The sequence below is a fragment of the Serinus canaria genome, chromosome 8, assembly GCF_022539315.1.
Source record: "Serinus canaria isolate serCan28SL12 chromosome 8, serCan2020, whole genome shotgun sequence".
NCBI classification, from domain to species: domain Eukaryota; kingdom Metazoa; phylum Chordata; class Aves; order Passeriformes; family Fringillidae; genus Serinus; species Serinus canaria.
The window spans coordinates 14,011,089-14,150,281 of NC_066322.1; the positions used below are offsets into that span (position 1 = coordinate 14,011,089).

The 139,193-nt window shown below is 41.1% G+C and overlaps 7 protein-coding genes across 10 annotated transcripts; 2 read left to right on the forward strand and 5 right to left on the reverse strand.

Moving 5' to 3' along the window:
• Window positions 1-5,265: 5,265 nt before the first annotated feature.
• RPF1 (ribosome production factor 1 homolog) lies at window positions 5,266-10,755 on the forward strand. The gene is made up of 9 exons (XM_009088580.4): window positions 5,266-5,466; window positions 5,549-5,605; window positions 6,758-6,838; window positions 7,200-7,295; window positions 7,975-8,128; window positions 8,653-8,735; window positions 9,580-9,761; window positions 9,849-9,975; window positions 10,340-10,755. The coding sequence occupies exons 1-9, from the start codon at window positions 5,311-5,313 to the stop codon at window positions 10,379-10,381; spliced, it is 978 nt and encodes a 325-aa protein (XP_009086828.2). The 5' UTR covers window positions 5,266-5,310; the 3' UTR covers window positions 10,382-10,755.
• Window positions 10,756-11,685: 930 nt separating this feature from the next.
• Window positions 11,686-15,374, reverse strand: GNG5 (G protein subunit gamma 5). The gene is made up of 3 exons (XM_030226642.2): window positions 15,187-15,374; window positions 14,002-14,157; window positions 11,686-11,923 (listed from the first exon to the last, which is right to left on the reverse strand). Exons 1-2 carry the CDS (start codon window positions 15,265-15,267, stop codon window positions 14,032-14,034), a joined length of 207 nt encoding a protein of 68 aa, XP_030082502.1. The 5' UTR covers window positions 15,268-15,374; the 3' UTR covers window positions 11,686-11,923; window positions 14,002-14,031.
• A 1,109-nt stretch (window positions 15,375-16,483) lies between these two features.
• On the forward strand, window positions 16,484-30,455 carry SPATA1 (spermatogenesis associated 1). Its single transcript, XM_050977687.1, is given in 14 exon segments — window positions 16,484-16,996; window positions 17,863-17,969; window positions 20,999-21,116; window positions 23,132-23,185; window positions 23,280-23,604; window positions 23,704-23,890; window positions 23,892-23,938; window positions 24,397-24,523; window positions 24,672-24,732; window positions 25,323-25,440; window positions 26,222-26,347; window positions 27,873-28,030; window positions 29,048-29,146; window positions 30,012-30,455. Coding segments are annotated over 14 exon segments (1,668 nt in total). The 5' UTR covers window positions 16,484-16,960; the 3' UTR covers window positions 30,117-30,455.
• A 1,415-nt stretch (window positions 30,456-31,870) lies between these two features.
• Window positions 31,871-37,776, reverse strand: CTBS (chitobiase). Of its 2 annotated transcripts, none has more exons than XM_050977539.1 (6): window positions 37,537-37,776; window positions 36,406-36,552; window positions 35,625-35,796; window positions 34,978-35,075; window positions 34,152-34,313; window positions 31,871-33,184 (listed from the first exon to the last, which is right to left on the reverse strand). In XM_050977539.1, the coding sequence occupies exons 2-6, from the start codon at window positions 36,526-36,528 to the stop codon at window positions 32,999-33,001; spliced, it is 741 nt and encodes a 246-aa protein (XP_050833496.1). In that variant the 5' UTR covers window positions 36,529-36,552; window positions 37,537-37,776; the 3' UTR covers window positions 31,871-32,998. The 2 variants fall into 2 exon arrangements, with proteins under 2 accessions (XP_050833496.1, XP_030082627.2); XM_030226767.2 differs by having other exon boundaries at window positions 36,406-36,614; window positions 37,537-37,773.
• A 430-nt stretch (window positions 37,777-38,206) lies between these two features.
• On the reverse strand, window positions 38,207-60,870 carry LOC103814920 (vitellogenin-2-like). Of its 2 annotated transcripts, XM_009088577.4 has the most exons (35): window positions 60,811-60,870; window positions 60,440-60,460; window positions 60,106-60,257; window positions 58,081-58,332; window positions 57,791-57,952; window positions 57,512-57,660; window positions 56,939-57,089; window positions 56,676-56,833; window positions 56,430-56,595; window positions 55,817-55,942; window positions 54,604-54,822; window positions 54,001-54,218; window positions 53,784-53,881; window positions 53,241-53,365; window positions 52,524-52,625; window positions 51,806-51,925; window positions 51,526-51,715; window positions 51,098-51,191; window positions 50,026-50,211; window positions 49,690-49,828; window positions 48,864-49,092; window positions 48,605-48,780; window positions 48,071-48,397; window positions 47,760-47,807; window positions 47,524-47,604; window positions 45,963-46,175; window positions 45,727-45,869; window positions 44,246-44,384; window positions 43,396-43,531; window positions 41,991-42,177; window positions 40,642-40,733; window positions 40,076-40,173; window positions 39,837-39,996; window positions 38,627-38,788; window positions 38,207-38,500 (listed from the first exon to the last, which is right to left on the reverse strand). In XM_009088577.4, exons 1-35 carry the CDS (start codon window positions 60,848-60,850, stop codon window positions 38,385-38,387), a joined length of 5,175 nt encoding a protein of 1,724 aa, XP_009086825.4. In that variant the 5' UTR covers window positions 60,851-60,870; the 3' UTR covers window positions 38,207-38,384. The 2 variants fall into 2 exon arrangements, with proteins under 2 accessions (XP_009086825.4, XP_050833495.1); XM_050977538.1 differs by lacking the exons at window positions 60,106-60,257; window positions 60,440-60,460; window positions 60,811-60,870 and adding an exon at window positions 58,647-58,767.
• A 3,554-nt stretch (window positions 60,871-64,424) lies between these two features.
• Window positions 64,425-87,576, reverse strand: LOC103814919 (vitellogenin-2-like). Its single transcript, XM_009088576.4, has 35 exons — window positions 87,395-87,576; window positions 87,277-87,297; window positions 87,020-87,171; window positions 85,471-85,722; window positions 84,798-84,959; window positions 84,558-84,706; window positions 83,819-83,969; window positions 83,560-83,717; window positions 83,306-83,471; window positions 82,338-82,463; window positions 81,761-81,979; window positions 80,626-80,843; window positions 80,395-80,492; window positions 80,020-80,144; window positions 79,810-79,911; window positions 79,045-79,164; window positions 78,770-78,959; window positions 76,998-77,091; window positions 76,701-76,886; window positions 75,993-76,137; window positions 75,650-75,872; window positions 75,396-75,571; window positions 74,356-75,024; window positions 73,848-73,898; window positions 72,906-72,992; window positions 71,661-71,873; window positions 71,428-71,570; window positions 70,896-71,034; window positions 70,286-70,421; window positions 69,643-69,829; window positions 69,228-69,316; window positions 68,086-68,183; window positions 67,173-67,332; window positions 65,615-65,776; window positions 64,425-64,742 (listed from the first exon to the last, which is right to left on the reverse strand). Exons 1-35 carry the CDS (start codon window positions 87,462-87,464, stop codon window positions 64,624-64,626), a joined length of 5,556 nt encoding a protein of 1,851 aa, XP_009086824.4. The 5' UTR covers window positions 87,465-87,576; the 3' UTR covers window positions 64,425-64,623.
• Window positions 87,577-91,078: 3,502 nt separating this feature from the next.
• Window positions 91,079-112,081, reverse strand: SSX2IP (SSX family member 2 interacting protein). 2 transcript variants are annotated; one of them, XM_050977668.1, is made up of 15 exons: window positions 112,020-112,081; window positions 111,628-111,757; window positions 105,045-105,178; window positions 104,157-104,320; window positions 103,706-103,906; window positions 101,959-102,069; window positions 100,774-100,909; window positions 99,087-99,162; window positions 98,838-99,009; window positions 97,914-98,064; window positions 96,576-96,712; window positions 95,995-96,162; window positions 93,806-93,914; window positions 92,818-92,938; window positions 91,079-92,638 (listed from the first exon to the last, which is right to left on the reverse strand). In XM_050977668.1, the coding sequence occupies exons 3-15, from the start codon at window positions 105,085-105,087 to the stop codon at window positions 92,488-92,490; spliced, it is 1,740 nt and encodes a 579-aa protein (XP_050833625.1). In that variant the 5' UTR covers window positions 105,088-105,178; window positions 111,628-111,757; window positions 112,020-112,081; the 3' UTR covers window positions 91,079-92,487. The 2 variants fall into 2 exon arrangements, with proteins under 2 accessions (XP_050833625.1, XP_018767837.2); XM_018912292.3 differs by lacking the exon at window positions 112,020-112,081 and having other exon boundaries at window positions 111,628-111,861.
• Window positions 112,082-139,193: the final 27,112 nt, after the last annotated feature.

Consider the following 139,193-nt stretch of genomic DNA (forward strand, 5'->3'; position numbering starts at 1 on the left):
TGAAATGTATTAAAACAGAGGAACATTTAAGCAATATTTTGCTTTTTCTCAATAAAATGCATGTTGATACCATGGAGTTAAGAGCAGTCTTCAAGGGGAAGGAAATGACAGTTTCACTTGACACCTTTTACTTTGTAATAAAATAATCACCTTATTTCTGTAGTAGCACCTACAAATTATGTTGCAATAATTTTGAACAGGGAGAAAATTCTTCTCTATCTGTGGGCAAACTGTATGCAGAAAAAGAAGCAAAATTATTGGTTACACCAAGCTCTATTTATTTCAGCAAAATTATTCCACTACTGCACAAATATGCCTTAATATAAAATAACAGGAATTAAATAAATAAAATGAAAACACAAGGTAGCATATTCTGAGAAATATCTGCCTAGAAATAAGTCATACTCTAATCTTGGATTAACTCCTTCTTATTTTATACATGAAGGAGTCTTTTATTAAGGCAGCCCAAGCTATGTGTAATTGCACCAGCAGAAAGATACAAGCATCACTTTCTGCAAAGAGAACCACACCTCCCAAGAAACACAAGTTTTTCTACGTACCCACAAGGTTGATGAAATGTTGCCATTGACTGTCTTCCCTTTTATGGCATAATTCTTTAGAAAAGGGCAGGGATCTCCAGAAGCAGCACAATGAATTGAGCAAAATACCAGGTTGGAAACAGTAGATGCTTCTTCAGTACTTTGCCATGGGTAACTATTGGATAAACTTCTCAAAAAGTCTAATTGTGTCAAAATACAACTTTATTGTCCATAGAATTTCTCTTTGGGGAAGTATTCCAGTTTTCTACACTGGACACTTGAAACTCTAGCAAATGACATTATCTTTTTTTTTTTCCAGCCTATATACAATTAATGCATTAACTAATATTTATAATCTACTAACCAGAAGTGCTGACACACTTGTAGTAAATCAACTACCCAGTATTAGCCAGGCCAATCTTCAGATTAAGATAATGGCCAGCTCTGCCATCTTGATAAGTCTTGTGGGAAAAAATTATTATGTTGGTTATAACCACATGTTTACTACTGTGTTGACATCCTTACATAAAGTTATTTTTTTTAAACTCAAGTGAGTTGAAAACTGGACACCCATATGCAGCAGAATATGGAATTTACGTAATTTTTAAATAATACATTTGCAAGGTTTTTTTGCAAGAATTCCTTATAAAATGCCTTCTTTTTTAAATCCTCTAAGTGTGTTTGATAATTTTGTTTTGACAGGCTAGTTTAATTTTCCCATCTGTACAATGGACATCATGCCCTCTTCCAATAAGCATCTTAATGTTTGTACACAGCTCAGGTACTGTAAAGAAGAGAAACCCAGAAAAGCATAGGAAAATAATTTTTTTTGGTGTTGTGTTATGAGAGGAGGACAGGGCATTGAGAGCACATAGTAAGACCTAGTGTTCATCCTGATATATTAAACAATACCCAACCTCATTGTGCATGATACCCATTTTATCAATTAGAGAGATTGCCCTGGGTGACTGAAAACACTGAAATTAAAAGACTGTAGACAAGATCCACTAAGGAATGCAAGCCTTTAAGTCCCAAACAGATGATCATGAAAAACTACCCACACACTTCCTGCATAGTCACCTGGTAATTTAATGAAATGCACTCCTGGAGAAATAGCTCTGGGTATGCCTGAGTCTGGGAACAATGTGGAAAGAGCTAAGCAGTTCAGCATTTATTCTGTGCTCACGCCTAGCTGGGTGAACAAGAGACTGTTCTACAGTGGAGGCCCCAGATGGCTTGGTACAATAATACATAGCAAGTACCACCAGCTTAGGCTCTCTACAAAACACAATTGCAGGCTTTCTCTCAGAAAATGATGGTATGGATGTCCATCTTTCACAGAATGGCATATTGTGGTGGGCCCATGCCCAACTCTTTCCTCAGCTGAAGAGAAGTGGGCTCAAAGACAGATTCTCCTGCCACTGGAGCATCTCCCACCACTCTGACTATCCCAGCCTGGTGAGACCACGTTGAAGCTGGTTACAATTCATTCCCTATAACTTGTTTTTTGCTGTGTAACTTTTAAAGTAAACTACAGGGAGAGCACTGAGATCTGGCCATTAGTCAAATCTTGTTTCCCTTCAGAAGGAGAGTGCCCAGCCTAGCCATTTGATTCAGCATTTTCTAGATCTTATTCGACACACAGCAGTAGCTTCAGCTGGAAGAATGAAGACACTTCTCACCTCAGAAAAACCTGCAGGCTTGTGGTTTCAGTCTTCCATTGACAGGTAAGATGTTAATCTCCAGAGGCTGGAAACTCCTGTCTTCTGTATCCTTCTTCAACTCTTCAACTACCAGTTAAGCAAAGCCACTATCACCAACTCTGCTACACATTCCGTGGTGTTCAGCAGAGAGAAGCTGTGAGCACAAGGAGCCTGCTGAGGGTTCAGATGTGATCAAAGCTGCCCTGCAATCTCAAGGCTGAGGTTTTTACAGGCATAACAAAACCAGACCTTTGGGGTACCACTTCATTATCTACACAGCTGAAGGGAAAGAAACGAGTAATATGGTGCTCTCAACCTTCAGGAAAACAAATTAAAACAAAACAAAACAGAACAAAACAGGAAAATAGCAAAATGCTGGTTATTACATAAAAACAAACAAAACCAACCAAATAACCAACCACCCCCCAACCCCGAAAAAAACCCAACAACAAAAAGAAAAAGAAGAAAACCCCACACCTCCAAAACAGTTCTGGGAATTATTGAATCCAAAGGTACCTTACCCTCTTTTCTCACCTCTTTCTATATTTTCTTACCTAATTTCCTTTCCTCAGATGAAGTTTTGTCATTTTGACTTAATCTCAAAATGTTTTTTCAACTTTTTGAAATGACAGAACAGAAAAAACCAAAACAGTGCTCTATTGATATAACTTAAAATGATGCTTCACTACTGAGCTGGGTTAATTTACAGAATTTTCCTCCAAAATTTCTAAGTGCTGACATGGCATCAATGTCTTCATTCATCACAATGAGAACTTGCTTGTTGAGGGGTTTTGTATGGGTGGGTGGGGGATTGTTTGGGTTTTGGTGGTTTTTTCCCAGTTGTTTTGTTTTAACCAAGCAGCTTCTTCCAAAAGATTTTTTTTTTACTTTCCAAAAAGTTTTATTTACAATGCTACTTAAATTGTAAAATAAGAGTATCCTGGTAAAAATGTTATTTGCACAGATCTGAGTTCATAGCTAAGAAAGACCTTGGAACTTCTATGAAAAAACTAAAGTAATACTATGCATGCATTTATTAGTTGGGCCTTCTATTGAAGTTATAATTGTACCTTGTCAGTGATCTCTACCAAGTCCTCAGTGTGTTTCTGGTGTCTTGTTGTTGTCCCTCCCCTGCCCTAGGAAGTTTTTGTATTATTGTGTATCATTATTTTGTTCCTCTGAGTCCTTGGAAGAAAGGTATTTGAATAATATTAGGAGGTTGTCATCTCTCTTGCTAGGAGGGAGAAAGATAATATGTTTTTTCCTCATGTAAGCACTCAGTGATCCCAGCAAAAACAGCATTGCAAACCGGAACTACAAACAACACAGAACTCCCTGTATGCTCTGCTAATAGCAGTGATGAAAATCTCTGCTAATGACTTTGAGAAATAACCTTGCAATCTCTGACATCTGCATCAGCTAGAGAGATAAAGTTACAGCAGTCCTTGGTTAACATATTCTCAACAAAATCCTCTCAACCTCAATTACCATGGAAACTACTTATCCTTAAGGCAGTAAGGATAGCTGAAATATTTTCTATTGACAAAAATGGGAGCAAGGCCAGAAATATATGGGATTGTGCATAATGAGGCCTTTGATCTTTCATTTCTGTGTTAAGCAGAAGTAATCTCAGTGAAGCAAGTTGAGTTGCAGAACAAAATTTGTTTATAGGACAGAACAAGGCTTAAGATATTCTCTGTTTTTCTGGTTATTTGTAGGTATTCTTTTTCACTATCTTCCTATATTTATGTTAACAGATTTCTTTTTCCTTTTTTTAGTGAGAGAAAAATATTAAAGACAAATAGTACTTGTATATAAAATTAGTAGACATCAAGCTTTGAAAAAATGCTTGGGACAAATGGAACTAAGCAGTCCCATTGAAGCTCAGAATTTTGCAGTCTGAGATTAAAAATGTCTACAATTTAGAACAGGTCCCCTCAAATCCCTGAGTACTCAGTTTCCATAAAACACTGTGTAGTCTTTGCAGAAGCATTTGCACATCTCTAAGCATGAAAATCAGCTCAGGAATAGAAAAACTAATTTCTGACTTTATGTAAATTGAAGCTCTAATTTGCTGTAGGAGTTCTTGTTGCATTTTAACATCAAGTTTTAACAGACTTCAATGGAATAAAAATAACTTTTGGGAACATAGTCATCAAAACCCCTATGGTTCCTAATAAACAGGTGCTCCCCAAAATGTAAGTCACTGTGAGCAAAGGTCTGAACGTGAAAGTGTGCACACGGGCAGGCGCCGCTCGCCATGCAGTTACCTGCAGGAATGTAAACCCATCAACGCGTCACGTTTGCTCAAAGCTTCCCACTCTGACAGCTAACTCGGTTAATAAAAAACACTGCAGCAATAACCCCTATGAAATACACTGATTTTATCTCCAGGTTCGCTGTCTGCTGAGCAATGAGCCCTGACACGTCGTGGGTCGAGAGAGGTGACTGTGCTCCGCGCTCAGCCTTGAGTATTGTGCGCGGTTTTGGGCACCGCAATGTAAGAAGGACATGAAACTATCAGAGAGTGTTCGGGGAGGGCAGCCAAGATGGTGAAGGGCCTCGAGGGGAAGCTGTGTGAGGAGCAGCTGAGGGCGCTGGGTCTGTTCAGCCTGCAGGAGACTGAGGGCAGACCTCACTGCAGCCCCACCTTCCTCAGGAGGGGAGGAGGAGCAGCAGGCACTGATCTCTGCTCAGTGACCAGTGACAGGACCCGAGGGAATGGCCTGATGCTGAGTCAGGGTGGCTTTAGGGTGGATATCGGGAGAAGTCTTCGCCCAGAGGGTGTCTGGGCACTGGAACGGCTCCCCAGGTCAGCGGTCACCGCATCAGCCCGAGAGGTTCAAGACGTGTTTGGACAATGCTCTGGCACATGGCACTGGAGTGCTGTGCACGGCGAAGAGCGGGACTGATGACACTCCTGAGTCCCTTCCAACCCGGGACACTCTGACGCCGTGGGCAGGCCCACGCCCCGCCCTGGGCGAACCCCGCGCGGCGCATGCGTTGCACCGCCCGGCGGGGCAGAGGCCAAGGGTGAGGGGCCGGCCCCGCCCCGCGGCAGCAGCGCCATGGCGGGTGAGGGCAGCGGGCCCGTGGCGGGGGATGGCGCCGGCCCGCCCGCTCCGGAGCGGGTGCTCTTCCCGCCCACCTTCAGCGTGTCCGAGATCAAGAACAAACAGCGTCGGCACTTCATGTTCCTTCGCTGGAAGCAGCAGCAGAGGAAGGTGGGGCGGGCCGTTGCCGCGGGGCGGGGGAGGCCCGGGCCTGGCGGGTCTGGCTAACGGAGCGCTATTCCTCTGCCCGCAGGAGAAGTTGGCCCTCAAGAAGAAGCGGAGGAAGGAGCGAGAGGCCCTCGGAGACAAAGTAAGGTTCCGGCCGCAGGAGCCGGTGTGGCGGCGAGGCCGCTCCTTGCCCCCCGTGAGCGGGGCGCTGCTCGCCAGGGTGAGGGTCCTGCAGCTCGGCCCGGAGCTGGGCCTTCTCAGCTTCGTCAGCCAAAAGGCTTCTCCACACACTTCAGGGAAGCGGAGCAGTGAATACAGTGAGGGTGATAAAACACTGCAGCAGGATGCCCAGAGAGGTCGTGGATGTCCCATCCCTGGAAACGTTCAAGGCCAGGTTGGAGGGGCCCAAAGCAACCTGGTCTGGTCCAAGATGTCCCTGCTCACTGCACTGGAATAGATGGCCTTTACAGGTCCCTTACAGCCAAACCATTCTATGACTGTATGCTCTCTGTGCTAGCTGGCTGTGGTAGTCTTCAGAAACACTGTTGTCTAGCCGTGTCTAGATGTGTTGTCACACATCTGACTTCAGAAACCGTGTTGCTCCTGTGTTAAAGTGATGCTATACACAGGCAGGATGAGTTTTAATGACATAAAACCACTCCTGAATAGTTATTTCTGATATGATTGCTGTGGCATTTGTGTTGATATTATTAGGAATTATACTCCAATATTAATTTTTGTGTAGATTAAAACAATCAGAGCCGACCAAACCAGTTATCTGCTCAGACCAGTTATCTGCTGGATTCCAAGTGAAGCTATGAACAAAGGTTTTGCTTCCTTCCTGGACTGATTGAAGATAGTCAGATGCGAGTTCCTGTATTACAATAGTCTCACTAGAGTAGTGTAAGTTAACAGGGTAAACATTAAAGTTTATTAGTCATTGAATTCTAGATATCTGTGTTAAAATGTGTTGCAGTTGAAAGCAGAATCCTTTTCTTCCACAGAAGAAATAAAAATTGAAAGAAAGCTCAGTTCCTCTGCTTTTTTGTTTTGTTTTGAAAAGTGACATTGTTCTAGTGGTGCTTCTCTGCATCTCATGCTCTCTGGTGTCCCAATAGCTGTGCATATTTTAATTGAAGTTATATAACTTCTTTTTTAAAAGTGGCATCAAATAAATAATACTTGCAGTTCTGTGTAGAAATACAAACAATATTGTGGTATTATGAATGTGGCATTTGCAATGCATTTAATAATGACATCAATATGTTATGTTAATAAGCTTTATGTATTTTAGGCACCTCCAAAAGCTGTACCAAAGACTATTGAAAATCAGCGAGTGTATGATGAAACCACTGTAGATCCCAATGATGAAGAGGTAACTGCATGTGCTAATAAGCTAACCATTGTTTTTCTGACAAGGGACATAAACTGATTGATGAAACTGAATATTCCCCACTTTCCTGTTAACCTGTTGATGGATTACTTTTTACACATAATGGATTTACTAAGAGGTGATGTCATTCTTTCATTATCTGTATTAAATAACTGCTATTCTGATATTGGTAGTAAAAGCTGCCCATGTTCATCACACTAAATTCTTAAAAACATGAAAACCACACACCTTCAGGTGATTAATGACAGAATAGATGTTGTGAATTAAAATTTTGATCACATTGAACAATTGTTTCTCAGGTATTTTGTACATGGTGGATTTAACAAAACTTCTGTTCTTCCAGGTTGCTTTTGATGAAGCAACTGATGAATTTGCACCATACTTTAATAGACAGACTGTTCCCAAAATTCTTATTACAACATCAGACCGACCTCGTGGGGTACGTATGTTTTACTTGGAAACCAAATGGTTATAAGGTACCAGGGTTTTCATCCTATCATTGTTACTGAAGGTAATAGCATTCACATGGATTTTTTTCTGTCATTTTATTTAGTGCCCAACAATAACCTTGTATGTGTCTGTAATCCATTGGTTTCTCCAGCACTGTTTGTTTCCTCCATTAAAAAAGCCCCAACCTTGTGCATGTGTTCTTCTATTGAAATGATCAGCATTGCCTGATTGAAGAGATTACTGACATTTTTGAAAACCATAAAAGAAATCACTTTAAAAAAAAAAAATAAACCTCAAACAGTTTATCTGAGAACTCAGACCTGACTTCATGAAGAAATATTGTATTTTGAGATGCAGTGAACTTTTTGTAAACCAGTGTCCTTTATAAATAATGAGTGTGGAGAGTATGCTTTTTGCATTTTCCAGCTTTTCTGTGATGGAGGAAGGGGAAAAAAAAGTCCTAAAAAAAATCTCTGGTGTGCTGCATTCTTTACTGCAAATAAATTTTTTTGCACTATCTGAATGAAGTAATTTAATAGCTTATCTTCAAATCTTTATAGAGATACTGGAAGTAATATATGCTCAGGGAGTGTAGTTGGAATGACCAGGCCTCTGTTCTCCTAACAGCTGAATTCTGCACACTGCAATTGAACTCCCCTGTTTTGCAGAGAACAGTGAGATTCTGTGAGCAGCTGGCTACTGTTATACCCAACTCACATGTCTTCTACCGAAGAGGGCTGGCTTTGAAAAGAATCATTCCACAGTGTATTGCAAGGGACTTCACGGATTTAATTGTCATTAATGAAGATCGCAAAATACCAAGTATCCTTTTGTGTATTTTTCAGGGAAAGGAAACAATTCTGTCGTGTACATCAGAGATCTACTTCTGTTTTCCTTCTCTTCACAGTGCAAATTACAGAGCTAAAAATCACTGTGCCAACTTGAGTGTCTGATGGCTAATAGAACTTGGACTTATTAAAGAAAGTGTTGGCACTCTTTTGTTGTTTGTAATGCATGGTTAAGCACTGTTATTATTTCAGTAAATTTAAGAGTTTGATTCATTAACAAGTTTTTCTGACCAGGAAGATCCATTTTTTTCTTCTGGCTAGATAAAACATTACAAATTTGTTAAATGAGAAAGTAATAGAGGATAACCCTTGTTGGCATGTAATGGACATCCTTCAGAAAGCTAGTTAGTAGTTTGGGAATGTATGTTGGAACATACAACAAAACCTTGGGCATAGATTATAGATCCAAACCTCTGTGTGATGCTGCATTTTGCATTGAATGTTCCTTTGTAAATTACGTGCTTGATTTTACCAGCCTTTTTTTAACTTGGTGCACAGATGGTCTTGTTTTAAGTCACCTGCCTGATGGTCCAACTGCTCATTTTAGAATGAGTAGTGTGCGTTTGCGTAAAGAAATAAAGGTGAGACTCGAAGAAATTTGACAAAATTTCAAATTTTGGTTGTTAGCTGTTGGTTAATGATAAATACATCCAGTCTACTTCAGCTGTCAAAACTGCATTTTGATATGATTCAGCTTGATCTTGTAAATGTGTTTCTTTGGTAAGCTAGCAGGAGGTTAAGAACTAGTGTAGTCTTCATAAGCAGCACATTTCCATTTCCAGGCTATTTTGCTGTATTTCTTTTACTGCCAGTTGTTTCATAATCTGCCCAGTGTTTTTAAAATCATGTCATTAAATGGCAGATGATAACCTACATCAGTAGGAAATACCCCATGTCTAGCATACACACAATAGGGCATATAAAATCAGCAGTGTAAATGGTTTCATTAGATGTAGTTTGTCTTGAATAAATCAAGTTCTTGTTCCTATAGCCCTGTCACCTCTTCCTAGTATTGCATACTCAGCCCTAAGTAATTTGCAGTAAAATGGGTTATCTCTTATTAGTTTTAATTAAAGAAGTCCATATGCTCTCAGTCCCATACATCCCTAGTTGGTATGAGTACAGAGGGAATACTACGATAGGTAGAGTGCATTGTGTACTATAACAGGTTCTACTAAGAGTAAAAAATGGTGCAGGAGAAAATGTAAAATTATTTGTGCTTTTTCATTGAATTTATATTGTTGAACCAAAGATCCTTATGTTACCAGCTGCTCCTTTACATGTTTATGAACTTAGGTTGTATTTGAAAGAATGATTAGGGCATGGTTTTGGCCCTGTCTTCCTATTTCAAACACTTCTTTGGTAATACATTAAAATCCTTTTGCATTCAGTCTGTTCTTTGCACTCTTGTTACTCTGATTTCAGCGGAAAGGGAAGGAGCCCACAGAACACGTCCCTGAAGTGATCCTGAATAATTTCACAACACGGCTCGGCCATTCCATCGGCCGCATGTTTGCTGCGCTCTTCCCACACGATCCTCAGTTCATTGGAAGACAAGTAGCTACATTTCACAACCAGAGAGACTACATCTTTTTTAGATTCCACAGGTGACATTTTCCCACAAAATTCATTTACAAGTGAGAGAGAATACTCTTGTAACTGAATTCCTAATTTTAATTATTTTCTTCCTCAAGATATATCTTCAAGAGTGAAAAGAAAGTGGGAATTCAAGAACTTGGGCCACGTTTTACATTGAAGCTGAGGTCACTTCAAAAAGGAACCTTTGATTCCAAATTTGGAGAATATGAGTGGATTCATAAGGTATGTCTTAGTAATGATAATAGTCCTGCTTGGGGAGGCTAAATCTGACATGAAATGTAACCAAAAATCTTACCCTAGAAAAGCAGTATAAATGCAGTTCTCAGTGTGGAAGTATTTAACTTAAGTATTTAGAGGTGTATCTTGAGAGTCGTGCAAAGCAGAAACATCCTGTGGTATTTCAATTAAAAAATAAAAATAGCAAGGACAATGAATGTCAATATACCATAACTACTTCTTTGCAACTCTACTGTACAATAACTACATTTCACTGTCTGCCCTGCTATAAAATGGAGTGGTCATCCTTGTTTGTGTTTCATCCTGTTGCATGAACTTGCTGGTAAACAACTTTCCTTTTAAATTTCAGCGTCGAGAAATGGACACAAGTAGAAGAAAATTCCACTTGTAAGTGAAATCTGCCAATTGCTGGTGACCAGGAATACAGCAGCTGCTTTGAACTATGGATGATCTTGGACTACTAACTAATGATAATGATATTGAACAGTATCTGTCTGCAGAAAGACAAACAGCAAACATTAAAACTTTCTACAGCAGCAGATCAAGTAGGATGTGCCTCTCTTCCTATTTGTAGCCAACGTGACAAGAACAGTGACTTTTTCCAGTTAAGTGGGAAAAACTATGGCTGTATTTGAGCAACTTGTCATTTAGCTATCACTAAGGATTTGCCAGAAGTGCTGCTGTGCAGTAGACAGATTATGCTTCACAAATATGCAAATATGTTGGTTAAAAAATTTTTCAAAATAAAATATTTCTAGTTTTACAGTTCCGTTTTATTTTTTCTGTTAACCCAGACAGCTGCAGTTAATCAGGTAAGAGATAAATATTTGAAACTTATTTCTAACTTACAGTATGCTGTTCCTGACAGTATGGGGAGAGTTTTCCAAAAAGGTTCTCCTATCCAGAGAACACGGAGAAGGCAGTATGCAATCCATGAAATCCATGGTATTTTATTTCATTAGCATTTTGCATAAAATAGGCATGTTGCTGAAGTGACAAAAACAATATGCATAACTCCTACAGGCATCTCTTCTGAAGTACCACATTGACAAGAGGTCTGTATACCCAAAGCAGTTGAAAGGATGGGAAAGAATTTGTAAAACCCCCTTACAGGACATTCATAAAGCTACCATCTAAAAATGCTGCTCAGTGACTATGTGAGGTCTCTGAGCAGGGTTTTCCCCATTAAAATTTTAAAAATGCTTCAGCCTCACAGCAACACTCGAGTTTGTATTATCTGCACATAAACTACTGTTTTGCCTTAAGTTAGCACGTTCACTCGCAGCTAAAAGGTCAAGTTTCCTTTGAGCTACTTCCTTTTCATATACAGCTGTAAGTGCTTTTTCATATTTACCTAATGAATAAGAAAGCACATGGACTAAGTTATCTCCTAAGGTAGAATTACTCATTAAGAATAATTTACTCTGTCTTAATGTGATGTCTATGATATGGCACAGCTGTACAGCTGAACAGTCTCAAATTTTTTTTGTTCTATTTCTGTTATGCTTCAAAGTATGGTACTGCTGGAGCCTCATTGTTCTGAAGGACTGTTAACCCCAGGCAGACTTGCAGCAGCAGAGAGTATTTACACTCCTTTCTCTGCTCTCCAGCTGTGACAGAGTGATGATGCATTGACTGTGAGGTGCCACCATGCCCAGAAGTTAATCCAATTCTTACAGTAATTTCAAGACCAGACTAAGTCAAGACACTTTTATTTTTTGCTTGGCGTATAAAACTGATTCCCGTATGAAACAGAAGTACATAACTAGCATACAGTTCATCTGGAGAGGTAGATGGTAAGAAGTTTGACGACAGTAGCACTTTTAGAGTTAGATTTGGCACGTTAAAGCTAAGCTTTTTTACAGACTTCAGGCTGCTCCTTGAGGCACTCTGCCATACACACATCAGCAGGTAGGAAAAGATGCTAAAAGATCTGAAAAACAAATCCAAAATTTAGTTAGAAAATCAAAGAATACATATTTTAGAGTATGCTATGGACAACAGTTTAGGAAAAAAATCCTCTTTTTCCACAGCTGTTTTGTTAGTTTAAAAAATAAATTTTAAATGAAGTCATGCCCAAAGATACAATAAGATAATCAAAGCTCTTACAAAAGAACTGAAGCTTAGTGTCTCCAAACTTAGTGAAACCAAACTGCTAAGTGAAAGGATAGAAGAAGCTGTTCCCAGTCACTTTCTGTTCACCAAAACACCGTGTTTCTACTTTGCCTTTGAAAAGCAGGGAATTTGTTGTGTAACTAACAAATTACACTTCCTCCTCAGTGAGGTGGTGCTGACTGCACAAACGCTACCGGCTCATCAAGAAAACACAGAATCACCTCTTTTCAGGAAGTGCCTGCAACAGATAGCAAAGTGAAGGAGTTTCACATACAGGTAGTGGAACTAAAGCAGAAATTAGTTCCGTTCCAAAGGCTGTAGCAGAGAAAGAAGATATTAAGCCTTCTATGCCCTGTGTATGCAGATGTCGTGTGAGACAGAGCAAACATTGTTTCCCTACATCCACACCCAGGATTTTCTTAACTTCAGCAAACCTTGGTGGGGAATCCTAAGTGTCATGGACCAACTACAGTTTATTTGGCTTTGTGTAAGTTTTCAGTCTGTAATGCTTAGAGATGATCTGATTTCTTCCTTGGATTAGTGCTTACAGCTGAAGCTACACTAGTGAAGCGTCTGAAGAGTTTTTTGAGTTTTTTAAATAACAGTAATTGGCAAAAATTTACAACAGAAGTCACTTTAAAAGCTACAAGAACTCTAAAGCATATTTCAGTTATACTTTTGTAATTCACTGCTCAAAACAATGTGGGATATAGTTTTGCTTGTTAAATAGTCAAGGATCAACTTCTATACTGTTACTATTCTGGCCTTTAAACATGGTTATTCTGCTAGGACACAAATCTGCAACTTTTCTACAGTCTGCTTGAGGGGAGAACAATTTTAACATTTCAATCTGACTGTGGTCACCCTTCTATAAAGCTGCCTAACAGCACAATTTAAATCTATAAAACTACAGTTATTTGGATGATAGAAGTCAGCTACACAATCAGAATTCTTCAAGGTTAAGACTCACTACGCGATTTGGAAGGATTGTGAACTATGGTTAACTGTGTAACAGGTGCTTTGAAATAATGTCTGTGCTCTCATCTCCAACAGATCCACATCAAGGGGCAACAGGAAGAGGGAACACGGTAAAATCATCATGCATTTACTGTGGTCAAAATAACCGAGTTATGGTGACTCTCTGAATTTTGGTGAAACTACTGTGGATCTAAAACTCAGCTTTCTAAAGAGGTTAGCCTAAAATCTAGTCACCAAAATGGCAGATGAGTGAGTAGTCTTCCTGGTGATAGCAGTAGTGCTAATGAATGAACCTATGAAGGCTCTGGAATGAAAATCCAACTGAGTATTCCACTGTTTCTAGTTATTTAAACTGCTACCCCTGTAGTAGCTTACTTGAGTGGCATATGGGCTTTTAAAAATAAATACTTCCTAAAAAGTATATACTTTTGTCTTTTGGCAGAGAGGGCATCTCCCGCCCCACAGTGGGCAGTGCTCTTCTTGGAGACCACTACCACTAATTTGTTTTTGGAACTGTTCCCTAAAAGCTTAAGAACTGAAGTCTGTTTTATCTGCCACAATCAGGATTCACCCATATGCTGTCAGGCAATTAATTCTATGTGAGAAAAGGGAAATACCCTCATAGAGAGGAAGATACAGCACAATTACTGTTAGTCCAAATAGCATCTCAGTAGTATCTGGTCCCACCATTCTGCTACACAAACTGGTGGAAGCTCTGCAGCAGCAAAGTGCTGCTCATAATACCAATGGCCAGCATGTGTCCAATACAGAGCTGTGACCAGAAAAAGGGAGAAGGGACCAAAAATGGGGATCTAGACCAACACCAGCTGCACAAGTCAGATGTTTCTGAGTGCCTTTCATAGAGCCTGTCTTATTTAAATGACAAAAGAGTTTATGAATTGTAATTCAAGAACTTACCACTGAAAGATACTGAAGAAGTTCACATAATTACAAAAATGAACAAACTTTCTGGGGTCTGAATGGATTTGTACTTGATGATACTCCCGTCAGTAGGGGATCATGTTGTGCATTCTGCAGGCAGAATTGCTTCAAGTCAGCTGCAGCTTGAGAAACCTAGTTGTAACAAAGGCTGGCATTAGAATTCACTGAACACGCTTTACCGAGGATGTGGTTTTTACGTTGAAAAGTACAAAGAATACAACTAAATTGTTCCGCAATATAGTTTAGATTTTATGCAACAATTTCATTGTAGTTTCTTTGTTTCTTAAAGACAAGAAGATGAACAATGTAAAAATGAGAACTGATTTGGAAGTTTTAAGTTTTGGAAGTTTTACCATTTCCATGGTAAACTTTGAAGGGTGACAGATGAGCAAGGAGATGACTTGGAGATGACTTTATTAAATATATGAAGATCCTTGTTCTGGCACAAACAATTCAAAAATCCTGTCTACTCTACCCCCTCAGAAGGGGATTTTGGCATGCTGTACCTAGCTAAAAAGTGATCAGGGAAAAATTCTTTGTCTTGCTTTTCTTTGCTGTAACTCCGAACTCATACAATAGAACGATCGAAGTTTCAAAAAGTTGCATCTTCCGCTGACACTCGGTATCTGCAGTTTGCCCGGCTTCTATGCGGTGCCAGGCGCGGTCTCGCCCCGGCGCGGCACAAGTTCAATGCACTTGATGTGCCTGGCAGCGACATCTCCATCTTGCCGTGCCGGGCCAGCCCAGCCTGTTGCCCGCCCCGCCTCGGGCGGCCTCTCCGCAGAGCCGGAGGGAAGGGCGCTCCTCGCTCCGAGGGCACGAACGGGCAGCGCGGGCCGCGTCCATCGCCCCGGGAGCGCTTGGGCCGGGGAGCGGCCCCCGGACCCGAGGGGCAGCGGGGAGCGAGCGGCCGAGCCCCGGGCAGGGGTGGCGGCGGAGCGGACGCGGCTGCGCTGCCGATCGGGGGTCGCCTCGGCCGGGGCACCCCGACGGGGCCCTGGGAGAAGCCCGGTGGCCGCCGCCCAGCCGGGTCCGCGGGGCGGGGCAGGTGGGAGCCGGCGGCCCCGGCCCGGCCCCGGCGCGGCGGGCGCGGCCCCGGGGCGGTGAAATGGCGGCGCGTCCGCCCCGTCCCGTCCCGTCCCGTCGCTGCTCCAGGCTCACCTTCACGCGGGTCACACTGGCCTCCAGGCGCAGCTGCTGCACCACCTTCTTCATGGCCGCCACGTTGGAGGAGCCCGACATGGCGGGGTCGGCGGCGGGCTCGGCTCGGCACTCGCGGCACTCCCAGCACAACTTCCCGGCGCGGGCACAACTCCCGGACCGCGGCGCCTGCGCAGCCGGGGCCGGGCGGGCGGGGCCGCTCCGTGAGCCCGGGACGGGGACCCGCCCGCGGGCACAGAAATAACCCCGCCTGCGCGCACCCACGGTGGGGACTGCAGGGGCCGCTGCTTTCGCACCAAGGTGGCGATCTTGGTGATCATAGCCACTGGGTTCCAAGTGTGGCGGTCATTTTGAGATGCAGTGAAGTTCCTAACTTAGTTCGTGCTAGCAGTTTGAGTGTTGAGTGTAGGCTGGAGATCAGTTTTCTAGTCCTAGTTAATTGCAGAAAGTGCCCGGGAGCGGCAGTGAAGTGGGGCATGGGGTGACATCAGGTACTGCGGGGTGCAGCATCTTCCCTGCCCGCGGGAGCGATTGCAGGAAGCCGTGCTGTGCCTGCCGGGGGCGGGGAACGACCGGGCAGCGATGGGCTGTCACACCCGGGCCGTTTGCGGGAGCTTGCCAGTAAAAGGACACGGGCCCCGTTAAGCAGGTATTTCCCACTGACATGAGGAAATCTTAACTCCACAGCGGCAGAGTGAGACTTGGAAGGTTCGGTCAGTCGTGCTCAAGGCAGGTGAATTAGGAGTAGCTGGGGTGGAGGCAGGAGGAGTAGAGAGATCTCCTGTTGAGAGCAGAACAGCCCCTGAGTTCAGCAGGTGAAAATCCAGAGGAGGTTTGTAACCTCAGAGGGGCTGGTGGAGCCTTCAAAGCGAGAACACCAAGGAAACTCCGAACAAAAAGAGAAAGATGGAAACAAGCTTGCAGGGCCTGTCGCAATAGGACCAGGGGAATGCTTTTAAATTGAGAGGGTTGATTAGAGATGAAGTTTTTTACACTAGAGGTGGTAAAAGCCTGGAAGAGATTAACCAGAGAGGTGGGAGATGCCCCACCCCTGGAAACATTCAAGGTCAGGTTGGATTTGGGGGTCTGAACAACCTGGCCAAGTGGGAGGTGTCCCTGCTCACTGCAGGGCTTGGACTAGCTGACCTCCAAAAGTCCCTTCCAACCCAAACTGTTCCATGATTCTATAGCAATGTTAGGACAGAACCATGGTTGTATTTATGGAGGTATTTTTCTGACATGGTTGCCCAGCACAGTCACGTTTCCTCTGAACACTGCATTTGGCTGGCACAATGGGTTTGCTGCAGTTCACAATAATTATCCCTTTATCAGATCCAGGTCCTGCAAGAATCTTGTTTTGTGGGTATTTAGGTCTGTGTCTTTAGGAAAACAGTGGAATTGTGTAGAAAATTGTATACTACCAAAATATTTTTATGAAAGGGGAGGAAATGTTAAGGGGAAATGTTCTAGGGCAGATCTGTTAGAGGCACAAGGCTATGATTTAGCAATTCCCCCAGTTACTTAGGTGATGCTCACTTGTGTAGAAGGTGTGGTTGGTTCTGTTTGCAGTTAGCTGGAAGCTTTCTGCCTCAGCACAGACACAGCTTCAGTTTTCATAAGTGGAATGAAGATCAGTAAATTAAAACCAGCATATTTATGGAGTAACTTCTGTCATAACAGATTATCATGAAACTCATTCTTAAAGAACGCTTCAATCAAAAAGAAAATTAGAAAGCCCAGCTGGCATTTGCTGTGGTCACAAAGAGGGACCAACATGTCATTGAGTCAAATGAGACCTCAAACTTCACAGGTGAGAGTTTTTGAACTTTTCCACGCAGATTTTTTAGACTTCACAAATGAAAAATAAGAATACATCAAAATAAGATTCTAGAATACCTGAGAGGAAAAAAATATGTGCTTTTAAAATAATATATGTAGAAAGAATTATTTTCTAGTTAATACTAAGTAACTCAAGATTGCAGAAATATTTAATAAAACTTATTTGCATGGCTTTTAGTTAAAGGGAAGTGTATCACCTTGTCAGTACTATCTGATTTTTACTAAAAATATCAAGAGCTGGAATTTATCAACTATCACAGGTCCAAACACAGCCCAAGTGAACCTTGCTCAGAGCCAGCTTAGTTATTCTTTTTGCAGGCATTAGCAGGAACATTTTTTTGTTTCCAAGGTAGCTAATATTATAAAAAACAGTCAGAAATATTTTGAATTTTTTTTCTTGATAACACAATCAAGTCGTGGTGCTATTTGAATCAAGCTTTCAGGGCTTTGCATTTTTTATGAGGTGAACAAAGGTAGGATTTCAGCTGAGGGATTCTTGTAGTCATGACACTCTCCAGAGTATCAACTGGTTTTGGTAAGATCTCTCCATTGCTGTCATAGTGATACACAGCAGTAGAACAGGCTCTCTGTTATCTCAGTTCCATTGGGGAGCTTGTTCTAATGTGACTTATTTCAGCTGGCTCTCAGTCCCAAATTACTCTGCTGTCACTGTTCTCACAATCCAGTCACTGCTGTGAGACAGGGCCTCACTGTTCTAGTCCCTGTGTTTATACCAAAGGAACCATTCCTGCTACATAAATTGGAAGTCCGCCTAAACAAAACAAAGTGTATAGGAAGAGGATAGTAATACATTTACATCTGTTCTTTTTTTTCTAGCTGTTGGAACTTCATGTTTTTTATGTCCCAGCAGAAGTGTGGAACTTCAAGCTGAATACAGTTCCTGTAGCTCTCACTAGGAAATTCATCTCAGCTGGATTTATAAGGTAGTTTTAGGTTTCATGTGCATGGCAGGTCCTTCACACTGTCCTTCAGTCCAGCTTTTAGTCCAGCTGTTGCTCTAGAGAGCACAGCTACATCTGCAGCAGAAACTTGTTGTCTAATTAAATTTCTGGCGTGCAAGTGGTGACCATAACCAGCATTATGTTAGTTTTACTGCATCAGGCTTAGCTCCCTTGCTGCCCATGGTGTAGACATTAAAAAACACTCCCAGAGCAGTGCTGGTATTTCTGCAGAATGATTCATATTGCAAAATCATATCTTATATTCTTTCTGTCTCCTTGAGCCTGATTATCAAAATCTGGAATTCTTTGGGCGATGGGCCAGCTTCAAGAGAGTGGCTTGATGAAGACAGGATAGCCTGTCAGTTCCCAGGATCAGGGGTATGATGATCTGAGCTCTCTCAGCCCAGAAAAAGAGCTGAAGCCTTGTTTCTCAAGGGGAAGCATTACAGTCCCTGAACCAGCAGCATTTTCTCTTTCTTCTTGAAAGAAGAAAATGGAAGGCTGTGCACAACACCATGTACTGCATGTGCTCTCAGGTAGCTGTTTAAAGGACTTAGTGAAAGAATACCCTGGTTCCCAGGCCCAGGCTCAAACCTGGCACAAGGAGTTGGTTTTTTCTTCTTCATAACTTTGAAAGGTTTTTAATACTCCTAAAACACTTTGCTCACGAAATCTAGTATCTAGTGTGGTGAGTTGTAGAAAAATCAAATAATGTAAAGATGTGTGTTGAAACTGAGCTTTTACATACACCTTGTCTACATCTGTGCAAAACCTGTAAATTCAGCTAAAACTGCAGGGAATAGAGGTTTTTAATTAGTTTAAATTGAGTCTTGTATTTTCCACTTAAGACAGTGTAGCTGAAAAGACTGACAGCATTCAGGTAGGAGCATGTAGGGCAGAATGTATTCATTCTCACAGCTGCCTTTGTTGAAAGGCTGCTCAAAACCAGAGAAAATAAGTGCATATACCCATTTTGTTTGCTGTTCTAGCGTGCAGCAGGGGTGCAGAATACAGCTCTGAAGCGGTAACTTCATTTCACATCATGGACATCTGCCACTGCCCTGTATTTTCTAGTGTAAATTTATTTCACTGAGGCATCAAATTAAATTAGGATCCTCACTGATTTCAGTGGGTTTATAGCTGCCTGGACATTGTTGCTTGCTAATGACTCTTAATTGGTAATTAATTCTTCCATGGGTACTATGCAATGCTGCAGTGCACTAGCATTAACATAACTAGTACCTGGCCAGTGAATCACTGTCCTTAAAAACAAAGAATATTTTTAAAAACTTCTTTTATTATAATCCAGGAGAGGGAATGGCTGGTACTCCTTTGGCTTGGATGCTGTTGGTAGCTCTGTTGTTCAGTCAGCTTGACAATCCCAGTGCTGTCTGAGTCAGCTTTCCAAAGGATTCCTAGGTTAAGGTACAGCACACTTCCATTAACTGTGAAATTAGAGGAAGATGTTAAGGGTGTAATTGCCTTTGCCTCTGAGTTCTTGTTCCCATAAACTTGATTTCTTAGCCTCTGTGAGCTTTTTTTTTTTCATTCCTCATTCCTCACCACAGAAGCCAAACTTTTATTTTTTCTAGATGAGATGGCTGCAATGAACTCTAGTTTGCATTACTTTTAAAGGGACACCCTGAAGCAAGTGACTTGTATGTGACTGTTTGCTGCCAGCCAGTGGCAGCAAGTGACAGACTAATATTATTGCATTTTCCTAGCAGATGCACTGGCAAACAATTTTGAGATAAATTTCTGCCCTATATCTCAGGATCTGGATGCCTAGATACTTCTACCCCTTTATACATCGTAGATGTGTCCACTCTGCAGACTTTGGTCTCCTCTGCCTCGTGCCTGAGCTCCAGGGCTGTTTTATGATATTGGGCAGGCTCCTCTAAGTCCAGGGTATTTGAAATAATACAAGGCAAGCATTGTAGCCCACTGCAGTATTGTGTTCATGAGATGAAAATGGCAGTGTTTTTACCACATGCTGGAGCTGGGAACTGAAGGCCTATAGGGCTGCTTGCAAGTGCAAACAAACCTTGACAGGGTAATGCTGAAGACCTGTTCAAAGGGAAGACCTGGCAGGTTCTTGTCTATACTGCTTGCTAAGAATGGCATGTGCTGTGCCCCAAGCATGAGGAGGGAGAGCTGCCTGGCCAAAATCATCCTACCACATAATCAGAGTGGGTGATTAACAGTCTCAGGCCTGCTTTTGTTCCCTGGTGTCTTCTATGGCAGCATGGAACAATTAGAATTGCTTGTGCTGTGCTGCAGTGCTTTGGTATGCCTCTGGCACATTTGGGTTTATTGTGCAGAGATGCTTTTTATTCTGTAGTGACTTTTCTACTGAGCTCATTACCTAAATATTTGCATGCTTTAAGTAGTACATTAAATGGTGCAATTCATATTTGTGTCAGCATTCTCATCTGCAAATCATGGTAGAAATGTTCACACTGCAGTGTTTGGTTTTTATTTAAAATACATTTGCATGCACACATGCACACACCCAACTGTAAATTTGTGCTGGAAAAGACAAAAGCAAAGGAATGTGTCTGCTGCTTAAAGTGGACCATGCTCCTCTGGCCCTGGGTGCTTGAAGGGGATGTTCAGCAGTCTTGGTCCAGCCCCATGAAACTGGGTCACTTAAATGGAATTGCACGACTGTAGCTTCCAGTGGCGTTGTTATTCATCTGCAGATAACCAACAGCATTCTGAAGAAGTAAATTTCATATTTTGTCTGCTTCCATGTTCTCCCTTTGTGTGAGGCTGGAACAATGTGAGTCTTGCTGGTAAATGTTAGGACAGCCCTTAGAGTGCAGTGTTCTGAGTGCCACACCAAGACCCTCCGGCCTATCCGTAACTGGCTTCAGTTCTAGGACATAATTCCCAGTTTTGGTCATTCTGTCTGTGCAAGCCAGCATGTACAGACCCTGATCTTCCCCCTCCTGCTAACTAGCCATCATTATTTGATCTTACAGATGTATTAATGAATGACAACATTCTAGGGTGTCTCCTCACATCACATTAAGAGTGCTGTGGGAGAGGCTTGGAGAGTACCTGGGTGGAGTGACAGTTGCAGATAAATTCAGATTTTTAAAATGCATTGGGAAAAATCTAGCAGTGGTAAGTGAATTTTATTTTTTTCTTAAGTGCTCTTCTGTTTTATAATGTAAAGCAGAGATTTCATTCCTGCAGATGAGATAATATCCCATAAAGTAGAGATAACTTAAGGGGCACTGTTAGCATTTCTTTTGAACATGCTGCAGCATAAGCTCTTGTCAGAGCATATTTGCTTCCCCAAGTGCAAAGGCAAAGCTGGACAGTTGTATTAAAGTACCCTTTAAAACAACAGGTGTAATTAGTCACCATCCAGTGAAAATAGAATGGTTTTGGTAAGTCCTGGATTAAATATGATAAATCTGGTTGCATTAAAAAAACCCCAAACCCATAAGGCCATTACTACCTGTACACAGTTGGGAATAATTCAGTTGACAGATTTGCAATGGAAGCTCAGTCAGAGTTCCTCTGATGGCTCCTGCTGTGACCTGCCCAAAAGCATTTAAGGCATCATTCTCTGAATGAAAACTTCTCTGGATGTTCCACTGTTCAGTCCAATAATGTAGCCTGAGATGTCAGCAATAAAACCTCTACATGTGTGAATCAGAACTGTTCCTCACATCAATTCTACATATATATCTTACAAAGTATAGCTAAAGATTAAATAAACTTCAAAATTTGTCCAACTGAAAGTTTGTTCATGTAACAGACAAAGATTTAAGTCATTTATGTAAGTGTAGAATACTTTTCCCATGTCTTATTTTACCTCTTTCTCATGGATTTGGAAATTAACTACAAGCAGGAAATTTGGTGCCGTTCTTTATTTCATTTGTAGTTGAATTATCACTAAAATCACTCTCACAGAAGACTAGAATACATACTAAGTGATATGCAAAAACTAGGTGGAAATACATGAAAAGAAACTTAAAAGACTGTGATACAATCTAAATTGGAAAGTATGCATATGTTTTCAGTGAATTGAGGTCTTCTTAACTGGAGGACAATAAGTAAGATGATTAATTTTCTTCCCCACACAGTTCAGAGATAAATGGAGAAATTTTCCAGCCTTTATAATGTCAGCAAATGAATAAAATATGTTAATATAGAATTAAAGATATTCGTAGCATACATGAGGATTTATAGAGACAAATGAAAGATAAAGTTTTTCTTTGAGGTATTTACTGTTGCTTGATGTTTAACTTTATAGCAAAGTGTAAAGCAATAAACCAACTGCTTTATTTGTTGTTTAGGGTCATGGTAACCTCGTTGAATTACATCTCCATGATCAAATATTTGTTGAGTGTTCTCTCCCCTTAGTCTTCTGTTTCACAACTCTAACCATGTAAGCAGAACTAAGAGCTGTGCCCTACTTGCAAGCAGGGTCTTTCAGATGAAAGGATAAACATAAACTAAAATCATGTTCATTTGCTCTTCCTTTTTTGCATATAACCTATGTGTTTAATTCAATATAATTATTTGAATGCAAGCTCAGATTTCTTTTCCTTACACATGTTTCTTTTCCTTGGAACACATTTTTCAAATATATAGTGACTACTTTAGACTCTGGTTTTAGGACAACTGTTTAAATGTGAATGTGTATGTCACAAAAAGAATATGAAGGAAAATTATAAATACAGGAAGACATAGGATAATATTTGATTTTTTTTCCATATACATTCAATATTTTGCAGTACTGTATTAGGGACATAGAGAAAATTATGTGAGACTCAGCATTTCTATCCAGATTCAGCTTGAAGCAACCTTTGATAAAGAAAGTTGCCAACTTTCTTTTCCTGTGACTCTTGGGTCAGGTCCTTTGAACCATAAGAGAAAATGCAAAGGATAAAAAACCATTCAGTACCTGCATGTAATCTTGTGGGTCTGATTAAGGTTTTGAAAAACAGACAAAGTTTCAGAACTCTGTCAGAAAATACAAATGTAGTCTGAGGCCACTACAGATTACGGTGGTGGTTATAAAAGAATGCAGTATGTAAAAAGGACAATGGAATGCATATGTCACACACAACACTATTGATGAAAAAAGAGTGTATTTTATTTGTTACACTGCTTCATCTTCCGAGGTGAAAGCAAAGCAGGAAACAGAACTGGAACTGAAGTCATTTGCTCCTCCTCATGTAAGCACTGAATGACTTGTAAGGTACCATTCCCAGAAACCTTACATTGCACATTTTCTTTGTCCTGTCTGATGGATATACTCTGTACCTTCAGGCACTTTATCCTGAATTATATTTATTACCTGGAGTGGAATATTTTGAAGATGTTTATCCATTGCTATCATCACCTCAACAAAAACATCCAGTTAGTGAAGAAGCTAATGGGTTTGGTCATGGATCAAGATTATCCAGGCTTTCCCAACAGAAACCTGAAAAAGGCAAACCATTTTTGCAAAGTATACAAAGCAGGCATCAGGTAGAAAATCTGGAAGTGCCCAGTCCTGTGGAATGGGGTGAGAAAGAGCCTGTTCCAGTTTCACACACAAACAATAAGCAAGACAGTAACAACAGGATTCCAGAAAAGCAGTTTGAAGGAAAAGGTAAGCTTGACCAGTGTAGTGAAGGAAGGTGATGAATGAGAAGAAAAATATTATGGTTAACATTTACAGTAAAAGAATATCTCTGTTTCATATTATCAGATCAAAGTGGATCTCTCTTCACACCAAGGCAATCAAATCCTGCAGACCAGGAGTCTGGAAAGTGTGACCTGGTATTACAGACCTCTGAGCAGAATCATCTCAGCCAAGATCAGGAAGACTGCAGTGCTCCTAAGTGGAATGACAAAGCCAAAGGAACTGCTCTTACTCATGTAAACCACAGTGATGAAAGGCCAGGGTGACAAAAGACCCCAAAATCACATTAAATATCAAAAGGGTACACATGTTTGTTACTGTCTTTTTGCTAAAGTAAAGTAAAGCTAAGTTTTAAGAAATCTGTAAATAAGGTGTAAGCTGGAATAGCACTATGAGAACAATATTCCATTTTTTTTTAAATAATGATGCTATCTTTCAAAGAGATGTGGCTTTACCTTGTGAGTCCTTCATTAGCACTGTGTGCTGACACAGAGAAACACTTTACTATAGGTGATGCATTTGTCCAATCACCAGATTTAGCCAGATATAAATTCTAATAACAAAAATACCTTTTTTTTCCCCTTGATTTCTTTCTTCTGTTATTCATGGAACATTTCCAAATCCTAGAGATAACACCACTTGCTGTGTTGATTCACTGAATTTCTAATACAGGTTGGAAAGTCCAGTCATTGACAGTCAAACCAGCCTGATTTTTGCAAGTGTAATCTATGTATTTTTGTCATCACTATCCTGTCACAGAACTAGCAAACATGGAAAATAATGAGCACCAAAAAGATACCAAATTAAGGAGAGACAGGACACAGGATGCTGAAATTCTTAAAACAATAGAAGACCAAACTACAGATTATGTCCACAAAAAACAAAGGTTAGCAAATAATGCATGTTCTAAAGTAATGGATATTATGAATTCACTGATAAAAACTTATTTATAGACTTCAAAGAAATGAAAGAAAAGGAGGGGAAAAAACATTTTGGTCAATGAACTTTCACTTGTTTTTTTGATTTTATCTTAGCTTGCAGCAAAACAGAACTAAGAAGACTAGAGCTGGTCTTGGTGAAAAACTGGATAATCAGGTATGCTTTTCAAGGTAACATTCCTAGTAATCTTGAGCAATAAATACAGTCCTCCACCTAGAAACAGTCTACTTTTGTCAGATTGGTGACTCATAAATATGAAAGATTTGAGAATAATTGAGAAAAGTTTATTCATGCTCTGCTACTTAGCAGATTTTCTAATGAATATCAACTATATTTCTAAACAATTAAAATCTGCAATTAGAAATTTCAGTTTAGAAATTGGCAGTTTTTGATTTCATAATTAACAAACCAGGTGGCCACTCTAAGGCCCTTAGTTCCTGGTCTTGCTGGCTACTCCCAGTCAGTAACTTGGGAGTTATGGGCATGGACAAGAACCAGTAGTAATAGTCTGTAGTTTTGTCTGTGTGCTCTCTGTGCTGGAAGTGTTCAGTGCTCTCATTTTGTTTGCAGAGATCCAGCTGTTTGTAATTTAGTGGTCATGTTTACTGGCAACAGATTAAAGAAGCCTACCTGCAGAAGTCAAATTCAGCCCTCTCATTCACTCAGGCCACTTTCAGGGCATGTCTCTAATGTAACTATTCAGGATTATGGTTATGTACTTATAGTTGTGTCTTTTGACTCTATAGGCAGATGAAAACAAGCAAAATCATCTTACTTGTCCTACAGAATGTATTTCAGCTCCTAGTCCACCTTTTTTGGCATTTACTGTAAGTCCAGCTCAAGTTCCTGTAATTCAGGCAGCAAGTGAGTACATGATTCCAAGAAATTGTGAGGAAGTGAACTTTTAATCAAGACTGAAGAGTCAGTGAGGATAAAAATACCTAGACTTATACATGCATTAATTCACAGTATTTTAATTTATGAATAGAAAATTCCAGGTATTTATGATTGCACGGGCTGTCCTAGAGCTTGGCAGGTTCCCAGCACTAGAAAACCCAACTTGTCAAGTGCATGGAAGGAGAAAAGGAGGGAGATCAGATGGAATACTGCAGGCTCAAGTGAGAATGTAGCAAAGAAAATCACAAGTAGTGTTGCTGAGGGGGAGGACAGTGAGAAGTTAAGTGTTAGACCTATTGTTGCAGGCTAGTGGAAGTCTGAGATATTGTCCTGCCAGCTGAACCTTCAGCCAAGATTTCTCTACAGTTTCTATTGCAATGTATTTCAAGCAGGAAATAGTCTTTTGGAGGCTTTTTTGGCTTCCTTGGCAAGAGTTTGCAGTGTATGGAGTGAATGTATTTCTTGATTACATAATTTTAGTGGTACGTTGTCTAAACATATAGAAAAATGTTTGTTTGCATGTGTGTTTGCATGCTGGATGCATGCTGGATTTCCCCCTCTTTCTAAAGCACCAGCCATTCTGAAAAGTTCGATTGAAATGAAACCTGATTAAAATAAAATTGTTTCTACTGCTTGTTCTGACAGAGCTTTTGGCATAATTTGTGATGAGTGCAGTACAAAAGTCTTGACTGATCCTTTGTACTTTGAGTATTCAAATGCTTGCTAAATATAATTGTAATATCTTTAGAAAACAAGATGGCAGAGCAATTGCAACAAATGAAGGAAGACAGAAGGCACATGGAAAATACTAGAGAAAAACTGAGAAAAAGAGTTAAAGGGCTACTGGAACAAAATAAGCTGAGGAGATACCATGGTACACTTTTAATTTAGTTTGGAATTTGGATTGATTGAGAAATTACACTGAAACCAATGTGAAAATATTTGTCTCCTTGTCAGTGAGGTTAATTAGAGAGAGAGCAGTTTGCTAGCCAATATGTTTCCTTCCACTTTTTTTTCTTTTTTTCTTTTTTTTTTTTTTTTTTTTTTTTTGTGGCATGTCTTCTAAAGTGAAGGTTGTTCTGGCTTTCCTAAACTATTCAAGTTATGTCTCATGTACGTGCAGTGCTCAGAGAGCCACTGCAGGCTGCTTCTCTCTGAGGGCAGCTTGGCATATTCTAATCCTGCCTTTGGCTTTCAAGAGGCTTGTACTGTGTTGATAGGGCTTCAGGTAAATTGCAGCATAATAATTTTTGTTCCTCCTATCCCATGGTATTCAGCTTATGACATGGAAGTCCCAAGCCTGTTGTGACAAGCTTGACAAACCTTGGTTTTTAACAAGGTCAAATCTCATTGAAATTTCGCACAAATTTTCTTAATAAAATGATTTTCAAGATTATACCTAAAACTATCTTCCCTAAGTCACATCCCAGTTATGCAGAGATGAGATTTAATAATTTTGATGTTTTGAGAGCTTTATCTTTTTGCTTAAATGTCAGTAAGTCATTACAAGTCCCAAATATGACTTGTAGCTCATTGAAAGGAGACAAGCCCATTCTTTCAGTTATTCTCTAAGGACATGGCTGCACAGTGTGGGGAATTTGTATTTAAAAACCCCAAGCTTGGGTGTGTGAAGCAGTAACTCTGTAGTAGCATGGAGCTGCAATTCAAGCTAGAGCTAAGCCCTAAATGGCACCTGCATTGCCTTAAATTAAGTTAGGTAAAATAAAGGTTATTTCACAAGGATTCAAACAGCTTCTGCAAGTTCTGGAAGAAGCATCTGTACCTCTGATTTTTTTTTATCAGACCTGAAGAGTTTTGTAAGTAAGGCATGTAGCAGGCATGTTTCTTTCTAAGGTATTAAGGAAAGAGCATTTTCTACATGTGCCACCTCTTGATAGCCAATTAACAACACAGGGGGAATCATAGTGAAGTGTAAAGGTAACTATCTGTTTCCCATAATCTGGGATGTCAAAATGAAGCTGTTCAAAATCTCTGGCCATGAAGAGCATAAATTTTGCCTAAATCTACAATGCTACATTTTCTGGTATAGTAGAGCTGTGAACTTCTGACTGTGCTGGGCACACCACCCTTAACAGGAGCACTTAGGTGCTGCAGAACAGCCAGGGTGAATAAACTTTGGGTTTGGACTCTGTTTTTATCTTAGTGGACAGATGGAGCCTTTTGTTGCAGGTTTTTATATGAAAATTCAGTTGCATTTAGAGTGAATGTAACTTTAATGAAGATTTTTTTCACTAAATGTTTATTTTAAAGAAACCTGCCATGTTTCAGTGTGTGCATTGGCCAGCTGAAGCTTGTGAAGTGAGCTGGTCATGAGTGTCTTCAGCAGACCTCATGGTAAGGTGAACAAGCCCAAACACTATTACTGTTCTCCTGTGCAGTTCCTGAGGAATGGAAGAAGTACTTTAAAACCAAGAAAGCTACAGTTTCACTAGAGGACACTTCAAACAAACAAGATTTGGAGCTTTACCACCAGAAATTGCTCTTGCAATTGGAAGCCAGAGATAGCCAAAAACGACCAAACAAAACAACCTCCAAGGTATTTTATTGTATTATTTATTATCTCTATTTTCACAGTCCGAGTTTTTTTTTTTGTATAAAATATAAATTAAAGAAACAGATTCATCATCAACCGATTACTTGTAAACTAGCTTTGGCTCAATGATCTGAGGGACAGAGTTCCTTCAGGCCATTTGTCTCAAAAAGAGAAGTGCTTGAGTCTGAGCATTTGTTTCTTTCTGCTTTCTGTTGGTACCTTTTGTAACAAATCCCCTTCTGTTCAGTATGGTTAATGCATTGCTCAGTTCTACTTTGTTTTTATCATCCAAGGTTTCATACAGGGAGGCAATGAATGTTTGGAGCACACAAACCATATCTGTAGCTTTTGAAGTGGCTGCACTTCAACTATTGTCCAACTGTGAGTTTCATAGGAAGTTCAGAGGGATTAAAAAGAGACAAGATAAAACAAAAGGAGGAAACACCCTTTCCAACAGTTGTGTCTGCTAATTTTCTAAGTACATTAATGGAAGCAAGGCTGTTGACAAAACTGAATCTAGCCTTGGAAAAATAAATGTCCCTTTCTGGTATCTGAAAGGTGTGTGCATGTACAATCTAAGAGTGTGTAATATATACAAACATGTATTATTTGAGTTATCTTGAAATATCTACAAAATAAAAATATGAACAGTGTTGGCCTTGCATTACTGGCTATGTTCAGACACATTATTGGTCCTTTTGAGGGGCATATCAGGGGTGGGGTATTTTTGGCCTCCCTGGCTAGGCACTGAGAGGCCTCCCATGAGGGATAGGCACAGGGCACCAAGCCTCCAGCAGTTCTGTAGTGGGCAGCACCCCGAGAAGGGAGCCAGGATTTACAGAGCTGGTAGCACAAGGCTGCTCCCCAGCCCTCGTGAGCGACGTGCAGCCAGGCAGGCATCAGCCAGGTGGAAGGGCAGGGAAGGTGCAAAGAGGTTGTTAGAGGATTGTTTCTGAGTGGTGAAGTAAGGGAACAGATGCACTAAAGCTGCACCTCGAGGTTTGTTGTTGTTTCACACAGAATTACACAATCATCCGGATTGCTACAGTGCAGCACGAACTCCACCAACTGAGGAGGAAGCTAGAGGATACAAAAATGAGACTCCTAATAGAAATTAAGGTATTGTGCCTTTTGATTAGAACAGTCAAAATGTGGCAATGTATGGAAAAAAATTAGAACTTCTCAATTATTAGATGATGTAAATATTTGCTAAACAGTTCTTGTTTTATGCTGTTAGTTTTAAGGTGTTAGGTGTTGTGACTTTGGCATTTGAGCTAAATTACTCCAGAACACAGGTTATCAGATTATTTGGAATGTATGGCATTCAAACAACTGAGATACTCAATATACTATGCAAGATAAAGTTCATAATCTTGTTCATAAAATTCCCATTTCATTCAAAAGGTAATTGAAGAAATATACCTGGTATGGTGAGGCACTGAGCAATAATAAATAGACCATGGCTAAAGAAATAAAAAATGTATAAAGGAAAAAAAAAACAAACAAAAAAAACCCTAAAAAAGAAAAAAAGGCTGTCTAAGCAGATTGCAGACCTCTTCATCTGCTTTATTCCATAGCAGTGTTGCCTATGACTCTTTTTGGAAGGAAGAGATTGTACAGGCCTTTATAGTGGACAACTTTCCAGCTCTGAAAGCTTGAAAGAGGAGTGCTTTACATCACAGAGATTGCCCACGCTCCTGTTTACTGGGTACTCCAGGGTGGTTGTAATTATTGTGACTTTGACTCCTCCATTATCTAGTAAGAAGTGGAAAGAACAATTAATTTTACAGTTGTTTCAAAACCATTAAGGCAAAGTACAGAACAAAGTAGTGCCAGAACACATAAAATTGCAAAGATGAAAGATGTATTCTGTATTCAGCCATCCTATATAAAATTCAGTCTTAGTTATATAAACCTATATGCATGTCAGCTCCAAAAAAAGCTTCCTTAAATTGCCATTCCTTAAATGATGGGTTTTTTGCAGATGAGAAAGCAGGCAGCATCTGATTTACGAGCACTGAGAGCAGAACTGACACAGAAGAAGATTCATTCAGCTTTAATTCTCCAGTCCAGAAAATCAGGAATTTAAGAAGATGACATGAATAACATCTGTGAAGTGTACAGCAGCTCTCTAGTGTATGTAAAAGAGAATTTCAGAGCATTTGTTTGTATGTTCTTGAAGTTACTTTGTAAAAAGACATTAACTATATAAATGTTGTGGAATTTGTATACTAGGCTACTGAGGTAATGCAGCTCACTTCTTTTTAAGTCTCACTTTAAGATCAGTCAGCTACTTAAACATACAGTTTAAGCTAGTAACATGTCTAAGCTGTCATTTTTAAAGTGCAAATTAGTTAATAGTGTAACATCCCAGTGGTATGCTGATGTTCTCTGATTAACTAAATAACTACTAAGAAATAAACCCTAAAATCTGTAGCCTCCTGTCCTTATTTTCAGGCTCACACATTCCATTTTTTGGAAATTATTAGAATACAGTTTCTGTAGAACTACAGCAACAGTAATCCTTTATTTGGCTATTTACTGGAGTATGTTTTTGTTGTTATAAAAATTAACAATGCATCATTACTGTATTATTAATATGAAGCGTAAAAAATATCAGATAATCTCACTTTTTTCCATATCAAGCTGTTTTTGTTCCCTCTGTTATTAGGAAAGGCACACAGACATTAAGTGTCTTCTGTAGTTTGAAGGCTTGCCTGAAAGCTTTCTCTTGGACCAGCATAATGATGATCCTGGTCCAATTTACACTCTTGCATGTTCAGCCTTTCCTTAATTCCATGCATGCCCAGAGATTAACAATTCTCTGAAAGAGGAATCAGAAACCTCTTCATAGGAATTTTTTCTAGCTCTGCTGTTGCCTCTTTGCAAACCAATGTTATTATATCAAGCAGAAGAATAACATGCTAGGAATTAATCTCAGCTAAAAAGCTATCAAGGCTGTATTTATAACTGGAAGTGAAACACTCATGAGAAATAAGTTATGGGATAAGAAAATTATGCAGCTCTCAAAAGAACTAACTTAGAAATGTCTTGAGTCAAAACAACCCTTATCCAATTAATTTTCTTAAAGATAGGACTTAACAAAGATTTTAGTGCTAAAGGATTAAATAAATTATTAAAACTACATCCACTTTTGCTTAATTCAGGGTTGAAGCTCACATTCTCTATTTAAGAATTGTGTCTTATTTAAGGTATGAAAGCAGGCTACTAGCTACTGGAAAACCAGAACCTAAATTTAAAGTATAGTATTATCAATTCATGATTCTTGACTGCTACAGGAAGGAGAATTTTATTAAGTCAGCTGGCCCTCAGAATTTTGCAGGTCAGATATTCATAGCAGAAGACTCTCAATTCAGCAAATATCCATCTCACAGTATTTAAGCATTTAAGTAATAATACACGTTCTGAAGCACATGTGTGTGTGTATATACAAATATATATGTGTGTGTGTGTGTGTGTGTGTAATAGCTCAAGTGTTGGAGTTTCTCTTAAGACTTATAGAGTGGTGTTCTAGTGAAAAGCCTTCTGATTTGTCAAGGGAGATTTTCAGTTTCTACAAGAGCAGTAGGCTTCACCTTCTGCTTTCCATCACCTGTAATATCAAGCAGACTCTTCAGATGAAGTCTTCCAATCTTGTCCTCAGTAGCCATTATGGTAATGCTGCCATACTATGGTAACTCCTTAGCAAGCAAAAAAAAACCCAACCAATCAGACAAAAAACCCCAACCCGCCCAACCAAACCAAACCAAAAATCCCACCAAGCCCACAACTGACTACATCTACCTAATTAAATAATTTTCTTAATTAATGGAGTCACTTAAGCAAGGCCCAGTTGCACTTTAATCTGGTTGTGAAACAGTTCTGAGAAGCAGACAAGCAGTGTGGGCTGTAAGCTGTAGAACAAGTAAAGCACAGACAGAGAACATTGTTTACAAGCCTTACCAAGAGCAGCATTTTATTCAACAAAAAAATCCTGTAAACACCAGCCAATCTTTACATCACTATGGGTATTAAAAAAAGTTATACAACTTCTTTAGGCAAATGATTTTAAGAAAATATGAACTAGAAAGAAAACATAATCTCCTGTTATCTCAGAGGCAACACCCCATAAAAACAAAAAACAAGCTACTGAATGAATCTTAGGGTGTGTGGGAAAATAGATATGCAGTTCATTAAATAAGCTTCTGAATTCTAGTTTTCAGGAATTAAAGTAGTTTGAAATGGTAGGAAACATCATCCAAGTCTTCTTCATATTAATTCTTCTTCTTCAAGCTAAGGTCAGAGATTTTCAGCTTTTGAAACAGAGAAATTTATGTGATACATAAGCACAGTGAAACTGGAGCTTATTGAATATTCTTTTCTAACAACAACTTTGATAAAAATTTTAACAGCAACTACTTTATGTTATGTAATTTCTTCAGTCCATAAAAATCTTTTAATCTACAAGAGTAACCAAACTGCATATAATCAACAATCTGTCTCTCCAGTATTCTGCTTAATCTGATTCTAGAGTGACTCAGATAAAATATTGTTTGGGTTGGGAAGTCAGAAGGCTGAGACTGCACCATGTAACACAGAATAAGTATTTGCTGTACCTGGCAGCTTTAGCAAAGCATCATTATGAGACTGCCCCTGTAAATCCATCAATTGGTCCTGTTACCAGATAAACACTGGGTTCAATTTCACAGTTACAGTAACTGTGAAAAATTAAAAAAATAAGCAGTCTTAAAAAAAACCTGCTGATGCAAGGATTGTTGTTCCAAAGCAACAATGGAACTTTCTGAAGAATGAAAATACAGCTTTGCATATAAAATAACAAGATTAATTTGCCTAGTTTTTAAAGTTTTTGTAATCACAATATATTTGTATAAATTCAAAACCTGTGATAGTGTAAGCCAAAATAAAAAATTACCAATTTTCATCATTCTAAACCCAGGGTTCACACAGTTCTTATGGTGTCAGAGCTTGCCACATTGCTTGTGTTTGTTGCTCTGCTGCAGTTTCCCTGGAATAGTCAAGACTGTTTCCATTCCACATGCCAATGCCCCTTAAGCCTCGACTCTTCACATATGCTGCTTTTAGAGAGATGCTGTGAGGGTCATCAAACCATACCTGGTGGAATTGACCAACAGAATCCTAGAAAAACATTTAAACACCAGTGTCAGTGATCACATTTTATCTTGAACACAGTTAAAAGTACAACTAAAAACTGAGATACACAAGCTAAGTAGATTTATATAATACTTTTCTGATTTAACAATTCTTTGTCACACAGGACAATTAAAAATTCTAAGCCAAATATTTGGATTTTTTTTAATTCTAGAATATAAGCTATTATAACAGTGACACAATTTAACTGAAGTTAGATGAAAAGACTTTGCTAATTTGTATTTTAATATTTTTTTAAATACGACTAAAATTTCAGATATGGTATCTGAGCTAACAGGTGAATTTAGTTAGAGATTGTGGGGTTTTGTAAGCAATAAACAGTTTTAGAGAAGGTTATAAAATTTTAACAAGGTTATGCTGCTTTTACCTGGTCATTGCTTACAACATCTTTTTAACACCAACATGTGAAACTTAAATAATGTTTAAAGAAACAAGATAAAATGGACGCATTGTGGTGTTCTTGTAAGCACAGTCATTTATGGGCTTTTTCACTGTGTCTATGTAGAAAACAAATGCAGAAGAGAACATGCATGCAAGGCATCAAGCTAGATAAAATTAAGAGCATCTCAGAATCTTTTTTAGTTTAAATCATTTATCAACTCATGAAAGTAACTCTAACAGTGAAGGACGGAGCTACACGATGTCTGTGTGCCAAAAAGTCCTTTTTGACATGATGCAGTATCTCGAGAAGACTGGAAAGTAATAAAGATCTTTATTACTCCTGTAGTCTTCAGGCACTGCACCCCTCTCTCAGACTAGGAATTCAAAACACAAATTTTCAGCAATCCTTTACTGTACCAAAAAAACCCAACCCAAACCAAACCAAAACGTAGAAAACATAAAAGGAAGAATCTAACCCAAATAACTTCATAGTCCAAGATCTGTGGTTCACGAACGCTTACTCCACACCACAGTGGCTTGGAAAGACTCTTACCTTGTACTCATAAAATGGAGCCTTCTGCACTTCATCCCACAGCACCCCTGAGAGAGAAGTGTTCACCTGCTTCATGATGGCTGCGTAGGGCACCTGGCTCCCCGCAGCGTCACTGCAGGGAGCCCCACGGAAAGGCACCTTGGGAAGGGAACAAACGTGCTCCTGAAAAACAAACAGGGAGGCATGAGTTTCAGGTAAGGTATACTGAACTCCAGAATAGGAGTACAGCCAAGAACAATTCACAAATAGGGCCACAACAATTCTAAATCTTCAAGCAAATCCAGCAGATACTATTTGTAGAGAAAAGTAAATTAAAACAGCTACATTTTCTTTAGTCTGTAGTAATACAGGACTGGATGGATAACCTTCAGCTTAAACAGTTGTCTTATCTTTTCCACCTTTAATTGACCCTTACATTTTTCATAAATATAATATTTGAGAGCTCATAAATTGTTATGCTGTAACAGTCGTAGGTTTGCTATGGTTTGTTGCACCTGTCTTTACAGTGGTGTTGAGAAGGCACATACAAGTGTTGTAGGGCCTTTGGACTTCACCTCTTCTCATACAGAGAACATTTATAGCTCTTTAGTCAAACACAGTGCTTGGATACCATGCAGTTCAGGCTGCCTAAGGAGCTAAAATGCCTCGTCTAATAACACAGTGCTCATCAGTTATCAGCCAAGCAAAAGATTGTGTTTTGTGTCCCAGCTCTTATCCATCAGACCACAGTATTTCCCAGTCCAAAAACAAGATCACCAAAATCTAGTTACATCTTTCCAAGGAAAAAATTAACAGTTTGATTGCAAACAAATAATCTTCACCTTACCATGGACAGGTTTTGGCAGACATAGTCATAGCCATACCAGGGGACACCCATCACAAGCTTCTTAGGATCAATGCCCATAGCAATGTACTCTTCATATCCTAGTTTTGAGGGAAATAAAAATTAACATGCATCATTTACTTTTCCCATGCTTTTTATTCTTACAACTAAATTAGAACCAGAGCCACCGCAGAACTTGCATGACCCCCAGGCAGAGGCCAAGGTGCAAGCTGTCCTTTGCCTTCACCTGCACTCTCCAGTGCTTGCTCTGCTGAGATCCCAGTAACTGCTCCAGTTTCTCACACTTCAAACCATCTGCCCTGAACAGATGTTCACAAAGAAGAGAGCAATGTTTCAGGTTCTCTGCAATCCCAGGCAGACACCACTGCTCTGGCTGCCATTTGTCATTCCAAAAGCATTCTTCACACTCCTGAGGTTACAGGGACCACCACACCACTGCTGAAGGTCTGCCTGCAGGCTCATAAGGACCAGAGACACTGTTTTCATGTCCTGACAACACATGTGAGCACACTCAAAGCCTCACTGCAACAATAACAAAATAAACCTGTCTAAGAAAAAGCCCTCTTTTCTATCCAACCATGTGAGCAAATGGAAATGTTCTGACTCCAGGGGAGGTGTTCTGTCCTCACCAACTAAAGTCTGCAGGTAAGGAGCATTGGCTTTTGCAACACAGTCTGTCCAGATCTGGCTCTGTTCATCATATGACATCACAAATAAGAAGTCACATGCGTCTGCAATCCCAGTGTAGTTGTAGCACCTTTTATCTATGCATGCTGGAGACCAAGCCACATCAAAGGTTACCTGAAGGAAAAATTCACAACTTAGTACCAAGTATGGCCCTCAGGTGCCCTTATCTCTTATAAAAAAAAAAAGCTATGACTTTTAAAGACAGTATTTCTCAAATGGTACAGTTTAACAGATCTTGATAATAATGAACTATAGAAGAAGCTGCATATCTGATAAAACAAACAGAAGCTAATAAAGTGAGTACCCCATTAGTGAACATATAGCACCAAAGAAATTAAAATATAATATTAAACCACCAAAAATATGAAGCATGGTGCAAATCTTGAAAACTTTTACCAAAATACTATCAAGGTTTTGCCCCAGAAGGCTGTATTTGCCCTACTTTCAACAATTCATAAAGGCACACTAAAAACTGCCAGCTCACACATAGCAGTAACATTGTATGTACAAATCACAGGGAAGCCCATGTCTCGTTGAAATTCACAAAAAGAGTGATTCTTACAAGATTATATCACAGCTAACATTCATAATTAGGCACTCACTAGAATATTATATTTAGACCTGCATAAACTTTTTCATATTCATATGCTAAACAGCAGTGCCAAAAGTCCTTACATTTCATAAGGTTAAATTTAATGTTTGTATAAAGTACATTATTATTACCTGTGATCCAGCTATTTCTCTGTGAAAAGCATCTGTAGTTTCTTTAACAAGCTCTGTCAATGCATAATACTCAGGGGAGGTTTCATTAACTTCTTGCTCTATATCTATGTTAATTCCGTCCATATACTGCTTTTTTGCAAGGTCCACCTGTTGGGATATCCATGCTGCTCTTTTAGCAGGATCAACAATTTCCTGAAGAGGTACATCACCTAGACAAGAGGCCTCCAAGAGTTAACATGCATTTGCACTACAGTAGTAGTAGGAAAGTTTGTCTTTAATTAACCAACAAATTTAATCACAACATAAAAAACGTCCATATCAATACTGGTAAAATACAAAAGAGTTCATTTTTTCCTCAAGCATAATTTTGAGAAATCACCCCAGAAAAGATTACCAAGGTTCTTTGAGAGAGTGGTGTTAAAATTAAGTTCCTTTGGTTTTTCTATAATTTTAATCTTCTTACTTCTGCTTAATATTCTTTCAACCACTGTAAATTACCTTTCTTGAAATCAAAGTACTTTTAGCATTTTAACTGGTCATATTTACAAGAAAGCTACTTTTGTGTTCAACCTTTGTCACTTTCCACACTGTAGGCCTGGGTTCTGCTTTTTCTCAACAGAGCCAAAAGGTATTTACAACACGTAAGCTAATGGACTTTGTCTTTCTAATCAGCATTTGTACCTGCACAGAGTTCCTGAGTATTCATGTTTTAAAACTCAACCACTTCCTAATACAGAGGGATTCATTTAAGTGCAAAATACTAAAAATTACTTAAAATCCCCTTCCTTACTTTGTCTTTTGGGTACTCCACATAAGATCCAGAATATAGACCCAAATAACAGGCTTTATCTTTCCTCCCTCTTCCTCCATAGCAGTGATGTTCCCTGTTAAGAGAACTTTTATTAAGATGTCACTGGGATGGTTTGGTTACTACTGTGGCACAATGCACTGTTGGTTTCAATACCCTGCATACCAGCACGTGCAAAATGCCAAGGGTTCATTAAAGCCTTATTAATTAATTCTCTTAATGATTTTAATACTCTGCATACAACTGAATGAAAAATGTCAAGGTAATATAGCCCTGTGTACCTTCTTATTCACATATCACAAACATTTTCCAGAGTAACCAACCTTTCAGTACGATCCTGGAGCCTTTGGAGTGGGCATAGCACATGAGCTCAGGATCGTACTTTCCGAAAGCTGCCACAGTGGTAATTTTGGACCAGTCGTAGGATTTCCAGGCTTCCTTCCCCACATCAAACACGAATACCTGGATGAGGGGTAAAAAGCACCCTCGTTAGCCCGGAGCGCTTCTGAGCAGGACTACCATTCTCCCCGCGGCTCTCGCACCGGCACATCCCCGGCGCCGCTGGGCAGCGGCCGCACGGATGGCAGCCGGGGAGCCGAGTGCGGGCCAGCACCGACCCCGGCACTGCCCGGCCCGGGGACACTGCCAGGCTGGGGCCGAGCGCAGGGCTCCCGTGCGAGAGCAGCGCCTGGGGCGCGGAATCCGCAGCGAGCGGCGCTGCCGCCGGGCCCGGCCCCGCCTGCACCGGCAGCGCCCGCCCGGGTCGGGGCCGCGCACCTCGGAGCCGGCGGAACCCGTCACGGGCTGGCACAGCCGCGGGTCCCGGCAGGGGCAGGCGCTGGCAGGGCCCAGCAGCTGCAGGAGGCCGACAGGCAGCAGCCACCCACCCCACGGCCGCCCCATGGCTGCCAGTGCCGGCCCGGCCGCGCAGCCTCGGCCCCGGGGCGGGCCCAGCGCGCCGCCTGCGCAGGGACAAATGAGCTCGACCGAGCGTTCAGAGAGCAGCTGTTTATTGAAAGGTCACCCTGGGGAAGGGTGCCCGGCTTGTTTACAGGATCCCCGGGAGAAGAAGCAGAGCAGAGCGGTCTCCCGGAGGGAACGGGGCTGATCCCCGCCGGCCGAGGCAGCCGTGCCCGCGGGCGGCCGGGCTGAGGCGAGCCCGAGCGAGGCCTCAGGCCGGGCAGGCCTGCCGCCGGCAGGAGCACGCTATGTGAGCGGACACTGAGCCCACGGCGTCCTCGGATTTCTGGTCCAGCCTAGGCTGCCCGTCCAGGCTGAGAGAGGAGTCTAAAGGAGAAAGGAGAGCGGGGTTGGTTACACACCGGGGTACTGCTGTGTTAGTGCTGTGCACCTCACGGCTTTTCACAGAACCGCAGTCGCACACCGTACTGTGCACGGGGTCACCAGACTCACCGGCTGGAACGCAGTGGAAGCCCACGGACACGGGAACAGTCTGGGTTGCTGAACAGCCTTTCACACAGCGAAGGACTGGCTCCACGGAGAAGCATTTTGCTGCTGTCTTCTCAAATGAAAGTGGCTTCTCACTTTTGACAAGCTGGTGCTGCAGTTTACAAGCTACAAAACATGAACCCTCTTAAAGCATGCACAGAGTTTAGATAAATGGCTTTCTGGAATTAATTTGTAGAACTGGCAAACACTAAGACCAGTGGATGAAGCTAATCTGGTTGAAGTGAATAAATTTTTTTGTCCAAGGCTCAGCCTGTGAGAAAATGAGCCACGTGGAGCACAGTTGCAAGGACAGAGATGGGATCTAGGTGGGATACTGATGGCCAAATCCAAAAAGATGTGTGTGAAAACCTTGGTCTGCTGACACAACTTTAGTTAAACTAGGACAGCACTTCGTTTTGGGGCAGCAGTGGCTCCTAGGCTATATAGCCTCTTCTGTACTCTGAGCCCCATCACACCTGCCTTGCCATGGCTGAGTTGCTTAGTCCTTAATTCTATGATCCAACCACCCCAGAGAAGCTTGATCTAAGAAAACATTACAGAAAGGCCAACACATGCCCAGAGGGTTGTGTTCCACACAAAATGTGTATTGCACCCTAATTTAACCAACACATTCATGTTTTTATGTAAGACCTAGATGGCAAGGACAATTAGTCATTCCCAGGCTGAAGTTTCCAGATTGTATTATTCTTCAGCCTGAGGAAATTAAAACAAGTTTTTCCCACCTCAGATGTCCTCTAGTTTGATAGTCAGGGCTAGATACGATTTCTTAAATCTAAACTAAAAGCCTGGAAATAACAGAATGAAAATAAAGAATGAAATTATTAAAGATGATGTAAAACTACTTCTGTCAACAGTCAAACTTCTTTCTTTTCATAATAAGTTACCAACTGAGGGAGTTTTAAGTTGAACACACAAACTCCAGGTAACTACACAATGCATAAGATGTTGATATAAAAACCCAACAAAACTAGAACTTGCAGTGAGCTACCAAACTCAGGAAAAACAGATTTTTTTTTTCTTCTTTTAGTCTGTGGCCACTAATCACAAAAATAGCAAAAAATGAGATGACTGTGCTACAATTAATATAAACCAACTATTTATGTGATTAATTAGTTGAAGGCAATTATATTAATACATGTTGGAATCTTAGTACCTCCAGTACAGGGGTCTTCTGAGATGATCCAAGAGTGACCAAAACTCACAGCATCTTTAGCTAAATATCCAGCGGGCGTTTGATATTCTCTTTCTATCTCAGCATCATATTTTCCACAGACACCACATGTTTTTCCAGCCATCCAGAAAGCAACTTGAATCTTTGTGGAAATACAGAAAAGTCGCATGTAAATGCTATTCTTCTAAAACTAAACCCACTGAAAGTAACTTTGAAATTACCTCAAGTCTATGCCCATCATAGTATAGTTTATCTATGCCATAATCTGGGGCTTTTAGTGTCAGTCCTTTCTTTTCACTGCTGATCAGCATGCTTGCAGCTGCAACAGAAAAGAAAATGTGATCTTTTCTATAATGAAGTTACTGTTTTAGGGTCCACCCTGAACCTTTTGTTAAGTTCCTGGGGAATGCACACTCTAAGGAATCCCAAAAGAGATGGTGGGAAATAAAAAGACTACTGCTTTCTGCCCTGGGAAAAGCTGAAGCCACTCACAGGGGTGGCTGTGAAGGGGTCATCTAAATTCTGGTTCTGTGGGTCTCTGGAATCATCAGACATACCACAGGCCTGCATTTTTGTTCTGTGCAAAGATGCACAGGACCAGCATCCCTTTCTTTGCTCATCTTTCTTGCCACCCACGAGAAAAGCTTGCATGAAGTTATGTTAAAATCTCCTAATTCTTTCTGAGATTAGGATGATCTTTATTTTGTGAGGTGTCTGCAGGATCGTGTCCTCTCCTTCTTCAAAAGATCAGGATAGATTAAACAAAATCTAAAGATGAGTCTCTTACCAGAATTAGATGTGTATGGAAGATCTTTTGGGGCTTGGACACCATTAATCTTCAACTGGATGACTCCATTGGAAACATACATGTCAATCTCACTTTAAATAAAGGAAATTAGTGTGAACAAATGCTTCTTCTTTGCCCTACTCAGCTTATAATTTCCTGTTCTGGCAGAGCCATCCCTGCAGGATGCTCATATCATTCTGGCATGAATTACCTTCTACCCTTTAGGGCGAAGGTTGAGGGGGCTCAGGACAGCATGCCAGCAGGAGTGCTCCCAGTACCTCCCCCTGGCTGTACCCATCTCTGTGTGCTGCTCACAGCCACAGCTCAGGCAGGAAGACACCAGGCTGCAGAACAACCTAATTGCTATTACCTTCACATAAACGGAAGGTGCTTTACATTTCAAAGGAAGATTGGGTTCCCTGGGGCAGTTCTCTTACAGCCTGAACAGGGTGTGTATTGTAGGATTTTCTTCAGAGCAGTGTTTGCTCTAATAGAAGAAATATGAAGCTCAAGCACATCAAAAGCACATCCATACAATTGCATGAAACAGTCAGGAATGATTCAGTGATGAGGAATGTCTTTATCACAAAAGATACAGTCTATAAAACAAGCATCCTTGTGTTCTTCCTCAAAACAGGTGCAGGGAATACTGGATTCCCCCTGTTTCTCTAACACTATGGCACAGTTAGGCACACCTTTTTCAGAAATAAATAATTACTTGTAATGAAACCTTACAGATCAAAGTCTATTTATGTGCTTTGAAGAACACTCACTACAATGATTTTAGTATGCATAATCCCATACAATTTAGGGGTGATTGATCCAGGCTGAAACAAAGTGTATCTTAAATGAATTTCAAATAGATTAGAACATTATGTACCAACTAAGAGATGTAATAAGAGAGTGCCTCTAATCTGGGATAAGTAATGCCCTTTTTGGCTATGTCCACTTCTCAACAACCCTGCTGTAATGCGTGTGGGTTCTAATTTGTTCTAATTATTAGCTTAGTGTAGAAGGCCAGACTAATGATTACAATAGCTCCTTCTGGATTTTAGTTTATGTGTCTGCCTAATCACTAAGTACTGAAATGAGATGGTTAAATTCTAACAAATTAATGAAGAATTTGTGGCAGTGAAGTCTTGAGGTTACTGTGAACCTCAGATATATTTCAGAAGCACTTTTAAAAGACAAAGTCCCAAACCCCACTAACACTCCTAGATATCTTTCCATTGACATCAGTACTTTCTGCATGAATCTAATGCTAGTGCCAGTCTGCCCTACCAATTTGATCTTCATTTATAGCATATTCAGCTTGGCATCTATTTTTTATTAAGTTTTCAATTACTTACTGGCTGGCGAGTCTGACATTTACTGCTGTAAAGTCAGCAGACTCTTCAAGTCTTTTCACCATCACCAGGAATTTAAGCTCTGGACTGCAGTCCTGCACCAAGACATGGTAGCAATTTGCAGGCATTAAATAGTTAAATCCAACACCATTGAAGGTGGTGATCTTATTTTGGAAAACTGTACAATGACCTGAAAAAAAACCCCAGTAAAAAGTAAGCATTTTATAATTTATACAAGACAGCTATTTTATTTTAGTTTTGTAATTAAAGGATAAAAAATCTTCTTGTTCTGCATGTTCCAATGTAGAAATGAATTAATTCTGTCAGATGAAATTTTACATTGGTAGTAATTCAGAAGTAAAACTTTGCCAGTCCCCAGGCAGCAGGACAACACCCCCGTGATTCTGGCATTGTGTGAGATGAATTGTGCTCACAGCTGGTGCTGGTGCAACTCAGTTTGTGGCATTTTGGCTTTTCTAACTTTGTTGTAGTCAAAAGAATTTCACAAGGGCTGATAACAATTCACATATCATTCCACTTGGGAAAGTTTACTGATATGCAGATACCTTTATGGAGTCATAAGCAGGATTAGAAATAGTTAGAAGTCGGGAAGGAAAAAATATCACGCTAACACTTTTTCACTGTAATGGCATTTTGTTGGAAATCCACCAGCTCTGATTAGAAAATATTTTGTAACAATAGTAGTTAATACTGATTAGTTTTGGTGTTTACCTAAGAAATACCACAGAATCATAGAATGGCTGAGGTTAGAAGGAACCTTAAAGACCATTTAATTTCAATCCCCTTGCTGTGGACAAGGACACTTTATATGTATGCATGGTATGATATTATCCCACTGATTCCAAGCAAAATGTGACTCTTTATTACAGAATTACATAAAGCTTTTCATTTTAAAACTTACCCTAAGTAAGTATAATCTGATTAGCTGTTAATACAGCATTAATAAAGCAAAAATCCCTTTAAACTCAAAGTTCAGGATTTGAAATTAATGAGTACACTTTTGGAGCTGTTTCAGCTTCAACATAACAGTGCTAATCAAGCAGAGGACCCCAAATCAGAGGTCATTTAGATGTTCTTCCCACAAATTTTGTATTGTATTTTCTTCACAATTTTTTCAGTGAAACCAAAATGGATGTATTTGGGAATGGATGTATCTGAAAGCATTATTTGGCATGGAACTTAATGTTTAATCTTCCTAGTATGTCTCCATTTCTTTACATCTTTGCAGCCTCACAGATTTTCATAGAGAAGCTTTGTTTCTATCTGACATCCAACTGATTCTTAAGGGAATAAATAAGTAAAAAAATAAAATTACATCAAAAGTGTAAATCATGTTTACAAAATTTACAAAGTCAATCAATGTTTGTACAGATAGTTACTTGCTGACCTTTAAGACTTTCAATGAGTGAAAGTGTTGCTTGGGAAAAAACCTTCCAGCCAGAGGATGGTAAAGTTGAGTTGGGTGTACCCAGATGGGAAGGGACTGGCAGGGGCAGACTGATGGCCGTGTCGTAAATTGTGAGCTGAAAATCAGGCAGGAAACAAACATGAATGGGAATGGAAATGCAAAGCACAGTATAGAGATAAGGTAGCATTTCCCTCTAATTTTCCAAGAGAACTGTGCTGACTGAAATCTAAATTAGCATCTGGATTTCAGTCAGAGTGAAAAAGAAATCAGGTCCTCTGTCTACAGCATGAAATCGTTCTACAGTGTGACACATTGCAACCTGTGGAACAGCAGTGCTGTAAATGAATTTGGATAGTCACCAATTTGCAGCTTTTTGGGTAGCTGTATATCACATTTCTCAGGCTGAACAGTTTGCTCACCTGAGATGCACACCCTCTTTCTGCCTATCCATCAAGTGCTGCTGTTTGGCTGTCTCAACAGCCTGGTTTTACTGTCTTTTCCAGAACACAGGAAACCCTGTCATCTTTCTAAAGGTTTTGGGAGGAGTGGGCTTTTTAGTAAGTTATTTTTTAACTTGCTATCAATCATGATGATTGTTTTCTAACCTGTTTCTTATTTCATATGCTTGTATGCTACACGAGAAAGACAAATACAGTGTAAGATATTTTCTTACTAAGACCAACTGCATTAATATAATGCCTTCTGAAGGGAGCTTCTTCATAGTTTTGATTGGTTTTTTTTTAAATTTTTTCGACAGGTTAAAAAACCCTTAATCATCCATTTCCTAGGTATTGACTGCTTCAGGAAAAAAGATGGTGGAAATTGTTACCTCTGGCAACTTAAAGACAACATCACAGGTTCTTGGAGATGTCAAAGCCATAACCAAGGTTGCCTGGTGAGAGGGACCAAGCTGTTGCCTTTGGGAAAACCCAAGCAAATAGGCAGCTCCTGGAAGAAATGAGTAAATCCTGGGGGCGGGGGGGAAAGGAAGTAAGTGATTAAAATGAACTGTCTTTTTTATTATTAAAGAATAAATTTAATGAAATTATTATTATTTGTTCACACTAAAATACCCCCATAAAGTAATATGCATATGTGTTAGCGTCAGGTCATGCTTTGCATCAGGGTTTGGTGATATATGATGTTGTGTATTGAAGGAGAGGTAACAAATTTATTTTTAATTGGTGTAAAAGATCTCAAGAGTCTGGATGGGAGAGTAATATGAGAAGAATATGGCAAATTTGTTTTAAACACATTCGGACTTAAAAATAGGTATCAATTACATAAGCTGCCAAATACTAACATGCTAAAAATGCTAAATTAATATTTCACATTAATATGTCAGTCATGCAGTAGTAACTTTAGGCAAGGATCCTTTGCCCACTAAGACTGTCAACAAGCTAATGGAGGGATCTCTAAGAATGAGTTTCCAAACAAGCTTGGGACTCAAATAGAGAAATACAGAAAATATTCCTTTATAAAAATGCATAGCCTCAGAGCAGAAAAAATGGTAAGTTCTTTGGCTTTGATCCATAGTAAATTGGATGGTTTAATCTCCTCTAGTACGAGCAGATAACAACTTTGGGTAATTCAATCTAATGTAAAACTTTACCTTCTTCAGGAGACTTTTAATCAAATCACCTGTATGCCTTTAGTGTGAAAACTTGTGTTGTACATGTACTTAGTTAACTGAGTTGCTGTATATGACTATATTTCAGTAGCACTATGCCAAAAAAATAGGCTTCAGTGTGGATCTGTATCTTATTGCAGACAAATGCATGGAGGAATACAATGAAGGAATGCAACAGATATTTCATTAAAAAGAAGACACATGTGAACTGAATCCAGAATGAACAGTTTTCTTACATTAAATGTCATAAGAAATTTGTTATTTAATGTGCATAAGTCTTATGGGAAGTATTTGTATCACCTGCTTTAGAAGCCATAGGCAGGTGCCTGCATTAGAAAATTAAGTAAGAGACTGATTTCATCAGAGACCCACAGTCAGGCTTCTGCTCTGAGCCTCCATGAATCAGGCAGCATGACAAGATCAATCTCCTAATTCAGACACTTGAAATGACAAGTCTGCAATAGGTTAAGTGAATCCCATCATCCCAAGTGGTTTTCTTGCATACAAAAATGCAGTATGCTTTGAAGGAATGAATACAGAGAATGCAAACATATGTAATCTGATTTTATAAAATCCTACTGATTGAGGGGATTTTTTTCCAGCTTGGAAATTGCAGATCTGAACCTGCAGTTATTTGGAGCACTCACATATATTTTTCAAAAACTAAAATGAAATCTCACCATCTTGCAGTTATTCGGATTATTGAAGGCACTTTCAGCCACTCCAGCTTCATCTGCATAGCTGGATAAGCAGCAAATTGCCCTGTTGCAATCTGAGTAGCAATCTGGTAGTCCTGGCAATCTTTACCCCATTTAAGAGAACCCTAGAAAAAGGAAAGAAATAAATTTTTTGCATAAAACATAGTAAGATCTTTATGTTTTATTTATATTTGGGCTGATTGATATTTTAAACTTACTGATACTTTTCGGTAGTTTATTACTGAAGCATCAGCACAGAGTTTCCATCTGCTTGGTCCTGTGATGCTTGATCCAAACATCTGCATTCTCCACCTCTTGGGCTGTGTGTCAGTGTACAGGACAAACTGCAATCCTGTTGGCTGCTTGTTTCTGTAGATGGCACGAAGAACTGCAGCCAGTATTGGTGGCTTTCTGTCTCCCAAGAATTCAGGCTTTGGTGCATAGAGAGGAAATAGAGACCAAAGACACAAAGAAGGCATTAGAATTACCATAGTAAAACCACTGCCATGACCAATGCATGTAAGACTATGATGGGAATGTTTTTGTGATTTTTTTTGTAATTTCAATGCAACAAAAAGAAGTATGGTACTGGATAAAGAACCAATACTACCCAGCTCAGCACTTCTCTCTTACCAAACTGCAGTTAAACTAATAGGCTTTTTGATAAAACTAGCTTGAGCACCTGTTTAAAACCATGATAATTTGTGTTACAGGGCGATCTGTTCAGGACAGTCCAAAGTGTGGTACTTGCACGAGGAGCAGCATGTGGCCCTGCTCAGTGTGGGACCCTTGTGCAGCACCTGCCTGCCTGAGTGTCCTACCTGAGCTCTGGGCAGAGTCCCCACCTGGACAGGGGCAGATGCAAGTGGAATTTGCTGTGGGGCAGCAGGTCTGAGTGACAAAGACACACAAAAGGATTGGGTGAGACAGCTGGCAGTGGGAAATGGGGAAAGAACAAGGCTGTGGCTGAAAAAGAGTTCAGGGAAGTAGTAATGTGGTAGAAAGATGGACAAGAGAGGTGAATTTAATCTGCAAGGAAGTGGTGGGGGAGAAGATGGATCCGGTTGCCTTCTTTCCACAAGCTACTTACACTGACAACTGGGAGCTGCTGCTGCTGCACAAGGCATGCCTCAGCACAGTAAGGGTTATTATTTTGTAGGCATGTAGGTCATTGCCTGAAATGTGTGACATTTTTCTTGATTGAAATCTGCTCCAGATTCCCCAGGTTCTAATAGAAGGACCAGGTACCATAAATTATGTACCATGCAGACATTCCTGAATAAACACCTGGATTGCTTTCAGAGCCTTGCTGCAAACTCAAGGGTTTTACAAAGGCCTGTTGTGGTCCTGCTAACATGAACTGAAGGACTCTGTTGTGGTCATGCTAACATGAACTGAGGATCTAATGAGCAAGAGTGGCAGAGTCAACTCCTAAACTTTTACAGAAAGATACACAATGAAAATATCCCTGAAACCAGTTTCTGATCCAGCAGGTCAGCACTTCTAAAGTGTTTTGATTTTTATAGTGAATTATTTACTGAGCAAGACAAATTTCAACATATACAGCAATACATTCCAGTTTCATTTAAAAATGTAGCCTGTATTAAATGAATATTAAATTACATTCAGTGATTATCCAATGTGCTCACCTTTATAAAATAAGAAACAGTTCAGTTTCTTTCTATATACCTAATATGCTGAATCACTTTAATTTTCCTATCTGTTATAAATATACAAAAACTGGAAATGCAAAGTAAATGCTGGGTTTCTTGCATTCACCTGAGACATGGCTCTAGAGAAATCTTCATCACTAGCTGAGGAAGAGCTGATGCTGATGTTCAGAATTTCCCTTCCTGTGTCCTGCAAAAACAAAGAATCACCTTGAAGCAGGTGCCTACCACTGTAAGCTGTTGCAGAATTAATCATATTTTCACTCCCAGAGAACTAGGATCTGATTGCAGCAAAGACAGCAACACGAGTTGTACACGCTGCTCCAGTGTATGCAATAAATGTACCTGTTCATCCACTGGCTTAAACAACAGCTGGTAAACAGGTGGGTTTGCCTGTGAAAATAGATAGGATGTAAGACCCAAGAGAAAATAAAGAACTAACTTTTGAAAAATGCATTAAAAATTTCAGTTCAGGGTATGAAAAAAAATTAAAATTAATTTTTTTAAACATTTTACAGTGAAGAATTCTGAAATGTCAAAATGCTTCAGAGAACCAGGGTTCCTCTTTGTTTGGTCCACAGTCTATGAGCACAATTTTCTGATGTACAAAAGCAATCACCATAAGAAATATAAAATGTCCAACCAGAGTGAATTACCTGTTGGTTGGAATATTCCCTGTCCCCACTACAGTGCCTGTCCCCAGTGTGGTTCTCTTGGCTGCTGCTGCTGCTGCATGCTTCACTGCTAGCAGAGCTCCCACTGCCGCTCCTGCTGCTGCTCTTGCTGTCACGCTTCTTCCCAGACTGCCTTGTTTCATCTTTCCTGTGATGATCTCCAGGCTCTCTGCCATCAGCAGAGGAAGTAGCAGAAGAGGAGGAGGAACTGGAGAGGTGGGCTATGCTGGGCTCTGCCCAGAGGCCTGTGTCTTCAGTCTTGTACTCGCGGTTAATCCGTTTTGTGCGGCGCCGTGTCTTATTTGCAGCCTCCAAAAAGAGTTGAAAGCATTATGAATTTATAGCCTGTTCTCTAACATTTCCCTGGCTGTCAGACAAGATGGTCACCACAGGCTTCCTAGGAAATAAAATTCCTCCCAGCCCAGTTCCTTGCTTTCCCATGCCAGTTTTCCACGATGGAAACCCTTGGCTTCATTACAGGAAATATTTCCCTCTCTGATGCTCAAAGTCTCTTACCGTGAGTACCTCTTCAATGCCTAGAATCTTCTTCAGTTTAGCTTGAATGTCCTCGTTTGGAGCTGCCTCTCCCTCTTCCTTTGACCCTGAGCTTGATACCTCAATTATTTTTGAAGCTGCTTTGGATCCTGCTTGAACCTCCAGCTGTATTTTGTCAATATCAGCATCTGTATGAACTAAAGGGAAAAGCTTTCCAGGGCTGTGCTGTTTGAGCCTTATTTACAGTGATTGACAGAAAAATTTGTTATTATGACTGTACCTGGCTTTAAAATTATTTTGGCTTCAAATTCTCCAAATAATTTATGCAGATAGGTATTTCTTAAGAAAGCAGAATTTTGTGATTTAAGGCTGAGACAAGTAGAACATCCCAAACTTTCAAATTTTTTACAGAACCTGCGTGAGTAAAGTCTTCTTCTTGCACTGTTGTGACGTGCCTCTTCTGAACCTTGTTGGTATCCCTTGGATATCACATTAGGTAAGCTGCTTTGCTGCATTAAACAAAAATAAGACAGATAAAGTAATTTTCCATAAGAAATAAAATTATCCCAGCTCTTATAATAATTCCTTCAGTTAATGAAGAGAATGGTGACAGTCCTGCTTAAAGAAGCAATGCTTAGAATTAGAGATCCAGGCACTGAAAGCAGTGGGGTTTCCTGCAAAATACTCAGTGGAAGAGGACAGCTCTCCTGCCCACCCTTTCTCAGGCAGTAAATCTGTATCCTGTTCAAGAACCATATTTTTCACATTAGTCTGATTCAGAAAAAAAAAAAAAAAAAAAAAAGAGATATTGAGATATTGTACAAAGGATGTGAATTTCAGACACCTTCCCATGGCTGTGAAGAAATGGGAAGACATGCTGTCAAAGCAGCCCCACCTGCATGCAGTGAAGAAAGTGAGTGGACCTTGAAGGATCATGTCATGAACCCGTTGGGTTTTAGGCTTGACTTGGGAAATATCAGGCCCCTGTTGAATTTCACCATTCCTGTGTTTGTGATCTGGTTAGCCAGCTCCCATGTCAGGGGTGCCCAGCCCTTCTGAGGAGCTCTCTGCCTGTCTGCAGTACAGGTGGCAAGAGGCTTCCTTACCTTCCAGCTACCAGGTTTTGAAGATCCTTCTGTTGACTGCTGATCAGAGATACTTGGTATTTCTCCTTTGGGGAAAATCTGGGATTTCTTTTCTGAATCTATTTCTTCCATGTTCCTTGAAATAGCATAAACTTCACTCCTGTGGAAGTGATAAATGGCACACAAGTAAGGCCTTCTGATTTCACTCTACCCATCTTTGCTGGTGCCAAAAAGACAGTCCTAAGCTTTGTGTGGCTGCTGAGGTATGGCAGACCTTAACAAGTAGTTGTATACTTGTGATTTTAAAACAGGGAACTCAAAATCAGTAACACAGAGCAAGCAAAAACTCTTCTGTACCTCACAGCTGCAACCTCAACCTCTTGATGGCAGGGAAGGGTTTCAATCTTCAAATTTTTTTCTTTCATATTTATCCTGGCATCAAATTTCATTGTAGTGTTGGCACTGAACTCGGCATGATATTCAAAACCACTCTGAAAGTACTGTGTATTAATCCCCATCATTGCAATCATATGAAAATATGCTCTGAAAGAATGGAAATAAAACCGGGCATAATTATATATTAATATGCAAAAATTTAACTTTGAAATGCAAAAGTACATTTTCATGCTGTTCTTTTTATTGTAAGTCCCACAACTGATGGATGAAGAGATTTATCACAAGAGGATAATAAAAAAGCTAAGATGCCACTGGAAAATGTGGCTTGTCTGAAAAACAAAGCTAACATGGACCTTCTGACTGCATTGTCACTGGTGTTGTCACTGTCATTGCTTGAGGACAAGCGAACTCCAGGATCTCATAGCTTCAGATTCTGCCTATTTTTATAATATTATCACTACTATCATCATTGTTGCCATTATCCTTATTAGTACTGTTGCTTTTGCAGGTCCAGAAGCATTTCCCTCTGCCCCCTGAAATCCTTCTGGCTTATGCCAGGTGATGATGCGATTCTATGCTGAAATTGTAAAAAAACTTGATACCTAAGATAACATATTTTCACATCTTAGTACATTTAGTCATTGAACAGGTACAAATGTAAGCATTTCTAGCAATGGCAGAACAGCACAGTATCCTGTAGGATACTATGCACATTGCAGGGTTGTGAAGCATCAGAGGATTGTGTTGCTTTCTCACAACTTTGCTGCGCTAGACTGACACATTTGTCCAAAATCTGGGACAAACAAGATCCCTGTATAGCTACATGCTACCACATACATATGTCAGACATAACTATAACTATAACGATAACTAAATATAAATATAAATATAAATATAAATATAAATATAAATATAAATATAAATATAAATATAAATATAAATATAAATATAAATATAAATATAGATATAGATATAAATATAAATATAAATATTAACACTTGTGTGTGTATATGAATATATATGTAATTTTTACTTTGGCCTGATGTCAGCATGAATATCCGTCTTGGTTTCCCACAACTGTGAGGTTTTAAAATTGTCAGATACTGGTGGTGATACCTTTACATCCACTGAAAAAGACAGAAAGAAATTATATGAACAGAGAAACAATAAATTCTGGGGATAAAATACTTTCAATAAACATATTAGTTAATGCAAGGGCAGTGCTTTTGCATTTTGAAATATGTTACATGGTTATTTAAATTTGGCCAATTCAAACCAGAGTTATACAAATATGTCTCAGGTGAAGTATCCTGATTACTTCTCAAACCCTTTGGAGGCAGCTGGTCACCAAGGTTTCAGCATTTCTGGGGTATTTTTCCAGATTATACAAGGGTTTACTTTCAGCAGGGGTCGGACCCACAGTTATGTGGAAGACTGCTCAGTTTGCCTTCCCAAGCTCACCGTCGGCCGCCGCCTGCGCCACCGCGGCCGCGCACAGCCCGAGCTCCAGTGGCAGGCCAGCGACGGTGGGGACGATGTGCCGCATCTCACCCACCAGCACTGGCAGGGTCCATCGCCCTGAAATGCCTCTCTGGACCTCCTCCACCACTTTTTTCACCACTGGCTGCCAGTCTGATGATCCAGTTAGACTCTGGAAACAGAGAAATGGGTTACGTAAGAGGAGACATGGAAGGGAAATTATTCAGAATTGCAGACAAAAAGTCAACAGCCTTGTCAGTACCATCATCATCTGTTGAATGGCGTCTTTGTCAACGTCAACAAAGGCAATCTCTTGACCCAATACTTTGATGTAAGCAGATACCAGGGGGTCTTCAGGTGGCAGTTCTTTCCATCCCAGAAGCTGTGGTGTTTAGGAGAGATGGGGAGAAAGGGAAGAAGCATAAAATATCACTTAAAGTGGAGCAATGTGTTAACAAAGAGTAAATCCCACCTGAAGGATGAGAACTATGGTTCCTTAGCCAAAAACCAAACAGACCCAATATTACAGGTCTGAACCAATGTGGCCTTTCTTACATTGCATAGCTGGTTTCAGAGAGAGTTTCCCCATGTCAGGATGAGGTAAGAGCAAGGTACTTTCTGCTGCTATAAGTAGTAGGTGACACCCAAGGACTCATGAAGGAAAAACCTTATTCAATTATCATTTTAAAAGAGAAGAACAACCACTTAGTGTGTTCTAACATACACTTTAAAACATTTTGGCTCCCAGCAGCAGCCTCATCTTTTGTGCTGTACATTAAGAGCTAACACATGTTGAGTGAAAAGGTGGCACCTGTTGAGAGAGTAAGTACAATGTAAGTACAGCTTTCCATGACTGAACGGGATGACAGACTCCTTTCTTCCAGAAACATCAAAGGGATGGCTCAGTGGGTGGGTGATGCAACCCTGGTGCTGGCAGAGGCTGTCTGATGCAGACAGGTCAGAAAGGTGCCCAGACATACCGATTTACCCAGCTCCTTTAGGGTCTTGTACGTGTCATACTCTGCAAAGGGAATGTTCTGCTTCCTCATGAGCTTGGTTAGGCCTTGTTCCCGGAAAGCCACCTGTAGGAAAGAGTCAGGCAGCACAGCCCAAGCACAAGAGAGCTCAGGGAAACTCTTGTGCCTGGGATTAACTCACTGAGGCCACACGAAATACTTGTTTCATGAAGCCATTGCATTATAAGGACATGTCTGCCTGGTAGATGGCTGCAGGCTATGGCTGCATATGTTGAGGACGTGCTGAGCCAGCCAGCCTTAAATTAGTCAGCAGGGATAATTTTAGGGTTGGGCAGAACTCAGCCCAGGCTGCAAAGCTTGCTCAAGAGCTGTGTGAATTCCTGCACGCTGTTACATGGAGCTTTGTGCTGCCCTGGCTGTACTGCTGGCTGAAATTTATTTTCCCTGTACTTATGCAAAATACCCTGGATCCCACGTGACTTCAGGTGGGCAGATGGATGTTCTGCTGTGTAAGCTTTCCTCCGCTCCCAGACTTACATGCCTATACTGGATGTGCTCATTGATGAATCCATGTGCCAAGAAGCCCAAATAAAGGAAGAAGCCTAAGTAAAATCATAATCATTATCTAAATTTTTCCTTCCACGTCCGCCCTCAAAACCAGAACTGGAGTTAAACACTACATCACAGTCCAAAAGCTGGCTGCCTTAATGCAATACTTACCTCAATAATATCCATTGCAGTGTTTGCATAATAGCCTCTTACTTTTGTGATTATGTCAGATGGAAACATGGTGCTGGGACTGTTCATTAGATAGACCCTCCAAATGGCACCAGCCTGATACTGAGCTGTCATAGGAATAAAAAGCAGGAGAAATTAGGGTCTCCAAGGTGTGTGGTGACCATAGGCCACCTCAGCTATGTGCTGTACAAGATCACAAGGGTTTCTGTCAGGATTCAGTCCCATTGGTCCTCAAGCTTGCAACCTCAAGAGGAGGACTTTATTCTAGGGCAGAGTCAACACAACCCCAGGGACTGAAGAGGGAGGCCTAAATCCATGTGCAAGCACCACTTTCCCCAGCAGATACCAGAGATTTGGATTTGGAAGAGTCTCAGGAAATTTTGCATGTTAGGAAGTTCTGTTTTTCTATTTCGAGAGTGCACTAATCTCACAGTTCATGATTGGATTTTGGATGAAAATCACAGAACACAATAGAGGCACTTGGCTACCTAGGCTGAGGAAGTGCACAGGGCAGCTGATACTCACAGGAATAGTCGCTGATCTGAATGACCTTGCTGTAGCGATAGCTCAGCCTGTCAAGCCTGGGGCCCAGGAATTTAATAGCAATGTTGCAAGCAGCAGATCTGAGTAACAGAATTAAAATCATATGAAGAGAGTTAACTGTGACCAAATTCTTAGAAAACTGTATGGGAAAAAAAAAATCTCAGTTTTCTACTAAAAATATACTTCTTCCTTTACTTACAGTTTATAGAGCTGTGGGATCCTGCCTGCTGCCAAAGCCTTCATGTGTGAATATGCAAAACTGGCTACTTGCAGGCTGGGCTCTGTCAGCAGCGAGCTGGCCAGAGCTGTTACTGTTGGAAGAGCAGGCTTGGTTTCGAAGAGAACCACACAAGCCACCATTCGGACGTTGGGAGCAAGCGTGCTGTCCATAAAGACCTGGAGGGTGAGCTCCCTTACCTACAGGAGGAGATAGAACCTCTGAGAAGCCCACAACTTCCTGGGGAGCAGTGCTTCCAGAACAGTGCATGTGTGCTCTGCAGTGGATGGAGAACAGAACCCTAAACAAGAGATGCTGTCACTGAAAATGGGGATATTGCTGGGTGAACAGGGCTGGGAGAAACAGCCACTAGGGTGAGCATTACAGGGACTAAAGCACTCTTTCCCAGGATATCAGCAAGGATGGGATGATGGCAGGATTTGCAGCATGGGCAAGGGGAAGACAGTAACTGAGAAGCCTGTCCAGAGTTGCTAACGTTACCTGATGGCTTTGTTATTCCTGAATCACTAATCAAACCCAATCCATACCCTTTAAGACATTTGTTTAAATAATAATTTCAGTTACTTTTGCAGGGTCTTTTCTTGCAATTTTCCTTAAGGCCAACACAGCATCAGCATGAATTCTGTTTGGTAATGAAGCTGCAGCTGAGGAAAATGTTGGCAAAAACTTCAGGATGCGTTTGATACTGGCTGGCTCTCCTGCATTGCCCATGGCTTTCAGGGCCAAGGACATGTCTTTTGCATCACTTTTGCTGATGGCTTCAGTAGCAAGGTCGTGGAGTGGCTGAAAATGGAGTAGACACTATTAATCTCACCAGGTAATGATCAATGATTTTGTAGTAGTGCATAAAAATGTGCATTGCCATAGCAAGCAAAAAAAATTACTGCTGCAAATCCCAGAACTGAGTTCTTCAGACTTTTCTCCCAGGAAAAATCTCACCATCATTATCAGGATACTAAACACAGACCATACAAATAAACTTGGTTTTCTCCTTGCACAGTGTTGTAGTTGAATTGTGCCTGAGCTGGAGTGTTGGAGACAATCCCAGGCAGGTGCCTGCACCAAAGAGTCTGTTGCCAGCCCAAAGGCAGTGCTGAGTTGATGCCAAGCTCAGTTGCTCCCAGGGCCACCTCTGCCAGCCTTGCCAAATTGCACTTGCATTTTTCACTTCCTACAATAATTTCAAGTTTACTCAAATGGTTCTGCTGTTCTGAGAAGTGGAATTACCATTTGGGTCAGCTGGCTTTATTTTACTTTATTTTGGAAGATTTAAACACATGTCAAACACCAGCAAGGCCTTCTCAGTGCTGTGGTCCTGCTGAGCAAGGAGCTGGGGCTGCACAGTCCAAGGACAATGTCCTGAATATTTCTGACAGGGAAATGCAATTTTGTAGCAGAGCCCTAACCCATGACATACCTAGAGCTTTGCTTATATTCACACTTTGCTGTCTTTTTAAGTACACTGTACTTAGTGTCAAATTAGAATCCCAGAATCATAATTATTTTGCTTTAATCCGAGTTTTGTCACAATTTAACTCAGTTTCAGGCTGGTTATAGAATCCATTATCCTAATGGGCTTCTAGTACTACATTTGAAATTCTGAACTGTTACAGCCTGATCTTTCAAAGGCATCAGCTCAGTGTTTCATTCTGAGTTTGCAACGCTGAGTGAGGCATGCAAATAGTGAGTTATCTAATTGCCAGCATTGTGAGAGCTAAATCAAAGACACTTTTAAAATTTTTTCACCTTTTATGAGTAAGAAATGAGAGTCACATACCTGAAGAAGTTCGTTTGGACACAGTAAAGCCTGAGCACAGTATTTATTCACCATGCTACCATATCCTAGGTAAACAATTATCCTATGCATCAGTACTTTCTGGATTTGGGGACAGGTCAGAAAACTCTGCAGAAGGGAGAAGCATCATTTTTTACTGTTTCTAGTAATCAGAGCTGCATTTATTAATAAATGCATTTGCAAAATAGATAAAATTGATTTGTGCACTTTCTAAATAATTTCAGGAATTAAATCAAATGCTAGACATTCAGCTACAAGAAAATTAAGTAGATTTGCTCAGTTATGCTGTATGCTCTTTAGATACTGATAACATATTATTTTCTTGAGTTTGTCTTTTTTCTTTTTAACTTGCGATTTGGCAAAAAGAATCAACAGCAGTTTTCTTATAGTTTGTGAGGTTTAATATAAAATATAATTACAAACTTTTGGAAACAAGTGTTTGGGAACATTTTCTGAAGCATGTCCCATTTTTGTTAATACCTTGCATTTTACAAATTTAGATGGAAATGTGTTGTATCTTTCACTTATGATCCTATGAATTCACCTTTAAAAAGGAGTGAGAGGGAAAACAAAAGGACGAATGATCTGTACTCACTGAGGCGATTTCCAGGGTCTGTTTGTTTGGTGTAACAAAATGGAAGGCGAGAGGGAGAGTCACTGCTGCTTCCCAGATGTTCAGCTTCTTGTCGTGGATTTTTTGCTTCAGGAATCTGAACGTGTCAGTAGCTCCAGCAGCACAGATGGCACTCAGGAACCAGGGCCTGCCAGGGAAAGGAGGGCTCATCATCCTCACTGCCCAGCCTGCCTCTGATCAGAACCCCTGGCTGAAGGCCATAGCTACCTGTAGGGGAGCTCATTGACAAACTGCAGCCACAAAGACTCAATTTGATCAAGGGTTGCTACACGAAAAAGCTGGACCGTTTGTAAGAACTTGGCTGAAGCTTCTTTCGTGGCTCCTCTCTCGTTATCCTGAACTAATTGCCGCAGCGTCTCCGTTAACTGTGGGAAAAACAGACAGCTGGAAGGATCCACGTCCAAAGTAATTATGGGATGATCTGTTAACCTTATAAATAGTGAAAGTGGGTGAAAGTAAGCCTCTAATACCTGTAAATCTGGATTTTTGATCCTTATTAGAGGAATTGGCATCTGGAGTAGCTCTCCTGAGAAATGGTAACGAAGGCTCCCCTGTTTTTGCAGCGGAGATGTTGGTTCACTGAGAGGAGGCCTTTTAGTGCCGACCAAGGACAGCTCTTGTCTTCAAGGGAAAGAGGGAAACGCATCAGCACACAGTAACCTCACTGTGCATGGAGGGCTTGCACAGCATTGGAGCAGACTGAGGGCTACCCAGCAGGAATTCAAATGGAGGTGCACTTCTCTGTTCATCCATTGCTCAGGATTATCTGGAAAAGCCATATGACTGCAAAAGCCTTTGTGAGAGCTTGCTAAAGTCTCTGAGGTGTTGGACAGATGTTTTGGGTGGCCTAAACAGTAGGGCACAGGCCACCTGAAACACCCTGGGCATCCTGGGCTGGGCATCCCAGGAGCTGTCTGGTGTTTTGGCCCTTGGCAGCCACAGGCCAGACGCTTCTTGTTATCTCACCGTCCACAGTAAATGTAAAACCAGTTTTAAGCACCTCCTCCTGGCTAAGATAATGTAAGGACATGCACAGAACCTACCTTGCCTCCACGACTGCTGCCCCGTTGGGTTCATTGAAAGGAGAGATCTGGTACACCTGGTCTGACATAGCGGACGTCAACGATGCCCCGCTGTCATCATACTTGATCTTGTAGGTGAATGTCACCGTGCCCTTAATGGTTCTGGCTTTCTAGAAGTGCACAGAGACCCACTCAGAAACAGGAATGGGCTGGTCAGCCCAGAGAGGCCAGAGCCCCGGGAGCATCAGCGCCAGCAGCGCTCACGGCCGAGCAGGGCAGCGCTGGCTCCTGTGCTCGTACCAGGGCACAGGTGGGGCAGGGTCGCACGTAGGCCATTCCCAGGCTCCTCTCTGCTCTATCCTGGCAGTCTGTCAGGTCCTTGCTTTTGGAAACTGTGGCACGTTTATTCTTGCTGTCGTCCTGGATAACGTATCTGGTTTGGCAGATGCCTTCAATCCCAGCCTGCAAGTGTTGGTTAAACACAGTGAATGCCCGCTTGAAACAGAAATAAAAGGGTCAAAGAAAATGTCTGGGAAGTATAACTTACTCTTTAATTTGAAATGGGTAAAATCAGAATGGAAAAAACAAACCTCCTGTAGCTCATACACATTTTGTGTCTTTTTGATGGTTATCTGCAGCATGTTCAGAACCCCTCTCGCTAGGTTAGTGCACAGAACAGGACAGTCCTCAGGGGCAAAAATACTTCCAACCCTTCCTTCAGTGTATTCAAACTTAAAGGGCTGGCTGAGACACGCAGCAATGGTTTCTGAGAGCCTCGAAGATGGAGTGAAGGAGTCAGTGGGCCAGAAGCCATTGTGTTCCTCCAGCTTTGGGGATCGAATCTGTGAACAAAAATAGGAGAACAATCATTCTGTTCACCATTTCAGATTGGAATAGTGCTATAATACAGAAACTGGACACTCCTTTTCCATGGCAAGACAAAAGTCCCTTGTTTAACATTGCAGGAAACAATTTGCAGTTAGGACTTCTGTGTTCAGCCTAGGAAGCATCATTGAAAACGCAAATTTCCATGAAGGATTTCTGCCAGGGAAATAAGATTATGTGAGCAGAATTCCAAAGTTCAGGAAGTCTGATGAAGCTTGTAGGTTGGAGTGAAACGCCAGTTACCAACAATCAGCACAGACAGGATACTCACTCCTTTCCCACAGATGACAAGTGAGATCTCCCTTCAGTCTGCAAGGCAGCCAAATCATTATTGCCCAAGCTGCCTGCCTGAGCACACAGGGACTGTTCTGGCTGCTGCTCCAGGTCCAGCACGTCCCCGAGCACCAAAGCCACGGCACAGCTGATGGGGGAGCAGAGGTGACCGCAGGAGCTCACCCTTTGGGAGTGGCTGACACCCCTGTGAGCTGCTCTGGCTGCGAAGCTTGTGCAGAAGTCCTTGACTGCTACCTAGTGGAAGTGTGTGCTGCACGCACAGACCCCTCTAGTCCCTCACTTACACACACACCTCCCACCCTCGTGCAGTAAAGTACATGTTCCTGCAGAGGGAAAAGGTGTGGGCTCTGTGCTCTATTTTAGGCATTTATAATGGATGCTGCAAGGGTGGCTTGCCTCTTGTCACATTTTCTCAAATTGAATCCTACTCGAGGCTCTTGTCTGCAGCTGCTAACGTTGTAGCAACTCCAGTGAGGTTACACAGAGCCTGCAATTGCAGCCCTGTGTAAAGTTTGGCAATAGGTACTCCTTCACACTGTTTCACTAATATATGTGCAGGGTTACAGACTGAGAAAACTCCTAGGTGAGTGCTGAGAGCAGCTCTTACAGCTTTTTCTCCATGAGCTGTCTTCTCAATCCCTAGTCTGTGGTCTTTCAAGACATGCCAGTATTTTAAGCTGTTTGGTTTAATCTTTTTGATGAGTAACAATGCTTCTAGATCTGATATCATTATGATAAACACAGGCATTACCATTACAATTCTTCACATTTGAATTAATGCCTATGTTAAGAATATCAAAAGAGGCATAATGGAGATAGTTGGGTCTTACTCATGTGATGTCTGAATTCCAGTGCTGCGCTTTTTTAGGCAATGGACCAGGTTAAAAAACATGGACATTTCATTCTAGAATGCTCATGTTTATACTAAAGCTTAGTGCTACCTTCGTAAAATTATCTTAAGGACATTTCTTTAAAGCAGCTGCCAGCCATATTTTGTATGGAGGTGAACCTAAGGTAGCTTTAGCCAGGGGGCTCAGACCCCGATGGCAGCAGAGTGGAGCAGCTCCAGCTCCTTCCTTGCTCCTGTGAGCAAGCCTGTGGTGCTCTCTGTAGGTCCCTGCTGCTAACCAAAGCAGTCTGGATGCAGCTGCAGACCCTTCAGCAGTGCCCTCAGCTCTCCCCATCATGCCTTGAGTGTACAGGGTGCAGAGCTCAGTGCCCCTGCCCACACCTCTGTCCCTGCTGGAGAATCATCACTGCCTGAGGGAAACTGCTGGGGCTTGGAGGGCCATCTCAGCAGTGGCTAGGGCCCATGGCTTTTGGGGGAGCTCTACTTCTTTTTGTCACTTATCCTGCCAGCCTGGAGGGACGAAGGAAGCATCTTTAGCTGCATGATGTCAGTGGGTGGGAGGGTTCCTGTGGCCATGGTGGTTTACCTGCAGGAGGTGCTCACTGTGGGACACACGGCTGATCTCCACCTTGCTGGCCAGCCTCAGCCCTGCCATGGCCAGGCTCCTCTCAGGGAGCCCGTGCATAATGATGCTCTCGTAGCTGTACAGGTAGGTCTTGCCCATGTGAAAAACAGGCTCTGTTAGGGAAAAAAATATAACAGAAACACTTCCTTGGCTATGACTGTTGTGGTGTTACTTGAACCAGCCCAGCAAAGAAAGGTGAAGTGGCCACTGCCAAAACCAGATGCAAGCAGTGGGCAAGGCAAGGCTGTAAGGGAAGGCAGCAAGGGAGCTTCTGCCTGACAGGGGAGCCACTTACCAAGGTCCTGCTTCTGGGCCTCTGTGAGGAAGGAAAGAGAAGTGTCCATGAAAAAAAACATTTCTGTAGATCCTTTAATGTATTATTCATTAAGCCAGTGTGCTAATGGTTGACAAACCACAAGTAATGGGGCTCACCCCACACCCCCAGGACACCAAGCCCATGCCAGCCCTGCTCACAAGCTGCTGCTTGCTTGGCTTTTCTCCTGCTGCTGAGCTTAGCACAGAAATCTAACAGTTTACAGCTGAAGCTATAAAAGGGCTTCAGCAAATGAAGTTGTAAATATCCCTGGAAAGCCCCGGGGAGATACAATTTGCTCAGGATCACAGCGGCTGTCACAGCTCAGCAGTGATGGTAAAGCTTCTACTTACCCACAAGGGCAAACACCAGGGCCAGGATGAGTCCCTTCATGCTAAAAGTGACTGAAGTCCACAGGGAAAAATCTGTGGCTTTTATAGAAGAATTATTAACAGGAGCAGTGAATTTTGTTGAATTATCAACTTCTTATCAACCACCCAACAAACTCTTTGAGGGAGAGGGGGTTGGGGTCAGGGCAATGGATATTTTTGCTGAATCAAAACCATCACAAGTTCTGTTGTCCTCACTTCACCAACTGAATGTCTTGAAAGTACCTTTAGAAACAACTAACTAAAAGTATTAAAACATAGTTAAAGCCAAAATTTATTACTATGTAAGCAAAACCAATAATTATCTTTACTCCCCAAAAGCACCTGGTGCTATTGCAGTCTGTGCTGACTTTTTCTGGGTTGTCCTGACCTGACCATAAGACACACAGCTTATCTAACTGATAGTGCCCCAGCAGGATTGTGCAAAACCCTGGGCAGCTCTCCTGTGACACCGTGCCCACCCCTGCCCTGCTGTGAGTGGGACAGGCTGTCAGCACAGTGCTGCTCTCTGGGGACAGGGACCTCCCCCAGTGACACAAACCTGTCACTGTCACCAGGGCCATGGCTAAATGCTGCTGATGTCCACGCTTTCCTCACCTGCCTTCTCTTCCAGGGCTGATGTGCCAGCCCCTTCCACTGGTGTGTTTAGCCACAGAGGGGTTTTGGTGGGGGTTGCCTGACAAGGGGGACGGGGTGAGGCTGACAGGTGTTACAGATCAAACCTCTTGGCTTAACCAAGGTGGACAATGTGCAGGCCACCCAAACATGTCACATCCCACAGCAAGGGGTGACATTTTCACCCCATGATGGAGCCCCCTTCTCTCACCAGCAGGCATTTTCCCTGTCCCTTTGTAGCCAAACTCACAGATCTCTCAGGCTGCTCTGGGCTCCAGGTTTGGCTTTGTTCCCAAGTCCACCAGTTCCTTCCAGTCCTGACTGGAGTGCTCCATTAGGAATCAGCACAGGGAGGGCTAAGGCAGCCCAGAGCTGGGGGGTTCACCTTGGCACTGTGTGGACACTGCTTCCCTGCCAGCCTCTCCCCTCTGGGTGGGAACAAAGCTGCTGCTGCTGCCCAGCTCACTGTGGGAAGGGACTGGATTCATTTTCTCATCAACAGAGCAGCAGCTCCTATCCAGGACAGCTTAGTTTTTGTGATGCTGTTTAGCTGATGGGGTTTTATAATTAGCTGTGGGGATATAATTTATAATGTCTGACAAACGGTGGATTTTCTTCCTAGATCAAAGATCACATCTGTAGGGCAAAAAAAAAAAAAAAAAAAAAAGAAATCTGAAACATGACAAATCCCTTATTCCTTGCCATGTTTTTACTGGCTCTATATTCAGGTCCTGATTTTTTAACCCCTTCCCTTGTAGCACTGGTAGCACATGATAGAAAGCCAAGCTGTTCACTGGAGGGTTCTGTCATGTCTTTGGATATTTGGCAAATTACTTAAGGGTTTGAATATACACCTACTGGCCACTGGTAGTCAGGGCTCAAAAGCTATTATGGCATAGCTATAGCAGCTGCACAGGTTTGGGTTTTTAAAAAAAAACTTCCTGCAGGCAGCAAGGACTTGAGGTCAGCAGCAGTACAAGTAGAAAGCTGCTGTGATGGCAATATTAAATGCAACAATGCTTGTATTCTCAAAATTATAACACTGTATCACTGAAACATCACACTAGAACAGTCACTTCTCAAAATAAAGGTCAAACAACATTCCTCAAAATAAGGGTCCTCACTGGGAGCTGTACAGGCTGCACCCAGCTGCAAGGGCAGGGTCTCCCCAAAACCAGACTGGGGCTGCAGAATCTTGTCCCTCCCTCCCTTAGGGCAGCAGATGCTGCCTCCCTGGTCATCCCAGCCATGCTGCTGCCACAGGGACATCTGTTCTTCTGCTTCAAGGGTCACCTAAACCTGCTGGCAAGGGCTTTGTCTCTAGTGACTTCTCTATGAAACTGAAACCTCTCCTTTTCTGGGTCACTTCTTCAGTACCTCAAGAACAATTTCAGCTTCCAGTCTTTGCTCCCATATAGTCACAGCCCTTTTACACTGGTATTACTCAGAAGGATATAACCTGAATGAAAGAGAGGGAAAAAAAAACCAAACTAAGAAAATTGTGAGTGTGACAAACAGTTTTGCTGAGCACATTTCCCTCGAGCTGTGCTCAGCTCCCCCCACAGTGGCAGTGGGGGAGAGGAGCAGAGGCTGCCTCAGGGCTCTCACAGACCCTCAGGATGTGGACACCTGCACCCACTTAGCCTGCAGCCCCACAGGTGTTCTGGCTGCCCTGGTGATGCTCACCCAGGGTCTCCTGCCAGGGCAGTACTGCTGGGGTTCAGCACACCTGGATGCTGAGACTGCAAGAAAACAATTCCCCCAAAACTCTTCTCCAGCCTTGGCACGTTGGGAAGAGAAGATCCCCATGGGCTGCCCCAACTGGAGCTGGAAGTTTGTGTCAGCATTGCCCACAGGGGCTACATAAAGCCCTGGATTCAGCCTGAGGTTACCTGAAAAGTCTGTGCTGTCCATCACTGCTCTGTGTGAGTTCCAGGCAAGCAGCAAACCCACCAGCTCGTGGCTTTACTGCTGCTGCCAGCTCCCCATCCTTCTGCAGTGCAGGTTACCATGGCAGCATTCAAACTGCATAGAATGGTATATTTAGACCTTTCTTTTGGTACTAAGGACCTAACCTTTCTGAACTATAAAACTGCTATCCAAACAAGAAAAATCAGGTATGTGCATCCATGAAGGTGCAAAAGCTGCTGGAGAGAGCAAAACAACACAATTTTCACAGAATATTTTCAAAATCCCATTCACCCTGTGTGCATACTCTGTGCATACTCAGCCTGCAAGCACAGCCTTAAGGCAAGCAGAAAACACCCTCCAGGCCTGCTGGAATCCTTTGGGCCCCACTGCTCAGGGCAGATGAGCTCATCCCTGACCATGCCCACACAGACCTGGGGCGGGGGCAGGAGGCAGAGCCCACCTGGGGGTGACTGCAGCCATGGCCCTTGCTGGGCACAGAGGTTGGGGCATCTCCCCCAAAGTACAGAGGTCTGGCTCAGCTCCAGAGCCTTTGGCAGGTGCTGTGCTTGATGTGCCTGCTGTGCCCCACCCTGCCCTGCTCAAAGACACCAATTCACCACAGCTTCTGCATGTGGTGCACCAGAAATGTAACTTGTTCTTGGCTCCTCAGAGCAGCCTTGCCCAGGGACAGGAGATTCAGGCTTATTCCCTGAGCCTGCTGCTCCCTACAGCAGCACTGGCCCACCACAGAGCTCTGGCCAAGCACCACAGCTGCATGGCTGCTGCATGTGATGCTGCTGCAGCATCACAGCAAGGTGATCAGGTCCTGCTGGAGGTGCCCAGGGCCCCAGCACCAGGGAAGGGAGCATGGGGGGAACAAGCAGGAGTAGTACCACAGCTACCCAACCCAATTCCCAGTGTGACCCTGAACAGAACCCCAGTGCACAGAACTCAAGAAGTCTACGAAATGGGGGATGAGGAGAACCTATGCAGACCTCTTTCCACTACCAGTGAAATAAGGAAGCCTTCACAATTTTTTCTTTGCATGGATTTATTATGAAATCAGGTATTTATGGGGAATCATAACAGTTTCTACAATAACAAAGTTTAATACTTTAAATTACTTGGGAAGATTCCACATACAAGATCCTTGAGTACCTAATTTAGCATCTATTATTTCTTAAGACAAGGTTTTTTACAATAAAAACATGAAAGTATTTATGTTTTTTCCTATGCTGCACAGGTACAGCTTCATGTGCTGCAGTTTTCATCCTCACAAGAACATGCTATGTGTGCATCAACAGTGTCCTTCATATCCTCTGACTTCTGGTCAAACTTCATCTGCTTGTCTGTGAGGCTGGTGGCTGAATCTGATGTGGAACAAGAAATGAAAATTAAACAGTTTACTTCACAAGTAGTTCTGCAAGCTGCAGCATTTACCATGCACTAGTTATTAATTACAGCAGGCTTGGTTGCTCCTCACTGATTTACATATTCGTATTTGTCTAAGTCACACAGAGATGTTCCAGGAAACCCACTTCATTAATAAGCCAGTCCTGCCTTGAAAGCTACTACTTCTCTGCAGAATTTTATTAATGATACATTTAGGAAAGGGTATTACAATCTTTAAGAAAAAAACCCTTGGAAAACAGATAAAACTCTATGCTCTATATAATCTGTATCTACTTTATTTTATAATCTACAATAAACGTATAGAAAATAAATCCTCCTATGTCACTGGGCCTGTTTGCAACAATCCTGTCCACACCTGCCCATCTAGTACCTAAATCAGCTCAGTGAAGCAGGATCACACTGAAAGGCAGGGGTGTATAGAAATGCAAGGCAAGGATCTCTGTTTTGGGGTGCTGCTCTGTTTTGGTCCTCTATGGCTCAGTCTGCACATGCTGCAGCACACAGCTTTTCAGCTCAATCACATGCTGACTGCGCTGTTGTCCTGCCCTTACTTTGTTAGCCCTAAGCACCACAAAGGAGAATTCAGTTTAGATTTTAAATCCCAATAGAGTGAAAACAATTAAAAGCCCAATAGAGAACCCTCTCCCTCACTGAAGGAATGTTTGCCTACTAATAAAACAGGGAAATCTTCAGTCAGTAGGGCAGTAAGTCCATGCCCACCTATGGCTATGCTATATTGTTCATGTTTTTCAAGTGGAATGACGGAGCCAAGTGACAATCTGTTTATCCTTTGGCTCAGCTGCTCCTCGGTGGGATTTCTGTGCCTTACCAGCAGGGAGGCAGTGGAAGCCCACGGTGACCGGAGCAGTCTTGGTGGGGGAGCAGCCCTTGGTGCAGCGCAGCACCGGCTCCGTGGAGTAGCACCGGGACTCGACCCCGGCCAGCCGCACCGCCCTCTCCAGCTTCACCAAGGAGTGCCGCAGCTTGCAGGCTGCAACGGGCAGGGGGACAGCTTTTGGGATAACGGGATACAGCTCCAGACCCCCCAGAAGGACCCGTCTGCCTGCACTGCCCATCTGCACACCTCCCTCTGTGAAAACTGGGTTTTGATCATAAATGAAGAAGCTTTACTGACTGATAAATCTTTCAAATCAGCTTGTTAGGTATGGAGCCCTGGAAAGGTAATTTCAAATGCAATTGCTCTGCTTCTAGATCAGGATATAGAAACATAGTACTTTCTAATAAACATTTTTCAAGGTAAACTGGCTTACTGAATAGCTGTCAAAACACATTTTAAAATGTTGAATATTCAGCAGTGGAACTAAAGGGGAGATTTCTGACCAAATAAAATTAATCACTAAAGAATTGCATTATTACCAGTGTCATTCAGACACGGAACTGGGCAGAGAGAGAGAGCAACAGTCATTGCTGCCAACAAGAAATATTGATCTCATTTTGGATTCCCAGGACAAACAGTTACAAGTGAGAAGCTAAACAGACCACAATTTATTCCTAGATATAGATTTTATGTCTTCAAGCTTCAGCAGCTTCCACCATATGTTAAATGGAAACATAACGTGGTCACCACCAGCCACAGAATATTATTGTGGATGTGTATGTGGGCTCCATATCCATCTAAAGCAAGTTTGTTGTCCAGAATTTGTGACAAAAACATGAAAGGATAACAGCTAATGCTGAGCTAGACATGCACAAGCCATCTGCAGGGACTGAAGATGTCCTTCCCACAAGGCAAGTCTCTACAGATGCAACGTGCCTGTTCTCCTCCAGCACTGTGGTGTGATGTTGCATCATAACCCCAGCTGAGAGCTGCACACCATGAGATCCTAATCTACAGAAAGACTTAAAATGCAGCTTTTTTATTTCAACCATGTAATTAAGTCCCTGGACTGCTCAGCTACTTTGTACATACAAAACTTGAATGCTTTGTTTGACAGGTTGCACTGGTTCAAAAACCAGGTGGTCAGCCCTGGTAATAACTACTAATTCCCATCTGATTTTTTGATGGATTAATTGCTGAAAATTGATGTCCAGAAAATGGGGTTGTGCTTAAATAAAAGCATTGTGTGTGAAGCTTATCCTCTTTCTGATCCTCATCTAAAATACTTCAAAACTGAAAGATTGAAGATTTTAATTCATCTTATTTTTTTAACTACAACTAAGTTATATATTTTGGCTTGTTTAACCTGTGATTTCTTATTTCTTTCTCAACTTGCAAGTAATTTTAAAACAGTATATAACTTAATCATTAATCTTCTAATATGCTTTTCATTTCCAAAATATATATGGATTTTAAATTTTCAGAACAGATTCAACATTTCCTGAACAACTGCAGTAATATGATATTAAATTTATTAGAGCTTGCATACCTCCTCTACAGGGTCTTTCTTCCAAAATCCAAGAATGCCCAAAGTTCACTGCATCTTTAGTTACATATCCATTAGGCATCCGATATTCCTGTTCACATTCTGCATCATATTTTCCACACAGCCCACACATTTTCCCTGCCATCCATAAAGCAACTTGGATCTTGGAGGGAAAAGAAGCAAGAAGTATTTCAAGTTAAAAATAAAAGTAATACCTGTGGAGCACATTTTTGCTATGCAGGTCCCTTCCAGTGTAAGTTAATGCACAAACATTTAAAATCTCTTGGATAAGAATTCAAAAGGGTCTGACAGTCAGGTGCCAAACTCCTGTGGGGCTGCAGAATCTATAACTGATACAGTCTTTATAACCTACTGTGCCAGTCTAGGATGTAAGTTGTAATTCATGCTCTAGACTATTAATATGCTGAAGCTTTTTTCTGGTGGTTGTTTTGATAGTACAAGAGACAGATATGAAACTGTTTACCAACCCCTTACGTTCCAGCTTCGTGTTAATTTGAGTGCAGACTTTAAACCACTCATTTATCAAACAAGAATGGTTGCATTTTTGCTGTTTTGGAAAATTATACAGCTGTAAGAACAGTGTCAGGAGCTGCAAACTCATTTTTCTTGCAAAGGCACTGCTGACTCAGCGTGTGTACACTCACAGAGCCACTTCCCAACACACATCTGTACTGCAAGAACAGAATACTTTTGTTGATCAAGGGTTCTCATTTCTCACACTCAGAAATAAAGAGCAGGACTGTGCAATCCTGTATGATCATCTTCCCTTTGGGGTTTTTTGTGCCCTGCACACATTGCCTTTGCCACTGTACACCCTTGCCTTCCTACACACAGATTTAAGGGAATCCTATGGAAATTCCTTAACACCCAATCTCATGAAGAGGAAGAATGATACCCTGAATGTGTATCCATCAAAGTACAGTTTATCAATGCCATAGGCTGGGGCGAGAAGTACAAGCCCTTGATTTTCACTGTGGATCCACAGAGAAGCACCTAGAAGAAAAAAAAAACAAAACAAAACAAAACAAAACCAGACCAAACCTAGCTTCTTTAAGAGAGAAAAAAAAGCAACTGTCATGTTTCTGAGATGTTCTTTTCTTCAAAATTCCTCAGTTACCCTATTCAAGAAACAAAAATATAGAAGAAAACAATGTAGAAATGGGCATACATGGGTGTTTGCAAAAGGATGGAAGAGAATGTTAATGGTCATAGACTTATTAATTTTTTGGTGGTTATTAAAATAAACACATTAATGTCTATTAATTATTTCTGAGCTGTCTATAGTATCTCTGTATTTGTGCAGGTTAGCAAGGCTCTGAGTGCACAGCATTGGAATATGGAAATATGAAGATCACCATGAGTGCCACTGGGGCCATTTCTAGCACAATTATCACTTCCCAAGTCCATAACAAATAGGACAGAGCTCAGCACTGGTACATGCTAACCCAATTTCAGCAAGATTTAGCCCAATTCACATATTGCAGCTCTTCAGTCAGAATACCCACACTGTATATAGCCCCTGACTACACAGCACAGGATGAAACAAGGTCTTCCTGTACTTTTCACAGAAACAAACTATTCCTGTTTGGAAGAATCAAGCAGGCTGTATCACCAGCTCTCCATACTTATCCCTGGCAGAATGCAAGCTAAATTTATACCTACAAATCAAATCAGGAAAAACATCAACATACAAGTCATGTGTAGTGGATTCTAGAAAAGCTCTACTTTTTTAACCAGGCAAAATTGATAGCATAGCCAAAATCTTCTCAAATTTGGACCTGCAATGATGTACAAAAAGTGGGATCTTCATGTTAATTATATCTTGCTTATTTAGGCTACTTCAAGAGCTTCACACTCTTATCAATCTAAGTGTCCCTCGGCAAGTGAGTAAAGTACATATTCTTAAATATTACCTTAAAACCAAAGAAACACTGACTGAATACAAACTGATCAAATCTCCTTCTCAAGATTCCTTCTCTTTCCTCCTTTCTCCCAAAACAAATGTGAAGATTGAGCAGCACATGCTGCATCACTCACCAGCAGATGTCAATGAGACGTTTGTTGGGCTCTCAGCCCCATCCACCAGCAGCTTCACCCGTCCGTTGGCAGGGCGCATGTCGACCTCACTGCAAGGACAGGAGTGCTCACAGCCTGGCTGTGCCCCCTCCACACACTCACAGTGACAGAGGCAACTCCCTGCTCACTAAATGTCACAGCTCAGAGCACAAACTCATTTCAAACATTTAAATTACATCAGGGGTACTTTTGTCACCTACGATGCAGGATAAGAGCATCAAGGTCACATTCAATATGCATGGAAAATAAATTAGGGGAGTGCTGAAACCTCATGGGCTGCTAGCCACTGCAGGAAAGCTCAGATTGGAGCTCCTCTCATGCTAAATGTGGGCAATGAGGTCCCCCATGCTCCCAGCATCTGGCAGAAGTTACTTACTGATTGCCAAGCTTGATGTTGATTGCTTTCAGGTTCACAGCTTCTTCTGCATTCTTCATCATCACCAGGAACTTCAGGTCAGAGCTGCAATCCTGAGCCAAGATGTGGTAGCAGTTTGCTGGCATGGTGTAGTTAAACCGAACGTCATTAAAGGTTGTGACCTTGTTGTAGGAAACTGAGCATTGAGCTGGTTTAAAAAAAAAAAAAAAAAGGCAGTGAGTTTTGTCTTTTCCATGAGAGAGAATGCCATTAAATTGTGTGGTTTGTTTTTAGTGCTATACTATTTTAGCTTTGTATTTTTTTTATTATGTGATGTTTTCATAAGGTTCACAGGGACTTTTGGCTAGTAAGCACCCATAAATTCTGAAAAAAGGCATATAAAATCTGTTCTTCTATCTAACAAAAAAAGAAAAGAATTGACAGAAATTTAAAATTATATAAATTCAGATAATTGGTATCTTGATCCCTGAAATGATGGTTTCTGTTCTACATGCACAGTATTTTCTCTCAGTTGAACCATCCTCACATTATTACAGAATATTTCCTAATTAACTGAGACAAACAATGCCAGAAAAATTTACAAGGTGTCCAAATAAATGGTGAGTCTGAAGTTGTCATGCTTCTGAACCCAGTTAGATCTGACCTTTCAAGTTCTCAAGCACTGCAGAAGGGGCTTTAGCAAAGACATTCCAGCTGGGAGGCTGCAGCTCTGAGGTTGATGTCTTTGGACCTACAGGGAGTGACAGGGGAAGCCTCATGGCTTTTTCATAGAGGGTAATCTGAAAAGGAATTCAAAAGCACATTCAAAATGTACCTGTGCCAGCAAACAGCTATTTCTTCTACTTTCAATGCAAAGACTTTATGTGAACATAACTCATCTGACTTGTTGTCCGTGAGGTTTTTGCTTTTGCTCAGTTTTCTCTCATGTGTGAGAGAAGTCATTCAGGTATTGTTCAGGAGAGGATGAATTACTCCCTTTCAAAGGTGATGAGGTGCACACTTATGGAGATACTACAGATGGAAACTCATGTCATATGAGTGCCCACGTCTCTCTCCATGAAAAGAATCACTATATAGACATCCTTCTATGAAATATTACAATGATAGAAAAATTAAGTTAGCATCAGTTTGGGTGCACATGATGAAAATTACTTTTATATATTTCTTTCTCAGAATTGACCCACTGTAATTAAACAGTCACACTTTTCTACTAGGAATGAAATAGAGGAGCAATAAAAATATTTCATAATTACATCAGGAAGCTTGATAACAACATCACATGTCCTTGGAGAGGTTAGAGCCACGATCAGCCTGGCTTGTCGAGAAGGATTCTTGTCCATTTTTTCAGAGAACCCCAGCATAAATGCAGCCCCAGGGACAAACTTGTAAAACCTTCAAAAGTTCAAATCAGAAAGATTTAGTGAGATGGAGGAAAAAAAGGCTGCACACATCCCAGCTAGATTGTCTCACACCTGTGTGTAAGCAGCATAACACTCTTCAGGATCCCTGGTTATGTCCTCACACCCATTCTCTGCTCTGTTCAAGTGTAAGTGAAAGGAAGGATCTGTTCCTCAGTTTTCAGTAGTTATGGCAAATATCAGGAGTTACTGTACATTAAAATAAGATGTAATCCCACTCAGCTTTGATGTCCAAAGGCAGTACTTGGACAGATCAGAGAATAAAGTATCAGCCAGTTCTTAAGCCACTAGAGCCTCGTGTGCAGATGCAGATTTTTCCCAGTTGACCAGCATTGTTAGCAAGTGTCACTGAAGACTCAATTCTCACCATTCTGCTATGGATCTGACACTGGAAGGAACTTTAGGCCACTCCAGTTTCACTTGTACAGCAGGGTGGGTAGCAAACTGCCCAGTTACCAGCTCAGATGAAACTTTGTAGTCCTGGCAATTCCGTCCCCATTTCAGGTAGGCCTGTGAGGGAGGGACAAAGGTCCATTTGTTTAGTGACTGGAGCGTTCCTGTGATGCTTACAGATCTGTACAAGCCAGTTTTGAGCCTTACCTTTGCCTTGTGAGCATTGTGGACTGAAGCATCAGCACAGAGCTTCCACTTGCTTGAATCGGTGAGGTTTGACACAAACACCTGCAGCCGGGGCCTGATGGAGTCAGTATCAGCATACACCACCAGCTGGAGACCTCCTACCTTCTTATCATCACGGATGCCATGCAGCAAAACTGCTAATACTGGGGTCTTAACATCTCCCAAAAACTTTGGCTAAGAGGAAGGGGGAGAAGACATGCAAAGCATACAATTATAGAAGAGTTACCATGGAACATTTTAGATGCAAGATCTAGATGGATAAATGAAAAAATAAACAACTGAACCACAAATATATACCAGCATATATATCACACATATATACATGCCTATAAAACCTCATGCATATGTCTTTGATGTGCACGTGCCTCTGCATGCCAGATGGCTTTTATCACTGTGTTTTTATGAGCCAAAATTTGTGCCATTTCCTGAGCTACAGCTGATACCATGGAGATAGTCATATAATTAAAACACAGTAATGACTATATGATTTGGGCTTCATTGTGTGTATCCAGCCTGTGAATAAAAGAAAGTGGTTCAGTTTGAACATCAGCTGCCAGTTGTATGCGTCACTCATTCTCACAGCAGAAACATCCCCCACTCATCTCCTCTTGTTTTTCTGTCTGGGTCTTGTGCTGGCTTTCTCCTCACACTTGGGCTGTGAGGTCTGGGGGCCAGACAGGTTTTGTGTTTGCACAGCAACTCAGCACAGAATATAATCCAGGACATTTTCTCCAACATCAAGAACCCCTTCCTTTGGAGAACAGCCTTAAGTGCATCATGATCTTCAGTATCTTCACTCCATCATTCTCCAGCCTGCACTCATCTGCCTGGTGGTCAGGAGCCCAGGTGCTCCATGCCCCCTCTGGAATATGCCTTTTGCTACCACCAGTGTCCTCACACTGGCACTGCAGCACCTCAATCTCTCTGCAGGATGCAGAGGTCACAAAATGAGTCTCTGCAGGCATCTGTTGGGTGGGATTTCCATGAGGGAAGGGTTGTGATGCAAGTAAGAAGGATCCTCAGTGGCAAGGAAAGTGCATATGGGAACTGTGGTGCATGTCTTGACTGATACCTGAGACTCAACAGGTTGGCATTTCTCCCTTCCCATGATTATTGTTGTTATTAATAAATACAACCACTGTCAGTGCACAGCCACTCTGACATTATTCCAAGCTGTCAAAACCCCCCAAAAATGATGCAACTAACCCATGAAGCTCGAGATGTGGCATGACTGGATCTGGCAGAGGAATGTGAGCTGTCAATTTGGTCATCTGGGAGTTTTCTTTCTGGGAACTGAAAAAAAAAAAAAAACAAAACCCAAAAAAATCAAACCACAGCAGGCTTAAGAGGGTAACTTTAAAGCATGCTTGAAGAAATTGCACTAGGCAGTCCTGAGCAATACTCTCTATCATGGCACTTGGCTTTTTCCTGCTTACTACGTAGGATCTAACTCTGAAAAATTTTGTTTCCCCAAACATAATTGACTCTTCATGGCCCATAAAGACCATACCTAGATGAGAATTCCCTGTATGAAAAAACAATGGACCAAAGTAAGTCAAATTTAATCAGATTCTCACTCCAGTATGAAAGACCAGAAATTCTGCACAGGCCTGATGAACTGTAAGCTAAACTGAATGGACCAACTGAATGGAAAGGAGCATCTGAGTGGAGACACACTGCTCAAATGTTACTTTTTGAGGAACACTAGTGCCAAGTACACTGCTCTGGCTGGCTCATGCCCTAGCAAGAATCTCCTCAACCAAAATACTATAATATAAGGTATCTTTCTACATTTGTCCACATCACTATCCTCATGTACATGCAGTGATTCCAACCCAAGAAACCAGGTGATCAAAGCCAATCATATGAATCAAGCCTCTGATGGTTCCTCCAAAATGTGCAGCTCCAGTCTGTTTTGTTGCTTTGGAAGAGGCTTTGCAGCTCCTTTGCAGAGCCACAAGTGGCTTCATGTGCACAGCACAAAAGGGAACACAGCTCTCGGTCTTTACCCATCTCAGAAGAAACACCATAGTTCTAATGTTATCAGTACTGTAATTTTCCTCAACCAAGAAAACAAGTTGCCATTAAAGTCTCCATTTGACTCTTGACAGATTCCATACTTCTTTCAGTGAGGAAAGAAAAACTCACCTCTTGTCTTTGTGCTGATTTAAAGCGGTACTGATAAATCTCATGATCTTCCTTTGAAATTGACAAAAACAAGATGATTAGAAGTCTCAGAGGAAAAGAAATGCTGCAATTATATGAAAGCCTAAGAACTGGAAATTAAATAAGAAATTTACTGATTATCATTCATACATAGTTTTGTATGCTTAGTCACAAGCACATAATGCAAGATGAAGTCATTTATATAATGTTTCTACCACAAAATTAAAACAGAAATATGCAACACTTATGGACAACAAATTGTCAAAAAACCCATTTCCTGACAGTAACAAAATTTTCAACAAACTTGTGAAAACTTTTGAGATGAAGTAGACATCTGTGCCAATGATTGCAGGTGTGTTTGTAGAATAAAGTTTTCAATTTTATGTTGCTAAATCTATTGGTCAACTCCTAATGTCCTGACTTGTCATGCAAAGCCAGCAGCCATCAGGAGCATGATTAGTAGCATCAGTTGATTTACTGACAAAATTACCCATATTTTGGAATATGCACTGCTGCTGCTGCTGCCACCTTCCAGATGTCCTGAATGATGTTCATGGCTGTGGTGGCTCTGTGACTCACTGCTGCTGCTGCTGCTATTCACATGCCTCGAGTGATGCCCATGGCTATGATGACTTGATGACTTCCTGCTGCTGCTGCTACTGCTGCTTTTGCTGCTGCTGCTGCTACTACTACTCTTGCTGCTGCTGCTGCTACTACTGCTCTTGCTGCTGCTACTACTACTCTTGCTGCTGCTGCTGCTACTACTGCTCTTGCTGCTGCTACTACTGCTCTTACTGCTGCTGCTGCTACTACTGCTCTTGCTGCTGCTACTACTGCTCTTGCTGCTTTTGCCGCTGCTGCTACTGCTACTCTTGCTGCTTTTGCCACTACTGCTACTCTTGCTGCTTTTGCCACTGCTGCTGCTGCTCTTGCTGCTTGCATCTTTGTTTCTCGCTTGCTCTTCTTGATTATTCTCATCTTCATCTCCAGCCTCTTTACGATGAGGAGAAACAGCAGATGATGAGGAAGAGGTGACAGCTGAGGAGGCAGAAGATGAGCTGGAGGCATGTTTTGCATCAGGGTCTGCCCCAAGCTCTGCAAGCATAGTGTTTTCTTTCTTTGAAGGTTGCTTCTTCTGGTGTCGTGTTTTATTTGCAATCTGCAGATACAGTCCAAGAGGTACAAAAGAGAGAATACATCTGGTCCTGTTTTTGCAAAGTAAAACTTCTGTGGGTGTTAGGCAAAGGTGGGTTCTCACACCAGCTTTTCAAGGAAAAACCACCTCCCTGACTCACTCACAGCAGAAACTGCAGAATTCCCTCAGATCCACTCCATCCATCTGAAATCCAGCCCAGCCCAGCCCACCTTGCTGGATGCACCCCACAGGAGCAATACCTCAGCATGGGGCACTGGCACCTTCCAAAACAGCCCCAGCCTTTCTTTGCCATGCCAGCTGCCCACACCGTACTTCTAATTCTCGCCCACGTTTAGGGGAACATGTTCCCCACTGCCAGACCCAAAGTCACTTGCCTTGAACACATTGTCAAGCCCTAGAATCTTCTTCAGTTTAGCTTGAATGTCCCCATACAGAGATGATTCACCCTCTTCCTCCGACTCCGAGTTTACTTCATTAATTATTTTGGAAGCTGCTCTGGATCCTGCCTGAATCTCCAGCTGGATTTTGTCAATATCAGCATCTGTTTCAACTACACACCAATTGCACACATTAGAAAGTTACACTGCTTCAAAGAGCACTGACAAGCCTCAGATGCTCAGTATTTTACCTGGGATCAAGACTACTTTAGCTTCGTGTTCTCCGATGAGTCTGTGCAAGTAGGTGTTTTTCAGGAAGCTGGCATCTCGTGACCTTCTGGCAAAGCAGAGCTGACAGCCCAGGTGCTGCAGCTTGACACAAATGTCTCGTTTGTGAGCTTTTCTTCCCGTGACGTGGCCAAGATCCTCTTGAGAGCCATAGGCGCGTTTCCTCGAGGCGCTGTCAGCTTCTGGCTGCGTTAGAGATGGGGATGTGAGGACCACTGGGAGTGTGTCACAGCAAGAGTCAAACTACAGCCATCCATTGCAGAGAGGGTAAATCTTACTGTATAAGCCCAAAAAATTATAGGTTACCTTTGTGAAGCCTTCACTGGAAGCTCTAGCTGATGGTTTGAAAGGTTCTTCCACAATATTTGATGAAGCATCTCCTGGGAGAATTGGGGTTCTCTTTTCAACACCTAGCTCTCCTAAATTTCTTGATACAGCAAAAGCCTTATGTCTGTTGAGATATATGCAAAAAACAGTGAATTGTCTTTGGATCCTTGTAATCATCCTTGTAAGTATCCTTGAATCATCCTTGTAAGTATCCTTGAATCATCCTTGTAAGTATCATGTGACAGCACGGAGGTAAGATATTTGAACACAGGGATTATATATGAATTTAGAAATATAAACATGATTGAAAACAAAAAAAGAGTTCATGACAAATATAATTTTTTATATTGCAGGAAGTTCTCAAAGTCTGGATAAATTTAAACAAAATTTCCAAAGCATCAAAAATTCTCCTTCAAACACATAAATCAAAATTCTTAAAAGACAATAAAATAATAAAAACCCCCACAAAATAATAAACAATTTAATATAAAAATTACACTGCTAAATAATTCAGGTATCTTCTGATTTTTAGCTAATGTATTTGTCCTCTTTGTGATTTATCCCAAAGGTTTTGCTATACACTGAAGAATCACTCTGCTTCTCTGGAGACCTCTGTGGGAGGTCAGTCAATGGTGAACTTTGTCAAGCTTCAGCAACAAAAAATATTCTGAAGTCATGCTACTGTACCTTACAACCACTAGCTCAGTTTCCTCATGGCATGGATTTGTTTCAATCTTAATATTTTTCAGCTTCATGTCTATCTTGGCATCAAACTTCATTGGCACTTTTGTCAGGACCTTGCCTTGAATTTCCACAGCTTGTTGGAAGTATTCTGTGTTGACACCCATTGTTGCAAATTTCTGTATGTATAAGCTGAAACAGAGGGCAGCAGTCAGGTGTAAGGAAGGTGCTCTTTTCACCCATGTGGTTCTGCCTTCCCTTAAAAACCTCCTTCATATGGAAAGCCTCAGAAACCTGCCATACCTGGGGGTTATGTCAGAATGAATCTGCACAGTGGATTCGAGCAACTGTGAAGGTCTAAAATCTCCAGTTAAAGGGGGAGTTATCTTTCCATCAACTGCAAATGCAAGAACAATATTTAAACATTGTAAAAATGGAAGAAAGGAGTCAAGCTGTTTCCAATAGGAGGTGAGGTTTTGTTAGTACAGAAAATACAGCTGGAAAACAAGACAGACTTTGGGACACAAGAAACCTTTCATGATTCTGAAGAATACTGAAAATATAGCGGAAGCTTGTTATGTAAGCAAAGGTTCAGATGCAACACACTGAAAATGGAAATAAAAATATACTAAGAAATTGAAGAGCTGACCCAAATTGAAAATTTTATAATTAGTGTAGCATTAAAATTTCAGAAACATGGGGAGTCAGAAGACAGAGTGAATGCAGAGAACAAGGCTAATCAACCTCCGATCTCCAATCTTTCCTCGCATCAAGTGTGAACATCTTGTACTGTAGACCCAAAACTGGACATTTACTCCAGATACAGCTGCAAATGTGCTAAATAGAGAAGGAAATCATTGTCACACTGGCTCTGCTCTTGCTTCTGCAGCCCATGACACGGTTGGCCTTTATCACCACATGAGCACACTGCTGGTTTATTGTACCAGGTTGTCCTGCCCTTCCTGTACAGCTGCTCTCTATCTGGGTAATGGCCAGCATATGCACTTGGGTTACTCCACTCCAGGTGAAGGACTTGGCATTGCCTTTGTCAAATTTCACCACACTTCTGTCAGGCCATCCTCTCCAACCTGTTAAGCTGCCTGTCAGTGGCAGCCTGACCCCCAGAGCAGCAACTGCTCCCACCAACTCAATGTTAATATTGACACAGAAATCCTGAGGGTGCCTTCTTTTACGAAGTTTGAATTTTAAAAGACAATGAACAAGTGCCAATGGCAGTGGAAGGTTTCTAGTAACAAGTCACCAATTCTATTTTCAGGTGTTGACTGCCCTTGGAGATCAACAGTCCAGATAACCTTCACTCATTTGGCAGCCCATCCATCCAATCCATACCTCCCCAACTTTGCTACAAGGTTGCTATTAAAAAAAAAAAAAAAAAAAAAAAAAAAACCACAAGACACAGAGAAGGGGCAGAGCTGAAAAGATGTTACTAAAGCAAACTAACAAACCAGAAACCAGCGAAGAGTGGGTACGTGGGAGAGCACAAGCACATGTTCATCACCCTTCATTCCTTACATGGTGTCAGCAGATGTTAGAGTCAGTCTTGCCTAATTTAGGTCTGCTGTACAGCTCACAGTGTGATCACTGAATTAACTTCTTGATGAGGACTAGCACTCACATATTTGTTCTTTTAAAACAGAGCTCCAGTCTCTTTTCACAGGCCTTCTTCTCTTCCTTCTTCTTAATGCCACTAACAGTGCTCTTTTGATTGTTTTCTGTTTTCTTCTCTTTTTAAATCAACATTGAATCCTCCTTAGCTTGTGTGTGCACCTACCCATGTCTGCATCAGCTCCCCAGGCAGCTCTTGCGGTTTTTTGACCTTGAACGTTGTGGCCTCTCTCTCTCTCTCTGGTTTCCCAGGTTCTCCTCTCACCTCTTCTGTCATCAATCCATTCAAAGACAATGCACAAACCAGTGCATCCATCCTGTCTCCAAACATCTCCACTGCCCCACTCTCCAACACCCCAACTAGCTCTTTTCCTATCCCCCTGGCTCCCCACTCCTTTCTCCATCCCCCCTGGGGCTGTGTCCCTCCCCCTGCCCGGAGCCCCTCTCACCGCTGGCGGCAGCCCTGGCCAGGGCGGTGCCGTAGGAGCTGTACTCCAGGGGCAGCCCGGTGCAGGTGGGGACGATGTGGCGCAGCTCTGCCAGCCACAGGGGCTGTGCCCAGTGTGCGGCCAGGCCGGAGCGCAGCTGTGCCGCCAGCCTCCTCAGCAGCGTGTTCCTGTCGGAGGGCTCCAGCAGCGCCTGCAAGGACACGGGCACACGGCAGGGGGGCACGGGCAAGCGCCGCGCTGCCCCGCCGGGCAAAGGGAGCCGGGGGCCCTGGTACCTTCACGGCCTGCTGTAGCACCTCCTTATTGATGTTGATGTAAGCCAGCTCTTGGCCAAAGAGTTTAAAGTAGGCTGATATCAAGGGGGTTTCTGTTGGCAGCTCCTTCCATCCCAGCAGCTGGGGAACAGATAAAGAGACAAGAAAAGTTTCTTAATGGAACACTTCATAAATAATGATTCATCCTAAACCACCCGTAACTAAACCCATCACTGGCCAAGCTGCCCTTTTCCCTTGTAAGATTTCCAATTGTAAATAGCATGAGGGCCCTAATTCACACTTCCTTCCACCACTGAGGTGCCCACAAATGTTTGCTATCCCAATACAATAACATTCGCACACAGGGTCTGAGCCGTCAGTACCACTAAACCCAGTCTGAAAGCACTGGAAAAAAAAGAAGCATTTCTCTTGAAGACGAAGGCATATTCTTGTAATCTAGGTGAGGTAGATGAAGGGAGGGAGTAGGAAGCCTGCCAGGCATGTGACACACTGTGCTGCAATGCCTGCTATTCCCTTCCCTCCTGTGCTCCTCCTGCAGCCATCTCTGAGTTGGGGAGGAGGCAGAGCCAGAGCAAAAACTGGCAGAAGCTATTGCAGCCATGGCAAATGTCCCCTGAAGTCCCCACTGCACATCTCTCCTTTACAGAAATTCTTGAGCTGACTCCTAGGAGAATAGTTTGCCTCCTGATACGGGGCTTAGCTAGTGAGAAGCATCACCAATACCCCTTCATATAACCCACACGTTGTATTACTGAAAATACCTACAGCTTTTCCAATCTCCTTTATCTTTTTGTATGTGGAATATTCAGCAAAGGGGATGTTTCGTTTCACGATGACATCTGTGAGGCCTTCCACACGGACACCAGCCTACCAAAACAGCACGAGAAGGAGCAGGCTGAAACGTGCTTAGAGAGGAAACTTTGTGAGCAGTTTTAATTTGAATTTGATTTAGCATTGACTTAGGTAAATATTTACCTCCACCAAATCAGCCACCGACCCTGCAGAATATGCTGTCAGCTTGGAAATGATTGCTGATGGGAACATCGTTCCTGGGCTGTTCATAACAAATACATCTCCAGCAGCACCAACTTTATAGTTATCTGTGGCAGAAGAAAACAAGAGACATCTTTTTTCTAACCATTCTGTTTAGGCTTTTTCACTGCCAACTTTAAGATATATCATTACATAAACTCTAACTGTTTAGGCAGAAATCATTAAATGCTACTCTAAACATATGAATCTCACATTTAATTTCTCACTGAAACAAAGAACACCATATTTCTCCAAAGGAGTTAACATTTAAAGAATGGATTTCTGAAGTGAACTTTTCCTGATGACTGAAACACTTACCAAAGTAGCCTCCAATACGTATGACCTTGCTGTAGCGATAGCTCAGCCTGTCCAATTTGGGGGCCAGCAGCTTAAGGGCAATATTGCAAGCTGAAGATCTAAACAAAATGAGAAAGGTAATAGTATCCAGAAACAAGTTCCTGTCAGTAAATAAACTGACTTCAGTTGTCAGCACGTGCAGAAGATGATAATTTGCTGTAGAGCACCTGCTTTGTTCCTGTCTCTACTCACATGTTGTACATGTATGGCAACCTGCTCTTGGACAAAGCCTTCATGTGGGAATACACAAAACTGGCCACTTGCAGATTGCTCTCCTTCATGGCCACGTTGGCAATGGTTGTTATCAAGGGAAGGGCAGGCCTTGTCTCAAAGATAACAGCACAAGCCATCATCCGCACCTCGGGGGAGAGCGACTCGTCAGCGAGGATCTGGATGAGATATCCCTGCACCTGCAGAGACAAAACAGGGCCTGGAATTACCAATAACTGAAACCATTTTGCAAACTGGATCCACACCTAACCCACAGAAAATAGGGGAGAGAGGATCATTATCCCTGCAGAAGAGTTTCCTGATCTTTTTTACTGCAGGGTTCCACATAACTTTACTAATATAACTGAAGGGGCCATGGTGGAACGGCCTCATGAAGCCACTGAAATGGAAATAAATGTCCATCTATCAACCCATGGCAATCCAAAAGGCTTCAGCATTGCTTTGTGCATTATTGACATTCAAACATCAGTGAACATTTTTGGAAGAAAAAAGTGTACGTAGTAAGACAGATTCATGGTTTGAAGTAACTCCACTGACTCAGTGAGCATGCTTCACTATTTTAGACCAGTTTTAAAAAGGTTCAGCAGTTCACCAAAGACAGTCTGACTGAAGGGTTTCTCTTATATGTCCTATACCTAAACTATCTGAAAGTCTTGCCTATACTTTCTGTGACAGCAAGCTCAGTGTGGGGTCAGTGGTTACTCATCCAGCCTCAGGGAAGGGTCTGAAAGAGGCAGGGCAAAGCTGACATTTGGCCCAGGAGTTTAACACAAAGTGTCTCTCCTCCAGATTACAGAGGTAATTTAAATTATATGTCTGACTTTTAGGTGGCCAAGTGTCCACTATCTATTACTAACACAGGACTCAGTTGGTTACAACAGAAGATAAAAGCAACACTGCTGGAAGATTCCTACTGACTAATTATCATGGCATCTTAGCAGAAAACATCAGCTGAATGTAAAACTGTGTAGTATTGTTCTTAAAAATAATCTTTTTTTGAAAAAACCGAATCCACACACAATACCATTAAAATCATTACACTTATGGTACATATTCTAATTAACTAAGTAAAGAAAATCTACCAGATCCTACGTACTGTTTTGCAGTCCTTCCAAGCAATTTTTCTCAAGGCCATTATGGCATCAATCTGAATGTGGATGGGGATATCAGAAGCACTGGATGAAAAGATGGGAAGGAACTTGAGGATGCGCTTGATGCTGGCTGGCTCTCCCATGTTGCCAATGCACTTCAGAGCCAATTTCATTTTGTCCTCACGGCCCCTGCTGATTGCTTCGTCTGCCAGGTCATGGATGGGCTGCAAACAAAGCACAGTTCAATCAATCAATCTCTCACTCTAATGTATAGACTGTCCACAGTGTCCCCCTTACCCACTGAAGAGCCTACCACAATAAACAAACTGGCTTTGATAAAAATCACTCAATGGTGGTTTCTCTCAGGATTTTACCTTTGCAATGTGAAAACTGTGTTTTCAATGATGAAGCAAATTATTACATTGACAAAATTATTTGATGTTTTTGTTCTGAAGAAAACCTACAAAATGTGTATTTATATTTCCAGTCACCCTTTTTATACTGTATATTAAAAGAATTAAGCTAATATAATGAACATTACTAAGCTATTAAAAAAAAAAAGCTTGGCAAAAAGCCACCTACCTGGAGAGCTTCTTTAGGACAAGCTGAGGTCTGAGAACAGTATCTATTCACCACAGAACTGTATCCCAAGCTGGCAAGTTGTTGAAGCATGGGATTTTTCTGGATTCGAGAACTTGTCACTAAATCCTGTGAAGCAGAATAAAAAATTAATTTGTCATTTAATACAGTGCTTCACAAAGCTTTCAGAGCAGGAAAATAATCAGATCTTATTTGAAGGGATCAATTTCAGAATGATTACTCTTCTTATCTAAACATATTAAAGTAGCTTGCAGACATTATATTTGGAAGCTTTACTTAGGAGCTTAATTCCCCACTAGTTTATACACATGTAAGCCTAACATAGCTACATTTTGATTTTCGTCAACTGAACACTGAAAACATTAGGATGGATAAATATCAATGTATAAATGGAATACCTCTAGAAAAATGTGCAACTCAATTATATTAATGATGCATTTTCACATCATTTTTGCTTTTCCTGTTTAAGAATGTTGGCTAGAGATGGCAAAAATCCTGCTCACAATTAATGGTTCATTATTGTGTCAATGTATTTGATGTTTACACTAATACTTTTCCTGCAGCATTTTCCACTTCATGGACTAGTTTGCAATTAAAAGAGCTGCTCAAGTGACATAACACCCCAACCATCATTTGTTTCAGAAGTAGGAGATTAAAGGGAAAAAGTTTTGTCTGTAGGAGGCATGCCATGTGATCCCTGAAAACTAAAATGGGAATTATTCCCAGAAGCTCTTATAAGAAAAGGCCTTTATATCAATATAGAGAAATGAAGTCATAGAACTATCCTCTAATAAATGCCAGGCCAAAAAAAATTCACGGGTCAACATTTCCACAAAATTAGTGCACACAAGACGAGAATCCAGCCTCTAAGGTACTTGATCACAAGTTGTTGATGTTGATTATCATTCCTTTCGTTGTGAGACAGGAAACATTCACATGGCTTTACTCACTGCTGCTATTGGAACAGTCTGTTCATCAGCTTTTGTTAAATGGAGAGCAAAGGGAACACTCAGAAGAGCCTGAAGGTAGCTGAGGTCATCACTGCGGATTCTGCTCTTGATGAATTTGAGAGCTTCTGCGGTGCCCGTCGCAGAAACTGCGCTCAGCAGCCATCGCCTGCAAAGAGATTTTTGAAATCCTTCATTTTAGCTCCCAGTTGTCACACAGCCAGAAGAGTTTCTGATAGGCTGATACAATGAAATACCTGTAGCGGGGTTTGTCCGAACACTGTCTCCAGATGGATTCAAGGGTGTCAGCGCTTGTCAGCTTGCAGAGCTGGACGAGCTCCAGGAAACGGTATGGAAGATCATCATGGAAATCTTGTTGGTTATTCAGGACTATGTGCTGCAGGGTTTCCATTATCTGTTACAAAACACAAGACAGAGGGCATGCAGAATTACACTCTTTGGAATTTATGATCAGGGTTTTTATTTTTAATTAGGAAAGCAATTTGGAAAAAATACCCGTTGCTCAGGGTTTTTGGTCTTGATGAGCTGCACTGACATCTGTGGCAGTACTGCTGGGAACTGGTACCGAAGGCTGCCATAGCTCTGCATGGAGATGTCTGGGGAGCTCCCCCATTCACTCTTCACCTCCAGCAAGGTGAGTTGTTGTCTGTCAAGAGTCACAGGAGAAAGGCATTATCTCTCTTCAACCAGGTGGGAATTTTGTTTGTTTGTTCAGTGATACTGTGATGGTAACTGTCTTACTCTTTAAAAATTTTTCTTATCAAAAGAAAACCTTTTGCTAATGAGTGAAGCTTTCTGTCTAGAACAAAATGACATTGGAGTTATCTACAATGAAATTGTTTCCAAGGAGAAGCAAAATTGCTGTCTGCTGAATGAGAGCTACTGACCTGGTGTAATGAATGATCTTATTTCTACATACACTTTCTTCCTCCTGACACTATAAATTAGCCCCTTTTCAGAACAAACAGAGCAGTAAAGTAGCATTCTTATGGTATAAGCCAACAAAACAGCTTTTCTCCTTTCCTTCCATGTAATTGTAATGCCAGTTTGACCAGGGTACAAATAGAAAATGGTTTGCTGAACTTTTAGGACTCTGGAAACTCCAAGTGTGATTACACAGCTCCATTCAACTGCTGTGGAGCTCCAGTCTCATTTCACTTCAGCTGGGGGTGAAGGGGACTGACAGAACCTCTAATTATTCTCACTTTGTGAAGCAAGCCCACGTCCCACCTACTTTGCTTCCGTGACAGCGACACCGGTGGGTTCACTGAATGGTGAGATCTGATACACCTGCTGAGACACCACCTCTGTGATCAGGGCACCACTGTCTGACTGCTTCAGCTTGTAGGAGAAAGCTGCAGTGCCCTTGATGATCCTTTCTTTCTGTAGGAGGACAGGGAGACCCAAAGAGTGAATAAATGGGAACATGGTGGCCATGTTTGTAATTAGGAAGATCTTTCCACATCTCACATACCATCATGTCAACAGGGCAGGGATAGATGTAAGCCATTCCAAGACTCTTCACCACTTTTTCCTGGCAATTATTTTGGTCTACAGTTTTGGTCACAGAGACTCGATTGTTCTTCTTGTCTTCCTGGATGACATACCTTGTATGGCAAACACCTCCAATCCCAGCCTGGCAGATGAATACAGAGAATGAGACTTCCCAATTATATCAGGATTTTACTGTGTAAGAAGTTTTACTTAATGAAGATTCTCAGTGAAGCTGTTAGTATTACATACAATCATTCCTTCTGAACTAAATAATAGGCATGTGAGCAATACTCGGTCAGGGGATGGAGTTTAAACTTAAAAAGTAATCAATTAATATCAACAATCAGCAAATAAAATTGATCAAATAGCTGCATTACAGAAGCCATATAACAAATAAATTCATGAATAACAATTCTTTTTCTCCAAAGAACTGCATGTTAGGACTTAAAGACATATGTCTTAGAAAGAATTCAGCCCCAATAATTTGTTGAACACACATCCACACATTTACTTCTATATGAATGAAAATCATCTTTTTCTTACTACAGACACACAAAAGTAGATGCAAATAGACAAAAACTCAGAGGAAGACCAGCTAAAGAGAATAAACACATCCTTTCAGCAAAATAGTTTTAGAATGGAGAGAAACACACCTCTTGTAATTCATACACATTCTGTGACTTCTTAATGGTTATCTGTATCATGTTCAGTATTCCTCTCACTATGTTAATGCAAGTATCAGGGCAGTTTTCTGGGCCATAAATGTTTCCAACCCGTCCACTGCTGTATTCAAACTTGAAGGGCCGGGTAAGGCATGAGGAAACCATCTGGGTGATTTTGGAGGATCGAGTGAATGGATCCCTGGGCCAGATGCCATTGTATTCCTCGAGCTGTGGGGAGCGGATCTGGGAGGAAATCAAGATACTTAGGTGAATAAAATCCCTTTGGTACTAAATATGCAAACATATTGGAAGAAATTAGGATAACCACTAGTGAGATACTCTTTTCTTCCAAATGTAGGCTTAGAAAATCATAGAGCAGTTTATTCTTTTGTCTTGTGCTTACACTACTGTAAAACCAGTGCAAATCCTGTCTGCTCAACAGTACTATTTTATCTTACCGAAGCAGTTAATATATCAAATAAAGTCTCCCTTTTTGTCAGCCTTAAAATAAATGTCATGCTTTAGATTTTACATTTTAAGAGCTTGTACCATTCTAAATGTAAAAAAAGTGCAGTTTTAGAATGTTTCATTTTATCTTATTCCTATATGACTTTTTTTTTTACTAAATTAATTACTATATTAGCTTCATATTTGTTATTTATTTAAATCAACCAAAATATTTTAACAATGAACAATATATTTATAAACACTGAGATGCTGTGTAAATAAGAAGCAATTTCAATAACTTTGGCAAAATTACTGCCAGCTTAGGTACCTCAGAGCACAGGCTGGTGCACACTGTACAAGAATTTTGGGACAAAGTCTGTAATGTGAACTGCAATCCCTAGCCCCCAATTTTCAAAGATCTACAGTTCAATACAACTATTGACAGCTGTCACTGAATTCAGTACTCCAAAAAGACCCTCTGATTTGTAACTGAATTAAAGGGGTAAAAGTACATTTCTGAAGCATATTCATTTTGAATTGAGCCAGGTCCTATCACTGCCAACATCAGCAGAGGCATGATTCCACACGTACAGATCTTTTACTGCATTATTCAAACACTAAACATTATTACATACTCTTTTTTAATGATTTTCACTTTTTAATCTTACCTTTATCATGTATCACTTTTTATTTTTAGTTTTTATCACTTTTTAAGTCTATTGTTATGAGTTGTCTTCATGACAATGATTTTACACACCCAAGTCCTAGCTTCGCACTAGGAGTTCCAAGTGTGTTAAGACTAGAATCAAATTTTAGAGCAGGCTTAAATGTCTTTAATTTTCCATTTTCTAGCAAACCCCTAGCAGCTGTATTTCCAATATGAAGTCTTGAGGAACAGCTCCTACCAGCAACTTCCAGAAGGAGCACAGATAAGTGACTCATCCCTCTGAAACGGCAGCCTGCAGCTCATTCTTTCACCTACAGTGACCAGCCTCCAGCTGTGTTTCCTGCAGCTTTCCTAGACCCCCCATCAGCCAGATGCAATGAAAACTGTGCTTTTAGCTTGCTGCTGCCCATTTAGGAGGTGCAGTACCTTGAGGAGGTAGACGCTCTCCGACAGCCCGCTGATCTCTAGTTTGCAGCTCAGGCGCACACCAGCTTTGGCTAAATTCTTTTCCTGAAGCCCATTCAACACCCAGCCTTCATAACTGTACAAGTAGCTCTTTCTGCTACTGAAGCCAGGGTCTGAGGGAAACAATAGCCATTTTCACAATACTTGTAAGTGTGTTCTAATAAATAGAAATAACAGCAAATTCACTGAAAACAGGTTATGGAAGGAAATTAACTTACCAATGTCAAACTTCTGACTACCTACAAAAAGAGATGAAAAACCAGGTGAGTAATGTTCAATCTAGATCCTTAAGGAAAATTTAGAGAAGAAAGGTGAAGAAAGTATAGGTAGCCTTACCTACAAGGGTGAGCACTAGTGCAAGTATGATCCCCCTCATAGTGAAGGTGAATGGGGCTGTGGCAGACATGGTGACACTTTTATGGAAGAAAGCTCAGGAACACGTGGCTCTGTTCTGCTGAATTCTCAAGTTTTTTATCAGTTAATGTAAACACCTCCCTTTTTGCAATCATACTTTCTCTTCAGATGGAATAACAGAAATCAAGTCATACCTTGGCATCTCACTGATCATCTCATAAGTGCTTTGCTGAATTGTTTAAAAGTTTCAACTTATCCTAATAAGTTTTTACTAGATCGCTTACAATAATTTTACAATAAACACATTACTTAATTTCCTAGGTTGTGTCACAGCTGGCTGCTGCTATTTGGTCCTACCATAGATTAGGTTGATTTTGCCCAGGTTATGCTGACCTGGCACCTGACCTGAACTGTTATCTAGCTGATAGCAGCCCAATTAACAGAGTCAGTATCACACACTGACAGTGTTCCTCCCCTTCCCTCAGCACTGGTTCCAGCTGCCCCTGCAGACAAGGACAGATATCCCCTTGATATTATACTCCTATGAGCACCAAAGCACATTTAACAATCTAATGAAAACCTATATAAATGGCACATATATATATATTTATTCAAATAAATCAGAGGATCAGGGTGTCCTTTCAGCTCTGGTCACAATGACCAGGAATATTTTTTAAATGAGCAAAGATTTCATAAGCCATCAGTAAATATTTTATCTTTCAAGGTAAATGACAGCCAAATCTGAACAATTAAAAGCCACAGAGACTCCTCCCACAAAGCAGGGGGAATGGGAGTGCAGGTCAGCTAGAACTTTTGCATTTCCAAAATGCAGCTGAACAGATGCAGGCTTGCAGCCAGCTCCACCATGGCTTTACAGAGAGCCCAGGCACACATTCACACAGGTGTTCTCTCCTAGAAAGCCCAGGGCCCTGGGGGCAAGCAGAGATGCACAAAACACTCTGGGGGCCTGCTCAAATGCAGTGGGCGACTGGGGGACTGACCTGACCCATTCCTCCCCACAGGTGACACAGTCTTCCAAAGCCAGCTAGGTGGCATCTGGATCAGCAATAAAAGGCAAGAAAAATCAGCAATAAAAGGCAAAAAACAGGGGCTTCTGAGCTGAAGGATGTTACTGAAGGAGCAACTCAAAGCCTCCAGTTTATTGTGTTGCCTGAAGTCACACAAAAGCCATGAATCCTACTCAAATTCAACATCTATGACATACTGGTTAATCAGACACTATTTCTACTCCCACAACTCCTGGAGTTATATGATTAACCACAGGAGTGTGCTTTGTGGCAAATGCTATTTTAACACCCACAAATGAACATTTATTTTCTGTTTCAGCAGTTTCTACAGTCTTCCATCAGCAAGTGCTGTTCCTGGGTTGCCAGTCCCATAGGTCTTGAGTTTTTCAGATTCCACATGGACTGTAAATCCATCCCAGGCTGTGTGAACTATTTTGGGAACTGCCACCCAGCTCACTGCAGATGACATTTGAGGGATGAAGGGTGGACACTGGCAAGAAATGTCTCATTTCTCATGATCTATCTATCTATCTATCTATCTATCATGTTCAAGGGAACAAGCATGTTTTGTGCCTCAAGGGACAAGCTCTTTTATACAGTTATAATTAATTTTTTTATTAGTAAATATCTATTTAAAACAAACTTACCTGCTATGCATACCAAATAGTTGTACATCTTGTACAACTTGAAAAGTGAATAAACAAACACTGACAGCACGAAAACTACAACAAAATATGAAAACTACAACTAAATATATACCATGGGAGCTTAGGTTTTCATTACAGTGCAGCTTTGTAGGGCATGGTGAACATTAGATATCAGATGTATTTTTTGAAAGCAATAAATAAATCATTGGATAATCTGAACACTTCTTCTGAGGTCAGCTTTTTGACACAACTATGTCCACATTTCATATCTTCTCATCAACTTATCTTGCAAATCAGAAAAAATCTAAAACCAAGATGTCTTATAAGGCTTTACAGACAGCTTAGTAATAACTGCAAATTAAAAAAAAAACTGCACAATAACTAAGCTAATTAAAGATGCTCAGTTTTACCATTTTCCTTTCAAGAATAACCTGATTGTATTGGTATTATCTGCATAGATCAGTTGAAACCTACCAGTTGACCTGGTTGAAACCTACCTGGATGTAGAACAAGCCCTAGAAAATCAGAATATTGTCTGTTTTTTCTTTTGTCCTACAAGTGAAGTAGCCTGCAGTGAAGCATGCCTGCAGAATCTGGTGGAATCAGTTCTTCAAAGTAGGAAAACAGCTGTTTTGTAGGGAGAAGGTTCTCTTAAGAAAAATTTCCATTTATTAGGTTTTTTTGCTATACAGCCTGTGTTGCAGGAGCTATATATTGTATAGGCCTCAGCCACTGGGGATGAAAGGGGAAAAAAAACAGCTCCAACATAATCCTAGAAAGTAAGTACTCATACCTAATCAGACTGATACTTATGGTAAAAGCATGTTCATCACAGACTGAAAAAGTAGCAATGAATGTTGCATTCAAAGATTTTAGAGAAACACCACAGTTTAAGAGAACCACTCATCTTTTCAATACCATGCATGAGTAGCTAACAATAGCTGTACTGCCATCACTTGCTGAGAGTCTCCACTTCTTGTTCCTTGAGAAGAGCACTCACTATATTATTTCAAATATATACCTCTGTGAAGTGACACACCTGTACCACATTCCTGCAGGAAGCCTCCCCCTTTGCTCTTCAAATCTCTGAGTAAAGAGATCCTGCCGTTGCTTCTAACAGCTCTAAGTACCACAATGTCACCCTCTGCAGAATTCATATCATTATTAGCACTAGTTTCAGATTTAAAATCTTCCCAGACACTGCATATAGAGAAATCCAAAAACTCTAGCTATGTTTTATTTCTTTACAGACAGGACCAAATCTGTACTCCAGATTACCAGACCAAGTCTGAGACCAGCTCAGGACTCAACTGCATACACTCTTCTAGCAGTTAGCTCTTCCATTGAGACATTCACACATATTTCCACTTCTGTAAGATGGGTTACACAACTCTAAAGCAAAAAATTAGTACAAAACATTTATTAATGCTAATCACTCAATAGACAGAAACAGGAGTTTAAATAGGTTAGTTATTTTGTTCTTCAAGGCATTATTATCCTAAAAGTTACTTTAAAGAAAACCAGGCAGAAGAAGGAAGGCCCAAGTAAAGCAAACACAATTAACAATCCCAGCAGGGCACCCACAAGCACACAATGGAACAGCAGCAGCCCCTGGTGGCACCTGGATCCTGCCTCAGCCATGGAGATCTGCAGTCACTATTGGCTTAAACATAATCCTGCTGGCAGTTCTGTTCTCCCTTAATATAAGAACTCTTATTATATTAAATTTTCAATTAAGTTTTTTGAAAGGGTATTTATTCTCCCACAAGTAAAATTCAGGCAAGAGCTGCCCAACAGCTGGGGAATGTGAAACCAACAGGAACTGTTTACTGCTAAAAAGCAGTGAATGACATGACCCTGGAACACCCATTTACTGGGCAAGAAGAGGAGAAACAGAAATATGATGCTGTCTTTCCACCTTGAATACCCATGCAGCAAAAAGCCCACCAAGACATTAGTATTGGTATTATCATTAGTATTGTATTGGTATTAGTATTGGTATTATCATTATATCCACTTCTGCTCCCTTCCAGGTGCCATATGAAAACCACACAAGTATCATCCTCTGCAGTTTACATTGGCTATTACTTCATCTCAAGCTGGAACTCAATGGACTGGATTCACTGCAGCAGAAAATGCAGCTTTTTACTTCAGTTTCTTCTCCTCCCTGTATTATCCTACTGCAATTTTTCCAGATAATCCAATCACTACACTCCATCCAACTCTGAAGTAAATGGGCAGAGCAGCAATATCCTTCAGTGAAGGATTCTAAACTTGAGTTAATTTCCCACCTCTGTCCCCAAGAAAGGCAGTTTAAGCTCAGACATCTTCCAAAAGGCCAATTACAAAGGATCAGAGCTATACAAGTGATCACACATGCAGAGTTTTTTTTTTTTTTTTTTTGAAAAAAACCCAATAAAGTGGATCTGTGCTGGGCAAGGAAAATCACACACTGAGTAAGGTGAAGGAGACCTGGAAACATCTTACCTCTAACTTGGCTATTTTTATTACATTATAAAAGAGACTTCCCCAAGGCTACACAAAAAATAACATTCTGGAGTCAAAACAAAAAACCAAACAAAATACAAAATCAGCACCAGATTTGTATACATTGTATAAGCCCTATAAGCATGGTAGCTTAAAAGTTTACTGCACACAAATCATAGAACCAGGGTTTTTTAGAATAGAATTACACGTTTATTGTTCACATTTGAGATACTTTGGTTCCTGACTGAACCATTGAAAGTCCTAATGGATCTGTAAACTGAATATCACTAGAAAACAATTTAAAATGCCATGTAAAATAATATTTATGTACGCATGTGTTTCATTTCATGGTTTCTCAGCATAACCACTTGTTCTATTTACAAATATATAAAGATTTGCACTTTAAATCATTGAGATATCAAAGAGGTATTTTTAAATCACACAATAAATATAGAACCTGTTTTGTTAAAAATCTACAGTATACTGTACATTCAAGTCGAGGCAAAAAAGGATTTAATGCCAGTTATACTTGAGACATAAATGAGTTTTCAATAATTAAACAATTTCTAAAAGTGCTATCTCTGCCTGTGATGAAAGGTAACACTATGATCCAGTATTTCATTACAGTCAAAGTTTCAGACCATTGCTTTATTCACAGAATTAGAGCTTCTGTTACTAGAAAAATATCAAAGCTTTTATATATTCTTAAATTTTCTTTCAAGAGTTGCAAGAAAGAGGCAAAAAATGATCTAAAAAATAAAAGCCATGTGCACACACATAGAAACACACCACAATTCAGATCACCACATAATCCTCCAGAAGAATGATCAAACTCACAGCATTCTGTTTCATTTAGAATGATAAGTTTATGAACAAGTCTCTAACAAAAATCCCAGCAGGCAACCCTAGAAGTCTAAGGCAGCTGTTCCATCTGCAAGTTTCTACATAGAGTGCCAAGTCCAGAGTCTTCCCACGACTTTGGGCATTCTTCAGTTTCTTCTTTGTCATCATTTCTCACCCACAGATTTGGCAAGCCATCTCCAGCAGGTTTTTCTGATGCAACACTGGAAGCAAAAAAAGAAGTTACAAAGCAAATAAATAATGCTTTGAATGGAAGCAGTATTGTTTTTATGATATAATGTTATATATCCTTGGTTATATACCAGCCATAAGCTTTAGATGACACTGTGCTCTCCACAGAGTTCAGCACTCTATAAACTATCTACAACATTGTTTTACAAACCTGTTTTGTGTAATACACTGGGGTATCTGGCAAGGCTCTGGTGAAAGGGTAGAACTCAATGCAGAGGGAGGTCGTCTTTGCTGGGATGCAGATCTCACTAAACGAAGGTCTGTGTCAGAATCTAAGAGAGACACACATCAGTTAAACTGCAGTCCATGGGAAATAAGCAAGTCCTTCAAGGGTTTGTGTCCTCTGCTTTAAAGAAAAAAAAAAACCAAAAAAACAAAACAAAAAAACAAAAGACCTTAAAGCAGAGCTATAATAAAACTGTCATTGATATAGACCTGGGATAAAATTTTTAAAGTATTTGTAATGCTATTGAATGAAGTTATGTTAAAATTAGGACTCTAAATTTGAAAATGCAGCATTTTCATATATAGCCACCACCAAAAGTAGTTATATGAAGTCACTCAAGTGTAATTTCTCACTTTACAATGAATAAAGCTTTTTATTCCTTATATAAAGACCTCTCCAGCATGCACAGACATAATACCAACATGAAAACCTGCAAACTTGTCAGAATATAGAGAGCAAAACCAAAATGAAGTTAGATGTCTTACTGTTTACATGAAACTAACCATCACTCAAGTCAATGGAAAGACATGGCAAACTTAGCAGGGCCAGATCAATCCCTTCTCACATTTATATTTCAAAGCTTTTATATGAAGTGGAAAACCAGAATGATTACATGCTCTTCAGTATTTATGAAAGCACCTGAAAGTTACCTGCTGTGCTGTCAGGTATTTGATATTCACAGACATTTCACAAATATAAATTCACTACGTAAGTGATTATCAGGGAGGGAGTTTCCTTTTGCAAAGGACATTTTGAGCCATCAGTTGCCCTGATATGTGGATGCATACAGATACATGGTAAAATTTTTCTTGAGACCTTTTGGTTTTTTAATTGTTTTCTTCATAGTTGTGACTCCTACTTGAAAGGAAGAGAAAGAAACTGTGCAAGAACATAACTTGAACCAAATACTTGCTTTTTAACAAGGCACTTGGAGTTGTCACATTTTCAGACTTGCAATCAGCAGTCATACTCAAGAACTGGTGCTTCAGCCATGCTCCTCTGTCTTCTTCAAATGCCTTTCTCTAGGAAAAGAAATGACAATTTACACTTATGACAACAGGAAAAAAACTAGCCCACATTAAATTGATGCTATTCTATTTCAGAAAGCCAAAGCTGTAGCATGTCCATGTCACCAAGCAGAGCCAGCAGCTTAACACAGCAAACACTGTCTGTGAGCAAGCTTTTGAGCCCAGTGAGGACTGGCTGAGGAGGCACTCACAGCCAAGTCCCACAGAGGTCAGAGTAATCCTTTCACTTTACTCCTCTACACTCCAGTGACACCATCTCCTGGGCTCCCCATTCCCCCAGAGCAGCACTACCTCTTGGAGCAGCCCTCATCCAAGGCAGCTACCAGGAATGATTACTTCTTAAACATTCTAAACAGGGAAAAATTACACTGAAAATAGCCCTGATTGCTTCTGTCTAAATCTGGGGCAAGAAAACAAACAGGTTGTTTCCCTTTCCAGTTCCTCTAAGGACAGAAAAAGAAAATAATGCCTAACAGACAACCTCCAAAAGATCCAATGGCTCTGGAATCAAGCAAAAAGCTATTTCATCTCCAAAAACCATCAGTGGAACAGGATGCTCCTACTCTGTGTCAATAGAAAAACAGAGGAAGCTGAACTCCAACGCAAACTTTCACAAACACCTACAAAGCTCACAGCATTGCTTCTCATTTCATACCTCAGCATTCTGACAAGCTGAAGCACGAGCAGTTATACTTATGCTGCAATGTAGTCCTAAACATTTCCAGACAAACAATTATTGTGTATTATCACTCGTTACTTCTAAAGCTGCATTCAATGTGCAACATGAATTAACTAACTCACTAAAACGCAAATAAAATTAAATTAGTCTTAATTTGTATTTGTTACCATGTGAACTACTGCTAATCCAGTAGCTTAAGTAAAATCTAGAGTATTTTATATTCTGGGTCAGACAGGCTGGCCAGTTAGCTCTGTACTCTGTCTCCAACAGTGGCCACAAGAAATGCTATTTCTGAGCACGGTCCCTTTCTGCAGTACATTCCCTCACAGGTTCCCATTCCCAAAAGCCATGTGATTATAGATGCTGAAAGGCACCCCCTTGTGCCCCATTTTTGTCTGTGAGTGTTGCCCATAAGCTCAGGCACGTCCTTTTTGAACTTGATGGTAGGCATTGCCTTTACAGTCTCCTTCAAAAAAATCCAGAAGTCAACTACCTAACTATAAAAAAAGTCTACCTTTTTGGGTATGTTTTTGATTTAATTTCAAAATTTAGAGTCCCCTCTAGTCCAAGTCTTGAGGGATTTGGTGAACAACAGTAGGGCTTTCATCTGCTCAAACTGAATCCACAGCTTTATAAATTTTAATTACATCCCACTCCAACTTTCTGCTCTGCACATCAAAGCAAGCTGTTCTGTAAGCAATAAAGTCCATTTCTTTTTTCCTGTCATATCTGTAACCATCCTAGTTCTACAATCCCATCATGATGGCCTTTCCCTGACAAACTTGTAAGCCCCTTCACATTTTTGACCCACACTATGGGCTAGAAAAAAGGACATGTGCTAGAGCTCGTTCACAGACACATCTACCCTGACTGCCAGTATCTTACTTAAAACTGGCTTACTGCCCAGCTTAACTGCAAAACCAGAACAGATAATGACCCTACTAAGGGTAAGCATAGTAATTACTTGGTGTTTTTGCCAAAGTCATTGCTTTTCACCAAATCTTAGAAATCAAGTACCTTTGAGATACAACCCTGAGGCCAAATTTGACTGAAATTTGCATAGGCCTTACTTTTGTAGGAAATCAAACTTTACAAGTATCCAAGGGACTTAGTTAATAAATTTTGGAAGTACTTAATGTATTTCAAAACCTGAAGCAAAAATGGTTTGGTTCCAGTTGCAGAACTGCGTATGTTTTCCAATATACACAAAAAATTTGGCTTTTTCAATTGCCAAGAGAATGCTCTTACAGAACAACTAAAGATATGTTTTATACAGTATGGCAATGATCTTTCTCTATAGATATCAGAAACAGATATTGCTGGATGGCTGCACTTTGTCACACATAAAAGACAGACTTGTAATTCATCTTCCATAAGGGCTCCCTTTCCCAATACCTCAAGTCCTAATCTAATAGCAGCTTCTGTAAAACTTTTTCGTTCCTTCTCAAAGTTCTTTTTTTGCTCTCGAAATAGTCTCCATTCTTCCTGGAGACGCTCTCTTTCTTCCAACAAATAGCAGTCTTGTAGTAACAGAGTGGTGTCATCATCACATGTAAGCTGTTGCTGTAGATATAAAGCAACAAAAGACAAATGTTAATTTGGGAGTTTCTTAAGAGGTACAGTATTTCCACAGTTTCAGTTTTATCAGAAAAACGGCTGAAGTTTAATGTGGAAACAATGCAGTAGATATCAAGTTAGTGGATAGTGGGGGCAGACTTCAGGTAGCAATCAAAATTTCCCTGTTCAGACGGCCTCACTTTTGTTCAGCCTCCAAAATTATCCCTGCCAGGAGTAAAAAGCCCTTACATTATTAACCAAGCCACTAGCACAGTTATACTCAGACCACCCACTAAGTTGTTTTATTTTAAAAGCACGATCAAGGAATGGAGAAAGGCTCAGAGGCAAGAAGAGTGGAACATTAAACAAAATACACTTGGATTCAATTGAGAAAAATAAGAAAAAATACAGCCTACTACCTGTAAGAGCTGTTGCTGAGTTCTGATCATTTCTTTACATTGCTGAATTTCTAACTCTAACTTTCCAGTTTCTAACTCATGGTCTTCTCTTGAAATGACGTCTTTTTCATTTAAAGCTCCTGAATGTCCACGTGACACTAAGGGAGAAAAAAAACATCTTTAAAAGTTATAAAAACCCCAACACTTCATATCAGAGACATCTTGGAAGAGCAAAAGGTTTTAGACTCTTTGTTTCAGTGTGAAAGACAGATACTCAGCATACTCAAAAGCAGTTCTATCAGAGACAAGAGTTCCAAAATTGGTGCTACACGAGCAATTAACCATCAAATCCAGTTCAAAAAAAAAAAAGAAAAAGCAATGACAACATCGCTGTTTCACATTCCCCAAGGTAAACCAACCATCTACACTGCAGTAAGTGTTACACAAAATCCTCGCTTGTTTCAGCAGTCATTTAAGAGAAAACTCAAGACAACAAGAGATGTTCTTTTTTCACTGACATGCTGTTAGCCCATTCTTCTGAGCCCATTTTTGAAGGGCTTATGGGCTCATAAAAATATGACAGTAACTATATTTATCACAGATATAAAAAGAAAGCCTTTTCCTTCAAGTCCTGTGAAGGAGAAATGGAGCTAACAAACTCTGGATGCATGTTTTCATTCATTCCAGTAAGGGAATGAATGACAGAAATGGCTGTATTTTGTACAATTACACACTGGCTTATTTAGCTCAATGCATAGCTAAATAACAATGATTGTAATAAGACAAGTTTTGATCCTCTAAAGCCAGTATTTGAACATTAATAGAATCCAAAAGGGCTATACTATGTCACCCCTATAAACTAGAAAAACCTAGAAGATGACTCCAAAAAAAGAGCAAACAATTGCAGCATTTTTCCTGATGCTTATTTTTCAGTTAGTTACACCAAATAAAGTATTACAAGCATTCCTGAAATCCTTTCTAGGGTGTAAACATACTCTCAAAGGCCATCTGCTGTTTTATTTGCAACTGCATGCATGACCTTCTCAATCTTATTCTTGACAGCAAACATCCCTGTGGTAGTGGCTGCATTTACTTGCATGGAAAAATAATACTAGGAAAGAATTTTATATATTTTTAGCTGTCTTAATGCTGTTTAACAGCTGGAAATGAGGAGAGTCCAGCACCATACCATCAGTCGGTTGGTTTTAGAATGCCACAAGAAGTCCCAGAGGATGCGGCAAGACTAGGCTCTTTAGAGGGATCTACATGTTTTGCATCCAATTATTTCAAAGTGCCACATCTGCATTACCTTTTCTCAAATGTATTTCATATGTACACATAGTGCAGTTAAACACCAACCTTGGTTATCCAGCTTTTCCACGTGATTTTTCAACATTCGCCACTGCTTTCTAATGCTATTGGTGAGCTGTTCTCGCACAGTTTCACAAGATAATTCCCACATATTCTCTTTATTTAATTCTCCAATATCTTCCTCCTGGTCTGACAGAACCTGTAGAAGCAGAAATAAGAGCTGCACACCATTTCACCCCTCCAAATATGTGTATTTATTTATATAAATATGTGCATAGATTCAAATTTACTGAAGAAAACCCTTACATAAAGATTTTTCCATCCAGGGAAATTTGACTCTCAGGGAGTTCAGCTCCCTGACAGCATAAAGCTGAGGAGGCAAGTGACCAGGCAGATCCCAGAAGCCCACTACAGAGACTGTGGGTCAGCCAGCAAGGCTCAGTCACTCACATGTTCAACCTAGACAGGGTCAGACTGCTGAGTTCTGCTGTCAGACTTAGGCAGCAGCTGCCCCAGAATGGGGGCAAGTCATCCAGTCAAGAAGAGTACTTACACCTTATAAAGAAAGTGACAGAGAACCTACATGGCTGTTCTACACAACCATGGCAGTAAACTGTACAGTAAAAACATCCTGTATAAAGAAATACTTAAAATCTGGAAACAAACAAACAAAACCCCCAGGCATCCAAAATCCAGTATTTTTCATTGCAGTATAGAATTACATCCCAGTAGCTACTGCATTTACATTCAAAGATTTTCAAGCTTTTAATTTACTTACTGTAAAAAATACACTGTATATTGTTCACAGAGAGCAGAATATTTATATTTATATTGGATGAATTTCACACAAAGCACATGATGTGCAATCCATTGCAACTCTCAGGAGAAATTTACTTTTTAAATAACTATCAAATTACTCCAGCACTATACCAAACTACTATGGAGATTAAATTTTAACTGAAGAATACTTACCAGCCCATCTTCAGATCTTTCTTTAGGTTTTTGTTTCTGTGGTGGAAGAAGTGAAATAATATCTTTCTTCATTTGCTGAAGAACTTTCTTTAGCTCAGTATTTTCCAGTAAAAGCTGTTTTTGGCGTTGTTCATAATCACTTAACAGAACTTTGTACATTTCTTCTTCATTTCTGGAAGAAATAATCTTACAGTAACAACATACCAGCCCTCATACATGCTTCAATTAATGTTGTTCTAAGACAACTACCTGGCTTCTGTCTTATCAGTCCTCCATGCACCTCTCTTCCCATCAGCTCTACCAACATAATTTAGAACTTCCATAGCTACAAATGAAAAGGATATTTCAAAGTGTGAAACAATATGCAAATAGATAAAGATTTAGATGACATTGCATTTATATGTAGTTATTATAAAAAGATCATATTACTCAAATATCCCCCTCAAACTTCAGACTCATTAAACCACATGGCCCTGCTTAAAGCAAAAAATAACATAGTCAACGGAAAAAAAGACAAGTCTTGGAGTTTTGACATTCAGAAGGATATATTCTCATCCTGTCTTATCTTTTAAATGCATTTCTCAATGCCACCTTCCTCCCTATTTCAACCTATATATCACTGTATCAAGTCTATGCTCATTCTGGCAATAATGGCAGTTTTAGCTCCTGTTTAGGGTAAGGAACTTATTAATGTTTCTTAAGGTATTCCTCAAAACTTCTGTCCACATCTGAATAAAAACAAAATCAAAAAACCCCAACCACACCAACAAGAGAAACCCAAACCCAATATAAGACTACAGATTGGTGGTCCAAGCTAGTTAGCTATCAAGCAAACAGTAGCTAGTTTTAAACCCTTGCTATTTTTACCTCACTGATACTTGAACTAGTACTAGCCACCAGAAGTCAAGAATGTTTAAGTTTTGCTGACCTCAGGGTAAAGTTTCTGGAGCTTACTGAAATGCTATCTAAATATTTTCTGCAGCCAAAATAAGTGATCTTCCTACTGTGTCCTAACCTGGTTTGGCTTAAGCACAAGGACTCACAAAAAACTAAGTAAGCAGAGAATCATCTTGGCAACAACAGGAAAAGTTTTCTTCTGGTTTAGTGAATTCAATGAGCTTACTCAAAACATGCACTACAGCTGGCAAAGAGCTGAGTTTGGGAGCAGCAGGTGGACAAGAGCAGGACTTCCCTTCCACTTGAGATACATTATACAAATACTTTAGGCCAGCTATATGAACCAAAGGTACTTTTTTCTTAATACCTAACAACAACACCCATTTTCAAGGTTACCCATGTATTTATGGTAAATAGCACTGATGAATGTCTTGAACACAATTTTTGGGCAGTAAAACACACAAGTACTCATGATAAAAGAGATCTGGCTTCTCCTCATTTCACACAGTACAGGATGGTACATCTGCCTTGTGTTACCTCCTCTCAGACCTCTCATTACTTGTGCTAACCACAAGCAGAGTATCTCCAGAGTAAAAGCTCATGCAGCATGCCTTCCTGATGGCAACTGCTTGGAACAATCAGTCTTTATGACATTATCCAAAATCCTGTGATAGCAACAGTAGCAAGAAAATAAAGGAGAGATGGCTCTAGCATAGGCATTGATTCCTAGGGTATCCTAGGAATAAATTTTCCTTAGTAAGGAAAAAAAAAAAACCACCAAAAAACAACCCTACCTCATTAGGTAAAGATCAGCATTTGGTTTATGCTTGGTAAGGAATCTCATGTAACACAATGCAGACAAGTCTTACACAGTCACTTAACATGAAATACTGCATCTTTTCTTTAACATTCTAACATCCAAATAAAAATCTGCAAGAGGCCTGCATTGCCATTAATGATAAAAAATGCTTAAAATTGGCTCTGGTTAACATACAGAATATGCTAATTTTGCTGTGGTAAAATTCCAAGAGCTACTTACCTAACTTTTTGTCTTTTTTATTCATGACTAACTGATGTAAACGCTCCTTTAATTTGTTATATTCTCTCTCTTTCCTCTTCATATCATGATTGTATTGTGTAGCTCTACTTGAAATTACGTTCTGTAACTTCTGAACCTAAAAGCAATGCCACAAAAGGCTGTTTCTTCCACTCAAGTATAAACGTAAATTTCTTCAGAAAACCAAAACACATGAGGCAAAACAAAACTCCTATTAAGCTGTTCTTCTGGTGAAAGCAAGTGACAAAAGGAATCAGAAGAGCTCTCCCACCCCATGGATTCTGATCTCAGACTTATCTCAGGAGAGGTAGCTTCTTTTCAGCAGAAACCCATATCATAAACAGCAGATTATAATACTCTAATTCCTCTGAAGTACAACTGAATTCATGTTCTGATAAGTCACATAACCTTTAATGCCTTTACTGAACAGAGCATATTGAAAGATGTATCTTTACTTTGGGTTTTTTTAGTTTTATGATTTAACTTTACAAACATGCAGCACATTCAATATTTTAAGCTGGAACTCCAGGAAGTTCACTATGAACAGTTAGTACTGTTATTCCCAACTGTATGAACATGTTTATGAACACAGAACATTCACAGAAACTTAGAGGAGCCACACTCACAAAAACATAGGAGCCATGTGAAGTACAATGCTAGGGAAGGAGCATAAAGGAAACAAATGCCAGACTAGGAAGTGTCATGGATGCAAAAGTGTTTTCTGATCTTAATTGTTTCAAGATATTTAAGTTTAATGAGATGGTGGTTTTGAGCTGGGTTCCCCCCACCTCCCTTCTTATTGGTCTTTTGCTCCTCTCTGTAATATAATAAGAAAACCCCAGAAGTCTCCATACACAAATGCTTAAGTGACTGAATCCTGTTGCTCCTCCTACTTTTTGATATATCTGAACATTCTAAGAAAGCCATACAGAAAATCCCAGAAAACTGCACATCTGCATTTCTGCAGTACTCTCTACCATTGTTGTAACTTGGACCTATCCCATATAGAATCTGTTTATCCATATGCAACATGCCAGTCAACTTGAAAGACAACATTTACCAAACAAAAAACCACATTCAAAACGAGCAATTACAAGACTCCGTGCATAAAAAAAATATTCTTCAATATCTATATAACGACTTGTGTTAATGTACAAAACAACTCACTTCATCCTTTTCATTTTTAAGTAACTGGTGCAAATTTCTGTTCTTGGTTTGCAGTTGTCTGTCTCTTTCCTGAAGCCCAACTATTTCCCTTTTAGATAATTCCAACTGTTCCTAGAAAAAGTGTTGATAGTTCAGTATCAATAAGAATTAAAAGCATAAAATTTAAAAAAAAAACCAACCAACCAAAACAAACAAGCCATGTTAAGCAAACTGCCACACCACCTCACATGAGATATGGCTTGGTATTTAATAGATATTTTTTACAGTTAGGACTTTTTCATTAAGTCAGGATTCTGCAAGCATATCTGTACTGTGAGAGTGAGGTGGATATTAAGCAACCTGTATGAATTTGGAATTACCGTTTTACTGGAGCATTTCTGTTGAATAATTGAGGGTACAATTAACACAGATATACAGACTGTGACCATAACAATGCAAATGGAACACTTTACACATACAGAGAAGGCTAGACAGATGATCTCATTACAACAGACAATGCCAAACTAGCATTTTAAAAAGTTTTGTCTATGAATGAGACTCAGACCTAAAATTGGCAGCTTAAATGACAAGCCACATACAAACTGTTCCTTCATATGCATACTGAGGTACAAATGTGTAGATATACTTAAGCAACAAGAACTTCTAAACACACCACAGTGAAATACAGGTAACACAATAGTGGAAGTCAAGAGGATTGCTGTATGGTAGCTGAAAGAATCTACATGAGGAACCTCACAAGCCAATCAGATGCCCTGGGATTCATGCAGTACTAAGAAGATTTCCCTCTCTCCCCTTACAGCTATTAATCTAGGGAAAGCAATTGGAGTGTTCTGGAACCTATCATTTTACAGTGTTTGTATAAAAAAAAAAAATCAGTGCAGTTACAGATTACTTCTAATCTGTAATCAAAATCCTTCTACATGAATGACCAATCTCAGCAAGAGGGCTACTACAATTTTGAGAATCTACAGCAGTATTTCTCAAGGAAACAGTACTGACCAGCCCAAGTGAAAAGCAAACCAAAAAAAGCACTGAATCATGCACTGAAATATTTTATCTTTTTCTATATTTTCTTTTCTTGACAGAATTAAGAGTCTTGACAGAATTAAGAGTCTTTTCTAATATGACTGCACATACAAGTGCACCCAGGAGCTTCCAATATATCAGCTACTTCACAGGGACTGGCCTTGAGCATGTGTTTATCCTGTGATAAAATGAAGCTGAGTAACTTGCAGTTTTTTGACAACAGTTTCTGAGCAATTCTTACAAAGAGACTTTGTAGTTGGATGTTCGAGGCATCCAACAACAACAACAAAAAAAAACCCCACATGGATAAAGTTAATGATATGGAAAAAGACTAAAAAACCCCACACTAGAAGAGTTATGTGTGCTTTTACTTGTTAAAATTACATTCAGAATTGATCTTTAAGAGCTGGGCATACCCTTTTAAGCAATAATAAATGATAGGAACTGAAGTATTTAATGCTTTCACCCAAAGTGTACATTAACACTCCCAATTCAAACAGTCTTCCCCCTTCCTTGATTAAGGAGGCTAAAATTCCAAGTAATTAGAAGTTCTCTTCTTAGCTCATATTTCATTATCTTTAAGGCATTTTCATTCGGAAAAAATGACTTCCAAAATCCCCCAAATACTCATGAAAATACAACTGTAAATTAGTACTGGCTAGAAAAAGAAAAAAAAAAAAAGAGAGCTGCATAATTTTAGTGGAATGATCTTGTTTCCTACCTTTAACTTAGAATAGCAGTTCTGCAAGTGATCCATATCACTTCCCAGTTTCCGATGCTGTACTTCTATTTCTTCCTGAGCTCGGAGGTTCTTGTGCTGCAGTACAAGCAATTCATTCATACGATTTACCATAGATACTAAATCTAATTCTTTTCCTTTGGACTCTGCATAAATAGAGGGAAACCCCAATGTTGTTAATTCCTGGTAAAAGACAAGGGGAGAGAGGGGGGGAAATGAGATCAATAACTGGATAATTCTCCCTCCATTCTCCAAAAGACAGAAACAGTATCAGGTGAAATCCTTTATGAAGGGGGAAAACGTGACTCTTACTTCCCACCAACTTCAGCTTCAGAGCACTGAGGAAGAAGCCTTGTTAATCCAGTCAATCTTTTTTACCAGAGTCGATTGTGTGCAGGTGACAATCTCCAATAAACAGAAAGAGCTGGCTTACCCTATCAATATAGGATATACTCTGTTCAATATTGTCTTCTGTGCAGAAGGCACTGAAAAAGCTGTGCATGTTTTTGGATGAAGGCAGTGATAAGCGTAGCACTTCTGAGCTCATGCTTGCAGGAGATTTCCTTTCTGAGGTATATGTAAATGTAGTTTTGCTATCTAAAAGTTAAACATTAAGAAGACATCAGCTATTATTTTAACACATCACAAAATCAAACACTTATGTATTCAGTATTACTTACAGAAATTTAGGTTCTAGAACAGAAAATTTGATCTAAACAATTCACAACATATATAAAACTAACTTCCACTAGATTTAGAAGATTTAGACCCAGTAACACTTTAAATTGTTGTACCTTTCAAATTTTACTCATTCACCAAGAAAAAACTAAACACACTTCCTTTTTCTTGACTTACTACAATACAGGTGCAAGAGATGGGCTTTCAGTAAAAGTCTTATAGAATGTATGGTATTATTATACTTATTAAGTGTATGCTGTAATTTACTCTTCCACTAGGCAGAAATAGGCAAGAAAATATTTACTCCTTTAACAAATTTATAAAGTAAATAAAAAAATTTATAAAGTAAAAGAATATAGAACAAGTAAAGAAATCTTTGAAAACACAAGATGCATTGATAGGCATGATTATAAAAATAAAATGTGACTGCAAGTTCTTAACCTTTCCATACATGTGCAAGTACAGTTTTTTACATTAGCATTTCTGTATAGACTCAATCCAAGACAAAGCACTGTTTGTATTATTTACCACGATGTTTAATTACTCAAATATGTCATGCACAAAACTCCAGTCTCTCTCTAGCTGCTATAACATTGCTGGTAAAATCAGCAAATCAACTGAATTCAGAATATTCCCAGTTTACCTGATGACAGCAGCGGCACAGTAATGGTCCTCCAATCTCCCATAGCAACAGAGACAGGCTGGGTACCTGAGCAACTGGTTCAGCAGCAAAGTGTTCAGTACAATTGCTGGCAATGTGTGTTACGTAGGCATCTCCTAAAATAGCAAGAGCATTTTAGATTAACAAAAGCAGCTAATGCAGCTAGAAGGTTAAAGAAGGCACAGGAGAGCAACTGCTGAACTTGAACCACGTGGAATTTTTCTACTTCTTTACACTAAATCTGGAACACAGTAAGCTCAGCAAATAGTATGCTGTAAAATGATGCACCTATCTATATTTATCCTTAACTGTCTTGTAAACCATTAACTAAAGCCAAAATGCTATGCACACATGAAAATTAAGACTCATAGAAAATTAGCTGTTTCTGTCGATGTACATCAGAAAAAACAGAGCAAGACAAATATTTTTTCCTGCCATATATAACCAGAAAGCAATTTCATTACTGCAAACTTACATGAAGTTTTAACATAGGTCTGTCCAAATGGAGAGATGTATTACAAAGGCTTCAGAAAGGATATATTGGCAGAGGACAAAGGAAATTTTAATAAATATTTAACCATTTAAATTAATTTACATATTTATTAATATTACCTTTCCCTAGCAAGTTGCTTACTTCTTTGCAGAAACCCCAAAACTGTTGAAGGAAACAAATAGGAGAAGCCTTACCCTGTTGGCACAGGCTCAGTACAGCACTGTCCCTCTGGAAACCAAAGGGAAGCCACCCACTCTAAAGAAAGAACAAACTGACTGCCCCCTCACCCTACCTCCACCACACAGTAAGAAGGCACATAATAGCATTAGTTATCTCTCACTGCTGGAAACTTTAAATCCAGCTTGGATGCTAAAGATTTGGACAGCACAACCCATCAGTTGTTAGGGGAACAATGATACTTCAGGGAAACAAACTTTCCACCTGACAGAAAGAAGGCCCCTTTGTTTCAACCAACACTTTGGAACAAAGCCTAAAGTCTATTGAATCCATCTAAAACAGATTTTAGAGCACAGGGATGTTCTTTCCTAACCTCCTGCTAATGTTCCAATAAACATGCTTTGGCTAAGCAACTTCTAAATTTTTAACACCAAAACCTTGCATTTTTATCACTGTGGAAAAATATCATCTGGGTGGGGAAAGAAAGGAAGGGATGGGGGGGGGAGTGTTTTGTTAGCCCTAAGGTCTCTTGAGAACACAAGACAGTAAAAATCCTTTTCTAATGACAAAGCACAAAGTACAGTGTCCAAAGAAATGCCAAGCTTTTAAGAGATCATACTGGTGCACAGTCATGTTACAGAATGCTCAGCACTTAAAAAAACCCCTAAATAATCATCCAGCTGGATGAATATTTTTTCCTAGGTCGATAAACATACATGGGAAAAAAGGTTAACAGTTATTCCTCACATGTTCTGTAATTTAGTAGCTCCTGAAAACTTTCAGATCAGAAAGTACACACAAGACAGCAAGAAAACAGTCAATGTTAGGATCTAGCTGCTGTTCTTGTTAAAGAAATGGTTTGTTCTGCTTTCTCTCTACAATTTATTTATGTGTATTTTTCAAATTTTTCCCCTATAAAAGCAAGATGCTGACAAATTAACTAGACAACAGTGCCTTTAAAACAAAATGCAAAGTCAGTAAGTATTAAGAGAACACACTTCTTACATTCTACTTTGTTTCTGCTAGATCCATCAGACAGATAAATGCACAAACACAAGAGAAAAAGACAACAAATTAAGGTACAAGTATGTTTTCATTACTGACATCACAACCCTGCAATCTTACAACATTTTTCAAAAGATTATTAGGAACCTTAAGATACAAATTCCATCAAGGACTGCTGGAAAGTCCACAAAAATACTTATCTCATTTTAGATATGCTGCTACTTCCAAACAAACTGGCTTTTATTCTTTAATAGACTGCACCCACACTCCCTGAACACACAGTATTCTCAACCCCCAGGTCTCTCTGCACTGACAGTACTATTCTGACACAGCATATGTCACCCTAAACAATGTCTGACTGGAAGCAGCACTAATCCAGGTGTAGGAATCCAATGCACCCTGCAAGTCACACACAGATTCATTCAGAGCAGATGCTCTAGCAAGACTACCCTGTGCACAGGGATTTGTTATAGTTCATTCCCTACCAGGTTCAATGACCTGCCCAAAATGACCACCCACTGCTTTCTAGAGGCAATTGCCCCAGTTGGCAGTGTCACTTCCTCTCCCAAGCAAGAAATTCCTGGAGGCCAAGACACCGATGGATTGTGCAAAAAATGAGCCTCTGGGACCCAGCTTCCAAAGTGTGAATACAAGAGCAGAGCCATCTCACTGAAAAAAAAAAATCTTGTATCAAACAAAAAGACCCCAACATACACCCCACTAAAATCACAGAGGGTTTGATTACACCAAGGAAGTAGTAATGAAACCAAGGCATTTAAGTGCTAGTTAAAGCACTTAAATGCCTTGGTTTTGTACAAGTGAAGTACAAAAACCCCAAGGAACTTTAAAAAAAGCGCTGTCATGGTAATCACATACCAGAACTTCTTTGAAAGCCACCTCGGGAATTTTTGGACAAAAAAACCACAGAAGTATTTCCAGAAACTTCTAGATAACTCATTAATAAATACATCTTTCTGTTCAAGAACACAACTAAAAGTTCAAAACCAGTATATTTCATAAGTTCAAAGTGCTGAAAGAAGCTGTTCATAAAATTACTGGCTTGTGTTTTGGGGGACAGGAGAGGAACTGACAATAAATGTGCCAAGATTTAAGACAGAAATCTGATTAATTAAGTCTGAGTTCAGTCTATATAAAAACTTGAAAATCATAAGCAACAAGAAATTAAGAAAACCATAAGTTAAGAAAATCATAAGCAACAAGAACTAAAAACTTAACACAAAACAGCACACTTAAAATTTCTAAATATCATGTCTAAACTTGGAAAGGAGCAGTTGTAACTGGGTTGGTAAAACACACTCAAACAACCAGCAGAGAATTGCCCAGTGCTGTGATCACATTGCACCATCTGGTCATCCCTAACCCAGACAGGGTGTGACAAGTGGGAAATGCAGTATCTGCTAGCCCAGAAAACTTCTACCCCTGCCAAGGTAGGGAGGATATGGAAAGGCACCTCTGGAGAGGTGCAATACCCCAGAAGAAAGTTTGAAGAGTCAGGATCAACCAGAAATATTCTACCATCCCTTCTCTGTGTATTTCAAACACTCCAACTTGTGACATGCATGTGTTTCAACTTGTAAAACTGTGGGGGTACTCAGCATTTGCTTGAGGACCAGTGTGATTCTTTTCTACTAAAATAATACCCAAAGAGAGCTATGGAGCTGTTTAAAGCTTTTACACTTGTCTAGCAATCAGCAGATGTCACACAGATGGCTTTTATCCAGAAAGACAGAGACACAGAGCTCTAAGTAAATCTAGGGTGCACTCTAGACATGACAACAAAGGTTTACAAATACATCCCTGATAATGTCATGACATATACTTGATTTCATTCATGTAATTGCCATAAAAGTCCCTGCATTTCCTCCCTGGAGTTTTGACATTGATTGTCTCTCTACACAATTCCTAATAACAGTTTATCATTAGCACTAATATATGTATTATATCCAGTGATAATGAACACCTTTCTCTAAAAATCTATTAATTCTAGTGACCTTTATTTAAAAATGCAATTTTAATGATGGCTCTTGTAATTAAATCTGAGCTCAGATTTTTCTTCCCACACTTACAAAACCATGACAATATAATCATTTATCTATTAGCTTCAAAATGAGGGTGAAGAAATCCCTCAGCTTATCCACATGCCATGGAAACTTTAAGTAATATCAGATTTTCAGGTGAATTTCCCAGTATTGTCAAAAGTAGCATGAACAATTAAGTCAAACCACCCAGCCTGTGGGTATGAAGTCTCCACTCATTCATACCCAAAAATCCAAGCTACATTTTCCCCCTCCATTTTACTTAGAATAGCAAACAGGAAAACAAATTAAAATTACCAAGGGTTTTCAGAAAATTAACATTCAATCTTCTCAACACATATAATTACACAGGAATATACTCTTACATCTGATAAAATTCAGTGTTCAGTGACTGATCTACCATGGTCTTTGCCTCAAACACTCGGGTTACAAGGAATATAATCTGATGTACTACCTCAAGATTCAACTCTACATGCTACTTACAGAGATGACTGAAATTCTGTTACTTCAATCACTGAAAAAATTGAAACACATGGAAACATTTTATCTGGCTCCCAAATTCCTACCCCATTCTGAACTAACACAATGGATTTCACATTAGCATTCTCCTATCACTAAACAATAACTCTATTGTTAATCTTCAAAACTGCATTTCTCCCTTTGCATCCACAAACCATTTAATATATGTAGCCAGAGCAGAACATTCTGTTTCCAAATCTCCCTATGTGACAGACAAGAGAACCTCAGAAAGCATCTTCTGCATGTGCTCCTCTTCTTCCTGAGGTCAGCTTTAGCCAAGCTTTACAGCTGGCTGTCTCTGCAAGCACACAACTCTTTAAAAGAAAAGCAAACCAATGTCTTATTACTTCCTAAACTTGGTGAGATATTTACTGGGCAGAGCCAGAATTAGTATTCCAGCTATCAGAAATTAGGAAACGTGCATGTTTCAGCAGCATGTAACCTAAATCAGGTATGGAATGCAAGAAGATAACTACATAATTTCTCTAGAGATTACCAGAGAACTCAAGGAATAATTCTCCTGTAAATTCTAGGTTTCTGTTAATCAAAACATGGCACAGAAAAGACTTGACAAACAAACAAATGGGACTGGTAAAGTGTCAGCATACCTTCTGTGGAAGGAAGGAACACTAACCAGTCTGCCACAGTGCTCTGGAAGAAGGAATCATCCAACACACCTGGGCAAGACAGCACACCTGGATTTTCAAAAAGCTTTTCACAATGTTCCCTCCAAAAACTCTTAAATTAAGATATTAAGGAATTTATAAATGACTGATTATAAATGGAAAAGGGCAAAGTGTAGGAACAAGTTATAGATGGCTGAGCAGTGTATGAAAGTGACAAAGAGAGAAATTAGAGTCCCAGAGGGGTCTGTGCAGGCATCTCTCTATAACACAAGATAGACTCACGTACTATACAGAGTTAATCACAAAAATAAACACAGGTTGAATGACAAACTGCAGAAGGCTGTCCTCAAGCTGAACAAATAGAAAATAAAAATCAGCAGCTGAAATTCCTTGTTCATAAACACAAACTAACACAATGAAAAAGACAACTCTGCCATGCACTTAAACCAACAGACTCTAGTTAGGCATTATCATGCAGGAAGAGATCCCAGTCCCTATGATTAGTCCTCTGGAAAATCAGCTCCCAGGCAGTTAACAGAACTCTGGGGCAGAGGACAGAAGAGAGCCCCATAATGTCTCCTGATGAATACTAAGCTTCTGCACCTTAAATATCTCCCAGAGATACAACCTTCCCTGCAAAAAGAGACAGAATATACCTAAATATGGTGCAAGAAAGGTCAAGCAATGCTTTCATACAAGAAACTAATAAGCTGTGGCTTTTCAACTAGAAGAGGAAACAGCTGGAGAAACAGGACCAACATACAGAAAATAAATATTCTTTGCTTCTTTTAACACAGCAGTCATAAAGAACGCAATGTAACATTCAGTGCAAAAGCTGGGAAATAAGGGCATTTTTTCCACATAAAACACAAACTGTGGACTTGAATCACCACGAGTTGCTGTGAATACTCAATACATAAACTGCCTCCAATTTTTTGAAAAGCATCCATCAGCATCTATTACGTTTTAAAAGACAGATGCAGCCTCTGCTCAGAAATCCTTCAACTCCAGACTGCAGCATCTTGGGAGGATGCACAGATAAAAGCATTGCTGTACAACCAAACTGTACTTAACATCTTTTCCTTAGCATCTGCTGCCAGCTTCAGAACCAAAATATTGAGCCCCGTGAGCCTGGTGTTACCCTCTCCTGTGGTCGTTCCAGTCTAAATTATAAGTGATATTAGTATCACAGCTTTCCCCCCCAGCCTCCGCCCCGCAAAAAAAAAAAAAAAAAACCCAAACCCTAGAAACACCTATAATCTGAAATCTCCATTCACTGTATCAAATCGTTTCTCTAGTTGTCCTTTCTAAGTTCACTATTAAAATTTACCTAATACGTTCACATTACACTTCCAATACCTCTTATTTTAAGTCATTGCCCTGAAATTCCTATCATACCTTGGCAGCCTATGGAGCTCTGCTTAACTATTTCACTCACCACCGCAAGCAGCAGAGCGTTCTACATAATCTGGGGACGCAGGAACACTACAAACTAGACTTGCATTACGATTTGATCCTCAAATTTAAATGAGCTTTGCTACAAATAAATAAAATTTTAAATAACATGAACAAAAAAAAAAAAAGCCCAAGTCACTTACGAAACCTGTACTCTTACATCACGTGAGCCGCCAGCTCAGCCCGAGCAATCACAAATTCCCTGACTCAGTAGAAAGCTTTACGGCTCTCACCTCCGAGCATCTGCCGCTTGTAGCTTCACAGAGATAGCAAGCGCTGGGCCTTACAGCGCCGGGGCAGCGCCGGCAGCCCCAGCCCCAGCCCCTCCGCGGCTCTCCCGCGTCCCCGCGGATCAGCCGGAGCCTGAGAGAACGGAGCACATGTCAGGACCCGCAACCCGCCCGGGCTAGCGGCTGCTGCGCCCCCGCACGGGCCCTCCCCCGGCCCGGGGAGAGCCCAGACCACGGGAGCGCCGTAACCCCCGGGCTCGGCAGCGGAGCCCGGCAGAGCAGCGCCGCTACCTCCGCCCCCGGCCGCCTCCCCCGCGCCCCGCCGGCGGTCGCCGTTACCCGCCGCGCCCAACGCCCCGCCCGTGCCGGGGCGGAGGAGCCCGCGCACCCCCCACCTGCTGCGGCCGCAGGGAGGCGGAGGGAAGCGGCTCCCGAGCGAGCCCCGCGGCCGGCGCGGCCCCGGCCGGGCCCCGCGGGGTTAAACCCGCGCCGCGCTCCGCCCCGCCCCGCCGCCATTGGCCGGGCGGTTGCCGGGAGACCATTAACGGCACCTGCCGCCCGCGGGCGGCCCAGCACGGCCCGGCCGCGCCCCCGCCACCTGCCCCCGCCCCGCCGGCGGCGCAGGCCCGGCTCCTCAGGCAGTCTAACCCCGCCCCCTGTGCCATCACTCTCTGCCAGTGCCAAAGGCATTCCCTGTCTTTGAAAAGCTCTCTTCAGGAAGGAAAGGTGTGATGAGGTTTGCCCTGAGCCATTTCCCAACAAGGCCCAACAAGCCCAACTCTCAGCCTGAGGTGCAGAGCTGCTCCAGCTCTGAGCATCTTCGTGCTCTCCTCTGGACCCGCTCCCCCAGGGCAGCACCGCTCTTGTGCTGAGAACACCAGAGCTGGGTGCAGCTCTCACGGGAGCAGAGAGGGAGAATCCCCTCCCTTGACCTGTTGGCCATGGCTCTTTGCATACAGTGTAGAACAGGGCTGGCTTTCTGGTTGACTCATGTCCGGCTTTTCCTCCACAAGAACCCCCAAGTCCTTCTCCACAGCTCCTCTCAATGGGTTCTTCTCCCAGTCCCATGCCACAAAAATGCCTCCCTGTGGAAGACCTGACAGCCATCACTGTGGCTGGGAGTGATGCTCAAGGAGCACCAAAAAACCCAGCTGGGCATATGCTTTGTTCCCCAGAGAACATCAATTCAACTTTCCAATGTCTCACCATTAAATATGTGACATGTTGCCTTTCAAACTTTGGAGTTCTCATCCTGAATTCATTCCATGTATTTCTGGGTTAATAAACAACAATTTTTGATATTGTCAATCTTAACCTGTTGTGGTATTTTTTTAATAAGGATGAGGTCACCAGAACAGGTCCAATATTCTCTTTACATTTAGCTTTGAGGAGAGCACTCTGTGGGAGGATTCAGTGCAAGTAATCACAAGCATTAAACAAAGCGATCTCAAGGAAAGGAGATTCATCAGAAAATCTGGGACCATAAAAGGGAAATTTTGAGGCATGGGGTGTTCACAAACAACCACCAAAGACGCTCAAAAGACCTCATATTCAAATAAGTTAATGGAAATAATTAGCATTTACATATGTATTCAGGAAATGTAATGAATATGTAGTAGAAAAGTGATGAATATGCATTAGTTCCATGGATATAACCTGGCCTGTTAGGTTGCTCTTCATGAATGCTTTGAGGAGAAGTCCTCATGCATCAAGCACTGCTAATAAACTAATGCCAGCTTTCTGACCTGGTAAATTTATTGGGAGACTATTTCCTGGTTTTTGGTGACAGAAAGAGATTGATGATTGTTCTTTCTTCAAAAGCTAGGGTGTTATAGACCAGATCAAGAAACAAAAAAAAAAAAAAAAAAAAAAAAAAGGAAAAAAAAATAGAAAAGAGACTTAGAATGCAGTAGACAGAATGACTATTGTGACTGGAAAGACACCACCACAGAGAAACAGCTGTGATTGGGATATCAAATATTTATTTTTAATAGATTGTAGTTATATACATTTTCTTAAATTCAGTTGACCACCCAAGTTGGCAAATTTTGCTTATTTTCTGAGTATTTTCAGTATAAGGCAGTGGTAACATAGGACACAAGTAGTACCATTAGCATTTTCACTGTTAGGGTCACCGTGCAGACAGAACAATGCTCTGTGTGCATTAAGGGATGGAGTTACAAAAGAAAATGGGCCTTGTAAGTTTTCCTGCCACAAACACAGCTGTGATAAACCTCCCTACGTCTCTCACACACTGCTTGCCCTGCTTCCATTCGCTTTCATTCAGCATTTCTTGTTTTCAAAAGTCAGCTTACGAATGGGAAAATGCTGAGTAAGGTCAAAATCAGCCTTTCAAAAGTAAAAAAAAAAAAAATTAACTTCCAGGGGTAAAGTATACTCCTGCAATACATGTTGGAAATAAAGCTATTTCTCCCATTTATGAGCAGACCATAACTACCTCTCCAGGCAGGTGAAAAAGAATATGGGGCAAGTACTCTGACTATTTCTTGCTGTGTCAGAAGGAGGCTCTATCAGCTTGCAGAAACACTGATTATTGTTTTGGCTCTTGGTACCTTTGCAAAAGCATTGAAATTTTTTCTGATAACTGATTTTATTTTTAGTGTTATTTGGGTTGTAGGAAATCATTCCTCACAGTGCAGAAGAAAACTTCCATTTTATCACTGTGGTTAATGCAGAGACTTTGGCTTTTTATACTGCAGCTTTGCCACAGGTGCACTCCGAGGAGGAAGCAGACTTACACAGAATATGTTAGTGGTAATGGCAAGTGGGACAACAGACCTTGTTCACAGGAAGGATTAAGCTCCTGGGGCTTTAAAACATAATACAGGCATGGGTGGTGCCGAATTCCCTTTGTCCATTTGATCTTAGCAGCTGTTCCTGAAGTTGATGCTATTCAAAGGAGAGCTCCCCAAGCACTCTGCTGTGCATCATGGATCAGGTTTGGTTTATGTTTTTTTAAAAGGCTGGCCAGGAAAGGAAAAGTCTTTGTGAGATGCATTCAGGCAAAAGAATCAGAAAATTTTACCTTATGAAAAACTGTAGTCCAACACAACACATTATCCTTCACTGATAATGCAGCAATTTGGTATAATATAACCTTTGTAAACTGGGGTGAGAAGTAAAACACAGCTTTCCAAAGTGATTCTTAACAGGGTGACATAAGGAGGATTTTGGTACAGAGAAAGGCTGGTGTCTTTAGAAGCTTGGGGTCCTAAGAGATACAGTAAAGGGTAAGATCAACTATTTCCTGAATTCTCTTGAGTAATATCATAAATATCCCCCAGTAGATGTCAGGTCTTTGACAATTATCCAGATTTTAAGAGTAACTCTTCAAACAGTTTTTTCCTTCTTTACGTGGGCGTGCTTGAGTCTAATCAACTGAATTATCTGGAGTCTCCTTTTATTTTGCTTTATAATTCAGTTTTAAAAGAACCAAATAACTTGTGTTATTTCATAGCTGTTCCACCCTGTCATATAGACTCTTAGCCTAAAAATTGATTGTACTTCAATTTCTTTTATAAACATTCTTTATAGAATAAATTTATTAGAGAAATCTTGAAGATGTATTTATAATTGCTTCTTTGTAATTACTTGCTAAAAACTGGGATTAAGAATTATAATGGGAAAAAAATTAAAGGTGGAAACTGCTTTATGAAGTGAAATGTACAAAATACCTCTCAAAACTTAAATTCAAGCTGGATTAAACCGTAACATGAACGGTAAGACAACAGGCTCCTACAACTCAGAAAGTGAGGGGCTGATCCACAGTTTGTTTGCATTTCAATTCAAACTCATCTTCTTAAGTACATTCAGAAATGCTGTTTTCTGGAGTGGTTTCTATAGCAGTGTCCTGCTTGATTAACAGTCAGCAGGGCTGACGAAGCCTGGGCGAGCAGAAGCTCATTAAAATGTCTGATCCGGTTATGCAATAGGCTGGTGGCAGCCTGTGACTCCTTCATTGTCCCTTGGTGTAAGAACTGCGTCTCAGCAAAGCCCAGCTCCCAGGGCTTTCATGTCTCTTTGTGGAGATGTGTAAAAATAACCTCATAAGCCAGTCTGTGGGTTGTGCTCTGCTCTGGTAAGCGCTTTAAGGTCTGCTCTCAGTTCCAGCTCCCACTGTAGAAGCTCCTGTCATGCAGTGATCTTAACAGATGTCTCTGGAGCCTGTTGGTGGCTCCAAAGATGCAGAGACCTACAGCAGGTTACAGGACTTTACTTTCTTAAGCCCACCTGTGTGATCCATTCCCTCCTCTCCCCCAGTTCCCACTACAGGAGAGTCACGTGGCTCAGTATTTAAAAGATGTTCAACTTCTGCCTGAAAGTTTCCTCTGCTCCTGCGCTTAGACAGTGAAATTTCAGACTAATCCCTGCTTTTAAAAAAGCAGAGAGAAAGATGCCTATCTTTCCTCAGGAGTTTGACCAAGGACACCAACATTCACAGAAACATCCACAGATGAGATGGTGTTCTTACCTGTCAGAGTAACAAGTCTTTGTGCCAAGCCAAAGCCATGGAAAACAAACTAAGCTTCAGGAATCCAAGTGGGTGCGACAGAAAAATGATGCTGACTCCACAGAAAAGAAACCACAGCCAAAACCTTTGAAAAGACTGCCTCAGGGTGAATGACAAGATGCCAACTAAAACATGGACTGCCACTATTTCACAGCTCCTCCCCAAAATTGTCTATATAGTTATGCTTTTGCACAGGCCCTGGTTTTTATTGCACCCTCATCTAAGTCAGTTCAGCTCATTAATTCTATTTATTTTAATTTTTTGTTGGGCTAAAGTTCCAGCAGCTTAGCAAGTGAATTGTCTCACAGGGTGTTCCAAATATGCTAGAGCAAGTACAAAACAATCTAGGACAGAAGAAAAAGAAAAGAAAGAACAGGAAGAGGAATGGGACTCCACAGTTTTAGTGTCAATGAGGCATTAGATGCTAATCTCTTTCAGGGAAACACAACCACACCTTTCTCTCTCTGCAACCTAATTTCTGATTAAAGATGGGAGCAGATATTTCCCTCATTACCTCCACATATGATAAAGGTACCATAGGCACTCAAGTTTTTCTTCCATTTTGGGAGGCAAGCACCAAGTAAGCTTTCACTGAATTTACCCCAAAGACCTTTGGGGGAAGATAAAACATCAGCTGTTTACAATGCCTGCAACAACTCAGGTTCCCTTCTGAAATTGTTCAGACAGTAATTCAAGGGACCTCTTCCATGAAGTAAGGATCAGCACAGACAATGCCATCTGATTTAACTGTTTAGAAGAGTTTCAGTGATGCAGATATTTAATGACAAATTTTGATGTTAGTAGCTATAGCAACTCATGCCATGAAACAGCTGTTCTCCTTCCCACCCTATCCTGGACTACACATACATCATCTTTGGAGAATATGTGCAATATTTTGCATGTCTGCTTCAATCTCCATCTGAAAAAGCTTCACAAAAATTTGTTCAGCATCTCACACTTGTGAAACATCACTATAGGCAGGGCCAAATGTCACTGAATCTTGTGCATCTAACTGCTTTCCTTCATTAGACCAGCTGCTGAAATAGTTGTGTAAATGCCATTACCAAACACTAATGCACTCAAAAGTATTTGAAATTGTTGTAGTGTGTTTGTAAAGGAGGAAGAGCCAAAGGTAGCACCAGGGAAATGAAGAGAAGCCCCCACAGCTTGTGAAAAGCAGCAAAATAACATTTCAGGGGAAAGGAATAAATGAAGTGCATTAGTTTGGTGCCTGCAGAAACAGTGTGTGGTTTATCTGATCTCTCACCAGTCATAAAAACAAGACTTTTTTTGCTGTCAGCAAATAAATAAATCTATGTCATAATTCAGCACCCCAAAATAAACACACAACCCCAAACTCTGAAGAGTTGTCAGCAAAAAGCGAGCAGGAGTGGTTTTAATTTTAAACATATGGGAAATAAAGCACCAAAGTACTAAGTGTATCTTCAGGGAAACCCATTCCATAACCAAGGGCTGCAATTTATTTTCTTAGTTCCAATTTCAGATCATTAGAACATTAAATTTCAATAAAAATATGCTCCTGACACACTCAGCTGAGTTTACCACTCATTTTTCAGTCCAATGAAGCAGCACAGGCCTCAGAGCTACCAGGACATTGCCTGTAAGTACAAATCTTCTGCTTCCTTGAGAAAATTTACTGCAGCATAATTTGTTGACTGTAAAAAGAAGAATTAAAAGCGTTCATCCAATGCTAGCATCAACCATAAACTGAAATATTTAAGAAAATAAAATTTCCAGAATCATAATTCACCACATCACTGTCCTTTCAGTCTGATGCCCACAAAGCAACACGAAGTGTTAGAGAAGCAGCATAATGTAATCATTTCAGTCGTCTCTCTTTAGCTGATCTCTGATTAGCTTGCAGAACCATTAAACTGCAGTTGTCCACACAGAACACAGCTGATACTCCAGTTTTTAAGCATTCTCAGCTGCAACTAGTTTTGAACAATGCCTCTCCCAAGAGAGGTGCTTCATGTCACTCCATTGGAGTGTCTGAGCCCTGGTGAGTCAAAGACACTTAAATCAAAACCCTTTCTTTTTTCTTTCAGGATGAGCACAGCAAAAATTTAGGGAACAATTGCGTATGTGGTTCTCAATCACTCTTCAGTCTGGCAAGTGCTGATGCTCAGGTGCCTGTGTAGAACTTAAACTTCACATGCACTAGTGCCATCTCCTGTAGGAAAAAAAAAGGAAATTTCAAGACAGATTACCAGCTGAAAGGCTCTTTAACTATTTAGAAAAAAATGCAGTATTCAAGTTAATATCTTAAAATATGATCAAACATGGGTTAAAATAAATTTGAGGGACAGCAATATGGGGGAGAGCAGTATCTCTCAGATATCTTTGTCCAGACATGCTGTCTCTGCTGAGAGCTGGCCTGCTTCTTGCACCCTGTGCCTGCAGCAGAAATGCAAAGGCCAAAAACAGAAGAAAATATTTTTAAATCTAAAGGTTTAAAGATAATAAAAAAGTCTTGGTAGTGCGAGTTGTTTTCTTAGTTAGTTCTTGATCTGAAGCCTGCACAAAGAAACTTCTCATTCACCAGCACACACAGTCCAAACACGATAAATACAGCTGGTGGAATCACTCTGTCTAGAACTGGAAAGACAGTGATGGGTAACTTGTTCCTGCCAAGCTGTAAGGTAATATTTAAAGAAAAGTCTTCTGTTATTTGAAGAAATAAAGTGAACTGCTTTAAAAAAACAGATTGGGGCCAACAAATGGATGTTTAAAAATGTCCTTGAGTGAAATAATTTTTGCAAAATTCTTATCAGGAGTTGCATTCCAGGAAACACCTGAATATTCCACTCCATAAGCTTAGGTTATTTCTTTGAATATCTGCAGAAACAACATCTGATCTTGTATGCTTTGGGCATGGTAACAAGTCTTTTATGCACTTCTGCAGTCATTGTCCAGGCTGTGATGTGCTCTGGGACACTTAGATGATGCTGATGATGATTATATCAGGTTCCTTTTGACTGAAATTTGGTGTTCTGCATTGTACAATTGGATTTACAAAAACTTAAACAGTGCCTTTTTGAAATGAAACCAAATAAATCTTTTTGAACATCTGCTTTGGAGGATAAAAGGAATCCACCATGAATAAAAAGGGCAATTTTTGGAATAAAACTGATCACAAAGCATGGTGGGGCAGGTTTGTTGTTATATTGAAATCACTTGAACTGCTGAAAACTGCAAAAGAAAAAAAATCCTGATGATTTGGTTTAGGTTCAATCATAAATTGTGCTGTTATTTCTGGCTCCATATCCACATATCTGGCAGTTATCTTTCCCTGGTGACTCAAGTACACTTGCTGAATTTTGAAAGGCAATTGAAAAATGAGGTTAGGGATTCCAGGGCTAGAATAAAGCAATCTTGATTTTAATTTCAAACATCCAGTATTTTGTGTGTGTGTGTGAAATTGCCAATAGAAGGAATGTGTATGGCTTTCATGAGGGAAAAAAGCTCCTATATTTCCCCCTTATACTATCTGGAGGAAAGGGAGTTAATTGTACAGTGAGGTGCCAGCATATAACATAACTCCCTGATTTAGTGCAAAGTTTTAGAGCAGAGGATTTAGGGCATTACTACCTGCAGTTGTTTTCTTCACCTCTTGCTGGAGGTGACTGCCTCTGGAATATCAAGTAGAGCAGTTAAGAGAAGAATGTCTATTCCTTCCTGACAGAGTTATCTCCTGGAAATGAGAAAAATCTACACCATGGCCCCATGGCACAGTGAGGGATTAATGGTTGAAAATGGTGATTAATGATTAATGGTGTGGAGAACTTGCACGGGAAAATGACTGAGGAAAAGCTGAGAGCAGAGGGGCTCACAAGCAACATTGCTGCTCACACTTTCTGTTACTAGAGCAGGGCTCAGTGCCAGCTCCAAGTGGGAATTTAATCATGGAAAACATCAGCATGAGACAGTACAGGGATCCAGAGGGGTGGGATGCAAGCGTGGGGCAGTGCTACACCCTGTGTTTATCTCAAGGGTGAAAGGAAAGCCCTTTCAGGGGGAAGGCTGCAGAGCAGTCATGGCAGCACCTCAGCACTGCTCCTCGTCCTGAGAGCTACAGGGCTTTCCTGTGGGCTTCCAGAGATCTTGACAAGCTGCATACAAACCTGAGGATTGTGAGAAATACAGCAATCCATGTCCCGTGATTCTGCAGACAAGCAGAACTGGTCTGGCTTCCAATACATATATATACAGTTTAAAAAATGTTAAAAACAGTGCAGAGATTTTAAAAGCAAGATAACCCAGACCCGGTCATGCAGAGAAAATTTCACAATGTTGTAACATTATTGTCTTCTAATCTTAATGTCTCTGTGACATCCAAGGCTGAGCTTATCACGGACAGAGGCTCTGAGCATCTCTGCAGCCGCTGCCAGCTGGGGACCACAGCACCATAGCCGTCTCCCCAGTTCAGGTCTCTGAATTTTTGGAGGCTAATGTTAGGTCATTAATCTCTTCTTCTTTTCCTGAATAATGCCTAAATATTGTACATGTTGAGAGTGTGGATTTAGAATTGCTTCTCTTTAGTCAAAACATGGAGGTCGTCTGCCAGGGCCTTCAAAGGAAAGACTGGTGCTGAGATTCCTGCAGGGAAAGGGCTCTGAGCCTGGAGAAAAATCAAATTTCTAAACACACTGAAAGGCATTAATAATTTCAAATCTAATTGCTTGTTTTCTACAGAAAATCACACATACCAGTGCTATTTAAACTCTCCCCTTTGGGATAGTAAGCCAGTCAGAATATGACAACACTGCACTTCATTTCAGTGGAACAATAGTGGCATCCAGTGGTCAATCAGCAAATTCAAAGCCCTGCTTCTCCAGGGTTTCACTGAGATACTGTGATCTGGTAATAGTCTGTCCTTGATTGCTTTTTTTCTTTTTTTTTTTTTTAATTGTGGTAGACAGTGCTTTTCCTTGTAGAGTGTATTTGCATTGAAGTAGAAAGAGTAAAATACATTTTCTAAAGTCCAATAGTTAAAATATTAATTCTCCAAGGCCCTATTGCAGCCAGCAAGTAACTGTAGGGAGGGCAGAGTTGGCCTTGATGCAAACACATTTGCTCTAAAGGCCCTGTTCTTGTGACAAATGAGGTCAAACAAACAGTAATGCATCATTGCAGCTGTCTTCTGTGTTTGGTTCCTCTGGCTGTCTGGAGGAAGATCTGTGTGCAGCTTTATAAATCACCAGAAGTAATACTTGGGTTGCTATAAATCCTTGGAAACTCATTTTGTCATGCCACTGAAGTCACTTGCATCATGTCTCCTTACTCGCCATTTCACTATTAGGAAAATGTGTTGTGTAGCTTTATACCATTTCTTCGTAGACCTAAATTGTGTTTTAAGATAATATGATCTGCCCTATTTGGTTTTAGAGCTTTTACCTTCAAACTGTGGATGGAGAGCTTCCATTCACACCAGGCTGATCATCTTAATGCCCATTGCCTCTGTTCCTGCACCAAAAGAAAGGGAGTGTTCTCTCCTCCAGAGCTCCCAGTAGCCCATTTACATCCATCTTCTGTTTACTCCATTCAGATTTCAGCCAAAGCAATGAACCTAACCCTGACTCAGTAATGACAGAATATTTGGCTGCAGTCTCAGTCCTGTGAGAAACAAAATGCTGTAAATGAGATCCTGTGATACCTGGGGTAAAAATACTATAAAATCACTCTAACATCTTGTAACAAGCATAACATTTTTTCCCATCAGATATAATCCTGACAAAAGTTTAAAGATTCAAACAGGGAACTTGGTTTTGAATTATGTAACTTGATAGTCATAATATATTTTGCACATCAGCCAAGGGGAAAACAAAATACTTAACAACCTGGATTCAGATATCTGCAGTGTAGATATTGATATATTGATATATGACCCTCACAAGTAATTGTGAATGTTCTGAAAAGTATATATTTTCAATTTCCACCTTAAAAACTAAATACAGTTTTTACTTTCATTGAAAATAATAATATAAAATATGTTGAAGCTTTCAATCTGCCTGTGTTGATAGCATTCATGTCTATCCAAAATATGTTAAATATAAGTTCTATAGTGTTTATGCATTTCAGGTTTATACATTGTCTTAACAGCATTTGTGCTACTTGACAAATACAGAAATACAATTAATTATAATTAGGTGGTGTGACATCTGACAGAGAAAAACTGAGTTATCTTCTTTGAGAAGTTCAGAAAAGTTTACTATCCCATAATTTAGTCACATGGCTGTCATGTGATAGGAGGGGCATTGTATGGAGGGGAGGGGGGAAATCTTCAGTTGTAGCTAGTAGATGCTTTCTGCCCAACAAAAGGATGTCTTCTATCTCAAATGTTGAGTGCATTTTATTTAGGCTTATGAAATTCCCAATTCTGATTTTGTTCAGGTTTGCCTATCCCCTTCTTTTTCCCTCCCTGCCTTCAAATGTGTAAGGTCCCAGCTCAGTCCCCATTGAAGTGATTGTAGACTCCCACTGACTGCAGTGGGAATTGGATTAAATCTCTAAAACAACAATTACATGCCTAATTGCTTTTTATTGCTCACTTAAAAATGCATTCTTTGAAACACTACCAATATTTGTAAGGGCTGAGGTCTTAATGTGCCAAACTATTTAGGTTATTTGGAGACCTATTTTCTACCAGTGCCTGGGGATTTAAATAAATGCTATAAAAGAGTGTTATTTACATTATGCATTTATAACAGAAGTGTTTATATTGCATCATTATTCTTCATATTGATTTTCCTCTAAATGCCAAGACTTTGCTGCTTTGAAGTCAGTGGGAGATCTGCCCCTGACTTCATCCAAACTGAAACTGGGAGCTAACATGAGAAAAGGGGATTTAGTTTTCAGACCATGCTGAAAGACAGACAGATTTTGTGAAAGACTCTTCCCAGAACTCTGTGCTGACTGTCTCTTCTGGAGATCACCCTTGCCCTGTGGACAGGAACTCCTGAGCATCAAGAGGCCATGAGTTGGTTTGGCAGGGCTGTAAACAGTGACTGTGCTGATTGGAGAGTGGCTCAGAGAACTTCCTCTTCTGCAAGTGGCAGCCTGCACCAGCTCAGCTCTCCCTGTCACAATCCTAATTCTAAAATATGAACCCCATACAATAATGGGTGTGAGAAGGTTATGCAGAAATTAATTAACCACAAGATCTTATACTTGACCTCTGAGCCTCTGAAAAAAAGTAGTCACTGAAGGAAAACAGAGCAATCCTCTTCCTATAAAATCTGCTTGAAAGAAACAATATTATTAAAAAAGCCCTGAATCTCACAAGCATGGCCTAGAGGAAGATTATAAGATCTGAATTTGGCTGCATGCCTAATGACTTTTACTGCAGAAGTGCTAGCTTCCTTCATCACCAGCCTCCCCTCTGAATGTGCCAACCCCATCTCTGCCCCAGAGCTCTTCTGACTATAACACACCAAGTTCAGGCATCTTTCTAAACAGATACAGCAGGAACACTCTGCATAGGCCTGGAAATACTGCTGAGGAGTGCTGCTAGGCACCATAAGGAGGCAAGGCAGATTTGGGAAATGGATTGAAATGGTTACAAAATTTTCTCTTTAATTTGACAGAGGATTGGCAAAGGACATGTTGAAAGCAAATAGCTTGAAATGCCATGAATCTACCCACAGATCAGCTGATCAGTGAATAAAAATGAGCATGCCACAAATTAAGGTGGAGAGTACATACATACTCTTAATTTCAGCAGTATTTCAATGTATGGTGATTGCAGATCAAGGAGGTGAGATTTTTCCAGGAATTTAAAGTATATATCTCAATTTGCTAGAATATATTAATATGCTCAAGACTCAGATTTTGAATCATTTCAACATCGTATCTTGATATGCTACAGTAATTAAAAAGAAAAGATGCTAGTTTCTGGTGGACAATGCTGTTTCTCTAGAGCAAACATAAAAGTAAAAAAATGACCCTTGTGCTAATTCAATAAAGTTAAATAACTTGAAAGTAACCTATTAAAATATCTCAGGATTAAGACTGGCATATAAGCACTTTGTTTTTGCAGGACTCTTGTAAATATAGAAGGTTTTTCCACAAAACCATAGGCTGAGAAGATGGCTTCCAACTCTCACTTTCTTTGTTTGCAGCCCTGCATTTCACCTTGTGACTACAGGAACAATTTTCCCCTAAAAGCTTTAAATGTTTTTACAGTTTAAATTCTCATGGTCAAGTTTATCTGCATAGCAAAATTCTTCTTGCCAGCATTGTTTGATTAGTAAGATGTTACTATGATGCTAGAGGCAAACATTTCCAGTACAATTAGGAACACTGTGAAACTAGGGCAAAGCTGAAGACTGCTGAACACAGCAAAGTGAAAGGACATTAATGTGGGACATAACACTACTGAACTTCATCCCATATTGTAATGGCAGCAGATCAAGCAAACACTTCTGGATTAATGGAAAATGGTTGTGCAACAGAACAGACACGATAAAAGGAAAGGTCAGTTGTGTCCATATGCCTGGTTAGTTAAAACAAACAATCCTCCTTCTCAATTCCATTTTCTTAGTGATGCTCTCTCTGTTGCTGGGTCTGAATGGCATCTGACTACGGCAGCACTGTGGTCAGTCAGTGCAATGCAAAGGGAAGGGTTATACTTGACCAGATAGTTTAAATACAGACATGAACATAACACTTCTACGAAATAAAACCAACAAATACCAGTGTTCCACAAGCTGAGACATTATTACTATTACTACTACTACTTAAGGTGCCCCCAGCAATTTTTCAATATAAGGAATGATGATTTTAGAGCCCATTACCTGGCTTTCAGTGAGCTCAGGTCCATTTCCATGGCAACATGAGATGCAGGTGTCTAAAAAGTTGTCTCACAGAGGGCTGTGATGTTTGGCTCCTGTGCAGTGCATGGCTGATGACAATCCACACAGCTGTAGGAATTAGTCTCCACTGCAGGCTCTTAAGTAAATGAAATAGAAAAATAAATATTCTATTAATTTATTGGGTTAAACAGTACAATTAAATTAAATTAATTTAATTTAATTGTACTGTTGTTGTGCAATTTAGCTTTCTAAAGAATTAATAAAAGAAGTCTTTGTAGGAATGTTTATTGTCTAAAAAGTACCAATATCTACACTTTAGTTATAGCCCAAGCCTTTGCGGTCGAAACTTGACCTGATTCTTCTTTCTTTCTTTGGTTTGCCTGTTTGTTTGTTTGTTTAAAGGAAGTGCTTTTTCTGTTTCTCTTCAGCTGTGACTTGTTCACAGCCTTTGGCAGGGGATGACAGCCCTGTAACACTGTGCATACAGAGTGCCAGGGGTAGTTGTTTGGCCAGGTTTATAAGCTGGAATGTGGTGACTGACAGTAGATTGAATAGACTGTGGATGTGATGGGACAAATGGTCTCAGGAAGAATTTGTGAAATTTAATAAAGTTTGTGTGATAAAAATACTCAAACCTCTGGAAGATTCCTAAGTGTTCAACTAATGGAAAAGCCAGTACAGCCTTTTGAAAGGTACATGTCCTGCACACACTGTTTGCAGGCTGAACAGCAGCTGGATGTAGCTGTGGCCCTTGGAGTCATTCCAGATGCAGGGGAATGTCCTGCCCTTCCTGGAAGCCAAACAGCTGCCCTAGCTGACTGCCCTGCATATTAACACAAGAGGAAACCTGCCAAGCTCTAGTTTAGCACACCAAGCTGTAAGACGTGGTGGCTCAGTGGAGCTGAACATTCCCTTCAGCCACATCTCCCACTAAAGCATCCGTCCATGGCAGGAGCCAGGTGGTCCCCCAGGGGCTGTGGCTGCAGCACTCTGAGTGGTGGCCATGAGCCCTGCTGGCATTGCTCTTTGCCAGAACACTTCTGGCACCCTGGCACCTTCCCCAGCTGCTGTGGCAGAGCAGTGATTGATGGTGCCGAGCGTGCAACAAGCAATCCGGGGCTTAGGCAGCTTTATTCTCCTAACAGGATTTGCTGCTTGCACAAGTTCCTGTAACACAGCACAGCCTGCTTCTACTTTGAGCATATTGAATTGTAGGGAACTAACTAGACACGTACATGGAGCGTGGCATAATACTGTGCAACATATGGCTGCTCTGGTCTGCCATGCCCAAATTCTGTCTAGTATAAATAGGCTCATTTCCCACTGACATCAAGAGTTGCTGTCTTAGATTATACTGAAATCTAAAAGTGGATCTTGATCATCTCCCACATTATCAAACAGAAACTAGCTGTCCAAAACCAGGCAAAATTCTCATAACTGCTTTAGCATATGCCACCACTCTCTCCCTGACAAGTGATTTTCCTCTCATTGCACTGACTGTCCTCTGATTCAGCAGATTACTAGCAGGACAATATGGAGAACGGGCCTCTTCCAAATGCATGCAGTAAGAAATAACTCAGTTCTGGCTTGCAGCTTGGTTGAAATGGTGCCAGAGCTCCCTCACATCCTGACCAGCTCCTTTTTAGGTGGGAGAGAAGAAAAGTGATGCCTAAGGGAGGCTGAAACTTGACTCCTGATTCACTCCCAGGCCCCCTGCTCTCCAAGAGCAGCCATGGTAGGCTGCAGCTCATGACAGACATCCTCCATCTCCAGCAGACAGCTGTGTGTGCTGCCACTGACCCACAAGCACATTTTAATGAATACAAGGCCATGAGGATCCCCATTATGTGATCAGCAGTTCCTCCATCGGTTCGTGTTCTGCTTCCAGATAAGAGACCATCCTAGCTCCTCCTGCATGGATGGTCTCCCCAGGATGTGAGGGCTGGGAGAGACAGCAGTGGCTGGGCCCCAGGGTGCTCTACCACACAGCCCAGCTATAGCACAGAACTCTGTAAGCTCTGCTTTGCCATCAGACTGCAGCACCACATGAACTCCCTTGCTTTTTCGTGGCAAAAGGAAGTTTCTCCAGGAAAGGACACACTCGGACATTCTTCTTGTTTTTCCTGCAGCTTTTCTGGTGGAGTAAGAGAGAAGCCACATCAGCTATCAGTGAGATGACCTTTGGACTCATATTTTTCAAGTGATCTGCTGTGTTGAATCCCTAATTGCACTAATGGACCTAATGAACCAAACCTCTTGGAGGAATCAGAGAACATCACAGTGAGAGGAGCATTTAAAATCAAATCTATTCAAGTGCTTGGATTATACTGCCACGAACAGTTCTGCCTCAGAGTTGGTGCTGGTTCATAGGTGCTACTCACCCTCCACCTGTTTTAATCTCCAAGAGCAGTTGCATTTGTCTTGGCTGGCAAAACCAGACTCACCTCACCCATGATTGTGGAGAGCAGCAGGAAGGCAGCTCTGCACCACCTGAGTCACAGCCTCATTCTTCTGCCGGGCAGGAGGTGTTTCCTGCCCTAGTAGCCTCTCCTTCCAGAATGTTCTGTGTAGACTTATTGCATTGCACCCCATCTCATGCACCTACAAGGTGTTGGTAAAGGAGGAAGAATTTCCAGGGCTCACCACTCCCAGTCCTGGTTCTGAGAAGATGATCCTTAACAACTCTGCCTTTGCTTTTTCTACAGGATTTGCTACTGGCAGTCATGAACCTCTGCTGATCTCCCATCTCAGCCTTCTACCAGCCCTTAAGAGGAGAGGCTCATGAAATATGTTATTTCTTTATCCCCCCCAAAAATGCAAATAAACAGGCAAACCTCTTATTTCCTAATGTTCCCTAATGTACCCTATGATTATTAACCGGATGTCTGCAGCATGTTCAGCCCTGGAGAGGAGAGGGCCATGAAGTATGTTATTACTTTATGGCAGAAAAAATGCAAGTAAACAGGCAAACCTCTAATGTACCTTAATGTGCCTAATGTACCCTATGGTTATTAACCGGCTGTCTGCTGCTTTTAGTTCTGTTTTAGACTTGTCTGTAATTGTTTGGTCTGAAATGGGAGTGTGTAAGGCACAGCTTGGTTCATGGTTCGAAGATGATTTTTAATTACTGAGTGGCCGAGCACTCAGATGCTCAAAGCTATCTTTTACTAATAAAACAAGTTATTTCTGTATCTCTCCTGCTGTAACTGCCTGGTATATAACAACTTTTATTTTATTTTTATTTTCTTAAATTTGGAAAAGAAAGAAGCAGGACCCAGCTCCTGCAGACTTGTGTTTAGGCTAAAACACTAGCAGCTATCAAGGTTCCATGACCAACCTGCATTCTGGTGCTGGTCAAAGTAACTGAGCAGAAGGCCATGTGGGGTTTGTTATGCTGTTGTTGCCATAGAATTATTTAAAAGGTTTCATTGCAGGACAGAAAACTCCAAAAAACAACTGTAACAACATGAGTCTATCGCATTTTTCTTCAGTTACCCTTGCTCCTGTTTGTAAGTGCAAATATTTATATATGAGCCAGGATAGTTTATCCCTCCTGCCGCCTTAACAGCAACATGATATTACTTAGCAGATCTTTAGTTCCCCTCACAGAGAGACCTCAGCCCAGTTCAGGAAAGAGTTTAGCTGTCAACCCCTTCGAGAAGTGCAGGGATTGTAAGATAATTACCTGCCGATAATGCTGCTCAGGATCAGCAGAGGAACTGGTAGTGGGGTCTGGGAGCTGTAGTGGTGAAGTCTTGTGCTGTGGCTGCCAGCCTTCCTCCCACTCCATCCTGCAAAACAAAAACGTGAAAATTTTAAAACCTCAATTCAGCATCTGCAATAACACAGGAGATCCCAGAACACAGTACTGGATGAAACCTAAGGTTGCTCTGTTTAAGGTGCACCTAACCACACCTGAGGCTCCAACATGCACACTCATCTCTTTTTGAAACACTCATTCATGGTGCTTATCCTCCCCAGTGAGAAAGGGTTTGGGTCCAGCTCAATTATTACAGACTTTCCTCACTGGTGGTATTTTCTACAACTGCCAGGTTTGTTGCTGTCTGGTGGACACATCTCAGTGTGTCCAGAACATTCAGCCTGGATGTGACCTGACACTGTCGAGCTCCCATGCTGCTGGTACAGTCATCCCACCAACAGATCTCAGAATAAATCTTGGTTTTTTTCCCTACTTGCAACACTGCAGCACTAATGGCTTATATCCAGCTTGTGACCCAGTATATTTCAATTATTTATTTTTGGGATTGCCCTTTCTATTTTTGCACCTGATTCTTTCTCTGGGTTTTTGTTTGTTTGTTCATTCATTTGGGTGTTTTCTTTCCTTTTTGCTTTATTTTCTTTGTAAACTGAAATGCAACTGCAGTCAACTTTCCCCAGGGAAAGCCAAATGCAACAGCAGCAGTGCTTGGAAGCTGTGGCCATAATCTCATACAGAAGGTTCCTCTCTTGTGGAGCACTCAAGAGAAACTCATAGCTAGTTCAAGGCTTGTGTGCATTGCAGAGCACTTTAAATAAGGTTTATTATGAGTTTTGGGCCATGTTAAATGCAGTTTGATAACCTGTGTACAGATGCTGTTGCTTGATGCATCCCCCACTTCTCCCACATGCAGACAAAGCATGTGGCAGACAAACACCAACCTTCTCCAAGTCTGCTGTAATGCACTCCTTTCAACCCTTGGCTTGAAACTGCTGCTCCATTAGGCACTGTTTTCTCCCCCATTCTTAGCAATCCCAAGCCTTGTTCACCATCCCAGACTTCACCTCTTCTCCACGAGTGACAGCGTTGTGCACCATCCCTTGTTACATAAAGAATTAGCTGGGGGCAGCTCTGCAGGCTTTGCAGCAAAGGCAAATTTCAATCAGATGCACAGACAGTAAGGGGGTTCTCAAAGGGTTGCTCAGTGAAATAGGGAAAAAAAAATTGGAAGACAAAAAAAAAGATTCATTTTCCCAGGTTAGCAATCCTGTGAACTCTGAAAGGAGCTGGTAGGCATTTAGACTCCAACAAAGAAGGGACTAAAAAAGCATCAGCAATCAGAGGGAAGGACCATGTAGCAAACATTGGTGGATTCATTTTCTTCTGTTTTAGCTTCAGCCTCCTGCTCACAGGATTCAGGCTTTGAAGTGCCACATTAATTGTACCAAAAAAATTGTATCTGATGGCAAAACTCACACAGACTGTTAACTCAAAATATCCAGCAGCAGCTCCAAAGCCAACATTTTTACACTAACTAGCAGCGTCCTCGGGATTTCTCTGCAAGCCCTCTGCAGAACTCACAGTAGCAACTGTTTCTTTTCCAAGGACACATTCACTTGTAGGCATACATGGTACCTTTCAAGCACTGAGAGAATGTAAAATGAGATAAGGCAATCCTGATAAGATATAGTTTTATATAGGTTACAGTTTTCTGATTAGAAACCAGCCCTTTTATTTTTACTTTCCCTTCAACAACATGATAAAAACCTCCCTGCCCCCAGTCATTAGCTACTATGCCTTAACTAAATGTATCCAATGTTTTAAAATACAGAACTAAACTCAGTTTAGGCAGGCCCATGAATCCCTCTAAAGCTCTGTCTGTGGCCTGGGACACGACTCAAGGCAGCAGCAGAGCGGAGCACCGGGCTGGACGTGCCTGTTTGGAGCCGGGGTTTGTCTTCCCTGCCCCTTCCATTTCCACCTCTTGAGCCAGGCAGCTGCGGTGGCTGTGACTTAGCCCATGTCACAGCTTACATCGCCTCCTGACTCGGGGGGCAGCTGGGGGGCACCCTTGGCTGTCACACCGTGCCCAATCCCCCCCTGAGGCCGGGGCAGGAGGGGCAGAGCCGGGCCTGCAGCAGCCCCTGCGCTCCGGCCGAGGGCACAGCTGGAGGAGAGGCACCTGCTCACAGCCGCACGTCAGTGCCACGGTACCCATGGCTGGGGGGACAAAGGCAGCCCGAACCTGCAGCTGCCTGCTCTCACCAAGAGCTTAATCATTTTTAAATTCAGAGAATGAATGCCATGACCCGCAATTATTCATCTTTTGTGTTGTTAGCTACAGCTCCGTGCACCGTGCCAAATCACACGGTTCCAGACCGGTTTGGTGGTTGGAGCCTTATCAACAACCCCATCTTTACACTCCTCCGCCCGCCCTGTCCCCAAACCACCCGGCACCCCCTGCCCAGCTCCTGCTGAGGGGCTTCCGAGGTCTGGGCAGGATCAGCGCTCTGTGCAAAGTCTCCAGGGTGGGGAGGGAGCCCTTGGGGTGGCACATGGCCAGCAGGCACTGCACAGCGATGCCACCGAGGTGCTGTGCTGTTCTGGCAGGCTCCAGGACACGGGGAGGAGGGGACAGGAGTGCCATGTACCTTGCAGGGAACGCGCCGTGCCACCTCCCAGAGTGGCTCCTGCCGGCTGCCCCATGGCAGCACCAAGGGCGCCCTGTCAGGGAAAAAACCAGCCACACCAAAAGCACACCTTACCTGACAGATTGCAGACTGCAGTTATCACCAGGAAGAGCCTGGGCCCCAGCAAACTGCTTCCCATTTCTGGCTTTTACCCTAACACATGCATTTCTCCAATGTGCTTTTCAGACATCCACAGTCGTGAGCAGGAAGATGCCCAAGAAATGTCAGGAAAGCGGCTGGTGCTGCTGCTGTGTCCTTCAGCTCTCGGGGAATGTGCAGCTGCCATAGGGTACCACTCACCTCTGTGACTACTGGTTGGGGCAGACCATCCACCAAGAGGAGCTGGTGGCCATTACATCATCACCCCTGTCCCTCCTGGGCTGTGGCTGGAAGAACTGTGCTCTCCTGCAGTGTTCCAGGTTGGCTGAAGGACCAGCAGGTGCTGAGCCCACGAGGACAGGGGTGTAGGAGCAGCCAGGACCAGGAGCAGGGTGCCCAAGCCTCCTGCCAACATGCAGCTTGTCTGTGTGCAGCATCATGGAGCCGTAGTGTTGCAGAATTCTTTGGTTGTTTCCATGTGCCTGGTCAAGTCTGTGAGGCTTCTGAAGGAACTGCAGTCCATTAGGCAATGCTTATTAATGGGACACCTGTCCTCAAGGAGCCTTCAGATGCACTCAATTAGCATAAACAAGGTTAGTTTGTTGCTGCAATTATCATTCATATTTAAATGCACTATTCACTACAGAATTGTAATTTTGCATTTCTAAGTGATACACAGGACTTGGTTCAGGGCATCTCCTGCTTCATGAGCTATCCTTATAATTAGACTTCTGATTTGTCATGAAGTCATGGGGTTACCCAGAATATGAGACACGGGTTTGGCCCAAGTGATCCTTTTTTATCCTATGTGAAGTCCCAGAGTTGGGAAGCAACCAAACAGAACACTGCAGACAGATATAACAGAGGGTTATATATTTGTACATGGGTTGTAAACAATAACACAACATTGTTTGAACCAGGAATAAGCAAATAATTGTAATTAAAATAATAGATTAGTACAACCTCCCTCCTACCAAAAGTAAAATTCCAGAGGTGCTCTAAGTAGTAACATTTTTAAAATCAGACCCAAAGAAAACTTTATTGTAATAAAACTTGGCTTATCTTCAGTGGTATCAGGTTTTCCTACTTTTTGAAGATGCCTAAATAGACCTTTGACAGCTGCTACTGTTATGGTATTTGTGCTGCTGGGGCCATGGCATCTAACAGATGGAAAAGCAGATAATGCAATAACATCATTCATGAGTAATGTTTCTGAAGTAGGAGTCATGGTCTTTAAATAAAACTGGGCAAAGCAGAGCTGAGTCAACTTCACTCCTAGATTAAAGAAAGCTCCAGTTGCTTCAAATCTGACAATGTCAAAAACGTTCCTTAAAAACTAAAGGGCAAAAATTTAAACCTCATACCTGGAAAGATGCCTGAGTGCCTGTGAGCTCTCCAAGGCCAGCAGTCACAAGGAGCCTGCAAAGAGCCCACATGCAAGTGGGAGCCAGCTACTGCACAAGGTCTGACCAGGACCACCAGGGCTCCTTCTGCAAGGCCACCCACAGGTTCTCCTCCCTGCTTCCAAAGTGTGGCAGGAACTGTGAGGAGCTCCCAGCTGCATTTGGTGGGCTAGCAGTCCCAGTCACTGAGTCAATTCCAGGAGCCCTAGGTCCTTATTCTCACAGTGGCATCTCCCACTAGAACCCATGCAGAAGGGAGGTGCACAGAAATCAAGTGAGCAGAACACAGCAGTGCCACATTCTCACAGAGAATGTTTCCAGTGTACTGTTCATAGAAACAACACATCAAAAGAGCGTTGCTTGTCTCCCAGCCAAACATGGAGACCAAATAAAACATTAGCAAAACCCCAGTTTGCTGGGCTGGGTGAGGCACTGGTTGTGTCATCTCCGGCGTGTTGATACAAATACACGCTGGATCCAACTTGCCTTTCGAAATAATAGCTCACTCAATCTTCATTGTGGGATTAAATGAATCAACAGCCCTTCAGGACAGCTCCTGATGGAGCCTGTTACTACCATTTGTACTGAATCAGTGGTTATCCGTGCACAGGAAATTATTGTAGCAAGACAAAATATTCAGTCTGACTGCCTCAGGGGAGGATGAACTGCTCATACCAAATCTGAGTGTTTTCTCATCCCTGGCACCTCTTCTAATCAACCTTTGGCTTGCCTGGCCAAAAGGTTTTGTACTGAAACTCTGAAGCTTGTACTGCTGTTGCAAAGGGTGAGAAAGGACAGAAGGTAAGACAAGAGGGCAGGGAGAGAGAGAAGTGAATTGTCATCCACCCAAGATTCCTTTCTAGAAACCCTCAGTGAGTTATTTGGGCTTAAATCCCTTGAGATACTGAGGTGTCACCTCCTAATAGTCCTTTCACCTTCCTACCCTTGTTTCAGGGCACTGAATATCAGCACCTGGTCCTGTTGCCCCTGAGCCTCTGGACACCCACAGCTCCAGGGTGACCCAATGCCATTCAGACAAAAACAACCACAACCACAACTTACAACCCCAGCTGGTACACAAACAGTGCAATGAAGAGCCAGTAGCACCAGATTTCATTAACAAGAAGAGTTTCTGCACTGGGCATCTCCTGTGACCTTCTGCATCCCCTGAGCCCCCTCTGTGATTCTGGCCCTTTTGAACCACTTCCACCAAATAGAAGGTCTCAGAACTCACACAGAGGTAAATCCTCAAGTCACTTTGCAAAACCTCTGAATCTCAGCCATCACAAAATAGGCACACCATACACAAGGTGAGCGACCACAGAAGCCTGATTTTCCTTCACATGCAACTCTGTGTTTACAGATGGACTCACAGCTCCTTGCAAGTCATCCTGCTACCTTTTGGAGAAGCCATACTCATACTCCTGCAGAGAGGAGCCAAAACTAATTCACCTCAACAATTCTGTACTAACTTTGCTGACTACAAAATGGATAAAGATGGCAGACTGGTGTTTTCCTGGCATTGACTGGGTGCAAAGATTAGAGGCAAAGCAGTGATGGGATATCAGGGTGCTGGGGATTTGCTGGGAAGCCACTTTGGGGATTGCCTTCATCCTTTTCCTGCAAGTCCTCACCTATGCACAGGCAAGCATAAAATTGCATCCATAAAATACTTGTATCCTGATTTCTGAATGGAATGAGGCATGGGCAGTGTGCCGCTTTTGCCTGACTAGTCCTTGAAATTTTTGAAATCATCACTCAATTTCAAAAAGCTTGGCTGAGTGGCAAAGATTTAAAGGTGTTGCCTTACCAACAGGTTTTGGGAAAATAAACAGTTGGGTAGAGAGTCTGCTCCAGAGAAGCAAGGACCATGGGGCAATCTCAGCCACCACTGGGGACAGGAGGCAAAGCACTTAACAGAAAGTGTCCAGCCAGATCTCACACTGTACTCTGCAGAAGTTCCTCCATCCTTGGCCTTGGTCTTGTTTCTGTAAATCAGCAAGGCTCCTGGAGCCCATGGAGACAGAAACATGAGCCTAGGTGGGGGAAGGGGTTCAGGAGATCACTGCCTGGATCCCCTCCTGCTGGGAAGGAGCTGGATGCACATGGCAGCTTCCATCCAGTTCAGAGAAACCAATCAGAAAACAGACTTCTTTGCTTCTGTTGCCCAGAAAGCTCACAAATTAAAAGTTTAGAACTTCCAACTCACGTTTTTACTGCAAAAATCAGCCATAAGCTCAGGATTTCCTTTTCTTTTGACAAAGTATCTTTCTCCAAAGTCTTTAGGTAATACATGCAAGCAAAACTATTTTTGTTATTTTTGGTATTCTGACCTTGCAAAAACTCAAGACTAAAATCTCTGCTCAACCATCTTTACTTCTTTTTGTGGCTCTCTGGTCTGTGAAATTGAAGGGTTGCTATAGGACCCAATACTGCTGGAATTTATCTGTTTAGAGAGAAGTGTGGTTTAATCTGTGCTTTGAAGAACAAAGCAGAGCACACAAAAAATTACATGGACCATGCAAAGAGATTATAAAGGAGAAAACAGGACAAAAAAAATGTAGGTCAAATTTGGGACATGATCCAATATTGTACATTTGTGGTTATGAGCACAAATGTCTCCTCTTTAAAATCAGTAATTGTGCCTGAGAGGGCCTGGTGTTAGTCAGCCAGCCTCTTGCTATAGAGACAGTTTCCCTACAGCAGGGACTTTCCATCTAAACCACACCATTAAATAAATGTCTTTATCTCAGAACTGCCAACACTCACAGGGATCCTTTCACAGAAAAGGGGCCACTGGCAGCAGTGGCACTGAGTTAAAGCATGGGGGGAGCAACTGCAAGTTCTCCATTCACCAGCCTTTTACCCCTACAGGCACAAACCCTACATTTCTAATTAATTAACTGGTTTATACCTGTGGGAAAATCCCAGCCCTGCATCACAGAGTGCACTGCACAAGCCAATACACTAACATTCATAACAACTGGTGTGTTAACTGGGATTTGAATAGAGTCATTTAAGCATTAATAACATTTCCATCTCTGGAGATCCAGCCTTTTCACTTCCGTGCATTTTGACATCTTTTAGCAACTGAGCATATTGCTAACAAAAATCTGAGTAAAGCAAACACACCAAGCTCTTGTTTGCATAAATACAAATGGAACCTGGGGATAAAATTAGTGCTACAGAACTGTGAGAGTCTTTAGCATAAGCAAAAGACTCTTAACATTTAGGGGCAATACAGGAGATATATATATATATATTTTTTTTCTTACCAATACACATATGAAATGGAATAATGGGCAATACAACAATGCTCCCAGGCCAGTATCCTACCACCTTCCACAGAAGCTTTAGGAAGAAGGCTAAAGAACCTGTCTAGATAAGAAACACATCTTCAGGAGATCACATACCAAACCCCTAAGCTATTACCTGTGCTCAGAAACAAGAATTCCTGATTTTCATATGTCTCAGAGCAAGTCAGGGAAACTAAAGGCCAGGTATGGTAAGTGTGCTGACTTACTCCTGGCCTACAGATATAATGGGTTTGGTGTGTTTTTTTTTGCTTCTCATAGCCTTTTTAATGGGAGTTTTTGTTTATTTTTTGGGGTTTTTTTTAGAGAAGTTAGGCCATATCTATGATTTTAATGAAATTAACATTTAAGTTAAGATACAGCTGTTGTTGAGATCAGATTAACAAGTGATTTGAGCTTTTCTTATTTTGCATGTTGGCTTTCTTACAGGGCCATCTATAAGAATCTGAAGTGCACAAATGGGATTTTAGTAAAGGCTAGTTCAGAAAAAAAAAGCTGTGCCTGGCACAGTTGTCTGTAGTAAGTACAGCAGAGGGTGGTTTAAGGGTTGGTTCCCTTCAGCTCTCACAGGAGGAGATGCACGGATGCACGTACAAGACAATTCTCAACAGCATACCTGGGAGCTGCTAAGTAGCCCTTCTCAGTGGGTTGGAAGACAACAGATGCCTCTGCCTGCTGCAATGAAAAACACTCTCAATACTATAAAATGTGTACAAAAGAAGCCAGGGACCAAATGGTACTTGAAAGATAAGCAGGATGTTTTGAATCATGGCTGAAAGCAAATGAGTCTAAATTCCCTGTCTTCCAAAAGACCTTGTGGGTGGGGAGGAACTATTGTGACCTAATTCCTCATTTCCAGATGGAATTATTTCTCCCTGATAGGAGCATGCCTAGTCACTGCAAAGTATAACATTTCTAGAAAAAAAATAATCTGTGTGACTCCACATAGCAACCAGAGGAAATAATGTATCTGCTGGCTCATGACAAATCAAAAATCTTCTGTAGTTACTAGCAAAATGTGACATCCAGGGTTATTTTTCAGACCTGCTACACTTCATAATATGATCTCACAAATGGCTGCACCAGCATGAGTGGGAGCAAGGGGGAAAATGGCATCACTTCTTTCAAGTGATTTAATTAGAATTATAGGCTGGGATAAATAACAGAAGGTGCCTGCCTTCTTCTTTTTAAAATTTCCATATATTTTCTCTTTTTGGCTCTAGCCTTGTAAGCAATCATTGCTTTGGGCAGGAACAAAGGCTGATCCTGCCCTGCATCTGCTTGGATGATAACCTGTAGTCAGAGCCATAGGGAAAAAGCAGAAGAAATATGTCAAGCTTAAAAGGACCCTTCCTCTATAATATTCCATTAACCAGTAGTTTAGAATCTTCATGCATCTTCAGAGCTCACTAAAACTGTGAAAGAATCATATCAGAAGTATTGCTCCTATAGTTCACTGTTACTTGGAAGAGAGTTTTAAGAGTAAAAATATATAAATATGTATAAAATAAAGATCTGATCAGAGAAAGGCACCATCATACAGCTGCAGAAATTATTGCAGTTCAAATACACAAGCTGTCATATGCACAAATACAGGTGTATTTCACCAGTCTGCAGGAATTACTGAAAATAAAAGCTCACAAAAAACCTATGGCAGAGAGAAAAACAGTCATGGTAGAGCAGCCCCAAAGTAGTGGAAGGGTCGTGCTCTAGAGGCACTCAAGTTTTAGCAATCTGGCTGCTGTCCCAGAGGGACTCATCACCCACAGCACCTAGGTCAAACTGACAGCATATCAGGGAAACTTCTCCCCCACATACACAGCTATGAAACAATGATCAGTCTAGCTGCTTATCCAGAAAGATCCAAAAGATCTATCGTGTAAAACAAAACCTCATTGTTCCCAGCTTTTAATAACAGTTCTCTGAAAAGCATCTCTAATGATTGTGACCACACAGGCTTTATGGGAGAGCAAATCACAGAGGACAGACCATACATCTTTGCCCTGGGAAAAGCCATGGAGCGTTTCTTCCTGGACCCTATGATCAACTGGAAAAGCAACTTTGGTTTGGGAGCAGCTGGAGAGAGGAAAGAAAAGGAGAATATCACAAAGGTTTTCAAACCATAATTGCTATGAAAATGTTGTCTTAGAAGGATCTGCTTGCTACTTCCTGCAATACAGCAGCTCTCAAATGCACAACGACCTCCAGCACCACCAGGAACATGCAGAATCTCATAACTACCTGACCTAATGGTAACTCTTCCCTTTCCTTCCTCTGCCTCCCATGAACTAATGTCCTGGGGTTTCTGTGAGTGTTCACCCTAAAGCCTTCCCGATCAGAATGTCCTTACACAAATAGGAGCAGGCACATGCCAAGTCAACTGACACAGATATTTGGGGATATTAGTGAAAAGGAGAACAAAGGAACCCTGCAGAACTTGCCTTCACCAGCTGCCTTTCGTTCTTTTAATTATTTCTTTTTCCTACTCAAGTGTAAATAGTGCTTTAATGGTTTCCTTGAAACAAACTATTCCAACAAATGTTTGTGGAGTTAATAAGGAGTTCCCTGCTCTCTGAGTAGGTAGATGTTTAGACAGTTTGATATTGGAAACATTACACAGCCTGTGCTGTAGCAGCTCATAGGAAAGTTTGATGCAACATCAGTTTCCTTTTCCAGTCATGTCACATTGCAATTTATAGCAGTAGACCATGAATGTAGCAGCTCCAAGGAAAGCATTCTGCAGCAACAAAGGGAATGTCACTGCAAATAGCACCATTCTTCAAGCACCCGTTTGCAGGCTTCTGGGGGTTTTTCTCTTTTTTTTTTCCTTAATTAGACAACAGAAAGTATAAGAGACCTCAAACCCTCCCACTTACTTGTAGCAGAATGATTGGTAACACCTCTCAGACCTTAATCCAGATGAGGAGTCCACCAGATGAAGTATTGTAAAAAAAAAAAAATTAAGTCCCTTACCTTTGCA

Bases quoted from the DNA above. Each gene is read 5' to 3' on its own strand.
- CTBS (XM_030226767.2), bottom strand. From the start codon at position 37,579: ATGTGCTATGCCCACTCCAAAGGCTCCAGGATCGTACTGAAAG. The intron at 35,076-35,624 runs GTGAGGACAGAA...CCTCAAAACTAG, and splicing joins TTACCTGCAGACTTTAGTTG to GATATGAAGAGTACATTGCT. The intron at 34,314-34,977 runs GTAAGGTGAAGA...TTTGTTTTTCAG, and splicing joins TCTGCCAAAACCTGTCCATG to GAGCACGTTTGTTCCCTTCC.
- GNG5 (XM_030226642.2), bottom strand. From the start codon at position 15,267: ATGTCGGGCTCCTCCAACGTGGCGGCCATGAAGAAGGTGGTGCAGCAG. The intron at 14,158-15,186 runs GTGAGCCTGGAG...TGTTACAACTAG, and splicing joins CCAGTGTGACCCGCGTGAAG to GTTTCTCAAGCTGCAGCTGA.
- SSX2IP (XM_050977668.1), bottom strand. From the start codon at position 105,087: ATGGGAGATTGGAGGACCATTACTGTGCCGCTGCTGTCATCAG. The intron at 102,070-103,705 runs GTAGGAAACAAG...CACTTTTTCTAG, and splicing joins ACTGCTATTCTAAGTTAAAG to GAACAGTTGGAATTATCTAA. The intron at 100,910-101,958 runs GTGAGTTGTTTT...CATTGCTTTTAG, and splicing joins TTAAAAATGAAAAGGATGAA to GTTCAGAAGTTACAGAACGT.
- LOC103814920 (XM_009088577.4), bottom strand. From the start codon at position 60,850: ATGAAGGGACTCATCCTGGCCCTGGTGTTTGCCCTTGTGG. The intron at 56,834-56,938 runs GTATTAGAGGCT...TTTTTCCCACAG, and splicing joins TCAAAAATCCAGATTTACAG to TTAACGGAGACGCTGCGGCA. The intron at 40,174-40,641 runs GTAAGAGACTCA...TTTCTGTTGCAG, and splicing joins TCCATACACATCTAATTCTG to CTGCAAGCATGCTGATCAGC.
- LOC103814919 (XM_009088576.4), bottom strand. From the start codon at position 87,464: ATGTCTGCCACAGCCCCATTCACCTTCACTATGAGGGGGATCATACTT. The intron at 83,718-83,818 runs GTATTTTTTCCA...GTTTTGTAACAG, and splicing joins CCAAAAACCCTGAGCAACGG to ATAATGGAAACCCTGCAGCA. The intron at 76,138-76,700 runs GTACAGTAGCAT...ATATCTCAACAG, and splicing joins ACTGAGCTAGTGGTTGTAAG to ACATAAGGCTTTTGCTGTAT.
- RPF1 (XM_009088580.4), top strand. From the start codon at position 5,311: ATGGCGGGTGAGGGCAGCGGGCCCGTGGCGGGGGATGGCGCCGGCCCG. The intron at 8,736-9,579 runs GTGAGACTCGAA...CTCTGATTTCAG, and splicing joins GTTTGCGTAAAGAAATAAAG to CGGAAAGGGAAGGAGCCCAC. The intron at 9,762-9,848 runs GTGACATTTTCC...TTCTTCCTCAAG, and splicing joins ATCTTTTTTAGATTCCACAG to ATATATCTTCAAGAGTGAAA.